We start from the raw sequence: 106,639 nt of genomic DNA, 5'->3' as shown, positions 1-106,639 counted from the left end.
AGATGCATGTCCCAAGGAAGTGGGGCTAGAGAGGACCTGCCAGAGGGTTTGGATAATAAGCTCCTAGTCTGGAGTCAATCTCTTACAGAGGAAATGATCCATGTTTTGTTTTGGTCTTGTATTTATAAATACAGAGCCAGGTTGCTTTGTCTCAATAAAGGAAACTGCTTTTATAGAGTAAGGTGTTACCACGTAGTCATGGTGTTTTCACAGGAAACCATATTTTTAGATTGCTTACATATATGGTTATCATACACTGAACAAAGGTAGTAACTGAAACGAGTGTATTTTTCTATATGGAATCATGTTCAAAGCTGGGAGAAACATGCCACATCCTAAAGATCATCTTGTAGTTTTCCATTAAGATCTGTGTGTCCTTGGGGAGTGGAAAACAGGCAGGCACAGACTACAGGGAGGCACAGGCTCACAGTTTTAAATAGAAGGGAAGGAAATATAGAGAAATTATTTTCTTAAGTCTTGATGCTTTTCTGAGTATACCGTTTTTGTTGCGTTTTGAACTCTATTGATGTTTTATGTACACAAGCACCCATGATAAAAAATGATGAAAAAACTGAAATGGAACATAAATACCAATGAACATATCAGTGGTCAAAAAAATGCCAAGTGAATAACAACCACTCTACACAAAAATTAGAAGAATTAATGCACATTTTTAAAAAAGGTAAGTATTTATGCATTTTTTGGCTGCAGTGTATTCATCTAGGGTGTTTGTTGCTGCTCACGGACTTTCTTTCTCACAGTTTTACTGTGCAGGCTTCTCACTGCAGTGGATTCTCTTGTTGCAGAGAATGGGCTCTGGAGCACTCAGGCTTCAGTAGTTGCAGCACTCAAGCTCAGTAGCTGTGGTGCGTGGGCTGACCTGCCCCCAGCATGTCGAATCTTCTCAGACCAAAGATCGAACCCATGACCCTGCGTTGGCAGGCGGATTCTCACTGGACCACCAAGGAAATCCCTAATGCACACTTTTGAATGCAGTATGTTGATAATACATGCTTAGACTAAAGGCAAATAGAATCTTATAGAGGTAGTGAATTCTAGGTCATTGGTTTGTTTTATCCAGTGGTATGACAACATTTCAAAAGTCTATGAGTTCTAGAGCTGAGCAAATTAGCATGTTGAATATAATGGGAGCCAAATTTCTCACTGACAAGAGAAGGCAGTTACAATATGGGAAAGGGGGAATGTGATAAATTTTGTGTTGTTGGACTAGAATTACAGGTATCAATACTGCTACTGCTGCTTAGTCGCTTCAGTCGTGTCTGACTCTGTGCAACCCCATAGACTGCAGCCCACCAGGCTCCCCCGTCCCTGGGATTCGCCAGGCAAGAACACTGGAGTGGGTTGCCATTTCCTTCTCCAATGCATGAAAGTGAAAAGTGAAAGTGAAGTCGCTCAGTCGTGTCCGACTCCCAGCGACCCCATGGACTGCAGCCTACCAGGCTCCTCCGTCCATGGGATTTTCCAGGCAAGAGTACTGGAGTGGGATGCCATTGCCTTCTCCGACAGGTATCAATATGAACACATAATTTTATAGTTATTTAGCTAACTGGGTATAGATATAATACATATATAGATGTGTGTACATATGTATATTTGTGTGTGCACTCATGCTGTGAGGGTCAAGAAGCAATAATACCCCAATAGCAATGTGTATACCTATGTTGGTTTCTAAATACCATTTCCACTAAAGAAACCAGAGCTGCTTGAAAAACTGGCTGATTCTAGGGGTATAGCAGAGAAAATTCAAGATAAGCCTGGACTATCATACTGTGACAAAAAGTGAAGGGGTTACCCTGGTAGCTCAGCTGGTAAAGAATCCGCCTGCAATGCAGGCGACCCTGATTCAGTTCCTGGGTCAGGAAGATCTGCTGGAGAAGGGATATGCACTCCGGTATTCTTGGGCTTCCCTGGTGGCTTAGTCAGCTACAGTCCATGGAGTCGCAAAGAGTCTGACATGACTGAGTGACTCCCTCACTCAAAACAAGTGAAAAAGTACTCAAAGAATGATGTGAACATGTCAAAAGACCCAGAAGTTAGCTTGAAGAGGCTCCAAATAGCAAAATCTAGGACAGTTGAACATAAATATTGAGTGTTTCCTATATGCTAGTTGTTTATTGTATCAATATTTAAAGTCTAGGATTATTTTGAATATGCTGACAGTTGGTTTCCTTTTAAATTTCTCTTAGCATACAAATAACTCTCCTTATATTTTATCATGCCTCTAAATCAGAAAGTATGTTCTTTGTAAACAAAATACTCTGAATATTTTAAAATATATTAGTCATATTGTCACAAAATGTATATATGTCAATATTCACAAGGTAAATTTCTGACACTTGTCATCTATGATTCAACCTAATATAAGATTTATAAAATGAAGTAAAAACAGAAGCATCCTCTTTTAACCAAAGTGGAAACATAAACAAATAAGTATCTAAAAAATGTTATAAAATTACACATTGTTTCAAATAAGGAACTATGTTCCTGGTTGTTTAATATTTAGTAATATTAGTTTATTTAAGGAATCCAAGAAAGGCTAATGGAATTTGAGTAGGAAAAAATTATGTCAGAATAAAGGAGATAGCAAGCTGAGAATATCTCTGACTTTTCCAGGTTCCAGAGCTCCTTCATGAATTTGGTGTTCTTATAGAGGTATAAATGGCTGCATCATTTATTTTAAAAATCCTAAATATCACAGAGGACCTGAGTTTCAGAAAACAGTAGAAAAAGTGCAGTAGAACAAGTTATACATTTCAGGATTCAGAACCCAAGGCAAGGAAACTATGAAACCATATGAGCAGAAAATCAAGCTGCCAAAGCAAAGCCCAATGAAGTTGAAAAATGGTGAAATACTGGGCGCTTTTTTTTCTTAACTCTCCTTCCCTGTATTTTCCAGTTTTTCTAAAGTCTAAATATAGAAGTTATGAAAAGTGTCATTATTAAGGAACTGCCAACATTCACCAAAGAATGTGCTACCAGCCCACCTACCATCATTTACCAATAGTGGTGGCAACAGGGCAGACTCAAACTTCCTCTCACCCACAGGGCATTATCTGGGGGTTAAACTGGGCTCCACCCAGAAGAGAGGCTCCCCAGCCCCTGCACTTTGCATTAGTTTGTCACCTGAGCTCCAATTATATGACGTATGCTGCAGATAAGGGAAATTTCTTCCAACTTCTGCCAATAATCTGCTTTTTATGGCCCTGAAGGAGGCCAAGGATGAGGGTCCAATGGGATACTGCTGGTGCTGCTGCTGCTAAGTCGCTTCAGTCGTGTCCTACTCTGTGCAACCCCATAGACCTACCAGGCTCCCCCGTCCCTGGGATTCTCCAGGCAAGAACACTGGAGTGGGTTGCCATTTCCTTCTCCAATGCATGAAAGTGAAAAGTGAAAGTGAAGTCGCTCAGTCGTGTCCAACTCTTCTTGACCCCATGGACTGCAGCCCACCAGGCTCCTCCATCCATGGGATTTTTCAGGCAAGAATACTGGAGTGGGGTGCCATTGCCTTCTCTGCCAATGGGATACACAGGTTCCCAAATACAGTAATAATTTGGTACCTCTTAAAAATAGTGTTCAGTTGTGTCTGACTCTTTGCAACCCTGTAGACTGTAGCCCATCAGGCTCCTCTGTCTATGGGTTTCTCCAGGCAAGAATACTGGAGTGGGTAGCCATTCCCTTTTCCAGGGGGTCTTCCTGACCCAGGGATCAAACCTGGGTCTCCCACATCACTGGCAGCTGAGCCACCAGGGAATCCCCAAAACTATTGCTACTGAAATACTTGTTTAATATTTATTCAGAAAAGGAATAGCCAAGTATTAAGACTTGGGGGAAGCTCTTCTATTGTATTCTCAGTTCTTCAGTTTGGGCAAGAGAGTTGTATACACTTACTATTCACAAAGTAAAAAGATGAAATCAGCCGGACCCAGTTTCACTAAAAAGCGGCTTAGAGACCACTGCTCAAGTGTGCCCCTGGGGGATTCAAGTACGACAAGTGATTTTAACCGCCTTCTGTTTGTAAGAAGAATTTTCGTAAATACGACTTTCTCCATATCACTATTTTCTACCGCGACGGTGCTCACTACAATGGCAGCCCCTACAGTGGCGCATGGACAGCTCCCCTGCCGGTCCACCCCTTAACCCAGCTCTGCTGGGAAGAGCAGGTGACGGTGCAGCTTCCTTGTGGTTCTCCCAGTCACCTTTGTCCCCTCAACCCTGTCCCCTTATTCTCCTTCCCTTAAAAATAACAGAATAATTTCTCAAATATGTCTACACTGAGTCCAAGGGATAGACTATCACAGCTCAGTCTTATCCCAAATTATGGGTGTCTTTTCATGAAATAGGGATCTACTGTTTGTAGTCTTAGATCTTATTAGTTTCATTTAACATCATATTCTAAGCACTTTATCTTTAAAATGTTTTTAATAGTTATGGTCAACATTTGAGGGCTTACTACACACTATTCTAGGATCTTTACATGGATTATTTCATTTATTCTCCCCCACAAATTTATTTATAAAATCTACCCTGATTTTCCCATTTTGAAAATTTCCCATTTTGCACCAGTTTATTTTTTAATGCTCCCAAATACTTATAATTTGTTTTTCCCATTTTTTCCAGTTTCTCATTGTTTTGAATTTACTTTTGATATCCCATATTTTTTCTTTTATTTTCTTCTTTTGGTATCCTGTATTTAATAAAAGTCACTTTTCCCTCTCAGTTTCTAGTTTATTATTATAAAAGGTTGTTTACATTTATCTCTAACAGGTTTTTAAAATCTCAGTGGTTTTATCTATTGTTCTTTTCTTCTACTTTTATTGAGAGATAATTGACATGCAGCACTGTATAAGTTTAAGGTGTACAGAATAATGATTTAACTCACGTGAGTCAGGAACTAATTACCACAATAAGTTTACTGATCAGATCAGATCAGATCAGTCGCTCAGTCGTGTTCGACTCTTTGTGACCCCATGAATTACAGCACGCCAGGCCTCCCTGTCCATCACCAACTCCCTGAGTTCACTCAGACTCATGTCCATCGAGTCAGTGATGCCATCCAGCCATCTCATCCTCTGTCATCCCCTTCTCCTCCTGCCCCCAATCCCAACCAGCATCTGAGTCTTTTCCAATGAGTCAACTCTTCACATGAGGTGGCCAAAGTACTGGAGTTTCAGCTTTAGCATCATTCCTTCCAAAGAAATCCCAGGGCTGATCTCCTTCAGAATGGACTGGTTGGATCTCCTTGCAGTCCAAGGGACTCTCAAGAGTCTTCTCCAACACCACAGTTCCAAAGCATCAATTCTTCGGTGCTCAGCCTTCTTCACAGTCCAACTCTCACATCCACACATGACCATACAGGAAAAACCATAGCCTTGACTAGACAGACATTTGTTGGCAAAGTAATGTCTCTGCTTTTGAATATGCTATCTAGGTTGGTCATAACTTTCCTTCCAAGGAGTAAGTGTCTTTTAATTTCATGGCTGCAGTCACCGTCTGCAGTGATTTTGGAGCCCAGAAAAATAAAATCTGACACTGTTTCCACTGTTTCCCCATCTATTTCCCATGAAGTGATGGGACCAGATGCCATGATCTTAGGTTTCTGAATGTTGAGCTTTAAGCCAACTTTTTCACTCTCCACTTTAACTTATATGCAGAGTACATCATGAGAAACGCTGGACTGGAAGTTTACTGAACATCATCTCAAAATTAAAGAAGTATAAAACCATTTTTTTCTTGCAGTGAGAAATCTGAAGATTTACTCTCTTAACAGCTTTCATATATGACATAGAGCAGTGTTACTTATATTGTATGTTACATCCCTAGTACTTATTTATCTTGCAATTGAAAGTTTGTACATTTTTACTACCTTCCTTTGATTCCCCTTCTCCCCAACTCCAGTTCAGTTCAATCGCTCCAGTCGTATCCAACTCTTTGCGACCCCATGAACTGCAGCACACCAGGCTTCCCTGTCCATCACCAACCCCCAGAGTTTACCCAAACTCACGTCCATTAAGTCAGTGAAGCCATCCGACCCTCTCATCCTCTGTCATCCCCTTCTCCTCCTGCCTTCAATCTTTCCCAGCATCCGGGTCTTTTCAGGTGAGTCAGCTCTTCGCATGAGGTGGCCAAAGTATTGGAGTTTCAACATCAGTCCTTCCAATGAACACCCAGGACTGATCTCCTTTAGGATGGACTGGTTGGATCTCCTTGCAGTCCAAGGGACTCTCAAGAGTCTTCTCCAACCCCACAGTTCAAAAGCATCAATTCTTCTGAGCTCAGCTTTCTTTATAGTCCAACTCTCACATCCATACATGACTACTGGAAAACCCATAGCTTTGATGAGACAGACGTTTGTTGACAACCACAAATCTGATCTCTTTCTATAAGTTTGTTTCTTTGTATTTGAAATATAATTGAACTACAAAACTATGTTAGCTCCTGGTACAATGCATGTGAAAGTGAAGTGAAGTCGCTCAGTCGTGTCCGGCTCTTTGTGATCCCATGGACTGTAGTCTACCAGGCTTCTCTGTCCATGGAATTTTCCAGGCAAGAGTACTCGAGTGGGTTGCCATTTCCTTCTCCAGGGGATCTTCCTGACACAGGGATCAAACCCAGGTCTCCTGCATTGCAGGCAGACGCTTTACCCTCTGAGCCACCAGGGAAGCATAATGATTCAATATTTCTATATATTTCAAAATGATCATCATGATAAGTCTAGTTGCAATTGTTACCATAGAAAGATACTGTTAATTCATAATTATTGGCTATATTCCCCACATTGTATAATTAATACCTATGACTCATTTATTTTGTAACTGAAAGTTTGTACCTCTTAATCTCCCTCACCTACTTCTTTCTTCCCTCAACCCCTCCCTTCTGGCAACCATCTGTTTAGTCCCTGTATCTATGACTATTTCTGTTTAGTTATGTTTATTCATTTGTATTTTTTTTAGATTCCACATGTAAGTGAAATCATCAGCTTTAGTATCATTCCTTCCAAAGAACACCCAGGGCTGATCTCCTTTAGAATAGACCGGTTGGATCTCCTTCCTGTTCAAGGGACTCTCAAGAGTCTTCTCCAACACCACAGTTCTAAAGCATCAATTCTTTGGCGCTCAGCTTTCTTCACAGTCCAACTCTCACATCCATAGATGACCACAGGAAAAACCATAGCCTTGACTAGATGGACCTTTGTTGGCAAAGTAATGTCTCTGCTTTTCAATATGCTATCTAGGTTGGTCATAACTTTCCTTCTAAGGAGTAAGCGTCTTTTAATTTCATGGCTGTAATCACCATCTGCAGTGATTTTGGAGCCCCAAAAAGTCTGACACTGTTTCCACTGTTTCCCCATCTATTTCCCATGAAGTGATGGGACCCGATGCCATGATCTTTGGAAGGAATGATGCTAAAGCTGAAACTCCAGTACTTTGGCCACCTCATGTGAAGAGTTGACTCATTGGAAAAGATTCGGATGCTGGGAGGGATTGGGGGCAGGAGGAAAAGGGGACGACAGAGGATGAAATGGCTGGATGGCATCACCAACTCGACTGACGTGAGTTTGAGTGAACTCCGGGAGTTGGTGATGGACAGGGAGGCCTGGCGTGCTGCCATTCATGGGGTTGCACAGAGTCGGACACGACTGAGGGACTGAACTGAACTGAACTGATACAGTTTGTATTTGTATTCCTCTTTCTGTGTCTGACTTACTTCACTTAGCATATTACCCTCTGCAGCACCAGGAAAGCCTGGCGTCTTGCAGTCCCTGAGGTCGCAAAGAGTTGGACATAACTGGGAAACTGAACAACAACATTACCCTCTAGGTCCTTCCATGCTGTTGAAAATGGCAAAATTTTACAGTAAGTCCCCTAGATATGAACGTTCAAGTTGAAAACTTTGAAAGATGTGAATGTGCATTCCATCAGGGTCAGGTGTGAGTGAAATTGCAGCTGGCGCTTTGTCTCCTGTTGCTGACGATCCTTCTGTTCTATCATCTCCCACCTTCTCTCCCTCCTCCGGTCAGCAGCACTTCTTGCCTGTTCATTCAACGCTAGCCCCTGGATGACAGCTGTTGTGCTGTACTCCTGTACTTTTCAAGGTACTGTACTGTAAGCTTAGAAATGTTTTCTATACTTTTCTCGTCTGTTTTTATGTATTATTTGTGTGAAAAGCATTATAAAGCTATTACAGTACAATACCATATAGCAGATTGTGTTAGTTGGGTATCTAGGCTACTTTGTCAGACTTAACAAATTGGATTCACTAACGTGCTCTCAGAATAGAACTAATTCATATGTAAGGGCTTGCTATATTCTTTTTTATGACTAATATTCTATTATCTTTATAACCACTTTATATCTTCTTTACCCACTCATCTATCAGTGGGCACTTAGGCGCCTTCCATATTCTGTCTATCGTAAATAATACTGCAATGAACATAAAAATGCCTATGTTTTCTAATTAGTGTTTTCATCATTTTTCACTAGTTCAAATAATGCTTCAAGGCACGTCTCTAACTTGTTATTGAGAGTTACTCCTCAATAGGTTAGATATCATAGAAAACTTCTTAGGTGGTTCCACTGGAAGAAGAGACTGAGAGTAAGTAACACCTTACACTAACTGTGCATTGGAGTTGAAAACATGCATACCTATGCCACGCCTTGCTGCAATTTTGACCTGCCTGGGGCTATATGCTGGCAGATGGATAAAGATGTGTCATTTTCTCCCAGTGATTCTGATTCTTCCCATACATCCTGTACCTACCCACCCTACTTTTATGAACCACTGTAACACTCAAAACTGAGGGAATAACGTTCGTCTTCAGTGTTGCACTCAGGCCGGATACCACAAGCCCTGTCAAGAGGAGACCTCGGTCTCTGGCCTGTTGCCTTGACCTCATGCTCTCCTGCTCTCCTCCCAGCTGCCCAGGACTTCACTGAGGGTCTCTGAGGTAAGTCTCAGCCTGTCCTGGGGTGACTAGAATGAAAACAGAAATAGCTATCCAGGAAGAGAGAAGAGAATTAAGATAGCCATAAAAAGCCTTTCTAAAGGAGCTACATATTTGTAAAGGAAAAAGGAAACTGGGGGATGACCAGGGTATATTCCTATTCCTTGCCTCCACATACTCCAGAACAGTGGTTCTCAACCTGGTTTTCTATCTCCTTTCTCCTCCATCCCCAGGAACATTTGGCAGAGTCTGGAGACATTTTTGGCTGTCACAGCTGGGAGGGACATTGTGCTACTGGCATATACCATGGAGTCCAGGGCTGCCGCTCTATATCCTACAGTGTACAAGACAGTGCCCCACAGCAAAGAGTTCTTCAAACCGCGATGTCGGTGGTGCCGAAGTTGGAGCCCTACAACCCTTTCCTCCAGCCCTCTTTTTTCTTTTGTTCCCCTGTGCAATGCTCTACTTCTCTCAGATTCAAATGGAAAGATGACCGCATCTAACCAGAATAAGCCTGGGCCTCAAGCAATTTCTCTATGTTCTCAGTCTGTAGTTGGTGACTCTTTAGCAATAAGTTTTGTTGAGTTAAGTGACTCCTTATCTCATTTATGAGATCTGGGAACCCATGGAGAGATAAGAATAGTCTAAACACCTGGGTTGGGACATGATCTGTGTTCTCCAGAGTTTGAGAATTACTGTCCTTAAATGGCCTTGGACTGTGATTGCAAAGCTTTTTTTTCTCTCAGAAACTGTCTCTCTAGTTTAACATCTTCTTAGGATATTTCTCAGTGTTGCCTTTCCTCTGGACTATGATTCAGAGTCTCCAGTAACCACTGCCCATCCCCACAATATGCCATTATGATTCATATTTCTATTGAACTTGTAAATTCAACAAAGAACTAGAACTTGTGTTAATTGTTATTTGACAAATTCATTTGATGAAAATATGTATACTTTGAAGAAAGAAGTCCTCTATGGGTTTGTTTTGCTTAAATGATTAATGTTCTGATCTGAATATGCTTTATCACTATTTATTACACAGTGTTACATTTCTTGTGAGTTGTAGGGTAAAACTAGCCCATAGAAACGACTTTAAAATTAACAGTGGAAAAAAAAAATAAAATTAACAGTGAAAAAAAGGAGCAGAGATTCTGACTTTAAAATTCTATCTTCAACACTCCTGCACTAGTTTAAATAAACCTCATCTATGCAGTGAAGAATTGGAAAGGAAAAAGAGAAGTTAACTGACGAGGAAAGCAGCTGATGTGTGTTTCCACGCAAAGACCTGGACACAGTGCTAAGTGCTTGTATCTACCATTTTTTGGAGATGATACTAAGCTTCTGTTTCATCCTAACAATCCAGTAAGGCGGGATGAGGAAACTAAGACTCAGAAACTTCAAGACAGCTCCTCAGAGACATATATCTAAGGAATGGCAGGAGCAGGTTTTAAGCCCATATCAAGGGCCTCACTTGACACTAATGGGTACTGTTATTACTAAGCACATTTTAGGAAAAAGATACCCTAGTAAGAGCTTCATATACATTATTTAGTTTTAAACCTCAGAACTATTTTTTGTGTACTTTATAGAGAGTAAACTGAGGATCCGAAGCTTACCTCACTCATCCTGGGTTCAGTTCAGTTCAGTCCAGTCGCTCAGTCATGTCCGACTCTTTGCAACCCCATGAATGGCAGCACGCCAGGCCTCCCTGTCCATCACCAACTCCCGGAGTTTACCCAAACTCATGTCCATCGAGTTGGTGATGCCGTTCAGCCATCTCATCCTCTGTCGTCCCCTTCTCCTCCTGCCCCCATCCCTCCCAGCATCAGGGTCTTTTCCAATGAGTCAACTCTTCGCATGAGGTGGCCAAAGTATTGGAGTTTCAGTTTCAGCATCAGTCCTTCCAATGAACACCCAGGACTGATCTCCTTTAGGGTGGACTGGTTGGATCTCCTTGCAGTCCAAGGGACTCTCAAGAGTCTTCTCCAACACCACAGTTCAAAAGCATCAATTCTTCGGTGCTCAGCTTTCTTCACAGTCCAACTCTCACATCCATACATGACCACAGGAAAAACCAAAGCCTTGACTAGACAGACATTTGTTGGCAAAGTAATGTCTCTGCTTTTGAATATGCTATCTAGGTTGGTCATAACTTTCCTTCCAAGGAGTAAGCATCTTTTAATTTCATGGCTGCAGTCACCATCTGCAGTGATTTTGGAGCCCTCAAAAATAAAGTCAGCTACTGTTTCCACTGTTTCCCCATCTATTTCCCATGAAGGGATGGGACCAGATGCCATGATCTTAGTTTTCTGAATGTTGAGCTTTAAGCCAACTTAACTGGTAAATAGATTGTGGATTCAAGCACATTTCATCTGCTTTAGAGAATACAGTATATTTTGTTTTGTCTCCCCAAAACATCATTTCCACCTCACCAGGTTGTGCTACAAGCATTATCTCATCAAATTCTATGACTAGCCTCCTGCCAAGAAATGGTACCTTTTTTGCAGATGGAAAAACTGAAGCTCAGATAGCACAAGTAACCTATCTAAGCCATATACATGGATTGTATTAGGTAAGAAATATCATATTAGTACTCCAACAATGATTTTCAACTTCGATCAGTGTAGGTGCCTTTTGAAGCATCAGTGCAGTTTTAAAAACAAATCATAAGCAAATTGTGTCCTATATACATATTATACGTTTCCAGGTTTAGAATGAGGTAATTTAAAAAGGCAACTACAAGATAGTATGTGAAAATTTAAAGAAATAAATTATAAAACAATATGATGGTACTCCTACCTAGGCATGTGTGGAAATTTTCTAAAAGCGCATGCAGGGAACTCTTGGTGTAGAGAAAAGGGAACCCTCTCACATTGTTGGTGGGAATGTAAACTGGTACAGTCACTATGGAGAACAGTGTGGAGATTCCTCTAAAAACTGAAACTAGAACTGTCATACAACCCAGCAATCCCACTGCTGGCATATACACAGGGGAAACCAGAATTGAAAGAGACACATGTACCCCAGTGTTCATTGCAGCACTATTTTATAGTAGCTAGGACATGGAAGCAACCTAGATGTCCATCATAAGATGAATGGATAAGGAAGTTGTGGTATATATACATGATGGAATATTACTCAGCTATAAAAAGGAATGCATTTGAGTCAGTTATTTTTTTTTCTTTTTTTTGTCCCCGCCCTCCTTGAGTCAGTTATAATGAGGTGGATGAAGCTGTAGCCTATTATAATAGACTGAAGTAAGTCAGAAAGAGAAAGACAAATACTGTATTTAACGCATATATATGAAATTTAGAAAGACAATAACGAGCATCCTACATGCAGGGCAGCAAAGGAGACAAAGATGTAAAGAATAGACTTTTGGACTCAGTGGGAGAAGGCAAGGATGGGATGATTTGAGAGAGTAGCATTGAAACATGTATATTACTATGTGTAAAATAGGTGACCAGTGCAAATTTGATCATGAAGCAAGGCACCCAAAGCCAGTGCTCTGGAACAATCCGGAGGGATAGGGTAGGGAAGGAGGTGGGAGGGGCTCAGGATGGAAAGACACATGTATACCCTTGGCTGATTCATGTTGATATATGGCAAAAACCATCACAATATTGTAAAGTATCTTCCAATTAAATAAATTCAAAAAATTTTAGCTGGGGGAAGAAAGGGATAGTTAGGGACTTTGGGAAGGTCATTACATGCTACTATATTTAAAATTGATAATTAACAATGACCTATTGTATAGCACATAGAACTCTGCTCAATGTTATGTGCCAGCTTGGACGGGAGGGGGTTTGGGGGGAGAATGGACACAAGTATACGTATGGCTGAGTCCCTTCGTTCTTCACCTGGAACTACCGCAACATTGTTAATCGGCTATACCTCTAAACAAAATGTTTAAAGTTTAAAAAAATTTAATTGGAGGATAATTGCTTTACAATGTTGTGTTAGTTTCTGCTGTACACCAACATGAATCAACTATAAGTACACACACATATATATATACACACACACACATACACACATCCCCTCCCTTTTCAGTCTCCCTTCCACCCTCCCATCCCTCTAGACCATCACAGAGCACCAAGCTGAGCTCCCTGTGTTATGCAACAGCTTCCCACTGGGTATCTATTTTACACATGGTAGTATATGTACGTCAATGCTACTTTCTCAATTCGTCCCACTCTTTCCTTCCCACACAAGAAACTCTTAATAGCAGTTAGCTCATGGGCAAAAGATTGAACAGACATCAGGCAACTTCTGCCTTTCCCTTATACCTTTCATTAAAATGACAACCCTCTCCAGTACTCTTGCATGGAAAATCCCAAGGACAGAGGAGCCTGGTAGGCTACAGTCCATGGAATTGCAAAGAGTTGGACACAACTGAGCAACTTCACTTTCTACCCTTTCTTTCAGATGAAACAATCTAAACACAACCTCAAAGAACCTCCTAGCTTGAGAACATACATTAGTTTGCATGTCATAAAAGTAATCCAAAGATTGCCAACAGTTTCATAAAGGGATCTAGACAGTGAGGTGTGATCTCTGACACACAGTTGGCAAGGTGGGTGGGTGGGGATGAGGGTGGAAAGTGGCTTTTAGAAAACCTACAGACAAGGTACATAGGCCAGAGGTGTGTCTTGGGTAGCTCTGAGTTACTGATCCTGGGAACTGATTGTCTAGATGGTCAGAGTCTGTGGGCAAAACTCAGTGATGCTGCTTCCTGGGGCTTTGAGCTGGCTTCGGGGCTAGAATACACCTTCTACCAAAGAGTGCAGTGGGTCTCAGACAGAGGCATAAAATAATTTTAAAACCTGATTACTAATTTATCATATTTTAATTCTACTAAAAGTCACATTTTAAATGTATGGGCTTTTTAGTTGTTGTTTATCCAGAGATACAAGGAACTCCTAAATTAAGGAAGTTTTGTCAAATTGAGGGTCAAGAGAACTGAGTTCTAATCCTGTCTCTACTAGTAACTAGAGCTGCAAACCTGAGCTCATCATATTCTCTGAACCTTTGTTTCCTTATTTGTAAAATACTGAAGTGGAAAAAAAAAAATACTGAAGTGGACTAAAATTTAAAATCATGAAAATTGCTAGTGTTCCCTTAGGTTTTAGTGTTGTAAGACTCTTATTGTTTACATTTTTATTATTCATTGTTCCCATGAATCTCCTTGCCTTTTTGAAAGCCTGTATTTGATATCATATGCAAGTTTAATGTATTGTATGTTTGAATACACATAGTCACTTCCATTTTTTCAAATGTTACTCAAATGCTTCCTCAATTTGGTGCTGTAGACCAGTCTGCTGTCCCTTCCTTTTCATTCAGAAGGTTCCAGTCTCTCAGCCACAGTCCCTGAGCATCAGTGGATCCTGTGAGAATCAATAAGGTAAGCTGGTGGGCTCAGCATTAGTGCTGAAAAGCATATAAAATCTCCTCTTCAAGATTCAAAGATTTTAGTCAGGCAAATAAGTTTGGCTGATTGTCAGATAAGGCATTCTAAGTGTTGCACTTAGGTACCGAGAAGGTATTTGTAGTGGCTATTTTTGCCCTGCCCACCTGTCATGCCTGGAGTCTAATTTCTAACCCCCAACACACATATTCTGTACCATCTACCTGAAAATGTGCCAAACTTGACCCTGTAACTTCACTTTCATAGAGTTAAGAATACCATTAACAGAATTAAAAGACAAAGCGCATATTGAGAGAAAATATTTGAAACACATATAATAAAGTTTATTTGCCATCATAAATATAAATGACTCTTAAAAATAACTATTTTAAAATAATAGTGCAATGGAAAATGGGCAAAGACTGTGAATATGTAACTCATAAAAAAGAAATAAGGACAAACATGCAAAAATGTACTAATAATATAAATAAAAATGTTTGCTTTTAATCTTATTATATTAGCAAAAGTAAAATTATTGATACTATTCAAAGGTGGGCATGAGGAAATGGGTACTTCTATATGACTTCATTAGAATATAAACTAGCACACGATATCTATTCAGATTTAAACATGCATTACATTTGACTTAGCAATTTCACTTCTAGGAATCTACTTTGCTGAAATATTAACAAAACTATGAATATACACATGTATAAAGATATTTTCTACAGCATTGTCCATAATAAATTAAGAAATTCCAAGTGACCTATCAACTACCAAGATAAAAACTGTTAAATAAATTATCATAATCCTTATAAGAAATTACTGTGAAGCCATTGGGAAGAATATTTTGAGAGTTTTATGTCCTGGTATAGAAGACATAGCACTAAGTAAGAAAAACTGTAATAAATGGAACTTTATTTACTATAAGTGAAAAACTAGAATTATATGTGTAGAACTATATGGTTGTAGGAGGATTTCTTACAAAGAGCTGAGAAAAGAAGAGAAGCTAAAGAAAAAGGAGAAAAGGAGAGATATACCCATCTGAATGCAGAGTTCCAAAGAATAGTAAGGAGAGATAGGAAAGCCTTCCTACGTGAACAATGCAAAGAAATAGAGGAAAACAATAGGATGGGAAAGACTAGAGATCTCTTCAAGAAAATTAGAGATACCAAGGAAACATTTCATGCAAAGATGGGCACAATAAAGGACAGAAATGGTATGGACCTAAGACAAGCAGAAGATATTAAGAAGATGTGGAAAGAATACACAGAAGAACTATACAAAAACAATTTTAATGACCAGCTAACCTTGATGGTGTGATCACTCACCTAGAGCCAGACACCTTGGAGTGTGAAGTCAAGTGGGCCTTAGGAAGCATCACTACAAACAAAGCTAGTGGAAGGTGATAGAATTCCAGCTGAGCTATTTCAAATCCTGAAAGATGATGCTGTGAAAGTGCTGCCCTCAATATGTCAGCAAATTTGGAAAACTCAGCAGTGGCCACAGGACTGGAAAAGGTCAGTTTTCATTCCAATCCCAAAGAAAGGCAATGCCAAAGAATGCTCAAACTACCATATAATTGCACTCATTCCACATGCTAGCAAAGTAATGCTCAAAATTCTAGAAGCCAGCCTTCAACAGTACGTGAACTGTGAACTTCCAGATGTTCAAGCTGGATTTAGAAAAGGCAGAGGAACCAGAAATCAAATTGCCAACATCTGTTGGATCATTGAAAAAGCAAGAGAGTTCCAGAAAAACATCTACTTCTGCTTCATTGACTATGCCAAAGCCTTTGACTGTGTGGATCACAATAAACTGTGGAAAATTCTGAAAGAGATGGGAATACCAGACCACCTGTCCTGCCTCTTGAGAAATCTGTATGCAGGTCAGGAAGCAACAGTTAGAACTGGACATGGAACAACAGACTGGTTCCAAATTGGGAAAGGAGTATGTCAAGGCTGTATATTGTCACCCTGCTTATTTAACTTATATGCAGAGTACGTCATGAGAAATGCTGGGCTGGAAGAAGCACAAGCTGGAATCAAGATTGCTGGGAGAAATATCAATAACCTAAGATATGCAGATGACAGCAAAGAGGAACTAAAGAGTCTAAAGATAAAGATGAAAGAGGAGAATGAAAACGCTGGTTTAAAACTCAACATTCAAAAACAAAGATTATGGCATCCAGTCCCATTACTTCATGGAAAATAGATGGGGAAACAATGGAAATAAGGACAGACTTTATTTTCTTGGGTTCCAAAATCTCTCCAGATGGTGACTGCAGCCATGAAATTAAAAGACACTTGCTCCCTGGAAGAAAAGCTATGACAAACCTAGACAGTGTATTAAAAAGCAGAGACATTACTTTGCTGACAAAGGTGCGTCTAGTCAAAGCCATGGTTTTTCCAGTAGTCATGTATGGATATGAGAGTTTCACCATAAAGAAGGCTGAGCACAGAAGAATTGAAATATCAAGATATTTCTCCCAGCAATCTGATCCCAGCTTGTGCTTCATCCAGCCCAGCATTTCTCATGACGTACTCTGCATATAAGTTAAATAAGCAGGGTGACAATATACAGCCTTGACATACTCCTTTCCCAATTTGGAACCAGTCTGTTGTTCCATGTCCAGTTCTAACTGTTGCTTCCTGACCTGCATACAGATTTCTCAAGAGGCAGGACAGGTGGTCTGGTATTCCCATCTCTTTCAGAATTTTCCACAGTTTATTGTGATCCACACAGTCAAAGGCTTTGGCATAGTCAATGAAGCAGAAGTAGATGTTTTTCTGGAACTTTCTTGCTTTTTCAATGATCCAACAGATGTTGGCAATTTGATCTCTGGTTCCTCTGCCTTTTCTAAATCCAGCTTGAACATCTGGAAGTTCACAGTTCACGTACTGTTGAAGGCTGGCTTCTAGAATTTTGAGCATTACTTTGCTAGCATGTGGAATGAGTGCAATTATATGGTAGTTTGAGCATTCTTTGGCATTGCCTTTCTTTGGGATTGGAATGAAAACTGACCTTTTCCAGTCCTGTGGCCACTGCTGAGTTTTCCAAATTTGCTGACATATTGAGGGCAGCACTTTCACAGCATCATCTTTCAGGATTTGAAATAGCTCAGCTGGAATTCTATCACCTTCCACTAGCTTTGTTTGTAGTGATGCTTCCTAAGGCCCACTTGACTTCACACTCCAAGGTGTCTGGCTCTAGGTGAGTGATCACACCATCAAGGTTAGCTGGTCATTAAAATTGTTTTTGTATAGTTCTTCTGTGTATTCTTTTCCACATCTTCTTAATATCTTCTGCTTGTCTTAGGTCCATACCATTTCTGTCCTTTATTGTGCCCATCTTTGCATGAAATGTTTCCTTGGTATCTCTAATTTTCTTGAAGAGATCTCTAGTCTTTCCCATCCTATTGTTTTCCTCTATTTCTTTGCATTGTTCACGTAGGAAGGCCTTCTTATCTCTCCTTGCTATTCTTTGGAACTCTGCATTCCGATGGGTGCATCTTTCCTTTTCTCTTTTGCCTTTAGCTTCTCTTCTTAGCTATTTGCAAGGCCTCCTCAGAGACCATTTTGAACATATAAAGAATACGAAATGTTCCTGTCATACTCCTTGTTATGGATTGAAATATATTCTACCAGGGCCTCAGAATATGATTTTATGTGGAAATAGTGTATTTACAGAAGCAATCAAGTTTAAAAATGCCTTCAAGTAAAAAGCTTTCTCCTGGGACGTCTCTGGTGGTCTAGGGCTCAAGACTTTGTCGCAGGTTCGATCCCTGGTGGGAGAGCTAAGATCCCACATACCTTGAGGCCAACAAAACAAAACAAAACACAGAAACAGTAGTGTAACAAACTCAGTAAAGACTTTTAAAATGGTCTACATAAAAAAAAAAAAAAAAACACCAAACTAAAAAAATCCTTCTTCTGTCTCTAGTAAAACGAGGTCATTAGAGTAAGTAGGACATTTGGACCCAGAGACAGATAAGCACAGAAGTGAGTTGATGTGAACACATGCAGGGAGCAGACTTCCATGTGAAGAAGGAGGCAGAGATTGGAGTTATGCTGTCACAAGAAAGAAATGTTTGTGGTCACTAAAAGTTAGGGGAGAGGCATGGAACAGATTCTCCTTCACAGTCCTTAAAGGAAGCCCATCCTGCTGAGGTCTTGACTTTGAACTTTTAGCTTGTAGAACTATGAGGCAATAAACTTCTGTGTTTTAAAGAAACCAGTTTGTGGTACTTTGCCACAATAGCCCTAGAAAACAAATACAATCCTCTATCAAATTTAAGCAGAAAGGGATTTAGTACCTGGAATTAGATGCTTAATATTTACTCTGTTTTTTTCTGACTGAAAAAACAGGCTCTAGGCTAGACATCTAGGAAATACTCCCAGAATCACTGGGACTCCTAGGATTACCGATATGTTTACTATATGGTAATCCACTCCAATACTATTGCCTGGAAAATCCCATGGACAGAGGAGCCAGGTAGGCTACAGTCCACGGGGTCGCAAAGAGTCGGACACGACTGAGAGACTTCACTTCACTTCACTTTTACTACAATCAGGAGCTGGCTCTCAGGATCTCTTTAACTCAGCCACTATCTGAGAATCAGGAAAACATCATCAGAACCATCAACTCCAGGACTGTATCTCATGTCCATGATCTGCACAAGTAAAATGGATGCGTTGCACACCTCCTCCATCCTCTCACAGTTTAGTTCAGAATTTAAGCCTTTGAGCCTGTTTTGGGGAACAAAAATATCTGGAGTGCTTTGTTGCAAATATATTTGGATATGAAGCTTTTAGCTTTTTCGTTTTTGAAGCAGAAGAAAAAGAGAAAAGGCCCACAAGAAAGAGGCTGAAATACATTTTGAACAAGCTATTGTTTTCCTTTTATCTTTTTGGTCACCATTTTATGGCTTATTTCTTTAACATCCTTCTTCTGTTTCCTCTTAAATATTCCTATTACCCATTTTACCCATCTTCTTTATATTCTCTGAACAAGTGCATCTATTCTAAATTTGTCCAGGTGTCTCAATCATTCTTGCCTGGAGAATTCCAGAACAGAGCAGCCTGGCAGGTTACCATCCATGGGGTCACAACGGGTCGGACACAACTGAGTGACTGACACACACACACACACAAACACACACTCCGTCATTACCACCCCAGGATATACTACCATCATCTCTGACTTGATTACCACAACACTCCCTATCAGGTTTCCTGTACTCCCTTCCCCCATCCCAATTCAGTGGGATGGAGGTGATCTTTGTAAAATTCATGACATCATGTCTGTCTTTGGTCACCCTTCTGATTTTCTTCATTACCTTCAGGAGACATCTCTCACTCCTCACTCTCATGAGTTCACCTTGGTCTGACCAGCTATTAGTCTTGCCACTCACTATTCCCTCACAGGCCTCACTGTATACTAAGCCACACTAAGCTGTTTAAACCATCCAGAATGCCTCATGTCCTTTCCTTTCTCTTCACTTTGGCACAAGTTGTTCCCTCTGTCTAGTTTGGAAGTTGTTTCCCTTCATCTTTGTCAGGTCAACTCCTATTAATCCTTTCATCTAGTGCTGACTTCCATATTAATTCTAGTTACTTGCTGATTTTCTTCCTCAGAGGAGAGAATGAGATTTGAAGAATTTTGCAGAATGTATTTTATTCACCTTTGTAGCTTTAGTTTTTAATATAGCTTTAATTTATTTATATTAATTCTCTATTTTAATTTTGGTTTGTTTGATTTGGTTTTTCCAGTGGTGTGAATAGTGGCACACATTAAAGACTGCTGTCGGGATTTTGAGGTATATCATTTTCTACCTTTGCATTAGCTTCCTAGTACTGCTAAAGCTGCTTAAAAACTTACTTTCATTTTGGTAGTAGGTCACATCTTTAGTAGTTATGTTATTATTCCTATTTCATAGATTGGGATTGGGAGTAAGGTCACATCATTCTTAAATAGAATGATTAATTCAGAACTTCTTCCCTCATGCTATAATAAGTAAAACAACAAGTTCTTCTTGACTAGCTCAAATAAAGTAAATTTAATATGGAAAACATATATTTATTCATTCATACAGACATATATCTATTTACTCATTTGGTCAAATATTCAGTAATTCAACAGGAAAGAGAATAAATAAAAGCCATCAAAAATAAACAAAAAGTCGACTAATGGATAAAACTTTATATATATTATATATAATATACTTAGAACTTTATGATACACTATGTTATTCACTAATTTTGCTGTGTCACTTATGTGACACATCCATCCCAGTTATACAGCATTTCTAGAAAATTGTTTCTTTTTAAAAAAAATATTTATTTATGTATTGGCTGCGTCAAGTCCTAGTTACGGCACGCATGCTCCGTAGTTGTGGTTCACGGGCTTAGTTGCCCTGCAGCATGTGGGATCTTCGTTCCCTGACCAGGGATCGAACCCATGTCCCCTGCACTGGAAGGTGGGTTTTTAACCAAACCCAGGGAAGTCCCAGAAAACTAGTTCTTAAAACTCAAATTGACTCATGCTGCCCAGTACTGGTTAGATGGACTGGCTGGGAATTAGAAAGGAGAGATGTTCAAAGTCTCTTCTAGACTGGGCTGGTGACAGAAGAAATCCTGGCTTTTGTCCCTTTGTTTACCACAGTGTACCAGTGAGCCCTTGGATATGCAAAGGCAGCTAACCAAGGGCTGAAAAGCTAAATTTTTCTTCACCGTAAAGTGTGGGCTTTGAGTTGGTGTAGGAAAGATGAATGGAGAAGGAAATGGCAACTCACTCCAGTATTCTTGCCTAACGAATCCTGTGGACAGAGAAGCCTGGTGGGCTGCTGTACATAGGGTCACATAGAATCAGACACGACTGAAGCGACAGCATGCATGCATGCATTGGAGAAGGAACTGGCAACACACTCCAGTATCCTTGCCTGGAGAATCTCGGACGGAGGAGCCTGGTGGGCTGCCATCTATGGGGTCACACAGAGTCAGACATGACTGAAGCGACTTAGCATCAGCAGCAGGAAAGGTGAAAGAGAGTCCTGAAAAACAGAGGAGATAGGAGGTTTGAGGAGTTTCTACGAATGCCAAACGACATTTTGGGAACCTGAAGTACAGATATAAAGAGGCTAATGAGAAATTCCCAGAGATAGGGTAGGTGTTTAAGAACAGGGATGCCAAACAAGTAACATTTGTTGTTGGCATTTTTGTGAGGTAAAATCAGCCTATTATTTCAAACAGTTAATAAAATATGCCACATGTTCTGAAGGTGGGAGGATTAAAGGAGGTGATAAGTTCCACTGGTATATGGGCGTGGAGCAAAGGGAAGAAAACAGTATAGGGTGAAGAAATAAGACTCTGCTGCTCTTAATTCTTAATTGTATTGTCACGCTGCCCTCTAATGGTCTGTCAGTACTTCACTATTTAGCAGATTCAATTGTTAGCTTCTGAGCCACCTGACTGACTACCGTCTGCAGACAATTTCCCCATTCAGTTCAGTTCAGTAGCTCAGTCCTGTCCGACTCTTTGCGACCCCATGGATATATTATAATATTACCTCATATTATATTATATTATATATTATACATGCCTGCTCTTTAAATTTTGCCATTAACAAATAAAAAAGACTATGTCCTTTGAGGTCACAAATAAAGGAAAAGCAGTTGCATAGTTGTTGCCCAGGGCACCTTGCCCCTGTGAAGCAGTTACTGGTTATGCCCATGGAGCTTCACTGTGAGCCTACCTTCTCCTTTTGTCTGTCTTTTCATCTCAGACAAAATATAGACTGCTCAGAGATAAAGAAGAGACCAAAAGCTCCATCAACAGAATTCTGAGAAACAAAGTGGGTAACATCTGACTGTTATATAATACTATCTTTGGTAGAAAATAAATACTATCTTTGGTCTGCTTCCTGTTTTTGGAATTCTCAAGTTGTTTGTCTCATTTTGACTCTGAAATAAAAAATAAAAAAAATAGAAGGAAATGTTCATAAAACTTGATGCCAAAACACCACTAATGGACCTTCAGGTCTTAGCTTAGATGAAATTTAATTCATTTGTTCAGAAGTATTTATTGAGTATCTCTCATGTGTCTTGCTGAACAAATCAAGCATATTCCCCACAGCCAATGTGTATGGGGGGCTTCCCAGGTGGTGCTAGTAGTAAGGAAGTAGTAGTAAAGCCAATGCAAGAGACATAAGAAATGTGGGTTTGATACCTGGGTCGGGAAGATACCCTGGAGGAGGGCATGGCAACCCACTACAGTGTTCTTGCTTGAAAAATCCCATGGACAGAGAAGGCTGGTGGGCTACACTCCATGGGGTCGCAGGGCTGGACACAACTGAAATGACTTAGCACATGATATTGTATGGCTGTGCGGGTGATGGTACTCAGTAAAGCTGTGCAGTGGTCCTTACTTTCAAGGGGGTGGTCCTTACTCTCAAGGAGATTGTACCTAGTAATTTCTAGGAAGTCTTGCTTGAACTTTCACTCCTATCTTGGATTAGAAAAAGGACTCCATAATAAACGCAGTCATAGCACTTCACGCATTTGTCTATTATGGTGTCATCCTCTGTTAGATTGCAAACTCAGAGGATAATGAGTTTGGGACTATCTTGTTTGTCCCTTTCCAGGGGTTAGGGATGCATCAGTGAATTAAACAGTCAAAAATCCCTGGCGTCTACAAGCTGGTAATCTAGAAGAGAGAGATAGTTAACAAGTTCAGTATGTACCATGTTACATGGAGATACACCATGGAAAAAGTCAAGTAGGGGAGGGGTCTTTTTCCTCCCCTACTTTGGCTCTTTGCTCAGATATCACCTTTTTTTATTGTGAGAGAGGAAAGCTTTGGAGGTTCACAGTAGAGGAGAGATACTGTCCATCTAAAAAAGAAAAACATTTAGGAATAAAACAGTAGGCACACTTAGCAAACAGCTAGTAAGGCAGTTATCAGCTTTCCACTTTGCCAGAAATCAGGCCACAGTGAATACATATTTATACAAAATATAGAGAATGAGGGCCCAGCCCTAGCCCTTCTCTTGAAAATCTGGCACTTTCATAGTTTTTCTGAATACATTTTAACATTCTAGAGAGCCCTCGTGTTCTAATCTGAGCTGGTTTTGCATTTTTTGTTGCAGAATAGCACCTCGCATCTTCTAGTATCAGCCTGCATACCATTTGTACTTGGCTGGGGTGTCTGAGGCTACGATTTTTAAGCCTTTCCAACCAGCTCTACTTGACAGTGTCCTTTTCAGGAAATGACGTCCTGGATAATTAACAGACTCCGCTATATTTAACACATATTCCTATCCGAAATTTTCACACTTATTTTGCCTCGCGGACAAGTATAAATGTATCTCTTCCTTCTGACTCTCTGGGCCTCGCTCCCTATTCTTTTGACAGCAGCCCAATCCCAAGCATCCTTCCCTCCGCGTTGGCGAGCCGCCTGCACGGCACAGCCTTCCGGAAGCTGTAGGCCCGGCGGTCCGCCTCGCCAGAACTACAACTCCCGGCAGCGTCTGTTTTCCAGCGCCTCCGTCTTGGCGCATGGCCCGTCGGGAGGGGGCAGGTAGCGGGCGGGGTCCAATGGGTGCCGGCTCCCGAGGAGAGGGCGGGGGAGAGGAGGAAGGAGGCTGACTCTGGGCCCCGGCCCCATTCATTGCCGCGGCCGGCACGGCTGGGGTCTTGTGTGTTACGAGTTATGGAGGCGCTAATTCCTGTTATTAACAAACTCCAGGACGTCTTCAACACGGTGGGCGCCGACATCATCCAGCTGCCTCAGATCGTGGTGGTGGGAACGCAGGTGAGAGAGGAGGGCGGCTTCCGTCCAGGCCGGAGCCTGGGGCGCAGGCCTGGATGAGGCTGCGGCAGCGCTTGCTCCCCGACCGGCCTTCGCGGCCTGTGGGAGGAGGGCGCTGCCGCGCCTGGGCGCCTGGGGCTGCGTTGCACCCGGGCTGGTAGTCCGGGGCCTGGCGGGGAGGCGAGGGGCGGAGCCGGCGCGGCGGTCCCGCGGGTCCCGGGGGCGGGGTGGGAGAGGGACGGGCGGGCGGAACTGGAGTCCGCGGGGACCGGGCGCGGCTTCGCCCGCGGGCCGCTGCTTCCAAGGGCACCTGGGGGACGCGTGGGGCACGCGGGGCCGGGTAGCCCCTTCTAGGTTGGTTTCAGGGCGGCGGGGTGTTTGTTTCCCTCCTTGCCTTGCTCAGGGGCTGCGGAATCAGTATTGGAACTTCGGTGTCGGGGCCCAGGAGGGCCCCTATTTGGGTGCACCTGAGTGTTTTCCTGCTGTGTGATTCCCGTTTCGAAAACACCGAAGCAGTTAAAAACAAAAAAAAACCCAGACCAACTTGTACTTGGAGTTTGTGGATATAAGGAAGAGATAGTCAATTTTTCTGCGTAGGCAGTGGTTTTTGACTTCCATCTAAATTGGGCATCAAGGTTCTCTGATCTTTTCATGTTGACATCTCTTGTAGATAATACATTTTTACATGTGGAAATGTTGAAGAAGTAACTTAGTATGACAGAGAAGTATACATTTCATTTTTTCGTTTTCTTGGTTGAAGAGAATCAACCACAGGCTTTTTAAAATGATGTTTTCTGTTGGAAAGGGGACGGTTTCCTCACTTTCCATCAGGTTCATCGCTGCTGCTGCTGCTGCTAAGTCGCTTCAGTCGTGTCCGACTCTATGCGACCCCATAGACGGCAGCCCACCAGGCTCCTCTGTCCATGGGATTCTCCAGGCAAGAATACTGGAGTGGGTTGCCATTTCCTTCTCCAATGCATGAAAGTGAAAAGTGAAAGTGAAGTCACTCAGTTGTGTCCGACTCTTAGCGACCCCATGGACTGCAGCCCACCAGGCTCCTCGGTCCATGGGATTCTCGAGGCAAGAGTATTGGAGTGGGGTGCCATTGCCTTCTCCGAATATAGAGTACAGGGTATAAATATTTAAAGAGGGAACTCAAAATAGAGTATTTCCAGACACTAGTAACCCTGGAAACCATAGACATCCTGTCTAGGGTGGGCGAGAGGGGCTTCTTAGAAATTATTTCAGAAACACATTTCCTTGGTTGATTATAGGATTGATATAGATCCTATACCAATATGTGCTCAATTCTGCCTTCACATATTATGGTACTTGTAACTTAATGTTTGCAATAGCTAGATACTCTGGTTCATTAATATAGTAAATTATGAGAATATTTTTTTTGAGTTTATTTTGTTTACTGCTGTGTTCCTATTCCTAGCTGCTTGGTACAGTCTCTGTGTATGTAGTAGATGCTTCAAAGATAAATACTTTGAGTTACTGGATAATATTTTTTAAACACTTGGGCTTTTATTATCAAAATCAATCGGTTTTGTAAATAAAAATAGAGGAGAAGAAATTAAATCTTCTTTGATAGTAATTTGTGTTTCCTAGCTGTAGATCAGAAACTTTGCATATACTTTTAATAGGGTCTCAATGCTTTAAAAAGCCTGAAGCAGTAAAAGAATCAGAGCTATAGGGTGTTAGCATAAATAGTTTAAAATCAAGAAAGATTTTCCTTGCATGAGATAGAATTTATTTCAGTGAGTAAATCTGTTGGCAAAATTAGGGAGGGAACAGGGTAGAAAAGTAAAGATCTCAGCATTGTGAAAGTCATTATTAACATATGTCAGCAAAAACCATCCTAATAGTGATAGTTATATGCTATATATGTGTATGCCATATTTGCATGTTAATGTTTAGGATTAATGCAGGAGTCTAAAAAAATATTCAGTTTTTAGACTTGATTTAATGGGGGTTATCTCCATTCATGCTCTTAATAACTGAAATTCAATCCTTTATTAATCAGTTATAGACGAACTACATAAGAATAGAAGCAATGTATTTTTTTCTCATATTTTCCTCAATATGTTGGAAAAAAACTTTTCTTGATTTGAATATAAGTACACCATTACTTTGTCATCTAAGCCATTTAATGACTGAAGCGACTTAGCAGTAGCAGCAGCAGCAGCATATATACAGCACCTCACATTCACATTTAATGGAGTAGTGTACAGTGAGTGAGTTACAGATGTAGTAAATGCTCTGTAGTTAGTTCGAGTGGTAAACTTCACAGTGGCAGTAATGTCTCTGTCTTACACTTTACCTACATGGCAAAGACATTACTTTGCCAACAAAGGTCCGTCTAGTCAAGGCTATGGTTTTTCCAGTGGTCATGTATGGATGTGAGAGTTGGACTACAAAGAAAGCTGAGCGCCGAAGAATTGAAGCTTTTGAACTGTGGTGTTGGAGAAGACTCTCTTTTTTTTTTTTTTTAATTTTTATTTTATTTAACTTTACAATATTGTATTGGTTTTGCCATATATCAAAATGAATCTGCCACAGGTATACGTGTGTTCCCCATCCTGAACCCTCCTCCTTCGTCCATCCCCATACCATCCCTCTGGGTCGTCCCAGTGCACCAGCCCCAAGCATCCAGTATCATGCATCGAACCTGGACTGGCGACTCGTTTCATATATGATATTATACATATTTCAATGCCATTCTCCCATGGAGAAGACTCTGGAGAGTCCCTTGGACTGCAAGGAGATCCAACCAGTCCATCCTAAAGGAGATCAGTCCTGGGTGTTCATTGGAAGGACTGATGTTGAAGCTGAAACTCTAATACTTTGGCCACCTCATGCAAAGAGCTGACTCATTGGAAAAGACCCTGATGCTGGGAGGGATTGGGGGCAGGAGGAGAAGGGGATGACAGAGGATGAGATGGTTGGATGGCATCACCGACTCAGTGGACATGAGTTTGGGTGAACTCAGGGAGTTGGTGATGGACAGGGAGGCCTGGCGTGCTGTGGTTCATGGGGTCGCAAAGAGTTGGACACGACTGAGTGACTGAACTGAACTGTAGAGATGATGGCTTCACTAAGTTTAGTAATTTGGTGCCAAATATTGATCTTAGTTTCATTCCTTCAGTGTTTAATTCCTAAAATATTGTGAGTACTCTTAAGTAAACTCATGTTTTTCCCTTTCCGTTTCTTTTTCCCTAGTTTCTCTGTGTAAACCTTAAAAGATCAGATCTCTGTGCTGATTACTTAAAAAAAATGTTTCTTAAATAATTGAGGTGAAATGTGTATAGCATAAAAATTAGCTATTTTAAAGTGTACAATTCAGTGGCATTTAGTACATTCATAATGTTGTGTAACCACCACCTCTGTCTAGGTCCAAAATATTTTCATCACCCCAAAAGAAAACTTTGTATCCATAGCAGTCATTTTGTAATTCTCTTTCCCCTGAGTCCCTGACAACCACCTTTTTTTTTTCTCCTTCTTAATAGAGTTACTTTTTCTGGAAATTTTATAGAAAGAGAATCATACAATATGTGGCCATTTAAGTTTAGCTTCTTTCACTTAGTATAACATGATACATTCACATTGTAGCATGTACCAGTGCTTCCCTTTAATTGGTGACTAATCTTGTATTGTGTGTATTTACCATATTTGTTATTATTCATCTATTGATGGATATTTGGAATGTTTCTATCTTTTGGTTGTTGTGAATGGTGCTGCTATGAATATTTGTGTACAAATATTTGAATGCCTGTTTTTAGTTCTTTTTGGTATATATCTACAAATAAAATGAGGTCGTATGGTAATTCTATATTTTAAATTTCTGAGGAGCCACCAAACTGTTTCTACACTGTGTGTGTGTGTGTGTTAGTCACTCGTTGTGTCTGACTCTTAGCCCACTAGGCTCCTCTGTCCACGGAATTCTCCAGGCAAGAATACAGCAGTGGGTTGCCATTCCCTTCTCTAGTCGATCTTCCCAATCCAGGGATTGAACTTGGGTCTCCTGCATTGCAGGAGGAGTCTTAACAATCTGAGCCACCAGGGAAGCCCCAGATTATTTATGGTAGCAAACTACCAGGGTCCCAATTTGTTTACAAACTTGTCAAAACTTGTTATTGTGTCTTTTTATTATTCTGATGAGAATGTGAAGTGGTATCTCATTGTGGTTTCAATTTGTATTTCCCTAGTGACTAATGAAATATATATCTTTTTAGGTGCTTGTTGGGATTATTTGTCTTCTTATTGTTGAGTTGCCAGAGTTCTTTATGTATTTTGGATACAAGATCATTATCAGTATGTGATTTGCACATATTTTCTCCCATTCTGAAGGTTATCTTTTTACTTTCATGATCATTCTTTTGAGGCACAAAAGTTTTCAATTTTGATAAAGTCTAACTTATCTATTTTTTCTTTTGTTGCGTGTGATTTAGTGTCATATATAACATTGCCAAGTCCAGAGTAATGAAAATTTATTATTTTATTATTATTTTGTATTTTCTTTTAAGTGTTTTATAGTTTCAGCTCTTACATTTAGGTTTTGATCCATTTTGAGTAAATTTTTGTGTTCAGTATGAAGTATGGGTTCACCACTACAGATGGTGACTGCAGCCATGAAATTAAAAGACACTTACTCCTTGGAAGGAAAGTTATGACCAACCTAGATAGCATATTCAAAAGCAGAGACATTACTTTGCCAACAAAGGTTCTTCTAGTCAAGGCTATGGTTTTTCCTGTGGTCATGTATGGATGTGAGAGTTAGACTGTGAAGAAGGCTGAGCACCGAAGAATTGATGCTTTTGAACTGTGGTGTTGGAGAAGACTCTTGAGAGTCCCTTGGACTGCAAGGAGATCTAACCAGTCCATTCTGAAGGAGATCGGCCCTGGGATTTCTTTGGAAGGAATGATGCTAAAGCTGAAACTCCAGTACTTTGGCCACCCCATGCGAAGAGTTGATTCATTGGAAAGGACCCTGATGCTGGGAGGGATTGGGAGCAGGAGGAGAAGGGGACGACAGAGGATGAGATGGCTGGATGGCATCACTGACTCGATGGACGTGAGTCTGAGTGAACTCCGGGAGTTGATGATGGACAGGGAGGCCTGGCCTGCTTCGATTCATGGGGTCGCAAAGAGTTGAACACAACTGAGCGACTGATCTGATCTGATCTGATGGGTTCACCTTCATTCCTTTCCATGTGCCTGTCCAGTTGATCCAGGGCTATTTGTTGGAGACTATCCTTTCCCACTTTAGGGCTCAGCACTATTGTTGAAAATCAATTGACTATAGATGTATAGGCTTATTTCTGGACTCTCAATTATTTTCTGTTGGTCTTTAGGTCTCCTCTTAAGTCAGTATCACACACAGTTTTGATTACTGTAACTTTGTAGTATATTTTGAAAACAAAAAGTATGAGCCTCCCAACTTTGTTCTTTTTTTTTTTTTTCCCAAGATTGTTTTGCAGTGAGGAGTCCCTTGCCATTCATTCCATAGAAGTTTTAGAACTGGTATTTCCATTTCTGCAGACAAGATTGTTTGGATTTTGATAGGGGTTGTGTTGAATCTGCATTGCTTTGGGGAGTATTGCCCTCAAAGTATTAAATTAGATCTAGAATTCTTGGTTGATGGATTTTTTTGTCTCACATCTTTAAATGTCATACTATTACCTCTGGCATCCAAGATGTCTAGTGATAAATTTATTGTATTATTAATCTTATTGAGGATCCCCTGTATTTGAGTTGATTCTCTGCTTCTCTCTTGGTGCTTTCAATATTTGTCTTTCACCAGTTTGACTATAATTTGTCCCCATGTGGATCTCTTTGTGTTTTATGGTGGAGTTTCACTGAGTTCTTTAATATGTAGATTCATGCCACATTCCCCAAGTTTTCCTGCTTTTATGAAAAAAGTAGGGATTTTTCTGAATATTACTCTTGCTTTTCAGATATCTATATTTCACTCTTACCATTTATGTTCCAGACAGCACTGGGTCTGTATTTTATAACCAGGAAAAAAACTGCTCCCTAAGGTCTTTAGCATTTTAGCAAGTTTGGATCTGGGATAATTGAAGTGGTGTAAATTTTAGATTTATATTTTGCCAGTGTGTGTGTGTGCTGTGTACTTAGTCACTCAGTTGTGTCCGACTTTTTGCGACGTCATCGACTGTAGCCCTCCAGGCTCTTCTGTCCATGGAATTCTCCAGACAAGAATACTGAAGTGGTAATCATTCCCTTCTCCAGGGGATCTTCCTGACCTAGGGATCGAACCTGGGTCTTCTGCATTGCAGGTGAATTCTTTACTGTCTGAAGTACACTGGGGAAGCCCATTTTCTCAATAGGTGGAGTGTTTGAGCTTTGTGGTAAAACCATGTTAGTTTATTTATTTAAATACTCCAAAAGTTAATATTTCTAAGGATACTCAGAAATATTTTATTTAAAATAAATGAGACAGGACTTCCCTGGTGGTTCAGTGCTTAACAATCCGCCTGCCAATCAAAGAACATTAGTTTGATCCCTGGGCTGGGAAGATTCCATATGCCTTGGGGCAGCTAAGCCCATGTGCCGCAACTGAGCCTGCAAGCTGCAACTGCTGAAGCCTGTGCCTTGGGGTCTGTGGTCTGTAACAAGAGAAGCCACTGCAATAAGAAGCCTGCACACTGCAACTGGAGAGTAGCCCCTGCTGGCTGCAACTAGAGAAAGCTTGCATGCAGCAACCAAGACCCAGTGCAGCCCAAAATAAAAAATTTGAAAAGAACTCTAAAAATAAACATGAAAAATATGAAGGAAACCTTCTGTAAAACTAAAACTACTTCAAAATAAAAAGTTAAAAACTTAGTAAATGTACATTTTTATCTGTTATATTAATATCAAAATAAACAATTGAGAGGTCTGCTTTATGCAATGAAAAGTAAAAACTTAGAAGTTAAAAACTAAATCAGCTTTGCTTAATGTGGCATGAATGAATATTTACAACAATTCTATTTTCAGTTGCATGAAAAGAATACAACTTCCTGTTCCCAGTTGATCATAGTTATCAGAAAGAGCTAAAGCTATGACAAAATGTTAAGGGTCAGTCTCAAAATATAAATCCAGGACATTATAAATCTCAATACAGTGCAGTTTGGAAGAAACTAAAAATTACACTGAGACCATATACACAAATTTTTAGCCCCTAAGTGTACAGGATATTGAGTCAGTTTGGGGACTATGAGAGATGTAAAGAGCAGAAGACACTGCAGTGCCAAGTGAGCCCTATTTTCACAGCAAGCTGGCTGTGGCTTTTGCCACTTTGAAGCTCCCGTAGCTGCTTACCTTTGTGGAGGAAAGAGGGCAGACTTGGGAGTGTTTATATCACCAGGGGGAAACAAGCCCTGATCTAACCAATTGTTGAAGAAACTGATGGCATTTAGAATACTGAGGTAAAAATTGGGAGTGCCCAGACATGTTTTGTTCTGTGTATGTGTGTTGACACATAAATTTTTAAAAATTGTGATATGATTGACATGTAAACATTATATTAATTTCAGTTGTGTAACATATGATCTGACATGTGTATACATTGGGAAACAATCACTCCAATAAGTCTAGTTAACATGTCACCACACAGTTACAATTCTTTATTATGATGAGAACTATTAAGATTTCCTATTAAGATTTTCTCCATTCCCTGGAGAAGGGAATGGCAACCCACTCCAGTATTCTTGCCTGGAGAATCCCATGGACAGAGGAGCCTGGCGAGCTACAGTCCAGGGGATTGCAAAGAGTCAACACAACTGAGCAGCTAACACTTTCTTTCACTTAGTAACCCTCACACTTTATAAATATACACTATAGTATATTATTACCTATAATCACTGTGTGGTACTTAACATCCCCGTGATTGATTTTTAACTGGAAGTTTGTACCTTTTGATCACATTTACCGATTTCACCCACCCCCCATCTCTGGCAACCACTGGTCTGTTTTCTATGACTTGTTTGTTTTTGTTTTAGATTCCACATACAAATGAGATCATGCGCTGTTTGCTTTTTCTCTGACTTATTTTACTTAGCAAAGTTCATTCATGTTGTTGCAAATAACAGGATTTCCTTCTTTTTTTTAATGGCTAAATTTCTGTGTGTGTGTGTACGTGTGTATACATACACACATTTATTTTATCTGTTCATACACTTGTGGGCATTTAGGTTATTTCCGTTTCTTGGCTATTTGAAATAATGCTGCAGGAACAGGGTGATGCCTATATCTTCTCAGTTCAGTGTTTTTGTTTCCTTTAGATAAATACCCAGAAGTAGAATTGCTGGATCATAGCTCTATTTTTAACTTCTAGAGGAATTTCCATACTGTTTTTTAAAATAGTGGCTGCACTCATTTATGGAGAAGGCAATGGCACCCCACTCCAGTACTCTTGCCTGGAAAATCCCATGGGCGGAGGAACCTGGTAGGCTGCAGTCCATGGGGTCGCTAGGAGTTGGACACGACTGAGAGACTTCAGTTTGACTTTTCACTTTCATGCATTGGAGAAGGAAAAGGCAACCCACTCCAGTATTCTTGCCTGGAGAATCCCAGGGATGGGGGAGCCTGGTGGGCTGCCATCTCTGGGGTCGCACAGAGTCGGACACGACTGAGCGACTTCACTTTGACTTTTCACTTTCATACATTGGAGAAGGAAATGGTGACACACTCCAGTGTTCTTGCCTGGAGATTTTAGGGACGGGGGAGCCTGGTGGGCTGCAGTCAATGGGGTCGCTAAGAGTCGGACACGACTGAGCGACTTCACTTTGACTTTTCACTTTCATGCATTGGAGAAGGAAACGGCAACCCACTCCAGTATTCTTGCCTGGAGAATCCCAGGGATGGGGGAGCCTGGTGGGCTGCCATCTCTGGGGTCGCACAGAGTCGGACACGACTGAGCGACTTCACTTTCACTTTTCACTTTCATGCATTGGAGAAGGAAACGGCAACCCACTCCAGTATTCTTGCCTGGAGAATCCCAGGGATGGGGGAGCCTGGTGGGCTGTCGTCTCTGGGGTCGCACAGAGTCGGACACGACTGAATCGACTTAGCAGCAGCAGCAGCCAGTGTTGCTGCCCATGAGGTCATAGAGAGTCAGACACTACTAAGCACACACAAGACACTGATTAGTGATGTTGAGCCTTTTTTCATGTCCTTATTTTCCATTTGTATGTCTTCTTTGGAAAAATGTCTACTTGGCTTCCAAGTTCATTTTTATTTATTTTTGTTCATGTCATGTGGCTTGTGGGATCTTAGTTCCCCCACGAGGAATGAGACCTGGCCCTTGGCAGTGTAAGCCTGGAGTCTTAATCATTTGACTGCCAGGGAATCCCCCAAAGTTCATTTTTAAATCAGGTTATTTGTGTGTGTGTGTGTGTGTGTGTGTGTGTGTGTGTGTGTGTTTCTTTTGTTGTTTGTTATTGAGTTGTCTGAGTTCTTTGTATATTTTTTATGTTAGCCTCTTATTGGTTAAGTGGTTTGAAAATATATTTTCCCATTCCATAGGTTCCTTTTTCACTTTATTGATGGTTTCCTTTGCAGTGCAGAAGCTTTTTAGTTTTTTTGTACTCCTCCTTGTTTATTTTTGTTTTAGTTGGCTTTGGTTTGGTGTCAAATCCAAAAAAATCATCACCCATACCAGTGTCAAGGAGCTTACAGCCTATGTGTTTTCTTCTAGGAGTTTTACATTTTCAGGGCTTATATTCAAGTCTTTAACCCATTTTTCAGCTGATTTTTGTTTGTTTGTTTAGTGTAAGATAGTAGTCCAGTTTCATGCTTTTGCATGTGGCTGTTGTGTTTCCCAACACACTTTATTGAAGAGACTATCCTTTCCTCATTATATATTCTTGTTGTCTTTGTAAATTAATTGTTCATATATGCGTAAGTTTATTTCTGAGCTCTCTGTTCCTTTTATCTGTTTTTAAAACAGTGGCTGCACCAATTTACATTCCCACCAACAGCATATGAGGGTTTCCTTTCTTCTACATCCTGCACAACATTTATTTCTTCCCTTTTTGGTAATAGCCATTCTAACAGGTATGAGGTGATATCTTTTATGGCATCATCTTATTGTGACTTGAAGGATCTCAGTTGCTCCTTAACCACGGGGATTGAACCAGGGCCATGGTGGTGAAAGCTCAGAATCCTAATCACTAGGCTGCCTGGGAACTCCCAGATTATTACAACTTTTAAACATAGTTGGAAATCAGGAAGCATGTTATGATGACTCTCCTCTAGTTTTGTTCTTGGTCACGATTGCTTTGGCTATCCTATTTATAAATTTTAGAATTATTTACTCTGTTTCTTTGAAAAATGTTATTGGAATTTTGATAGGGATTGTATTGAATTTGTAGATTACTTTGGGTAGTATGGGTATTTTAGCAATCTTGATTCTTTTAATCCATGAGCACAGAATATCTTTCTATTTGTATCTTCAATTATTTCATCAGTGTTCTATAGTTTTTAATGTACAGGTCTTTTAAATAAACTTCTTGGTTAAGTTTATTCTTAGGTATTTTATTCTTTTGAAGCAATTGTAAATGGGATTTTTTTCTTAATTTCTCTTTCTGATAGTTCATTATTATGGTATAGAAACAAAACCTATTTTGCATATTGACTTTGTATCCTACAACTTTACTGAATTCATTGATTAGTTCTAACAATTCTTTGTGGAGTCTTTAGGATTTTCTACATAAATATCATGGCAAATAGTAACAGTTTTATTTTACTTTCTGACTTAGATGCCTTTTTCTTACCTAATGGTCTGGCTGGAACTTCCAATACTTTGTCGAGTAGAAGTGTCAGGAGTAGGCACCCTTGTCTTGATTCTGATCTTAGAGGGAAAGCTTTTAGCATTTTACCATCGAGTATGTTAGTTGTGAGCTTATCATATATGGCCTTTATTAAGTTGAGGTATGCTCCCTCTTTTATTCACTTTGTTGAGTTTTTTTTTTTTTTTTTAATCATGAATGGATATTGAATTTGGTCAAATATATTGCATGTATTGAGATAGTCATCTGATTTTTATCCTTCATTTTGTTAATGCGTTGTGTGTAACAGAGCCGTCCTTGCATCCCTGGAATAAATCCCATTGATCATGGTATATGATCCTTTTAATGAATTACAGAATTCAGTTTGCTGTAATTTTGTTGAGGATTTTTGCATCTCTGATTTTGTGGGATAAAGGCCTGCAATTTTCTTCTCTTGTGGTGGTCCTGCCTTGGTTTTGGTATCAGGTAATGCTGGCCTTATAAAATGAATTTTGAATTATTCCCTCCTCTTCTTTCTTCGAAGGGTTTGGAAAATTCAGTTCAGTCGCTCAGTCGTGTCCAACAACTCTTTGTGACCCCATGAACCTCAGCACGCCAGGCCTTCCTGTCCATCACCAACTCCCGGAGTTTACCCAAACTCATGTCCATTGAGTCGGTGATGCCATCCAACCATCTCATCCTCTGTCGTCCCCTTCTCCTCCTGCCTTCAATCTTTCCCAGCATCAGGATTTTTCAAATGAGTCAGCTCTTTGCTTCAGGTGGCCAAAGTATTGGAGTTTTAGCTTCTGCATCAGTCCTTCCAGTGAACACCCAGGACTGATCTCCTTTGGGATGGGCTGGTTGGATCTCCTTGCAGTCCAAGGGACTCTCAAGAGTCTTCTCCAACACCACAGTTCAAAAGCATCAATTCTTCGGCCCTTACCTTTCTTCACAATTCAACTCTCACATCCATACATGACCACTGGAAAAACTATAGCCTTGACTAGACAGACCTTTGTTGACAAAGTAATGTCTTTGCTTTTTAATATGCTGTCTAGGTTGGTCATAACTTTCCTTCCAACAACATTCAAGAGGCTCTTTAGTTCTTCTTCACTATCTGCCATAAGGGTGGTGTCATCTGCATATCTGAGGTTATTGATATTTCTCCCAGCAATCTTGATTCCAGCTTGTGCTTCCTCTAGCCCAGTATTTCTCATGATGTACTCTGCATATAAGTTAAATAATCAGGGTGACAATATACAGCCTTGATGTACTCTGTTTCCTATTTGGAACCGGTCTGTTGTTCCATGTCCAGTTCTAACTGTTGCTTCCTGACCTGCATTCAGGTTTCTCAAGAGGCAGGTCAGGTGGTCTGGTATTCCCAGCTCTTTCAGAATTTTCCACAGTTTATTGTGATCCACACAGTCAAATATAGCTTTGGCATAGTCAATAAAGCAGAAATATATGTTTTTTTGAACTCTTTTGCTTTTTCGATGATCCAGCGGATGTTGGCAATTTGATCTCTGGTTCCTCTGCCTTTTTTAAAACCAGCTTGAACATCAGGAAGTTCACGATTCACGTATTGCTGAAGCCTGGCTTGGAGAATTTTGAGCATTTACTAGCATGTGAGATGCGTACAATTGTGCAGTAGTTTGAGCATTCTTTGGCATTGCCTTTCTTTGGGATTGGAATGAAAACTGACCTTTTCCAGTCCTGTGTCCACTGCTGAGTTTTCCCAATTTGCTGGCATATTGAGTGCAGCACTTTCACAGCATCATCTTTCAGGATTTGAAATAGCTCAACTGGAATTCCATCACCTCCACTAGCTTTGTTCGTAGTGATGCTTCCTAAGGCCCACTTGACTTCACATTCCAGGATGTCTGGCTCTAATTTGATAAGGAGGAGTGTTAATTCTTTGATTGTTTGGATTCACCGGTGAAGCTCTCAGCACCTAGACTTTTGTTGGGTGGTTTTAATTATTGATTCAGTCTCCTTACTAGTAATTGATACGTTTAGGTTTTCTTTTTCTTTATGAATCAATCTCGTTAGATTTTTGATAGGAATTTGTCTGTTTCTTCTGGAATGTTCAACTTTTTCATGTATAATTGTTTATACTAGTCTCTCATGATCTTATATCTCTGTGATATTCATTGTGACCTGTCTATCATTTCTCATTTATTTGAGTCCTCTCTCTGTTTTCCTTGGTGAGGCTAGCTAAATGTGTGTCCATTTTGTTTATCATTTTAAAGAGCTGGCTGTTAGTTTTTCTTTTCTTTTTTTTTTGTTAGTCCCTATTTCATTATCTGATTTGATCTTTGATAAATCCTTCCCTTTACTACTAACTTTGGGCTTTGTTTTTTAATAGTTCCTTGAGGTGTAAAATTAATTTTTTTATTAGAGATCCTTATTGTTTCTAAATAACAGATATTTATTGCTGTGAACTACCCTCTAAAAACTGCTTTTGCTGCATTCTAAGAGGTCTGGTATCCATATTTCTATTTTCATTTGTCTCAACATATTCTTTGATTTCTCTTGACTTTTTTCATCTGTTAGCTGTTCAGTAGTGAAGTGAAGTAAAAGTAGTTCAGTTGTGTCCAACTCTTTGCGACCTCATGGACTGTGTCCATGGAATTCTCCAGGCCAGAATATTGGAGTGGGTAGCCTTGAGGAGGAAATGTCAACCCACTCCAGTGTTCTTGCCTGGAGAATCCCAGGGATGGGGGAGCCTGGTGGGCTGCCGTCTCTGGGGTCGCATAGAGTCATAACGACTGAAGCGACTTAGCAGCAGGAGGAGCAGCAGCCTTTCCCTTCTCCAGGAATCTTCCCAACCCAGGTCTTCTGCGTTGCAGGTGAATTCTTTACCAGCTGAGCCACAAGGGAAGCCCAGTACAGTTGTTCAGTAGCATATTGTTTAATCTCCACAATTTGTGAATTTTCCAATTTTCTTCTTAAAATTGATTTCTAGTTTTATACCATGATCATTGGGAAAGACACTTTATATAATTTCAGTTTTTAAAAATTTATTTTTAAGACTTGTCCTGTGGCCTATCCTGAAGAATATTCCTTATGTGCTTGAGAAGAATGTGTATTCTGTTGTTTTCTATATGTGTATAGTCCACATGGAGAAGGCAGTGGCACCCCAACCCACTCCAGTACTCTTGCCTGGAAAATCCCACGGACGGAGGAGCCTGGTAGGCTGCAGTCGATGGGGTCTCGAAGAGTTGGACACGACTGAGCAACTTCACTTTCACTTTTCACTTTCATGCATTGGAGAAGGAAATGGCAACCCACTCCAGTGTTCTTGCCTGGAGAATCCCATGGACAGAGAAGCCTGGTGGGCTACAGTCCATGGGGTTGCAAAGAGTCGGACAGGACTTAAGTGACTACCACACAATACTGAACAGGAGTACCAGAAACTGACTCATTGGAAACAAGAACTATTCACATTAAATAAAAACCCAGTTGCAGGCTGCAGCTGCACATTTACAGCATGGTGAAGCACACTGTGACCAACCATGGAGACAGCTTCTGGCACTCACATCATAGGGGCACGTTTGCCACGTGAGAGTAAAACAAGGGTAGAAGGAGGGAATGAGAGGGGAGGAGGGAGTAAGAGGGGAGGAGAGAAGACTATAGCTCATTTCTGGTTCTGGAGCTGATTGGACAGCCAGTCCAGTCCCTCATAGACCCATCCCCACTGGAGACACAGGTGGCCTGAATGTACCAATTCCTGTGGCGCAGAGTGTGCAGACCTAGCGTGTCTGTGATCTTGGCTGCATCATGGCATTGGGAAGGTCCTATTTGTTAGCAAACATGAGCAGAACAGTGTCCCTGAGCTTGTCTTCTGCTAGCATCCTCATGAGCTCCTTGTGGACCTCATTCACATGCTCTGTGTCACTGCTGTCGACCACAAAGATGAGACGTTGTGTGATTTGGAAGTAGTGGTACCACAGAGGCCAGGTCTTGTCTTGGCCCCCCATGTCCGACGCAGTGAAGCTGATGTTCTTGTATTCCACGGTCTCCACATTGAAGCCTATTAGTGGGAATGGTGGTCACCATTTAACCCAGCTTTAGTTTGTACAGGATGGTGGTCTTTCCGGCAGCATCTAGGCCCACCATGAGAACGCACATTTCTTTTTTGCCAAAAAGGCCCTTAAATAGGTTTGCAAAGATATTCCCCGTGCTGTAGACTGGTAGGAGCAACACTGGCCAGAGAAACCCTCCTCGGTTGCAGGGCAGCTGCTGCTTGGAGGTGTTGGTTTCACTCACATGGGCTTCTCTTTGTGCTGGCTTTTCTTGTTGCTCAGCACAGGCTCTAGTGCGTGGGTGTCAGTTGGTGTGGCACACAGGCTTAGTAGTTGTGGCTCATGGGCTCAAGAGCACGGGCTGAGTAGTTGTGGTGCAGGGACTTAGCTTATGTGGGATCTTGCCAGGCCAGGGATAGAATCCATGTCCCCTGCAATGGCAGACGGATTCTAATCCACTGTGCCGCCAGGGAAGCCCCTTGTGGCATTTTTAAAAGAGCTTCCTGCAAAGATCCACCTTGTCAACTACCAGGTAAAATAAAAGAATGTATTCTAGAGGAAATAATACCTACAGGACTGGGGAAAAAAATGCCGCCAGAAAGTGTAGAGTCTGCTCTTTCAGGGCAAGATGCAGTGAACCATGGTGTATTTGTACTGGGTGTTCTGTTCCCCTGCACAGAGGTGCCTGCTATATGTGCCTGCTATACTGCCTATCACACTCTAATGAAATACTAAAATGCTTTAGTGAGGCACTTCAGTTCAGTTCAGTTCAGTCGCTCAGTCGTGTCCAACAACTCTTTGCGACCCCATGAATCGAAGTACACCAGGCCTTCCTGTCCATCACCAACTCCCGGAGTTCACTCAGACTCATGTCCATCGAGTCAGTGATGCCATCCAGCCATCTCATCCTCTGTCGTCCCCTTCTCCTCCTGCCCCCAATCCCTCCCAGCATCAGAGTCTTTTCCAATGAGTCAACTCTTCGCATCAGGTGGCCAAAGTACTGGAGTTTCAGCCTTAGCATCATTCCTTCCAAAGAAATCCCAGGGCTGATCTTCAGAATGGACTGGTTGGATCTCCTTGCAGTCCAAGGGACTCTCAAGAGTCTTCTCCAACACCACAGTTCAAAAGCATCAATTCTTCGGTGCTCAGCCTTCTTCACAGTCCAACTCTCACATCCATACATGACCACAGGAAAAACCATAGCCTTGACTAGACTAACCTTTGTTGGCAAAGTAATGTCTCTGCTTTTGAATATGCTATCTAGGTTGGTCATAACTTTCCTTCCAAGGAGTAAGCGTCTTTTAATTTCATGGCTGCAGTCACCATCTGCAGTGATTTTGGAGCCCAGAAAAATAAAGTCTGACACTGTTTCCACTGTTTCCCCATCTATTTCCCATGAAGTGATGGGACCGGATGCCATGATCTTCGTTTTCTGAATGTTGAGCTTTAAGCCAACTTTTTCACTCTCCACTTTCACTTTCATGAAGAGGCTTTTGAGTTCCTCTTCACTTTCTGCCATAAGGGTGGTGTCATCTGCATATCTGAGGTTATTGATATTTCTCCCGGCAATCTTGATTCCAGCTTGTGTTTCTTCCAGTCCAGCTTTTCTCAGGCTTCAAATAAGTACATGAAGTACAGTAAAAGTTGGTGATATTTACTCAAATGGAGATGTTTCAATATTCTCTTACATAACAAATCATGGGCCACGGACTTTAGTTTCTACCAAAATCCCCCAGTGAATCATGTGTTAAAGTCTATTTTGTCTGATATAAGTATGGCCACCCCAGCTTTCTTTGGTTTCCATTTGAATGTGAATATCTCTTTCCATCCTTTCACTTTCAGTGTGTATTATGTTACATCTGAAGTGAGTCTCTTATAGGCTGTGTATAGATGGGTCCTTTTTTTTTTTTTAATGCCTCTAGGCACTCTTTTATTTGGAGAATTTAGCCCATTTAACATTTAAAGTAACTTTTTTTTCATTGAAAGTAATTTTTGATAGATAATGTACTTGTTGACATTTTGTTAATTGTTTTCTGACTTTTATCATTCCTTTTCTTTTTTCCTTTTCTTATTCTCATCCTATGTGATTTGATGATTTTTCTATAGTGGTATGTTTAGATGCCTTTTCTTTATCTTTTACATTTCTACTATAAGTTTTTGATTTGTGGTTACCAAGAAGCTTATTTAAAACTTATTTATAAGTCTGTTTTAAATTGATAATATGGTCTATTTTAAATTGATAACATCAGTATAGTGTATTCTATTCTAAAACTCTTATATAAAGCTTTGACTCCCCTCCCTTGCTAATTATTTTTAGTTCTTTTGTCTTTTACACTAGATTTACAAGTGATTAACCTACCATCTTTACATTAGATTATTCAGAATTTTACTATATATTTATTTTTATCAGTGAAATTCATACTTTGTTTCCCTGTTACTAACTCACTCCTTTTTGTTTCAACTTGCAGGAATCCCTTTAACATTTAAGGCCAGTCTAGTGGTGATGAACTCTTTCAACTTATCCTTGTCTGGAAACTCTTACCTCTTCTTCCATGATGAAAGACAGCTTTGCTGGGTAGAGATTTCTTGGTTGGCAGTTGTTTTCTTTCAGCACTTTGAATATGTTGTGCCACTCACTCCTTTCTGACCTGCAGTGTTTCTATTCAAAAATCTACTGATTTTGTGGGAGATTTTCCTTATACATAATAAGTCATTTTGTACTGCTATTTTAAAAATTCTCTCCTTGTCTTTAACTTTTGACATTTTAATTATAAATGGTTTGGGTCTCTTTCGGTTCATCTTATACAAACTCTCTGAACTTCTTGGATCTGAATGTCTCTTATCTTCCCCAGTTTAGTTGCAGTGATTATCAGCCGTTATTTTTTCAAGTTTTTTGCCCCTTTCTCTCTTTTTCTTCTGAATCTCCTATAATGTGAATGTTGGTCCACTTAGTGTTGCCCTATAAGTCCCTTAAATTGTCTTTTTGCTGCTGATTAGAGTCAGACAGGACTGAGCAACTTCACTTTCACTTTTCACTTTCATGCACTGGAGAAGGAAATGGCAACCCACTCCAGTATTCTTGCTTGGAGAATCCCAGGGACGGCAGAGCCTGGTGGGCTGCCATCTGTGGGGTCGCACAGAGTCGGACACGACTAAAGCAACTTAGCAGCAGCAGCAGATGAGTTCCAGTGCTCTTTGTTCAAGTTTACTGATTCTTCTGCTTCATGTAGTCTGTTGTAGAACTCTGTTTGGTACTTTCTTGTATTTTCTTTCTGTTGAAAATCTCTCTTTGTTCATCTTAGCTATTTTAGCATTTTTATGACTGTTAATTTGAACTTTATCAGCTATATCACTGATCTCCATCTCAGTAAGGCTATTTTCCTGACGTTTTATCTTGTTCTTTTGTTTGGAACATACTCCTCTGTTTCTTTGTTTTCCTTGAGTCTCTGTGGTGGTTTGGGTGCATTAGAATAAACAGCAACCTCTCCAAGTCTTGAAGAGTGGCCTTGTGTAGCAGATGCATCTTATTGTTCAACCTTGCCCTAGATCTTGGTTGTCTCTCGAACCTTTGTGATTGTCCAAATAGCCTACCTTATTCTTAGTGGGTCCCATTAGTTTAGGTTGTCTAAGATCTATCAGTATCCCTAGAGGAGGTTCTTAGTATTTAGGTTCAGCCCAGTTGGAAGCTGGAGGCTCAGGGAGCAGCTTTTGAAGTACATGCAAAAATACCTTTTTCAAGGGGAAACTGGGACATGGGTATTTTTTTCTGCTCGCTCTGCACTGTAACCTGGGAGGTTAGCCACAGTGAACCTGTACAATCCCTTCAAGAACTCTTAGTTCACTCTGCCTTGTTCTCATGAATACAAGCCCTGTTTGCTTTAAAGCTAGATGTTTTGGTGGCCTGTCTTGCAGGTGCAGCTCTTAGAAGCTGGGGCTGCCAGAAGTAGGGTCCAAACCTTTTGCTCCTCACAGAGAAGCTGAATGTTGTGAGTTCCCTCACAGCTGTGGGTCACTACCCCTGGGTGAGGTTTATGGTGAGACTGTGTCTCAGCCTCTCCAGCCTGTTTCGGTGTGGGTTTTTGTCATTTGCCTGATATGTAGGAGTTGCTCATCTAATTTTTTAGTTTCTTTCAGAGGGAATTGTTCTGTCTGTGGCTGTAAATTCCGTGTGCCCATGATAGGAGGTGAGTTCAGGATCCTCCCATGTTGCTGTCTTGAATTGATATATACAACATACAGAAAGCGAAGAAGAACTAAAGAGCCTCTTGATGAAAGTGAAAGAGGAGAGTGAAAAAGTTGGGTTAAAACAAACATTCAGAAAACTAAGATCATGGCATCTGGTCCCATCACTTCATGGCAAATAAATGGGGAAATAGTGGAAACAGTGACAGACTTTATTATCTTAGGCTCCAAAATCAGTGCAGATGGTGATTGCAGCCATGAAATTAAAAGACACTCGCTCTTTGGAAGAAAAGTTATGACCAACCCAGACAGCATATTAAAAAGCAGAGACATTACTTTGCCAACAAAGGCCCGTCTAGTCAAAGCTATGGTTTTTCTAGTAGTCATGTATGGATGTGAGAGTTGGACTATAAAGAAAGCTGAGTGCTGAAGAATTGATGCTTTTGAACTGTGGTATTGGAGCAGACTCTTGAGAGTCCCTTGGACTGCAAGGAGATCCAACCAGTCCATCCTAATGGAAATCAGTCCTGAATATTCATTGGAAGGACTGATGCTGAATCTGAAAGTCCAATACTTTGGCCACCTGACATGAAGAACTGACTCTTTGGAAAAGACCTTGATGCTGGGAAAAATTGAAGGCAGGAGGAGAAGGGGACAATAGAGGATGAGATGGTTGGATGGCATCACCGACTCAATGGACATGAGTTTGAGTAAGCTCCAGGGGTTGGTGATGGACAGGGAGGCCTGGCTTGCCGCAGTCCATGGGGTTGCAAAGAGTCGGACACGACTGAGCAACTGAACTGAACTGAAAAAAAAAAAAGTTGGCAATGTTTAAAATTTGGTAGATTTGGTAGAAAAGCAGTAGCTGCAAAGGAGGAGACTAAGGTAGATAATCAGAGTAACAAAATGAGTTTGATACAGAATTTAGGAGAGACATTAAATAAGTATTTTTTGTGACATATTTAAGAAGGAATAATAAAATGGCATAGTGGGTGATGGGGAACAACAGTCACATTGATATTGTTGAGAATCTAATTTATGAAATAGAAAAATAACTTTAGAAATTCTATTAAAAGACAAATCAAAATCATATATTATGAAATTAATTAGAGAAGAGACTTGTTGGTGAGAGCTAAGAGAGCCAAAATCCTTGTCATAGTTAATTGAGAAAGAACACTTGGAACAGAGGGACAAAGAATAATCAAACAGTAAGCCAAAGTTCCCCACATCTTCATATTTCAGTTGCTGGGCACAAATATTGAAAGGGTTGACATAACCTGGGTAAATTTCTGAAATCTAAACTTTTACAAAACCCTAGAATTCTCCCAAGTGTCAAAATAGAAGAAAGGAGGAAAAAAAGATTTCCTGAAAGGGAAAGAGACTCAGATTGGCATCATACTTTCAATCTGCATCAGTAAATAATATTAGATGACATGGAGAAATCTTTAAAATTTAGAGTTCCTGGGGGAATTAATTGTGATTATAAAATTCTGTATCCATTTCTACTATAACCATTCATCAAATGTAGTGAAGCATAAATATCTGGACAATAAGAACAGAAAAAAATTTAAAAAATTCTTTTATTTCCCATCTATGATATTGTGACATAAAATTGGAATATTACTTGAATTGCTTCCAGGTATCTGTTGTAGCTTGACTAATACTTTGTACTTTCTAGCAGAGTTGGGCACTTAAGCTAGTATAGATCACTTGCACAGAAGGACATAGTGGACAACAGGACTAGTCTGTGACCTATATCCAAGCTGTGTGTGGCTGTACCAAATATCTGCTTAAGGTATGGGAGGGAGGTGGAAATGTAACTTCTTTAATTTCCTCATCAGTATAAAATCATGTGCCACATTTGAAAGATTAAAAAATTGTTTCAAAATACTGAAAACATCAAAAAGGTACAAAGAATATTAGGACACCATTGTGTCTATTTCCAGTTAAATAAATAAAATATTAACTACCCAGATGAATGTTCATTTTTCCCACAGAGACATAAACAATTTTTTGTATTCGGGGATTCTGGGAGGATGACAGCAATGGTAGAATAGTTTCTTAATCTTGTATGACTTTACCATTAAAAACAGAACATATAGGAAAACCCCAGATCCATGAACATTGATGAGAAAATTAGTTGACCTTGTTTCTCTCTACAAACCCTCACATGCTAGTGGTTTGGGAGTAGACCACTAAAAGCTCCAAGACCTGTGTATTAATTTCTACTTAAGAAGAAGAAGGAAGCCATGGAATATCAAATGAATGTGAGAATCAAAAAATAGCCAATCACTGGAAAGTCTGGAGGACCTTTTAAGAATACCAGCTGAAACTGGGAGGTGTTTTGCACACACTGACAGAACAAATTAACAGTATTAAAAATAAATAATAATTACAAAGTGAAATCAATAAAATACAGATTTGATGCAAAAAATCAATGTCATAGTCAACTGGGAAATTTGGTCAGAAAAAAGAACATAAAGGTAAAATATTAGAAAGAAATGAACAGTTTAAGTAGCTACATTAAGATTTTTAGTTGGAGTTTCAATGTCAGACTCTCAAAAATTAATAGAATGAATACACAGAGAAGTAGAAGGATATAGTAGACCTGAAAATCATGGTGAACCAATTCAACATAATAAAGATTTATACAGTTTTGTCACAACGCAAATTCCTATTCACCTTCCCATAGACTGTAAACTAGGAGACACTGAAACATATCCAGGAATGTAAAACAAGGTGCAAAAATTTTGTGGTCTAAAGGTATTGAATAGAGATAGTGAAGGACAGGGAAGCCTGGTGTGCTGCTTCCATGGGGTCACAGAGTCAGAAATGACTTAGTGACTAAACAACAAAGGTATTGAGATCATACAGAGTCTGTTCCCTTATCATTGTGGCATTATGTTAGAGATCAGTATCAAAAGATAGTTGAAAATGACACACACATTTTCAAGTGCAATGTGACATTTACCAGGAGAGATTTTTGACTTAGCCATCGAAAACCATCACATTTTAAATTGGACCCACTTTATACACTCAACATTACTGTTCTCCATCATAGGGGACCTTTCTGGACAACAGGAATGGGCCCTTAACGTTTTCTTACTTTTGATTGGATTTGGAAATGGGGAGCCTCGACAGGACTTGGGAAAAGGAGGGGACTAAAGTCTGGGTATATTCTCCCCTGACTCGACTTCCTATGTGTAGGTGTTGGCTCTCCCTGAAAATCCTCATCCTTCTCTTGGAGCTTGTGGGTGGTAGGAGCTGCTGTGTTGCTACTAGCCTGGGTTATTCCACTATCTCTTGTGATCCCCCTCATCCAAAACTTTGTAAATAGTCTGCTTGTAAATAAACTGTCCTTAAATTAATCTAACTTGAGTGGGCCATCTGTTTCCTAAAAACCCTTTCTGATACAGTAGATGAGCTTAGGGTTTTTGCCTTTGTAGAGAATAAGAAATTAGAAGATGTACTGGTTTTGATTAAGAAAAAATACAGTACAGAAAAATACTGTTACAGAAAAACATATGAATTGCCAAGTTGAAAAAATAGCAATTTTTTCAAATTTATATATTATATAAAAATGTATAATAGAGACAATGGAGATAATTTATTGTTCATTAGTATTGTGTTGGTTAAATTTCCTCAGTGAGATCATTATAGTGTGATTATATAGAAGAATGCTGTTTTCTTAGAGCTATGCCACAATATTTAGGGATGAAATGTCAAGACATATTAACTAACACAAAAGAGATAGCAAAAGAAAAAAGTATGTGCATGTGTAAGAAGAGATATAAAGCAAATATGTCAAAATGTTAATAATTGGTTAAGATATAGGGTATCTTTGTTAAGATATATGAGTATTCACTGTTAACTATTCTTCCAACTCTTGTGGCTTTGAAATTTTCAAAATAAAAAGTTAAGGGAAATTATTCAACATAACAAAAGATATATACTTATATGGGTAAAGATCTTTAATGAGAAACATAATATACCAACATTTGAACAAGCAGATCACCAAAGGAGATACACAAAAGGTCCTTAAAGAAAGTGATACTTGACTGAATAATAAATAAATGCAAATATAAATAAACTGTCAGTGTTTATCCAAAAAAAGTAGTTAAGATTCAAAAAAGTGGTAATGCCCAGTGTTGATGTGGATGTAGCAGATTGAATATGAAGCACAGCGTGGTGCCTCCTATCTTGTAGTGTGTAGTCAGTCTGGCAGTATCTGTGGAAGTATAAAATCTGTATGTTCTTTAATCACAGCAGTTTCACTTAATGAGCTAAATAAATAAGTCTAAGGAAAGAATAAGTGAGTATGGTTGTATGTACAAATCATGTTCATTGCAACATTGTAGCAAGGCCCATTTACATGTCCATCGGTTAGAGTTTGGTTTTACATGCAGAATACTATTTAACTGTTAAGCACAGAAGTTAATATATTGATATGGAATGATATCCCTGATTGTTACAAAAAAATAAAAGTGAGTTAGAGAAAAATACACATAATACTACCTCATTTAGAGTAAAATATCTCCATGTTATGGGCATAATTTATGTATACCAATATTATATGGGTTTTGAAAATACTTTATATATACACACATACACATACACACACACACACACATATATATATATATATACACACCAATATTATATGGTTGGGAGAGTATCAGAAAAGGTAGGAAAATTATGGGCAAGTGGAACTTTTATATTCTTCTTTTTTGAATTACAGATTTTATTTTGTACTAGCATTTATATTCTTTTTGTACCTTTCTATTTTAAAGAAATAAAGATCATGTAATCGAAAATACAACTAATTTTATTTCATTTTAAAAGACTTTGCAATAATTTTTAAAAATTATATAGTATAGTCTTACTGAGTTGCAAAAAAAATCTGTTAAGAAACTCATTTTGCTCTTGTGTATTCCATTTTCAGAGCAGTGGAAAGAGCTCAGTGCTAGAAAGCCTAGTGGGGAGGGACCTGCTTCCCAGAGGCACTGGTATTGTCACCCGGAGACCTCTCATTCTGCAGCTAGTCCATGTTTCACCTGAAGATAAACGAAAAACAACAGGAGAAGAAAATGGTAAATTTTAGAATTGGAATAAAAATTATTTAAAATTCCTTCATTTTTGGTCAATCTTAAAAAGATATGAGTTAATTAGACAGAAATTAGTGGCTATAGCGAAGTCAGAAGTCCTGTAAAGAAAGTGATATATGTCTTTTCTCATGTAAAAAGGGAGTAATTTTCTTCTTTGTTTTTGAGGACTATGAGTCAACTTTTTTGAAAGAATCTCTTTGGTAATGTAGTTCAGTAAACCTGTTAACACTATTTAGTGGAGGATCTAGTGAGATACTTAGTAAACAGAATCAATTATTTTGAAAAGTTTTTGTATCTTTTGGAATGTTTTAAACTTTTTTCCTAGTGTTTAAAGCAATGTTTTTTTCACTTTGTTTCAGAATTTAAATATTTTAGATTCTAGTTTATTTTAGATTATTTAAGTTTATTTTAGTTTATTTAAGATTTTATTTAAATAAAATGATTCAGCTTTTCAGCATAACAGTGCTATCTCACCTTCACTTTTCTGTCTCGCCATGTGCCTGTGAATTTTGAATCTTTGGCCCTTCGATCCAAGATAAATATTATTTGTAGAAATAATTTTTTGAAAAAAAAATTATTATTATTTTTGCCACACTGCACAGCATGTGCAATCTTATTTAGTTCCCTGACTAGGGATCCAACCTGTGTCCCCTACAGTGGAAGCATGGAGTCTTTTTAACCACTGGACTGCCAAGAAAGTTCCTAATTATTATTATTATTTTTACTATGCTTATTTTGCTAAGACTTACATATAGCACGTATTACTTTGGTTCTTTAGATTCCTCCCTCACCCAAATAGTAAATGTGGAGTATCAGGATTAGAAGACATGCATCATCCTTTCTTCTTTGGTTACACTGAAAATATTTTAAGAAATGCTCTCTTTATCAACATATTTGAGTTTGTTTATTAAATATGTACCCTATTATATACTGTACATTTATATTAGTGAAGTTTGGAATGTTTGATGAGAGTAATATATTTGATCTTCAGTGTTTGGCTCAGACTCTGTCTTATTTGTGCATTAGTTGTGTCATGTCCAACTCTTTGTGACCCCATGGACTGTAGCCCACCAGGCTCCTCTGTCTGTGGAATTCTCCAGGCAAGAATACTGAAGTGGGTTGCCATTCCCTTCTCCAGGGAATCTTCCCAACCCAGGGGTTGAACCCTTATCTCTCATATTGTGGGCAGCTTCTTTTACTGTCTGAGCCATCAGGGAAGCCATCTGTCTTACTGAGAAAAGCCTGTAGAATGTTCTAGTTATCAAATAACATTTGCAGCAGAGTAACACGATTGTTTCTCATTCTGCCAGAGATCTGTTTTAAATGCAGTTTCATTGCTGCTGCTGCTGCCGCTAAGTTGGTTCAGTTGTGTCCGACTCTGTGCGACCCCATAGATGGCAGCCCACCAGGCTCCTCTGTCCCTGGAGTTTTCCAGGCAAGAATACTGGAGTGGGTTGCTATTTCCTTCTCCAATGCATGAAAGTGAAAAGTGAAAATGAAGTTGCTCAGTGGTGTCCGACTCTTTGCGACCCCATGGACTGTACCCTACCAGGCCCCTCCGTCCATGGGATTTTCCAGGCAAGAGTACTGGACTGGGTTGCCATGTCCTTCTCCAGCAGTTTCATTAGTTTGATGCAGTGAAGTTACTTTAATTTCTGCATCTGATCGTTTCCTTCACTTTCTGGGTGGTGATAGCTTGATTTTTATTTTAAAGGGATTTTAAAAAAGACATGTCATGAGCATCTACAAGGACTATAGAAAGTTAATCACTAAAGCAGATTAATGAAGTTGTAGATGTTACAAGTAATATTTTTGGATAGGATGTCAGAGGATATGTAAAAGTCATTTGATTATATTAGCTAGCTTCTTGATGTTATTTATCATTTTGCATTTCTGTAATATTTCTTTATTATTGAAATTCTGAATCTTGAATTTAATCATTTTGGGCTAATTTGTGGTCCAATTTCAAATGTATAGAATAATTATTCAAAAATTTCAATCTTGTTAATATCATCAAATTTACCAAATACCTTAAACTAAAACTTCAAGAAACTGTATGATGATGTCTGTTTCTTTCAACTCTTAATTTTCTTCAGTCACCTTGGAGAGGCCAGATGATATCTTTTCTCTCAGAGTACGTGGGCAGTATTTCTAGAAAGGGTGTACATTTCACAACTGTAGAGGTGTCGGTTCTTGTTATCTGTCTGTATTGTTCACTTTGTTTTGTTGACGTCTCTTATTGGTGGTGGTGGGTCAGTAAATCTGCATGTCTTTACCTATATATATATATATTTTCCCCCTCAAGCTTAATGCTTATTTTTTATATTAAAAAACATAATACTTAAAATGACAACTTAGCCACTCAGAACACAAAATAGATTCTGTAAATTTTGAGTACTAAATATCATGTATCTTGTTAATAGGATAGTTCTTTAACTTATCATTAAAGCCTGTTTATCCTCAGGATAAACAATTCTACCTTAACACAAATCACTCTATTCTAGAGGAAATTAGAAACAATGAAGCAAGAGATAGCCAGAAAAGTATGAACTTTTGCCAGTTGGCAGCCTGGCAACCATAGAGGAGAAAGGGGAGGAAAACAGGAGAATTTCAAAAAAGAAAAAATTAGTCTCTAACCATTTCGTATAGGGATTTGTAGTCTATACATAAATGGCTTTATTATGTAACGAAGACCAAAGTTACCATTGATAGGTAAGTTTAAGAGCAGTGGATTCTAACATAACATGGATAGGTCCATCAAAACTGGCTAAACTCTTATAAAATATTTACATATTTACCATGTATAATTTAATTATCAGGAAAATTTATTTAACATGAGCTCATTCTGCCAACTACATAATATAATTTAGGTGTCAGTATATAGATTTATAGTATTTCTCATCTTGCTCCCCACTTCTGCCAATGTAAAAGAATTTTCTGATAAAATCTTATTAAAAACAAAAACTGTTTTCAAGTGGTTTAATTTGAACTTCATGAATACCTTTCATATATGTCCTCAGATCTCCTTTTAGACTAAATCCAAAGGTGGCATGCTGACTGAATACCAAAACTATTGTTAAATTTATTATATATTTCAAAAAAAATAAACCCCTATTAAATTCAGTCTTAGCAATTAGGGTAAAAACTTTCAAGGTTTTATTACTTTCAAGATGTATTTGATATATTTTGTAGTTTTTTTTTTATTAGGTAATTTATCTTTTCCTGTAGTTATCAGATAGCAAATTTCTGAATAGTAAATTAGTTTCAATCCACTTATATTAGAATTAGAAACCAGAGGTGATAAAATTAATGTAGTGGAAAATAAAAATAAATTATGACACTCAATATACTTCATTTATGCCATTTAAAATATATACATCCCTCTAATTATAACTAATTGCAATGGAAAATTTACAGTTGTAAATTTGGAATAACTGAATGCATTTGGAATGTGCATTTGAAATGTGTTCAGGTTCTTGCACATTTGATTTTTTAGAAAGGTTTGAAATATTAGGGATAAGCACTAAACTTCTCACTCTGTGCTATTTCTCTTTGACTACAGACCCTGCTACATGGAAAAACTCAAGACACCTTTCTAAAGGTTTCCTTTATCCATTTGTTTTTGGCCCTTCTTTTCCTATTATGCCTGCATGTGTGCTTTTGTACTCGTACAGGCTGTGTGCATTTTTTTCCTTCCATTTTTATTTGCTTATCCACATTGACTGATTGCAGGTGTTAGTGGTTCTTGTTACTTTTTGGCATTGCATCACAATGCAGGCTTTTTTTGGTGAATGTAATTTATTTTATTTTTATTTTAAAAAACATGCTTGTGAAGCCAGACCTCTTCTATATGATAATGTAAATTAAAAAAAAAAACCCTTTGGTATATAGTACTTGCCTCTGAGTTCTGTTCACTTAGATTATTCCAATCCTCCAATGAGACTTCTTGGAAGAAGGTACTAAGCTTCAAGTAGGTGAGCATTTTATGTGCAAAAAGGATCCAGTTTTGTTACCGTTATCCACCAAAGAAACTGCTCCACCTTTTCCTCTGTATTATTTGAATATCTTACAGTCATTTTTATTTTGATAACAGGTGGCTGATATGTGTTAATCATTAAGACATTTAAAACTGTGAATTTGACAAAAGCAGAATAGCTATGCTTGGAGAAGGCGAAGTTAATTTTTCTACATTCTAGCTTGTCTGGAAAAATTAGAGCAAAACTTGCTTTCCACGTCTTAGGCCACTCAAAATAGTACCTAAAATGAATAATTTTTTCCTTTTTTCAGCAAGTGCAAGAGGAACAGACCTATTATTGGAAACCACTGGCGAGTAGCAATTCCATACAGTATACATGCCAGGTTCCCCCAGCCTCCCACCCCTTGCCATTTCACTTCTTTCCTACCTTCAATTCCAAGGCAAAACATAATCTTGTTCCTAGAGGAAAAAATCACCTTGAAAATGCATACAGAATACCTTCATGCTACTGAGAGCACTTTAAAGTAACAGCAAATTGTGACTTTATGGGTTGCCAACAGTAAACTGAATTAAAATGAAAAATGAGAAAACAGAACAAAAAGTTAGCTATTTTGTTGACATATTGCAAATTTTTACCTTGAGTTATGTGTGTAAGTCTACAATATATGCTTTTTGCATTATTATTCAGTATGATTCATAAGTGTTCTTTTAGCCACTAGCTTGAGTATTTTCATCAGATAAAATTGCTTTTATATGTAAGATATTTAAAAATAAAGTATACAGTATATGTATGGCTGAGTCCCTTTTCTCTTTACCTGAAAACATCACAACATTGTTAACCGGCTGTACTCTAATACAAAATAAAAAGTTCAAAAGAAAAAACGACAAGTCCCAGATTGGATGAAAATGAATAATTAAATATAATCTAATACTTAATTGGCCATTGCTCTAAATTATACTAAATACAGAACCAGGGACTATTGAACTACATATGAAGGATTCTTGGAAGGAACAATTTTAACTAAACACATGGTGGATTAGAAGGAGTTATTCACTTTATATAATTGTAGTGAGTCATTTAATATATAGTTAAGGTCTTTTTAAAATACCCATTATATCTACTTGCTCAAATACAAAGTTTTAGATACCAAAAAAAAAAATACATATTTTATTATAATATGAGGAGAGGTGAACAGTTTTATTAGTTAAAATCTAGATTTCAAATATAAGTTAGCTTATAGTTAGTGGCAAAGTAGGAACAAATAATATTGTACTGTCTTTTTGAATTCCTAATTTCCATAGTTTTCAATAAGTGAAGTTTCTCTTTTTCCAGGGGTTGAAGCAGAAGAATGGGGTAAATTTCTTCACACCAAAAATAAGGTAATCATACAAAAATATGTTGAAGAAGTAACATGTTGAAAACTTTTTTTTTTTGGTACAGGTAACTGATAATTTAGTTTTCTTATGATTGGCAATGTAGCACTGTTATCTTGAAGCAGTTGTTCTTATAAAATAAAACTTATCTTAGTAACATTTCTAACCATAGTAGTTTATTTAGAAAACATTTTAAATTGAGCCTTATTCTCTCTAATTTGGAGACTCTTAACTGTTGTAGGCTCAAGCAGCTTTGAAAACTCATATAAACTGACTCTCTGGCTCAGAATGATGTTTGTGTATATTAGAATTTGTTTATTAATTCTCTGAAGCAGATCCATAGACATCTGTGAAATTTATCAAAGCCCTCTTAGGAACTTTTTAAATCTTATTTTGAATACTTTTTTTTGTTTCAATAATTTTTAGCTTTACACAGATTTTGATGAAATTCGACAAGAAATTGAAAATGAAACAGAAAGGATTTCAGGAAATAATAAGGTAGGCATCTTTTTAGAGCTGAAAAGTATAACCGTCAGTAAATTTATCATTAAGAGTATTCTGGTCTTTTAAACTAATGGAGTATTTTCTCAAATATATAAAAACTTCATATAAAACCACTTTTGTTTCTTAGAGCTTTCATATACAAACAGGTATTTCATTTAGATGTTTATTCTTGATCTTGTATATATCACTTTATTATATAGCTTTTCTATTTAATACTTCTTACAGTGTTATTTTTTTCCAGTGAATTGATTGTACTGTAACTCAAGAAGCAATATATAACTTACAAGATACATTTATTTTGAAGAGCTCTTTTTCTTACCTGAGTAAATTGAGATTTACTTATGAAAGCAAAGAGAGGCAAAGCAAGGTGGTTTTTTTCTTTTTTCAGTGAAAATGAAAAGTAATGTTAACAACTGAATTGTTTTCTAAGATTCTGAGAATTTAAATTAGAGGTCTCAGATACCATTATATGGTAAAGGAGGCATATTTAAAGGAGGTACTGTCACCGCCTTCTTTAAATGCTACTGTTTTCTGTGTCTTCTTTCTTTATTCTTACTACCTTTCTGTTCCCTTCCCTTTGTGTTGTTACCTCCATTCTTGAATGGATACATTTAATTGCATAACTGGGCCTTAGCTGAGTACTAATATTTAAAAAAATATATTTATTGAATCCTTTTATCTGCTGGGTACTGTGTTGGAAAGGTTTTCCTGACCCAAAGGCATTTTTGGAGCCATGTTAATTTCTTTATGCCTATTCAAAATATTTGTCTCTGTTAGAGTGATTGACTAAGATTTATTATTGAACTCTGGGTAGGTCACCTTTTAGTTACTGCTGCCCTATTTCCCTGATTGGGATTACTTGTTACTTATGTCTCACTCTGAATTCAAGAACCTCATAAATTTGGAAGTGATACATTGTTCTTTTGTTCAGCACTGAGTCTATTAAACATATTTAAGAAATGTTATCTGCTGAGAATCAGGAGAAAAGAATGTGAAATAACAGGTAATAAATTGTGTATATTAATAGTATAAGGTTGGATAGGATTATAACCTATGGCAGGCTGCCTTATTTTCTGTATGTTTCATTAGGTTTTGATTATTGAAATGTTTTAGAGATTATGGGTTAACATTTAAAAGCATCTAATGTATAATACTTGAAATGAGGTTTTACTTTAGCATTTTTATTTCATTGACATTTTAATGTGATTTTAATATAATATTTTAAAATTTATTTTTAGGGAGTAAGCCCTGAACCAATTCATCTTAAGATTTTTTCACCCAATGTTGTCAATCTGACACTTGTGGATTTGCCAGGAATGACCAAGGTAAAACTAGTTGTTACTCATTGTGGATGTGGTCATGTTTGTTTTTACTTGAACAAACAACATAGTTTTTCCTTAACCTCATATGGAATGATCAGCCTTTTTTTTTTTTTAATTATCTTGATCTTTTAGCAACATTTGACATAGTAGAGCCCTACTTTCTCCTTGAAACACTTTTCTTTACTCAGCTTCCAGGACACCACACTCTAGAGGATTATTTCTGATCTTACCAGCCACTCCTTCTCAGTCTCTTTTGCTGATTACTTATCTTCTCAATGTCTAAACAGTGAGTATCCCATAGCTCAATTTTTGGACCTCTTGTCAAGGGGGTACACTTAACCTCTTGATTTCATCCAGTCTTATGACTTATAAATATGAGTATCTGTATGCTGACAACATTCAGATATTTCCAGACTTATATATTCATCTTGTATGTCGACTTGACATATACACGTCCAACTTAAACCATGATGTGTCTAATACCAAATGCCTGATGTGTCCCTCAACCTGACTTGGTCTTTCTATAGTCTCCCCATCTCAATAAATGGCAACTCTGTTGTACCAGTTGCTTAGCCAAAAAGTTTGTAGTCATCTTTGACATTTCTTATCCTACACCCTACTTTCCATTCAGTTCAGTTCAGTCGCTCAGTCGTGTCCGACTCTTTGCGACCCCATGAATCACAGCACACCAGGCCTCCCTGTCCATCACCAGCTCCCGGAGTTCACCCAGACTCATGTCCTTCGAGTCAGTGATGCCATCCAGCCATCTCATCCTCTTTCTTCCCCTTCTCCTCTTGCCCCCAATCCCTCCCAGCATCAGAGTCTTTTCCAATGAATCAACTCTTCTCATGAGGTGGCCAAAGTACTGGAGTTTCAGCTTTAGCATCATTCCTTCCAAAGAAATCCCAGGGCTGATCTCCTTCAGAATGGACTGGTTGGATCTCCTTGCAATCCAAGGGACTCTGAAGAGTCTTCTCCAACACCACAGTTCAAAAGCATCAATTCTTCGGTGCTCAGCTTTCTTCACAGTCCAACTCTCACATCCATACATGACCACCGGAAAAACCATAGCATTGACTAGATGGACCTTTGTTGGCAAAGTAATGTCTCTGCTTTTCAATATGCTATCTAGGTTGGTCATAACTTTCCTTCCAAGGAGTAAGCGTCTTTTAATTTCATGGCTGCAATTACCATCTGCAGTGATTTTGGAGCCACCAAAAATAAAATCTGACACTGTTTCCAGTGTTTCCCCATTTACTTCCCATGAAATGGTGGGACCGGATGCCAGGATCTTCGTTTTCTGAATGTTGAGCTTTAAGCCAACTTTTTCACTGTCCTGTTTCACTTTCATCAAGAGGCTTTTTAGTTCCTCTTCACTTTTTGCCATAAGGGTGGTGTCATCCGCACATCTGAGGTTCTTGATATTTCTCCCGGCAATCTTGATTCCAGCTCTTGCTTCTTCTAGCCCAGCGTTTCTCATGATGTACTCAGCATATAAGTTAAATAAGCAGGGTGACAATATACATCCTTGACGTACTCCTTTTCCTATTTGGAACCAGTCTGTTGTTCCATGTCCAGTTCTAACTATTGCTTCCTGACCTGCATATAGGTTTCTCAAGAGGCAGGTCAGGTGGTGTGATATTCCCATCTATTGAAGAATTTTCCACAGTTTATTGTGATCCACACAGTCAAAGGCTTTGGCATAGTCAATACCTGTTAGCACATCCTGTTAGCTTTTCTTAACTTAAAATATGGGCATACATTGTGAAATTTCAAATATGGTTCCAGACCATCCCAGTAAGTGAATATTGCAGTGAAGTTAAGTATCACAGTAAAAGAAATATACAAATTTTTTTGTTTAGTGCATATAAAAGTTATGTTTATACTATACAATTAACCCTTGAACTAGGGTTTGAACTACATGGGTCTACTTATATGTGATATGTGGATTTTTTTTTAATAAATATATTGGAAAATTTTTTGAAGATTTGTAACAATTTGAAAAAACTTGCAGATACTTGCATAGCCTAGAACAACTGAAAAAGATTAAAAAAAATTAATAAACAAATCTAGTGTAAAAAGTTAAAATTTATCAAAATCTACACACACAGACTGTACATTGTACTTTAAGTAGAAAGAAATGTAAACAAATGTGAAGATGCAGCATTTAATCATAACTGCATAAGATTGGCTGTAGTACATACTGTACTAATGTAATAATTTCACAGCCGCCTTCTATTCCTGTTGCACTGAGCTCAAGTGTTGTTGAGTCTCCCAAAATGTTGTGTGACACAAATCATTTCTGAGTAGTTCATCGCTCCAGTAAATTGCATATCACAGTAAAATGTGATCTCTTGAGGTTCTTGCATGTTTTTTATCATGTTTAGTGTAATACTGTAAAATGCTCGCCTAGAGCCAGATATCCTGGAGTCCGAAGTCAAGTGGGCCTTAGGAGGAAGAAGCATCACTGAGAACAAAGCTACTGGAGGTGATGGAATTCCAGTTGAGCTATTTGAAATCCTAAAAGATGATGCTGTGATGCTGTGATATTGCGCTGCACTCAATATGCCAGTGAATTTGGAAAACTCAGCAGTGGCCACAGGACTGGAAAAAGTCAGTTTCCATTCCAATCCCAAAGAAAGGCAATGTCAAAGAAAGCTCAAACTACCACACAATTGTAGTCATCTCACATGCTAGTAAAGTAATGCTCAAAATTCTCCAAGCTAGGCTTCAACAACACGTAAACCATGAACTTCCAGACGTTCAAGCTGGTTTTAGAAAAGGCAGAGGAACCAGAGACCAAATTGCCAACATCCATTGGATAACAGAAAAAAGCAAGAGTTACAAAAAAACATCTGCTTTATTGACTATGCCAAAGCCTTTGACTGTGTGGATCACAATAAACTGTGGAAAATTCTGAAAGAGATGGGAATACCAGACCACCTGACCTGCCTCCTGAGACATTTGTGTGCAGGTCAAGAAGCAACAGTGAGAACCAGACATGGAACAATGGATTGGTTCAAAATCGGGAAAGGAGGATGTCAAGGCTGTATACAGTCACCCTGCTTATTTAACTCATATGCAGAGTACATTATGTGAAATGCTGGGCTGGATGAAGCACAAGCTGGGATAAAGATTGCCGGGAGAAATACCGATAACCTCAGATATGCAGATGACACCACCCTTATGGTAGAAAGTGAAGAGAAACTGAAGAGTCTCTTGATGAAAGTGAGAAGGGAGTGAAAACACTGGCTTAAAACTCAACATTCAAAAAACTAAGATCGTGGCTTCCAGTCCCATCACTTCATGGCAGATAGATGAGGAAACAATGGAAACAGTGACAGACTTTATTTTCTTGGGCTCCAGAATCACTGCAGATAGTGACTGCAGCCATGAAATTAAAAAATGCTTGTTCCTTGGAAGAAAAATCTATGACCAACCTAGACAGCATATAAAAAGCAGAGACATTACTGTGCCGACAAAGGTCCGTTTAGTCAAAGCTATGATTTTTCCAGTAGTCATGTATGGATGTGAGAGTTGGATTATAAAGAAAGCTGAGCACCGAAGAATTGATTCTTTTGAACTGTGGTGTTGTAGAGGACTCTTGAGAGTCCCTTGGACTGCCAGGGGATCAAATCAGTCAATCCTAAAGGAAATCAGTCCTGAATATTCATTTAAAGTACTGATGCTGAAGCTGAAACTCTAATACTTTGGCCACCTGATGCAAAGAACTGACTCCTTGGAAAAGACCCTGATGCTGGAAAGATTGAAGGCAGGAGGAGAAGGGAACAACAGAGGGTATGATCATTGGATACTATCACTGACTCGAAGGACGTAAGTTTGAGCAAGCTCTGGGAGTTGGTAATGGACAGGGAAGCCTGGGGTGCTGCAGTCCATGGGGTCACAAGTCGGACGTCACTGAGTAACTGAACTGAACTGAATTGGGGTTCTTGCATTTTTTCATTGTGTTTAGTGTAATACTGTAAACCCTGAATAACACCATGAGACCCATATGAAGTGCCACTAGTGATGTTGGAAGTGCTTCCAACAAGCAGAGAGAAGTCATGACATTACAGGAAGTTAAAATGCTTAATCTACTCTGTAGATTGAGGCCTGCAGCTGTGGTTGCCCACCATTTCAAGATGAATGAATCCAGCTTAAGAAGCATTCTGAAAAAGGAAATTCATGAAGGCAATGCTGCAGCTATGCCAGGAAGCATGAAAACCTTGCACTTTATGTTAAATGCCTTTTTATTGAAATTTCAGCTTTTATCTGAGTATAGGATTTCTATAGGAAAGGCATATCTGTAGACTAACATGATTTGAGAAAAAACATATTCAGTATATGACAACTTAAAGCAACAGGAAGGTGAATGATCTAAAGCTGGATTATATATTGCCAGCAAAGGATATGCTCAACATCACTCATTATCAGAGAAATGCAAATCAAAACCACTATGAGGTACTATTTCACACCAGTCAGAATGGCTGCCATCCAAAAGTCTACAAGCAATAAATGCTGGAGAGGGTGTGGAGGAAAGGGAACCCTCTTACACTGTTGGTGGGAATGTAAACTAGTACAGCCACTATGGAGAACAGTGTGGAGATTCCTTAAAAAACTGGAAATAGAACTGCCTTATGATCCAGCAATCCCACTGCTGGGCATACACACTGAGGAAACCAGAAGGGAAGGAGACACGTGTACCCCAATGTTCATCGCAGCACTGTTTATAATAGCCAGGACATGGAAGCAACCTAGATGTCCATTAGCAGATGAATGGATAAGAAAGCTGTGGTACATATACACAATGGAGTATTACTCAGCCATTAAAAAGAATACATTTGAATCAGTTCTAATGAGGTGGATGAAACTGGAGCCTATTATACAGAGTGAAGTAAGCCAGAAGGAAAAACACCAATACAGTATACTAATGCATAGATATGGAATTTAGAAAGGTGGTAACAATAACCCTGTGTACGAGACAGCAAAAGAGACAGTGATGTATAGAACAGTCTTATGGACTCTGTGGGAGAGGGAGAGGGTGGGAAGATTTGAGAGAATGGCATTGAAACATGTAAAATATCATGTATGAAACGAGATGCCAGTCCAGGTTCAATGCATGATACTGGATGCTTGGGGCTAGTGCACTGGGACGACCCAGAGGGATGGTATGGGGAGGGAGGAGGGAGGAGGGTTCAGGATGGGGAACACATGTATACCTGTGGTGGATTCATTTTGATATTTGGCAAAACTAATACAATTATGTAAAGTTTAAAAATTAAATAAAATTTAAAAAAAAGAAAGTTTTGCTTTAAAAAAGTCAAGTTAATAGGAGGCAGCAGATGAGGTCTCAGATGCTATTAAGAAAATCATTAAGGAGAAAGGATATCTGCCTGAATAGGTTTTTAATGTTAATGCAGATGAAAGTGCCCTATTCTGGAAAAAAATGCCACAAAGGACATTTATTAGTAAGGAAGAGAAGCGAACACCAGAATTCAAGGAAGGAAGGGATAGGCCAGCTCTACTATTCTGTGCAAATGCAGGGGGTTTATGATTGGGACTGCCCTTATCTATAAAGCTGCTAACCCTCGATCCTTGAAGGCAAAAGATTAAACACCAGCTGCCAGTCTTTTGGTTGCTCAACAAGAAGGCCTGGACACAGATAACCCTTTTTCTGGATTGGTTCCATCAGTGCTTTGTCCCTGAAGGCAGGAGGTATCTTTCTAGTAATGGACTGACTTAAAGTTCTTTTGGTATTAGACAGTGCTCCAGGGCACAGGTGTTGAAGTGGTCTACTTGCCCCCAAACACAGTGTCCCTTATTCACCCTCTAAATCAGGGGTCATATGGACCTTTAAGGCTCATTACATACGGAACTGTATAGAAAGGATTGTCATTCCTGTGGAAGAGAACCCTGATAGAACATCATGAAAGTCTGGAAAGGATTACACTATTGAAGATGTTATTGAAAAAGCCATGAAAGCCATGAAGCCTGAAATAATAAATTCCTGCTGGAGAAAACTGTGTCCAGATGCTATGTATGACTTCAGGATTTACAACAGAACCAATCAAGGAAATCATAAAAGCAACTGTGGAGATGACCAAAAAAGAAACAGTGGGTTAGATGGGTGAAGGCTTTCAAGATATGGATCTCATAGAAATCCAAGAGCTAAAGCAGACACTATGTGAGAGGAATTAACAGAGGGCGACTTGATGGAGATGAGTGCTTCTGAAACAGTGCCAGATGAGGGGGGTGCATGTGTGGTCAGTCACTTCAGTCGTGTCCAACTCTTTGTGATCTTATAGACTGTAGCCTACCAGGCTCCTTTGTCCATAGGATACTTCAGGCAAGGATACTGGAGTGGGTTTCCATTCCCTCCTCCAGTGCATCTTCCTGACTGAGGGATCGAACCAGCGTCTCCTGCATTGCAAGCAGATTCTTTAATGCTAAGCCACCTGAGAAGCCCAGATGATGGGAAAGAAGATTTAAAAAACTGTACCAGAAAACATAACATTAGGCACTTTGTGAGAAAAGTTACAGTTATTCAAGACTACTTTTGATTTGGTTGAAGAAGGAATGGAACCATACAGAAACATTTTTGGAGTGAAAAAAAAGTATCAGACAGAAATTATGATGTATTTCCATCAAGTTACACTGATTGTGCCTACCTCGCCTGCCTCCCCTTTGGCCTCCTCCACTTCTGCCTCTGCTACTCCTGAGACAGCAAGACCAGCTCCTCCTCTTCTTTTATCTACTTGATGTGAAGACGAGGGTGATCCACTTCCACTTAACAAATAGCAAATAATCATGAGTTCTGTTGTATGTGTCTTCTTGTGAAATGTAGTAACTATATGGGAAGAACTGTGTTTTTATGTCATCTGTGTCATCATTGCCTAAGTACTCATGTAGAACATTATGTACAAGACTTGTATTGAAGTGAATAGCGTATCCTTACATAGGCATGTGCTTAGTCGCTCATTTGCATCTGACTCTTTGCAACCCCATGGACTGTAGCCCGCGAGGCTCCTCTCTCCATGGGGATTCTCCAGGCAAGAATGCTAAAGTGGGTTGCCATGCCCTTCACCAGGTGTCCGAACCCAGGGATCAAACCAGGTCTCCTGCATTGCAGGTGGATTCTTTACTGTCTGAACCACCAGGAAAGCCCTACATAGGCATAATGGAGTGATATTTTAATATAAAATAATGTGTTAGGCGTTTTTTTTTTTTTTTTTACTATTTTGTAACTTTGCTTTCAAAGAATTATATTACTGTACAGTATGCCTTCACTTACAATTGGAGAAACTGCATATCAGCCTATCATCACAGGTAATTGGTTTCTGTGTGGTATTATGAATATGACTTCAACATTGGAATCTATAAACATTTTATAATGATTCATTCTTTGCTGCATATTCTAGGCTACTGTGAAGCAATCATTTCAATTATACTAGGCTATCATAAAGCAATCTTATTGCTACTTCATTATCAATGCATGAATTGTTATATCTTTAAATAAATATGAATTTCTCTTTCACATTATCTTTTCATTTTTTGTATTTAGTGTCAGTAATGTATAACAACTAACAGTGTTTTGTATCATAAGACAGTATTGATGTAGGTACTCATAGATGAGATATCTTGTAAACAGATGACATAAACTTAAGCATTGACAGAGTACATACTGTAAATGTATTTTCCTTACAATTTTCTTACCATTTTCTTTATTGTAAGAATACAGTATATAATACATATAAAATATATATATATTGCCTATGTTGGTATAAGGCTTCTAGTCAACAAGAAGATATTTGTAGTTAAGTTTTTGGGGAGTCAGAAGCAGATTTTCAAGTATGTGAAGGGGTCAGTGCTCCTTAACCCTGTGTTATTCAAGGATCAACTGTAGTCTGTTAGGTGTGTAACAGCATTATGTCTAATAAAGCAATGTACATACCTTAGTTAAAAAAATACTTTATTTCTAAAAAAAATGCTAACCATCTGAACCTTCAGTGAGTTGGATGTCATCTTTCTGATGGTGGAGGGTTTGAAATATTTCAAGAACTACTAAAATGTGATACAGAGGCACAGAGTGAGCAAATGCTATTGGAAAAATTGGCTCCAATAGACTTTCTCGTTGACACAAACTTCAACATGTAAAAAATGAAAAATCTGAAAAATTAAATAAAACAAAGTGTGCCTGTATATCTGGAACTCTGTCATGTCTTACAAATTTATAGCTACCATCCTGAGCTAGCCACTGTCATCTCAGCTGGATTACCACCATAGTCTCCTAAAACATCTTCCTCATAATTTATTAACTAAGCAGCCAGAGTGATACTGTTAAAGTGAAAATAAGACTGTGTCATTCTTTGGCTCAGAATCTTTCTAGAGGCTTCCCATTTCACTCAGAGTAAAAGCTTATGTTCTTAAAGAGATCTAAAGTATCTCCTTGACCTCTCTCTTATTACTCTTCTAATTCCTTTTGCTCCAGTCAGTCTTCTGCCATTGTGTTCAAGTGCTCATCCCCCAGATAGCTGCCTGTACCTCTCCCTTATCTCTTTCAGTTTGCAGTCATTCTCTTAAATGTCATTGCCTTGGTGAGGTCTCCCTGATTACTCAATTTAAAAGCATAATCCAATTTAAAATAATAGTTTAAAGTATAAGCTTTAACCTAAGTATTCCTTAGCCTCTTGTTCTTTATTTTTTCCATAGTCTTACCACCACCTAGATACTATGTATATAAGTGTTTATTACCTCTTTGGTATCACTAAAACTCAGTGAAGGCAGGAAATTTGGTCTTTGTCTTATTCACTACTGTGATATAATCTGATATATGGAATAGTACCTGAAATATAGTAGGTTGTCAATAAATATTTGCTAATTGAGTGAATGAATGAATTTGTCTCTAGACAGTTAACACTGACCAATCCTTAACATGGCAGATATTTAATATTTGCAGGAGTTACATTTTTGAGACTTATACATATTACCAAATTCGTATGTACATTGAAGTATATAAATTCATTTTAATTATCTGTAAATGGAGTAACACCTATATTCTGTGCATTAAATGGGGGAAAAAAGCTGAGTTGATTTTTATTACCTGTTCCTTGATCATCTGTGTTTTGTTCAGGTGCCTGTAGGTGATCAACCTAAAGATATTGAGCTTCAAATCAGAGAGCTCATCCTTCGGTTCATCAGTAATCCAAATTCCATTATCCTCGCTGTCACTGCTGCTAATACAGATATGGCAACATCAGAGGCACTTAAAATTTCAAGAGAGGTAGATCCAGATGGTAAGGATGGATATTAATTTTTAATGAGGTGTTTGGTTAACAGAGGTGAATCTGCCCTCAAGAGAGGAGTTTATAATTTTTAAAAGGAGTATCTCTAGCTAATAATGCTTTTCTATTTTACTTACAGTATCAAATAGAAATTTTGATGGAAATGGATAAATTGCTATACAGGCTAGGCAAAAATAGCTAATAAAAATTATATGTGAAAAAGTTTTAAAATTAAACATGATTAAAATTAGTTTAGAAAAGTATTTGTAAGCAAAGGTTAGAAAAACATTACCAAAATGATGGCAGAGGTAACGTTAGGTGGGATTATAGAGTAGGATTTTCCTTTATTAATACTTAAAAGCTTAATTTAATGGGTCATTTCTTTTCATTTTTGCATTTACCAGGTCGCAGAACCCTAGCTGTAATCACTAAACTTGATCTCATGGATGCAGGTACTGATGCCATGGATGTATTGATGGGAAGGGTTATACCGGTCAAACTGGGAATAATTGGAGTAGTTAACAGGTGAGCAATCAAGATCACAGCGTTCTCATTTCAAAGCAAACCTAAAGTTTTTGACTGAGTCTGAAATGTGATACTATCCCTATATTTTCCCATTTTACTATAATCTTGGTATTGTTAAAGAATTCATTGCTCTAAAGGAAGAAAAGAGATTCACTAAAACCCCCTGTAGATAGTTTTAAACAGAAAATGTTTATGAAGTAAGCAGTGCCACAAAATGGAAAAAATTTAATGGCTAGGCTTAAAAAAAAAAAATCCCTATTATGTTATGTATGATGAGCGCACTGTATTAGAAAAAAGTATTATTTAGTTTACATCCAGTCAAGAAAGAGTTTTTTAAGGTGGTAGTATTTTAATAGATCGATGTAACCCCTAGCATTAATGATTCTATGCAATTGCCGGGATGTGACTTGGGAGACATTTTATTAAAGGTATCCTAATAATACCAAAAGGTAGCTGAAATTAAAAATTATGGACAGGAAACTGATTACTATTGAGTGTCAACTTATGTTTTAGACACTCTACTGTGAGAAATTTGCAAATAGTATCTCTTTGAACCTTCCCAACCTACCTGAGAGCTATTATATTAGTCTGTTTTACAGTCAGGAAACTTACTAAGTGATACATTTACCAAAGTCACATGGCTGGTGAAAGCAGAGCCAGATTCAAATGAAGATCTTAGTCCAAAACCTTTATAAAATAGGAAGCACTGAAACTGTCATGAGGTCAAGGTTCTACTCCCAGTTCATCCACAAACTAGGTGTAATGTGGGTTTAAATGATTCCTAACATCTTTGGTCTCAAACCTTTTAAAATGAAAATGTTACTAATTGATGTCTTTATACTTGTCTGCTTCTAATCACACGTCTTTCTCCCTCACCCCTACTGTTTTTGTTTTTTTTTTTTAATTCCCATTATCTCTTTTCAAGGCAAGCAAGTGTTATAAAAGTGTTGTATTTGTAGATGGCTGCTCTCCAATTTAGTTTCTTATCCATGGATAAAATACACAGTTGATTAAGACACATGTATTTTTACCTGTTACTTAAGAGTACTGCTTTTGACTGTGGTTAATGGTAATAATGTGGCCTATGTTATTCAAACATTGCTTACTTAAAAGTCACACAGTTTGAATCTTGGCTGAATTACTTAATATGTGACCTTGGGTAAATTAATCTCTCTGGGCCTTCCTTACTTTGTTATAAAATGAGACAATACCTATTGCATGGAATTGTTTGGAGAATTAAATAAAACAGATCACGTCAAGCATTATAGACAGTTCCTGGTGCCATCATCATCAATTTTAGGCTATCATTGTCATCCTCCTCACCACCCGAACTACTTCAGTCCAGTTCAGTTGCTCAGTTGTGTCCGACTCTGCGACCCCATAGACTACAGCACGCCAGGCTTTCCTGTCCATCACCAACTCCCAGAGTTCACCCAAACTCATGTCCATTGAGTCAGTGATGCCATCCAACCATCTCATCCTCTGTCATCCCCTTCTCTTCCTGCCTTCAATCTTTTCCAACATCAGGGTCTTTTCAAATGAATCAGCTCTTCGCATGAGGTGGCCAAAGTATTGGAGTTGCAGCTTCTGCATCAGTCCTTCCAATGAACTCAGGACTGATCTCCTTTAGATGGACTGGTTGGATCTCCTTGCAGTCCAAGGGGCTCTCAAGAGTCTTCTCCAACACCACGGTTGAAAAGCATCAATTCTTCGGTGCTGAGCTTTCTTTATAGTCCAACACTCATATCCATACATGACTACTGGAAAAACCATAGCCTTGACTAGACGGACCTTTGTTGGCAAAGTAATGTCTTTGCTTTTTAATATGCTGTCCAGGCTGGTCATAACTTTCTTCCTTAGGAGTAAGTGTCTTTTAATGTCATGTCTGCAGTCACCATCTGCAGTGATTTTGGAGCTCAAAAAAACAAAGTCAGACACTGTTTCTACTGTTTCCCCATCTATTTGCCATGAAGTGATGGGACTGGATGCCATGATCTTAGTTTTCTGAATGTTGAGCTTTAAGCCAACTTTTTTACTCTCCTCTTTTACTTTCATTAAGAGGCTCTTTAATTCTTCACTTTCTGCCATAGGAGTGGTGTCATCTGCATATCTGAGGTTATTGATATTTCTTCTGGCAATCTTGATTCCAGCTTGTGCTTCATCCAGCACGTTTCTCATGATGTACTCTGCATATAAGTTAAATAATCAGGGTGACAATATACAGCCTTGACATACTCCTTTTCCTATCTGGAGCCAGTTTGTTGTTCCACGTCCAGTTCTGACAGTTGCTTCCTGACCTGCATATAGATTTCTCAAGAGGTCAGGTGGTCTGATATTCCCATCTGTTTAAGAATTTTCCACAGTTTGTGGTGATCCACACAGTCAAAGGCTTTGGAATAGTCAGTAAAGCAGAAACATGTTCTTCTGGAACTTTTTGCTTTTTTCCATGATCCAGCAGGTGTTGCCAAAGTACTTAATACCACAGTTTACTTTAGTTGAAACAGTTTTGTTATTTTTCAACCTTAGGAGTCAGCTAGATATTAACAATAAGAAGAGTGTAACTGATTCAATCCGCGATGAATATGCTTTCCTTCAAAAGAAATACCCATCTCTGGCTAATAGAAACGGAACAAAGTATCTTGCCCGGACTTTAAACAGGTAACATTTTTTTACCTTTTGGAAAATGAGATGTTTTTGGTTTGCCAGTAGGTATCTGAGACCTTTGATGATCAGTTCCTTACATTTTTATAATGTGCTTGTCTATAAAATTTCACTTTTTGTTTCTTGTACAGTAGGTTCTTATAATGTATTTATTTTTATTGAGGTGTGTTCAGGTATGTCTGACTCATTGCAGCCCCATGGACTGTAGCCTGCCTGGCTCCTCTGTCCAGGAATTTTCCCAGCAGGAATATTGGAGGGGGTTGCCATTCCTTACTCCATGTGTTCTTCCCAACCCAGGGATCAAACTTCCATCTCTTGCGTTGGCAGGTGGTTTCTTTACCACTAGTGTGCCACCTGGGAAACCCTTTTATTGAGGTAGTCAGGATTAAATCATCATGTATTCTAGGAATGTGCAAGTGATTTTTAAAATACATTAATCATGAAATTATTTACAGTCATTGTACTTAATGATAGAAATAGATGGCAGTTGACTTCAGTTCCATTTCAGGAACTGAATTAAAATTTATAATTTTCACATAATCATGTCCTAATTAGGATGTCTTCTAGTCCTGTTCATAAAAAGGATGTAAGCTGTATACCTTGAATTCTTAATACCCACTGATGGTATTAGATCATTCAAGGGATTAGAAGAGCTTTCTAGATGATTTATAAACAACTTAAGTGAAAGCTATTTCCTTCTATTGTTGTCATTCAGTTGCTAAATCGTGTCTGTGTCTTTGCTTATTCCCTAAATAAATTAAAGGTGGATGGACATGGATCTTAACAAGATTGATTTTCACTGTGCTGGGTACCTATTGTAAAAGATAAGTCAGAAACCAAAATAATGTAGGTATAATTAGATTGTGTAGCTTACTTTCTTTAAGGTAATTGTAGTAATAGAGAAAATTTTTTTTTAATTTATATTTCTCTATCAGTTGTTACCATTTATTGGATTGAAGGTAAATTTAAAAGGTATTTTAACAAGACAGTTTCCTTCATGTCATTTTTTTTTTCAGACTAAATATTTATGTCTAGTCTAAAATTGCATTATTTCCTGCCAAGACAACTTGTTTGACAGGGTTCCCCATTATTTGCATTTTTAAAATTTGAGCTGCTTGGATCTTCAAAATACACAATTTTACTTTAAAATTCTTCCTTTCTAACCTTTGTTAGGTTACTGATGCATCACATCAGAGATTGCTTACCAGAGTTGAAAACGAGAATAAATGTTCTAGCTGCTCAATATCAGTCTCTTCTAAATAGCTATGGTGAACCTGTGGATGATAAAAGTGCTACTTTACTCCAGCTTATTACCAAATTTGCCACAGAATATTGTAATACTATTGAAGGAACTGCAAAATATATTGAAACGTCAGAGCTGTAAGTAAGAAATTTCTCTATGGATTTGGCTACCTGGATTGCTAGGTTAGATAAAGAAGAAAGATACAGATCTTTTGTTACAGTGACTTTGAGATTATCTGATTATGATTTATTATCTGTAAAACAGGAATATCATTTTGTAGAAATTATGAACGATATCTGATAGGTATGTAAAATGCTTTATAAAATATGTAAAAATATGTAAAACATGGTAAAGTTTCAGGTTTTTTTTAAAAAACAAGACTTTAATTGATAAGTATAACATTTTCTAATTTAAAAAAGTTTGTTTCTTTAATATGGACAACAACATTGTTCATGAAAAAATAAAAAAATGCAGATAAGTAAAAAGTGTAAAGTGTAAGGATAAATTCCTTTAAATTCCATCATCCAGAAATAATCCCTGTTACTTTGGCATTAATCTAGACATTTTTCTATGTATTTATAAAACATAAATGCCTATAATACACATCTTTAAAAATCAGATGCTACAGAATCATTTCTTTAAATCAACTTGTCACAAACAACTAGTAGAAATTGCATATTTGTATTTTCAACCTTAAGATTTACATAGTAGTTTACTTTTTAGACTTGTTCAATGAGTCCCCTACTCTTGATAGTTTGCTTTCAGTTATACACAAATATATACAATGTTGTGATGGACTATCTTTGGAGCATGTATCCAAGTAAATTCTTAGGGTAAATTTCTAGAAGTAGAATTACTAGATCAAAAGATATATCACATCCTCAAAGTCTTTTATCATTGCTGTATTAGTAGTGCATGCTAAGTTGCTTCAGTCGTGTCTTGCTCTTTGCGACTCTGGACTGTAGTCCACCAGGCTCCTCTGTCCAGGGGATTTTCCAGGCAACAATACTGGAGTGGGTTGCCATGCCTACCTCCAGGAGATCATCCTGACCCAGGGATCAAACCTAGATCTCTAACGTCCTCCAACATGTTAGGAGGTCTCTAACATCCTCCTGCATTGGCAGGCAGGTTCTTTACTACTAGTGCCACCTGGGATATTAGTAGTAGATTGTATTGTTTTACTAGTAGCAATATATAAGAATATATTTCTCTGAACTCTCACCTTTAAAAAGCCTTTTAATTTTGAAAAATAACTAGATTTCTAGCAAGTTACAGATTAATGTACAGAGAGGTCCCATTCACCCTTCACCCCACCTCCCCCAGCACTGACATCCTGCATATCTGTAGTACAATAACAAAGCAAGAAAATGGACATTGGTACAATCCACAAAGTTTATTCAGATTTCACCAATTACACTTCATGTGTGTGTGTGGGTGTACAGTTCTGTGTACTTTATGTGACCCTGGTAGCCTTCTGTGTGAGTTAACTCCATAGAATATTTATATCTTTGTAATTATCTAATCAAGCCTCATTAGAACATTGAAGAGAGACCATTTATATCTCTTTCAAGGACTGGAGAGCTCCATAGTTAAGAATGCATTTGGGTTGGGCTGTGAATAGAATATGGGGAAGGCTGTAAGCAGTAAGTAGAAGGGTATTTTAGGCTTTGGAATAGCAAAGAATAGTTCAGGGGGAATTTGGAGAATGGCAGGTACAGTGATGGGATGTAACAGGAAGTAAGGGAGGAAAGATGTCTAATAAGAACAAGACTGTGGAAAGTGTAATATGTCAGAATTTGAAGAGCTTCCTACTATAAAAAAATGAAAACATTTTTGGTCACAGGAGTTCCCCACTTTAGAAGGGTAATTCTGGTCATTATGGAAACTATTTGGAGAAGGTAAAGGTTGGAGGCAGAGCGACTAGTTACTGGTAATTTTAACTATTTTAAAGTATAATACATACTATTAAGTATATTCACAATATTGTACAACCATCAAATAGTATCTATTTCCAAGATTTTTCATCATCCCAAATAGAAACTCTGTATCAAATAAACAGTGATACCTGTCTTCCTCTCTTCTCCTAGCCCATGGTAACCTCTGACTTACTTTCTGCCTATGTGAATTTCCCTATTCTAGTTATTTCATATAAGGAGACTCATACAATATTTGTCCTTTTCTGTCTGGGTTATTTCACTTAGTATAATGTTAGGCTGGTACCTTCTGCCTAGGCTACTGTAAGAAAGTAGTGAATAGTGATGGAAAATAGAGAAGAACAAATGATGTGGGGGGATATATCATATTTGTAAAGTTTCAACTGGACTTGAATGAAAAAAATAAAAGATAATACCAGGATTTCTAGTCATTAAGACAGGAAACACAAGGTATCCAGTATGTAGGCCTAGAGATTTAATTTGTTTAAAGCAGGGATAAGCCCATTGGCTAAGAAACATTTTTACGTTTTTTAAATGGTTGAAAAAAAATTCAAAGAATTTTTTATGTAGTGTATATGTAAAGTTCAAATTTTAGTGTGTGTAAGTTTACAGGAACATAGCTATGCTTATTTGTTTACATACAGTCTGTGGTTGCTTTTGTGCTCAGTGGCAGAATTGGTGAATTGTGACAAAGGCCTGAAAAGTCTAAAAGTATTTAACTGGCCTTTCATAGAAAAAGTTTGCTGATCTCTACTCTAGATTGTGAATAAATAGAAATTAGTTAGTTCAGTCGCTCAGTTGTGTCTGACTCCTTGAGACCCCATGAACCGCAGCATTCCAAGCCTCCCTGTCCATCACCAGCTCCCGGAGTTCACCCAAACCCATGTCCATTGTGTTGGTGATGCCATCTAACCATCTCATCCTCTGTCGTCCCCTTCTCCTCCTGCCCTCAATCTTTCCCAGCATCAGCGTCTTTTCAAATGAGTCAGCTCTTTGCATCAGGTGGCCAAAGTATTGGAGTTTCAGCTTCAGCATCAGTTCTTCCAGTGAACACCCCGGACTAATCTCCTTTAGATGGACTGGTTGGATCTCCTTGCAGTCCAAGGGACTCTCAAGAGTCTTCTGCAACACCACAGTTCAAAAGCATCAATTCTGCGCTCAGCTTTCCTTATAGTCCAACTCTCACATCCATACATGACCACTGGAAAATATCCTTAAGGAGCGTGTGGTCTAGTTGAAAACTAGAGCAGAGAAAAATGTTTAGTTGTTCTTAGTTAACTGATGTTTTCTGACAGTACAGTTTACTCTGTGTGTGCACGCGTGCATGCATATATGAATGCCTTTTGTGAAATGACTCCCCATTAAAAAGATTAGAGTAATTGGTTCATAATACAGTTGAGAATACATGGAAATGGTCTAAAGGTAGTTGTCTGTCATCTTAATGCTTACAGAAAGACTTCTAGTTTGTAGTGTCTTTCCTTTTAGTAATACTAGAAATCATATATTTCATTGACTTTCAGATGTGGTGGTGCTCGAATATGTTATATTTTCCATGAGACTTTTGGGCGAACCTTAGAATCTGTTGACCCTCTTGGTGGCCTTAACACTATTGACATTTTGACTGCCATTAGAAATGCAACTGTGAGTATGGTTAACTTTTAGAATGTTTTGAAATGAGGTTAAAGATTATTTTTTAATCCATATATATTTTTTAATGAATGGTACAGTTTGTTATTTTGCTCTTATTCTTGAAATTAGGAAGTACTTTTCATGAAAAAATACCAAAAAATGTGATTTATTTTAACCTTAGGGAAGAACCAAAATTATATGTAGCTATAAGAGCTCAAAATCTTATGTTTTTAGGGTCCTCGTCCTGCTTTGTTTGTGCCTGAAGTTTCATTTGAGTTATTGGTCAAACGGCAGATCAAACGTCTGGAAGAGCCCAGCCTCCGTTGTGTGGAACTGGTTCATGAAGAAATGCAAAGGATCATTCAACACTGTAGCAATTACAGTACACAGGTACTGAGAAATGTAACAGGTTTCTATTAGGTAGTAAAAGACATGAGCTGATGATTTCAAGGGGCAGGAGGAAATACAGAAGATGGGCTTAAAGTTAAAATTTTAGTTCCTTATCTAAAAGTGATATTTGAAATAGTATAGTTAAATATAGCTTCCAAATCTGGTTTAGTATTTCAGTGATTAGTTTTCCTTCAAACCAAACAGACTGTTTCTTACTTCCATCATTTATAGGAGTTGTTGCGGTTCCCTAAACTTCATGATGCCATAGTTGAAGTAGTGACTTGTCTTCTTCGTAAACGGTTGCCTGTTACAAATGAAATGGTGAGCTGTTACTTCATAAATCATTGTAGTCACTGTTAATAAAATCATTTTGTATACTTCATGAATTTAGGCATAGTTTCCCAGTGTATCAAAAAGAAAAATGAATTTCAGTCTTATTTCGAAGGAAACTTCAGTAGTTCTGGTATAAAAAGCATTTTTCCTCATATTTTAGTCATTGTTAGCCTGCAGCCACATTTTCCTAAAAATAGCCAGCAGAAGTTTATTGTTGAAGATTGTATTCAGGTTAGCTTTATTACATATAAGGACTTCCCAGGTAGTGCAGTGGTAAAGAATATGCCTGCCAATGCAGATAGACCCAAGAGACACAGGTTTGATCCCAGGTTGGGAAGATCCCCTGAAGTAAGAATGGCAACCCACTCCAATATTCTTGCCTGGAAATCCTATGGACAGAGAAGCCTGGCAGGCTACAGTCCATGGGGCTGCGATGAGTCAGACATGACTGGGTACAGCTCAATAAAAATAAATACATTATAAGAACCTACTGTACAAGAAACAAAAAGTGAAATTTTATAGACAAGCACATTATAAAAATGTAAGGACTAAAAATGTAATCAAAAGTCTCAGATACCTATTGGCAAACCAAAAACATCTAATTTTCCAAAAGGTAAAAAATGTTACCTGTTTAAAGTCTGGACAAGATATTTTGTTCCATTTCTATTAGCCAGAGAGGGGTACTTCTTTTGAAGGAAAGCATATTCATCATTGAATGAATCAGATACATTCTTCTTGTTGTTAATATCTAGCTGGCTCCTAAGGTTGGAAAAATTAACAAAACTGTTTCAACTAAAGTAAACTGTGGTACTAAGTACTTTGGATGGTGAGAAGGATGACAGTGATAGCCTAAAATTGATGATGATGGCATCAGGAACTGTCTATAATGCTTGACGTGATCTGTTTTATTTAATTCTCAAAACAATTCCATGCAATAGGTATTATCTCATTTTATAACAAAGTAAGGCCCAGGGAGATTAATTTACCCAAGGTCACATATTAAGTAATTCAGCCAAGAGTCAAACTGTGTGACTTTTAAGTAAGCAATGTTTGAATAATGTAGGCCACATTATTACCATTAACCACAGTCAAAAGCAGTACTCTTAAGTAACAGGTAAAAATACATGTGTCTTAATCAACTGTGTATTTTATCCATGGACAAGAAACTAAATTGCAGAGTAGCCATCCACAAATACAACACTTTTATAACACTTGCTTGCCTTGAAAAGAGATAATGGGAATTAAAAAAAAAAAAAGCAGAGTACGGGTGAGGGAGAAAGACGTGTGATTAGAAGCAGACAAGTATAAAGACAACAATTAGTAACATTTTCATTTTAAACGGTTTGAGACCAAAGATGTTAGGAATCATTTAAACCCACATTACATCTAGTTTGTGGATGAACTAGGAGTAGAACCTTGACCTCATGACAGTTTCAGTGCTTCCTATTTTATAAAGGTTTTGGACTAAGATCTTCATTGGAATCTGGCTCTACTTTCACCAGCCATGTGACTTTGGTAAATGTATCACTTAGTAAGTTTCCTGATTGTAAAACAGACTAATATAATAGGTATGTTGGGAAGGTTCAAAGAGATACCATTTGCAAATTTCTCACAGTAGAGTGTCCAAAACATAAGTAGACAGTCAATAGTAATTAGTTTCCTGTCCATAATTTTTAATTTCAGCTACCTTTAGGTATTATTAGGATACCTTTAATAAAATGTCTCCCAAGTCACATCCTGGCAATTACGTAGAATCACTAATGTTAGGGGTTACATCGATCTATTAAAATACTACCACCTTAAAAAACTCTTTCTTGACTGGATGTAAACTAAATAATACTTTTTTCTAATACAGTGCACTCATCATATGTAACATAATAGACAAGGATTTTTTTTAAGCCTAGCCATTAAATTTTTTCCATTTTGTAGCTCGACTTACTTCACATACACAGAGTTGGATACGACTGAGCACAAATACATATAGCAGCACTGATCTAATGGCAAGTTGGTTTTAATCTTCAGCCTGGTAAACTGAGCCTTTATATAGCAAGTTATTTTTTAACTTTGATGTATGTCAGGATAATTTGGCTGTTTGTACAGCTTGCTTGTTTGATGACCTAATGTCAGAATATCATGGCTGCTGTCCTTAAAAATAAAATCCTGAAATTGGCATAAATATGAGATAAGCATTTGAAATTGTCCCTATTGCCTCTAATTGTTGACTGTTTCTTTTTTTCCTTTCTGGTCTCTAAAAGTGCTTTTGGGTCCTTGGCTCAGGGTGGTGAGCCCCAGTGGACATTTACTTGCATTTACTTTACAAGTACAAAACCGTCCTTGGAGTATAGGATGTAAGAGCTGCTGCTTCGCTGTTTCCCTGGCAAGCATAAGCACGAATTGAGATGAGTGAGAACATGATTAGCCTGATCTTGGACTCTACCCACTGATACCAGAGTCATCAGAAATTCATTGAAATAAATCATTTTCACTGGTTTTGATCTTTTAGTGCTGTTCTGATACCTGAGATTTGTTAGGACAGTGAAATGAAGGACTTAGTTTAATCTGTCTATAATGCTAGAGTATAATTAATTCCAACTTTCCTTTTTGATTATTGTCCCAATTAGGGTTTTGAACTACATATATTTAAACTAGGTGCTTCATAATTAAGGCTAATCAATTAGGTTAGCTCAGGCCTTTAAATGTATCCTTTACCCAAGTAAAGTTAACATCTTTACCTTATATCTGAATCTGTAATGTTTTATTATTGAACCTGAACTTTTGACATGGAATAGTGGGTGATCTAAGGTTTGTATATAGGAAAGTTGTTTGGAAGTTAGATACGCATTTACTAGATAACTTTTTCCCCCCTAACAGTATACTTCTATCTGCTTCAATGTCAGAAATGCAGTCTTAGATGCTGAAATGTAAATAATTTAAAAGAGAGAGCAAATTATTATTTGGTATAAGATTTATCAGTTGGAGTATAATTATCAAATATTTATTTAGGCATGTTTCCTGTATGGTCTTTCAGAATTTATCTGTTAAATAAGTTTATATGTTTCCTAAATTAAATTAGGTTGGCATAATATTGTATATAGCCTAATTTTATTTTTTTCTAGGTCCATAATTTAGTGGCAATTGAATTGGCTTATATCAACACAAAACATCCAGACTTTGCTGATGCTTGTGGGTTAATGAACAACAATATAGAGGTAAATACAATTTGAATTTGTGTTTTTTAAGAGAGAAAATCTGTTTTAGATCAATTATATCAAATTTACTGAGCAAGGAATAAGTATAAGACATTTATGTACCTTATTATTGTCACATTCCAAGAATTATGCTGAGGGCATTACATTGTTTTCTTAAATTTAATCCTCAACACCACCTGGAGGCATTGTTCTTGTTTTCTGCTTATGAAACTGTAACTCAGAGAGGATCTGGGGCTCATTGATCTAGTATTTGTATTTGAAGGACTGCCTGGTTCCATTTCAGTTAACTGTTGTTGCAGTTTATTAGACTGAAGTATGTAAAACAGTGGTTGTTTAAAGTTGTTTTTACTTGATTCTGAAAGCTTTGAAGGAAACAATCCAAGAATTACCTAAATTATAGTGTATTTAGAAAAACAGTACTGTTTCACCACTACTGTGGTTGCTGCATTTCATGGATCCTTTCTTTTTTCCATTTGAGGTTAATGTTGTAGGTTGCATAAGAACTCAGAAGGAGCCAAGGCTGATGGATAGAATGATTTATCTGGATGCATTTTGTTCTCTGCCATTTTTATACAAAACAGTAAAATTTTCTGCTGTTTAATAGTCCAGGAAGACCTGTCTCTCTTCTGTAGCAAATTTTCTCTTATGCACATGGGTGGAGAGAAAATCGTAAACATGGAATTTGGGAACTGCAAGGGACCTTTTAGTTAAAAAGATGAAGAACCCAAGACCCACAGCTGATAACAGCTATTACTTTACTGCTTATTTTGCTGGACACTGTTAGAGGGGAAAAGCACCTTCTCTTTAACAGGTACAGGGAACTGTTTTTTAGCTGCATAGTTGAGGTAACTCCTATTGTCAGAAAAAATTCCAGAAAATTGCTGTGGCCCAGCTTCAATCTCTGATTGAAGAACTAAGGTCTTGCAAGGTGGGTAGCATGGCCAGAAAAAATTCCAAAACACGTATAAGTAAGGCACTTTAAAACACTTAAGAAAGTGGATTATAAAACAGTTATCATGTTAAAAATTGGCATGTAGACACTCTAAGATAGGAGTTAGTTCTTGTAACACAGAAACCTTCAAGGAAAATTTGTGCCTGAAACAGTTTTTCTAATACTGACAAGGTCATTTATGATATGATTTCAGATCAGTATTTTTCTTACAAGTGAATGTCTCTGATTTTAATGACTATGCGTCAGAGAACAAACACATAGATACTCTCATTTAATCTTTAGAGCACCCTTATAAAGGTGATGTTAATAGACTAGGAAACCGGGGCTGAGAGTTAGTAACTTGTTAACAAAGCAAGTAAGCCAGCTCTCCGGGGCCAGCTAAGGTCATAACTGGTTGGTAATGGTTGGTAATAGACTAGCTTGAAAATTTCTGGTCTCTTGATTCCTCTGCCTTTTGCTTTGTGTCCTTCTTCAAAATGTACATTTAAATGCTAATTTGTAATTCTGAAAATTGTTACTAAAATCCATATATTTTTATCATTTGCTGTATTTTTATTTTTTCCTTTTTTGTTTTTAAATTTTATTTTATTTTTAAACTTTACAACATTGTATTGGTTTTGCCAAATATCGAAATGAATCCGCCACAGGTATACATGCGTTCCCCATCCTGAACCCTCCTCCCTCCTCCCTCCCCATACCATCCCTCTGGGTCGTCCCAGTGCACCAGCCCCAAGCATCCAGTATCGTGCATCGACCCTGGACTGGCGACTCGTTTCATATATGATATTATACATGTTTCAATGCCATTCTCCCAAATCTTCCCACCCTCTCCCTCTCCCACAGAGTCCATAAGACTGTTCTATACATCAGTGTCTCTTTTGCTGTCTCGTATACAGGGTTATTGTTACCATCTTTCTAAATTCCATATATATGCGTTAGTATACTGTATTGGTGTTTTTCTTTCTGGCTTACTTCACTCTGTATAATAGGCTCCAGTTTCATCCACCTCATTAGAACTGATTCAAATGCATTTTTTTTAATGGCTGAGTAATACTCCATTGTGTATATGTAGCATAGCTTTCTTATCCATTCATCTGTTGATGGACATCTAGGTTGCTTCCATGTCCTGGCTATTATAAACAGTTCTTTTTTTATAGTGAAAAAGTTAGTATAATTTGTTACAAAATTTTCTTACCCAAAAACATCATTGTGAAGCTTTGTTAACGTACACCTTTTTTGCAAGTCTGAGTTCATGAAATGCTTTCTGCTCAAGAGCATTTTGACTGCATTTAACTTAAATGCTTTTCTGCTGTATTTGATGCTGCTTATGAGCCAGTATTAACACCTCTGTCCTATATTTTCATAGTCTTGCACCTATTATGGTGCTTGACATACAGTAGGTACTATTGGTTTGAATTTACAGTTTCTTTAGTTTGGTACCAGAATTACATTGATGATATCAACAAATTAGAAGAGTGGCAGGTGATCAGTCTGTTAAACTACCCAGGTTGTAGAACAGACTGTCAGTTTCTAACACTAAGAAAGCAGAACATTCTTATAGATATTTCTTATTGTTTTGTGAGAATTGTGTGAAAGTAATAGAAATGGCAGCAGGTTAGAGTGATTTTTAAAGGCTTTGCTTAAGTTTTCTGTGATCTGTGTACTTCAGATTCTATATGGTATGTTGAAGGCTTATGTACTTTTATGTGGGAAGAGTTTAAATCAGTGATTCTTAACTGAGTGGGAAAGGCAGAGATGATGCTGGTCCACTGCCCCTCCCTTGAGAGTTCTGGTACAGGAAGCCACTATTACTGATGTTGTATTTATCCTTCCGGTATGTTGGGGCAGAAAAAAAGACTGAGAAGCATTGGGTTAAATGATTTCTTGTTTGTTTTAAAATATAATTATGGCATGAGTCTCAACAGTGGGAGGATACACTGTTAGTTATTCCATACTTTTCAGTTAAGCTGCACATTTTTTTTAGTAGCTTACATCTCTTATGTTCTGATAATCATGAATCTTTTGCTTGCTTGTGTTTCATAGGAACAAAGGAGAAACAGGCTAGCAAGAGAATTGCCTTCAGCTGTATCACGAGACAAGGTAAAAAATGTTTTTAAAGCATATTCCCAACAAATATGCAGAGATGGACTGGTGAGCCTCAGAATATTACTGAGTTCTGGGAGTAATTTTTTCTTCTCACTTTAATACTCCATTGGCATATTTGAGTAAAGGTATGCAAGTTTCAGAACAGGCTTTGAGTAATTTAAAGATAAAATATTTTTAATACATTGGAATAAATGCTTAAAGGTGGATTTTAAGTATCAAGGCTTTTTGAAGAATTCAGTGACTGTGAACTTTGTAAAATTAGTTGAAATGACTAATGACTTTATTATAACAAGGGGTTTTTTTGGAGAGGGAAGATGGCAATATGTGCGTACCAGGTTTTAGCTTCCTGTAATAGTTGCATGTATTAGTTTTTGTGTAAAAATCTGTTACCTTGAATTCTTTACCAGAAAAGGTCTTATCATCTTGTAAAAATCAAAATGAAGCTTTTGGATTTGAACTTTTCTTAGGAATTCATCTGAACAGCCTTAAACAAAGGTGACAACAGTGACGGTAGTACAGGAAAGAAGGCAAAATAAACAATACGTCCCATTTTTGTTTTTCACGGGGAAAATTCGTATTTATAGAATGTTTCTGAATGCATTTTTGGCATCCTTGATTTCTTTTTCCCTGAATTTTTTGCCTTTAGTCTTCTAAAGTTCCAAGTGCTTTGGCACCTGCCTCCCAGGAGCCCTCCCCTGCTGCTTCTGCTGAGGCTGATGGCAAGGTCTGTTCTGATTCTTAATCTAAGCCTGCATGCCTAATTTGGTGCAACATAATCATCTGGAAACAATACACTGAATAGCAGAATATTAATATGGGATATTGTGCTAAGACCAAATTTTAGTCTAATAGAAATTTTAAATCTTTTAACAGTGTATACTTCATAACATAAATTTGTTAACATGCTTTTGCTTGCAATATGAAGATGCAGACAGAAAAAGAATTTAAAGAGGAAATTATCCTGCACTTTTTGAATTTCAAGCCATTGGTATTTAAATTTTGGTTGTTAAACTGCATGTTTTAACATATCTTTTAACAGTTAATTCAGGAGAGCAGAAGAGAAACTAAAAATGTGAGTCTTGCTTTTCAGAAACACTTGTCTTCAAAACCATTGAAGAACTTGTTTGTAACAGTGGCATCTATCATTGTCTTTATGTTTATTGTTTCTCTTATTCAACTAACTTCTAAGATGGTATTAATTCTAATTTTAACATTGTTTTAAATAATAACAGCTTTTCCTACTGTTTTCTATTACCTTCAAGAATAGTGTTGAATTTAATATTTTGGTAGGAAATTAAAATTCTGGAGATGAAAATTGTACTTTTGGACTTTTCCTCTTTAAAGGTTCTGAGATCTGTCCAGTGCTAATAGATAGTCCTCTTAGGCTTCTTTCTTATGCTTTCTTATGCACTTGTCACTTCTTTCTTATGCACTTGTCACCCTAAATATGTAGCTTAACATGTGCCTCAACAGCTTAAGCAAATTCAGAGCATATAGGGGGACTGAGAGTTTGAGACTGTTGCCAGTTCTTGATAAAATAATCTGTAAGTTATTCAGACCCATTCTTATTTTTATTTTTGCCATTCAGCTCTTTTCCTTATTTATTGTCCAGGTTTAAGATTGAGCCTCAGATAAAACCTTATAATTAAATGTTTTATCTTCTCTCAGCCCACTGTACTAAGATCTTAAGAGAACCATTTAAATCACTGCTTTTTATTTTACTCATGGCTTCACCTTGAATTTGCTCACTCTCCTTAAGACTTCATATGTAGGTCTATCACTCATGTATAGTTAACAGGCATTTAGAAATACAGTTACTCATTTAAAAAGTAGTATATAAATATTCCACCTATATATTGATAAACATCATCTTTAATACATATTTTAGAGACAAAGTTTGGGCAGTGTTTTGAATCAGAATGATACAAAAAACATTTAACAATTGCTATAACACTGTTAAACTTTAATATAAAGTCATTTTTATTTCTATAATTCTGAATGCCATTTTATCTTCATTTTAGATTGTAAAATCTTAAAGAATATCTAAAAACATGTCTTAAATATTGATAAATTAGTGTTCCCTGTTACCTTAAACAGTCATTTTTCTTTTATAAATCAAGACTAACAGATATCCTAAAAAAGAAGGTGCAAAAGCACTTGTGATTAATGACAACACTAGATTTCTTTTAGCAGATCCTTTCTCATGGGTATAAACATTGAGGGAACTGATGATGTGTTTGTCATATTCAACATTTTAGGCAGCTTAATGTCATTATTGGGCCTGCAGGTGGCTCAGTGATAATCCACCTGCCAATGCAGGAGACGTGGATTTGATCCCTGGGTCGGGAAGATCCCCTGGAGAAGGAAATGGCAACCCACTCCAGTATTCTTGCCTAGAGAATCCCACAGACAGAGGAGCCTGGTGGGCAACGGTCCATGGGGTCACAAAGAGTTGGACATGACTTAACACACACACAAAAGCATGCATGCAAACTCATAGAATCATGAGTGTGTTCTTTTTTCTGTTAATTAAAGGATTCCTACTTTTATCCTGTGACTATAAGGAACATAAACTGACTTGAGAAATATATAAAGTCTTAACTTTTGGAGACATGTTGAACTTTCAGAGAGATCACAGTTCAACAGTGTTTAAAGTTACTTTGAAGAAATAATGTGAATAGCAGTTTTGGCTTTCCTTGTGCTTTTAATGGTGAGTCTTGTTTTAAAGGCTAGCTCATATTTTCTCCACAATCTCTAGTGTTAGAGGTTGGAGAGGAGGAAAAACTTTGAAAAGTTAGCAAGTAATAAAAGAGGAATTTAAGATATCCTGGCCAAGGCCTTGCCAGCAATTTAGAACAGAACCTCTTACTTAGACAGCTCAGGGTTCCAGTTGCACATGCCAGTCACCATCTCTTTCTGACCCTGCTATCTCTAAATAGATTAACCTCCAGATGGGTACTAGATGGGTATTCTCCTTGACGCCTAACAAAAAAAATTAACTTTGTTTAGATAATGCCAGTTTGATATGGTTGGTACAGGTTTGGAACATGTTTATTTCAGGCTGCATCTGGAGGTGGTGGGGTTGGAGATGCTGTTCAAGAACCAACAACAGGCAACTGGAGAGGAATGCTGAAAACTTCAAAAGCTGAGGAGTTACTAGCTGAGGAAAAATCAAAACCAATTCCAATTATGCCAGCCAGTCCACAAAAAGGCCATGCTGTGAATTTGCTGGATGTGGTAAGCTGTAGAATTTGGTAAGCTGTAGAATGATTGAGGACAAAGAACCAAGTTACCAAGAATGCATTTTAAAAGACAGAAGGAACTGGTATCTCAAAAACGTACTGTTACGTGTTGTCATTTCAAAATGGCACAACGGTAAATTTGTTCTCCCCTCACCCAATTTAGCCAGTTCCTGTTGCACGAAAACTATCTGCCCGTGAACAGCGAGACTGTGAAGTTATTGAACGACTCATCAAATCATATTTTCTTATTGTCAGAAAGAATATTCAAGACAGGTTAGTATTATGTATATAAATCAGACTAGAATACTGCTGGATAATTTCTTAATCGTTTTGAAAATATATGTATTTTTTAAAATTTAGGTTTTTATTCTCAAATAAATGGATTATTTGATTGCTTTGCAGTGTGCCAAAGGCAGTAATGCATTTTTTGGTTAATCATGTGAAAGATACTCTTCAGAGTGAGTTAGTAGGACAGCTATATAAATCATCCTTACTGGATGATCTTCTGACTGAATCCGAGGACATGGCACAGCGTAGGAAAGAAGCAGCTGATATGCTAAAGGTAAACTGGGAATTTTTAAAAAATGTTCTTATTTGGGTTGTAGGTATAAACATTTATTATTTAAAATGCTTGGAGATATATATACATATATAGTCTTTGTATGATGGCTAAATATTACTCTGTTGGCACTTGATTCGATTCAAATTTCAGAGAAGATATGAATCAACCACATATAAAGTGGAGAGATTATCCCATATTAATTCAGATTCTTTGGTATTATAATTTAAACATTTATAATTTTTATCATCTTCTTTAATGCAGGCATTACAAGGAGCCAGTCAAATTATTGCTGAAATCCGAGAGACTCATCTTTGGTGAAGAGAACTATGTAATCCTGAGATTTTGTTGACTTGTTAGTCCTGCCTACTTGAGTAGAATTTTATTTATGAACTCCTGTGTCTTGCAGTGATATGAATCTGCTCATGTGAAGACTGGCTATAAAATGAAAATTGTACTCTGTATTCCAGAACAAATCACACATTTAATCCAAATAATAAATGGCTATTTCTAAAATTTCCTAGTATATATAAAATACATCAAGTCTGTCTTGTGACAGTTTCATTTGAACTTAAAAGGAACCATTAATAGTTCTAGTTGTACAAGCAGTTTGTCTGTGAATAAGATGACCTGTGTGATCTGCTAGTAGTCTTAAAGCTGCTGCCACAGCCCTTCAAGAAGAATGCACCAAGACACCATTTCATAATGACTATGATGCATGCACTATATAAACCGACCTGGCTTTGAAAGAGATGGGTTGACAAGTTACTCACGTAGTCACTGTTCTAATTATCTTTTGATTTAGTTTTGAGCTTCTCTGCAACCTTTGATGTGTCTGTAAGAAAGCTGAACACATGAGAGGATCTGTAACACTGACAGTGATGTGATGTGCATAATATGTAGCTACCGCCTTTCCACTTCTGGGTCCACTTTCCCCTGGTGCATTAAAAATTAAAATACCTTTGATCTTACTTAAACTTGGAAGCATGAATTATGTTTTACTGCATTAAGAACAACCATCTAGCCTTGATTATCTAGCAAGACTTGGTCATGACCATTTCCTTTAGTTTTTAGAAGAACTAGTAAATTCTCCTTGGCTTTCAAATATAATAGTAGTAATCCAGTAATCCATCTGTAAATTGGAGCCCACAGACCACACTTCAAGATTCACCTGGAGGAGGGTCTTAGAACCAAATACTGTACTGATTTTAAGTGTATCTTCTTTCTCTACGTTTCTCTAAGGGTTAGTTGGTAATAGTTATTACTTTTGCTTCACACAAACAAAGTAGATTAGAATAAAGGTACGAAAATAATGATGGGGCTTTATTATTCACAGAAAAACATGCTGACAGACACATACTCCTAAACACTCTCAGAGGGTTGGGAGTGAGGTTTAGAACATGAACACATTTTACCAAAATTCCCCAGATTATTCTTGATGTGAATTACATAATAAATTTTAAGATGAATTATATATTGCAGATATTAAATTTATTTTTATGTTATGGCATTTATGAAGAAATACTGGCAGGAACATATGAATGTGTGTTACCTTTAGCTAATGATACTGTACTGAGAAACAACAGGATCAGCAACTGGTCTCAAACGTAACAGATTCAGTCTGGTGATACAGGACTATGAATCTGTTTGCAGTACCATCTTATAGAATACATGCTTCCAAAATGTTTATTAGCATACTTTAAAATCACTCTGCCATTATTAAACATCAGTTTTGAAATTATAGCCATCCATGATTCATGTATTTGAGATAGATCAGATGATTACCATTCTAGTCTAACTTTGTTAATTTGTAAAGGGGACAGAACCTTACAATGCACCTTTTTCCAGCAAACTTGAAATTGAAAACATTACCTGCTATGGTAATGCACTTGTTAGTACTACACACCATGTACAAAGAAAAACAGGCAAGATAGGTACAGAAAGAGGAAACCTCCTTTTGTTGGCCCTTAAACCGAGTGAAGTTCTGAAATGTAGAGATGATCTCTGACTTACAATGGATACCTGTATGTTCTTACTTTGTAAATAAAGTTGCTAGTATGAAGTGACATTAAAAAGCTTGTCAATAAGTGAATTCTTCCTAACTGTACTCCCAGAAGAGTACATGCAAATCTACTTTGGAACATAGCAATATAGCTTATACTATATAAAAGTTTAATGACTTTTTTCTATTTAGATTTTTATAATTGACTGAGGTTTTATTATAATACATCTCCAGTTTTTTGCATATGAAGATGACTTGCTCCAAACAGTCCAGGTAGTAAATAGCTAGAATTTGAACTCTAAAGCCATGCTTTGCTGCCTGTAAGATTTTCTAGAACAAATCTGATTGTTAACCATTTTGTGTGTATGTGTGTGTTTTACTTGATCTTCAAGTGATCAAATGAAATTAAGGAAATCAAGAAAAATCAATGATCTGATTTTTTAGATGTTGCAAACAGTTCTGGAGAATCAACTTGCCTAAAGAATGTAGAGCTTAATTTGACTAAATCTTGATTCCAGATCCTTTAAGTTTGACCTGAAAACTTCCCTTCCTGGAATATCTTTTGATATTCTCATATGTTTGGATATTTTAGTGTATCCACTATTTTATCTTGTTGCCTCTATTTTATCTTGTTGGTTACTTAACTTTTTGGTTCATCTCAAGCTGTAATCTGCTTGGGGACAGAAGTTGAAACTTAAAGACTAATTTAAAAGTTGATAAATTTATAAGACATTGCTACCTTTTTTACTGAGTTAAAACAAGGCTAATGAGTAAATTTAATTCCATGGAAACACAGGTGACTGGAACACTGAATTATAAACTTTCTGAAAAGTCATGTACTGATTTTTCTTCAAAAAGAAATGATTTGTACTGTAATTCTAATGCTGTCTATGGCTTCCTCTAACTTTTCTCCTTTTTTATAGAATTTGCTTCCTGAACAACAACAAAAAAAATCCAATGATATATTTACCTGATACAAGAGCAAGGACAGGATAGGCAACTTAGCATTTAGTTTTTCATGAAGCATAATTATTAAAAGAGATTAAACCTAGAAATCATGCTTTTCTGTGTTAGTCTTTAAGGATTAGGAAATAAAATATTCCACAAACTTAACCAACCTGTATGAACAATGTATGAACCTGTATGAACAATGAAATTACTCACACTGAGGCCTAGAATATACTCCAGTCTTTGAGTTGCATAAGTGAAGATATAAGTTTGTATATCTTGATAATGAATGATGGATGTTTCAACACCAGAAGGGTTTTTCATCATAGCCGAAGCCATTTTATAATGTAGAAGTTCCTTTTTCCTATTTTAAGTAATGAAAGTCCATTCTTAAGAATATGTTGTCCAACAACTAAAACACTCTCAGGATTTGTTACTTGTCTGTGATTTATACTGACTCCACCTTCTGTAATCATCCGATACCTAAAAATAGAAATGTTTAGTAACTAGATAAATCTAATCATTGTTGACCACTCCCAACAATACACATATATCATTATTTCATTTAAATTTCAAAGGCTAATTGAAACCATTTAGCACTGAATTGTTACCTTCGTATTTGCTAGATTGTGCCTCCCCTTTAGTTCTTCTAAAGGAACAGATGGAATAAATTCAACTAAAATTTTAAAACAGGCTGAGCAACCCCCCTATGCCCCTCAAATAAGATGATACAGACTGAGTATGAGAGAGGCTGTGTGAATCTGTATACTTAGGGCCTCTGATCTTGTGATCTTCTCAAACTGACTATCCCTGAGCCAACTGATCCCAGCGTATTTATACAATTGTGGTCCCTTAAACCAATTCTCTGATGCTGGAGAAAAAACTTACCAGGTTGGACTTCATAAGAGAGTACAGTAATACTGTACAGAAAATTTAAGTTATTTTCAGCAATAAGTACTCTCAGTTTTCACTTTATTCTCAGACTAACCTAACATCTATAAGGAATGAGATGCCATTATCAGGAAAACACCATCTCTGGAAACATGCTGTGAAATATAACTTTGAACCTAAAAGTTAAATAACCTTACCCTCGGGGACCATCTGGAATGGCATTTGCTTTGCGGCACGTATCTAGGACGCTTGTTCCAGGGTCAAGAACTAATTCAGAAAATGAAGCTTCTTTAAACAATTCTTTTAACTCTTGATCAGACATGACTTCCAGCGCATCTATACTGCTGTGATAAAGGGCTTGTGTACACCTGGAAAACATGTTTTGAGAACCACATCACGTTGACAGCTTATACAGACACGTGTTCTACTACCCAATAACCAATTATGAAGTACCCATTATATTCCAGATGGGAAGTTTTTCAAACAGCAACATTCATCTTGTATAATTTATAAGCTTAATTCAGGACAATCTTTTTTCCTAGTAAATGAAGGCTAGTATTTTAAACTATTCATTAACACTGACAGTCCTTGTTAGTGGTAAAAGGTAACTCTAAAACAGTGGCTCCAAATGTTCTGCAGTCTCTTAACTAATTAATCAAGTGATCTTTATTCTACAAGGTCACCTTTTAGCAGAGGCCAGCCCTTCTTGTCCATGAACAAGCTTTGTTACTTCCGCAGCAAGTCGCTTCTGAGGACCCCGCTTTTCGGGCTCTTTGACATGCAGCTGCATGATGTGGTCAATCTCTGGAAGAGGCAGAAAAGTGAAGAGCTTCAGGTATCTTTGGGGTGAAAAAAACAAAAAAAGCCTGTTAGAGTTATATAACATACCTAGTTTTTGTCTCCCCCCTCTATTTTAGATTATGGAATAAACATGCAGAAATGTACCAAAAATATGACAATAATACAACATCACCCCGATTGAAGATTCAATTTTGCCATCTTTGTTTCAGATACTTCCTTTTTAAAAGCAATAGTCTAGATATAGTTGACCCCATCCCCATCATATATATTCTTCTTGCTCCAGAGACATCATCAAAAATGCTCAGCTGGATGACTCACAAGCTGGAATCAAGATTGCTGGGAGAAATAACAACCTCAGCTATGCAGATGATACCACCCTAATGGCAGAAAGTGAAGAGGAACTAAAGAGCTTGATGAGGGTGAAAAAGGAGAGTAAAGAAGCTGGCTTAAAACTCAGCTTTCAAAAAATGAAGATCATGGCACCTGGTCCCATCAGATAGATGTGGAAACAATGGAAACAGTGATAAACTATTTTCTTGGGCTCCAGAATCACTGCAGATGGTGACTGCAGCCATGAAGTTTAAAAGACACTTGCTCCTTGGAAGAAAAGCTACGATAGTGTATTAAACCTAGATAGCGTATTAAAAAGCAAAGACGTCACTTGCCCACAAAAATCGGTATAGTCAAAGCTGTGGTTTTTCTAGTAGTCATGTATGGCTGTTGAGAGTTGGACCATAAAGAAGGCTAAGCACAGAAGAATTGATACTTTGAAACTGTGGTGCTGGAGAAGACTCTTGAGAGTCCCCTGGACAGAAAGGAGATCAAACCAGTCAATCCTAAAGGAAAACACTGAATATTCATTGGAAGGACTGATGCTGAGGCTCCAATACCTGATGCAAAGAGCAAACTCATTGGAAAAGACCCTGATGTTGGGAAACATTGAGGGCAGGAGGAGAAGGAGGCAACAGAGGATGAGATGGTAGGATGGCATCACTGACTCAATGGACCTAAGTCTGAGCAAACTCCAGGAGATAGTGAAGGGCAGGAAAGCCTGGCGTGCTACATTCAGAGGGCTGCAGAGTCAGACACGACTTTGCAACTGAACAATAACAGATACACAACAGTGCTCCTAGCCAAGGAAGCACAATTGTATCATGTCCCCTCACCCTTCAAGGCAACCACTCTCCCAACTTTGATGGTAGTCACTACCTTGTTTATATTTTTACCATCTCAGTATGCCTCCCTAAACAGCGTCACTTAGTTTTGCCTCTTTTTAGACTTTATATAAACAGAATCACTACTCTGGCACATCAGATTTCCTTGGTGGCTCAGATGGTAAAGTGTTTGCCTACAATGCGGGAGACCTGGGTTTGATCCTTGGGTCAGGAAGATCCTCTGGAGAAAGAAATGGCAACCCACTCCAGTACTCTTGCCTGGAAAATCCCATGGACAGAAGAGCCTGGTAGGCTACAGTCCACGGGGTCGCAAAGAGTTGGACACGACTGAGTGACTTCACTCACTGGCTTGTCATGATGTTGGCAATGCACCCATGTTGCTGTGTGTGCAGCTGCTGAATACAGCATTCCACATTAAAGATAGTTCACAATGTATTTATTTTGGTGTGGATATTTTGTGTTGTTCCTACTCCTGGACAGTAGTTAATGGTGCTGCTATGACTATTCCCATGTATTTCTCTTGGTGCACTAATCTGTCAGGGATGTGCCCAGGGGAGGGACTGCTGGTATTAACACAAGTCATAAATGTATTCTACTGAGTAGGTACAGCCACATATTTTTCCAAGTGGTTCTATATGTATAATGTAAGTGCTTGACGTTAAGCTTCTCACTGCTTAATGCCAAAGTATCCATTTTAAAGACACTGATCTCAAATAAACAACTGCCAATTGTATGTCATCAGTTCAGTTCAGTCGCTCAGTCGTGTCTGACTTTGCAACCCCATGAACCACAGCACGCCAGGCCTCCCTGTCCATCACCAACTCCCAGAGTTCACCCACCAACTAGGTAAGGAACTGGGCTACCCCTACTGATGAAAATCCCCTTTAGAAAACCCTGGGTAACTGAGATAACTGACTGCCTGAATGACCCCTCTCCAGCCTTCCCACTCCCTGTTTTCCCTGTTTTAAATTAGCCAGTGAAGAGTGAACCTGCGGAATCCAAGTCACCCCAATAAAGGCAGAGCCCTGGGTGGGTCCTCCCTCCCTTTCTATCCTTGACTCACTGTGTGCCTGTGCCCTTTGGAAACTAAGTAATACATTTTATTTTTTAAGGTTCCCTGATGATTGTTGCTGAGGCGTGTCTTATAGTCATAAGGACCACAAGTCTAGTCACAAGTTTGACTCTGGCCAAGGAGAAGGCAGTGGCACCCCACTCCAGTACTCTTGCCTGGAAAATCCCATGGGTGGAGGAGCCTGGTAGGGTACAGTCCATGGGGTCGCTAGGAGTTGGACACGACTGAGCAACTTCACCTTCACTTTTCACTTTCACGCATTGGAGAAGGAAATGGCAACCCACTCCAGTGTTCTTGCCTGGAGAATCCCAGGGATGGCGGAGCCTGGTGGGCTGCCGTCTATGGGGTCGCACGGAGGCAGACACGACTGAAGTGACTTAGCAGTAGCAGCAAGGAAATGTCTGTGGGGGCTCCAACAAGTAGTATGGGCCCAGGTGAGGGCCACCCCCTACCCACTACCAGGCATTTCTAGCTGACGGTAACACTACCGACAGGTTGAGGCCCACATAACTGGCAAAGGCATAGTTGGCAGGACTGCATGACTGCCGTTTAGCTTTGACTAGTTTACTAGCTGGCTAACCCAGATGGATAACATGTTTGCAAGGGTAGCAATGTATGCTGGAGGTCCATAATGCTATTATGTCTTTTGCATATTGCCTCATGTTACCTCAGTATTCATCCCAAAATGTCACTGCTGCCACAATTCAACAATATCTGCAGTATTGTGATCAACAATCAAAGTCATATCCTCTAATGAGATGATCAGACCACCAATTATAAAAGCCTTGATTGACTAATGTACATGAAGGTCCTTCACATCTCAGGGTAAGGAGAGCTAAAGAGGGTGGAATGGATCCCAAGGCTATTATCACTGCCCAACCTGAGGCTCTGAGTGCAAGGCAAAGAACAGGATACTCACATATATAAGGAGGAAAGAGACCTGCCCTGTGAGTGAGTCATACTGGGACTACACTTCCTAACTTGGATGAATGGAACAACCCTACAACAGAAAAATAGCAGAGCAAAGAAAGGGAAATACAGCTGAGGCATGCTGTTCCTCTGTCCCCCAAACCCGATGGGATACCATGGGTTCAGTATCTGGTGTGATGTTGAACAATGGATAAATATAAATGCTCAGAACATCTTGTGCCAATGGCTTGTAAGACCCCTGAGGAGGTACAGCAGCTCCTTGATAGATCAGAACCCCTATGGAGGTTTCCTGGGTGTTGCTTATTGCTGCTGTGTACCTATATGCCAAGGCTCTAGTGTTACGCTCCAGAGGCTGAGGGCTTTCCCAAAGAGCCTGTGGTAACCTGCCATTGGAGGGAGAGCCCAGTCCTGGGGAGGATGACTGCGACACCCTGAAAAGGGAGGCAGGCACCTATGAAGAAGGCTCATGAGGATGTCTTCCACAAACTTTCTGGTGACGACATGTAAGATTATGAGAATCAGGAAGTAAAAACAGATCAGACATTACACCTTAACTGAAATTCTGTGCATAAGGAAGAAAAGGAAGGAGTTGATTGGCAATTTCAGGTTTTTAGAACCTAAATTGTTACTCATGGCTGCTGAAATGCATCAGCTGGCTGGTATCTAAAGATCCTAAAATCTACAACCTTCTCAGAGATCTATCTGTCTAGGATATATGTTTCCTTCCTCTAAGAAACCAAAGATCTTGAGTCCCCTCAGATTTCCCCTGAATGGGACAGAATAAAGCAACATGCCTCATAAGATACCCCTGCCACCACTGGAAAGGCTGACAGGGTTATAGGCTTCCAGTGAGGATGAAGAGGGAGAAGAAAGGAAGGCAGATGATCCTAGACCCACCAGTATTTGTACCAGGGCCCTCCCTTGCCTCATCTGGACATTTACTGCCTGACTGGGCCCATCCTTCCACCACGGTGATTACTGCTAAAGGCCTATCTCCTGCTGTGCAAAACTGGCATGGTCCAATTGGTTTATCATTTCTATGACCAGAGTGACTTAAATGACCCCCTCCTCATTCTAACCTTGAGTCTCTTTGACCCTAAGTCCAGAGAATTCTTTTTACAAGGTGCTCTGTCTAATCATGGCGTAATGCTTGTGCATTTTACTGGGTCTGTCAAAACCATTCAAAGGGCACTGGAAAGCACTGACAGGGTTCCTAGACATGGAGGAAATCACTCATCATTAAACCGCCAGTACACTCAGGTACGTGTACTAGGCCTTTTCATGTTCTGGAGGCAACACATCCCTCACCTCTTACCAATTCTTTGCCATAGTCACATGCAAGGCGCCACCTTTCACTGGGGCGAGCCCAACAATACATTTGGGAAGCTGCCCAGCAGGCAGGCCAATGAGCCTTACCTTTAGTCCCATCTGGCTCCACATTCCAAGTCAGTACTTGACCATATCTGATTATGTCTCCTTGGAGTCTGGACCAAATATAAGTCTACTTGATTTCCTATGGATTTTGGATTAAGTGGCTAACCCCAAAGGATTCTACCAGGATCTTTTAGAAACTGAGGCCCTAAACAGCCCCCAACCAATACAACCACCTAATGCCCTGGGTTAGAGATGCCTCCTTGGTAAAATTAAAATGGTACCTTCAGGAGAGGGCTAACCTGGATATCAAAGCCTTTAAAAATTACAGGAGAATGGAGCTTCCCTCATGATCAGCTTCTTGCCTAACAGTCTTTTGGAGTTGGTAGTGGTGCTCCTGCTGCTTGGAGAGTCCCTTGGGACCAACTGTCTGAGATGGACAGGGAGTCCATATTCTTAACCAATGACAGCACCACCACTGTATGTATGCACTGCAGCTAGCTGGAGGACTGCAGCATTCCCCCTGGTCTCAGGGGCCTCTCTAGCTGAAGAAGGCAGTCCTGACTCAGCCCAGCTGGCAGAACTTGTAGCTGTTCACTTAGCCCTTGAAAGTGTAAGTCGCTCAGTCATGTTCAGCTCTTTGCAACCCCATGGACTATGCAGTCCATGGAATTCTCCAAGCCTGAAGACTGGAGCTGTTCCCTTCTCCAGGGGATCTTCCCAACACAGGGATCGAACCCAGGTCTCCTAAATTGCAGGTGTTCTTTACCAGCTGAGCCGCCAGGGAAGCCCTTAGTAAGCCAAAAAAAGAGAATGTTGGCAGATCTACATTTTCATAGACTCCTGGGCTACTGCTAATGACCTTGTGGTTTGGTCTGGCCAATGGCTAAGGGACAATTTTCTCATATAAGACAAGCCCATTTGGCCCAAACCTGGAAGGAGTCCCTAGTTCCTATCATTGCTACTCAGGTTTCTGTTCAGACTACCTGCTCTGTGTGTGAGTGCTAAGTCATTTCAGTCGTGTCTGACTCTTTGCAACCCTATGGACTGTAGCCCACCACTTTCCTCTGTCTAAGGGATTCTCCTGGCAAGAATACTAGCACCACCTGCTCTATGCTGGAAGCCATTTCAACAGTACTGCAGACTGTTGCAGTACTAAGCCCACCACACTCTACCCAGCACACACTACCAGCTCAAAAAAATGGGCTCTCAATTCCTTGGGTCACTAAGGAATTCAGGCCTTAACAGCTTGGGCTCTACTGAGCAGACTCACCATCATCTTCTTAGCAACAGCCAAAGTTGTAACAGATGATTGTAGTCTCTGTTCCCAAACCAATGGAGGATATTCAGATGGGGACATATTCCCTGGGGAGACCAACCATTTTCCCATTGGCAGTTAATTTCACTGACCACTTCCCTTTTCTCCTGGGGCCTCCAGATACGCCTTTACAGTCATGGGACTTCTCTGGATGATGCAAATCTCTTGCCTCAGTAAATTTATTTTTGTTCCCTTTGGATTGCCAGGCATTACTGACTCTGACCCACTTTACCTCTCCAGAGACTAAACAATGGGCTTTCCAACATAATATTTTTTGGAATTTCCATCTAGGTTATAGCCCCAGGCATCTGGCCTCACTGAGCACCATCCACCTCCTTAAAGGGATACTCCTGAAATTACTCTCAAGCAATTGGTCCCCAAAATGGACCAAACTCTTGCTCCAGACCCTCATCTTGCTTAATTCTCACCTCTTGGGCCTTCACATCCTATATACCAACTATTATACACTCACCCAAATCTCACTGTTGGTCCCCTCTGGCAATCCTTAAGATACGCTCTGAGAGAACTTTGTTTTCCTACTCAATAGTGGTTTTTCATGTTCTGTAGTAAAGTCTTAGATATTTAAAAAATTAAAGAATTATTCCTAAATTATTTTTGGTGATCATTATGTCAGATGGCATTTTTTGGGAAAAATTCATTTTCTTTGTTGCAGGTGTATTTCTCATTACTTTATATTCTTCCAAGAGTTTGACATATTATGAAACAATGAGAAAAATCACTTAAAAAAAGGATCTTCTTTTATGTTAAAAAAAGGAGCTTTAGAGACAATGGTAAAATAAAAGTCACGTTTATGATGAAAGGAGTAAAAAACTAGAATATGAACGCAATAACCCTGCTAGATATAGATCACAAACTTGGCTCTAACCTTTTTAGCACCCACAGTAGTTTTCTGCTTTAACCAACAGTGTTTAACTACAGTGTTACAGTGATGTACTGCCTTAAATAGAATCTATGTTAAAATAAACAAAAAACCCAAAAAACTATGAAGGGATGAAGGGTGCAGAGAGAGTCAATGACTAAAATTGTATCATGAGGTTAATGAACTTAATTTTTCTCAGCACACAATTATTAAGAACTCACCTTTCTACCAAATCATCTTGTTGCCTGAGAAAAAACTGATACAATTCAAATGGAGATGTCTTATCTCTGTTTAGCCAAACAGCATTGCCAGCAGACTTGCCCAGTTTCGCTCCAGTTGTACTTGTAATTAGAGGAACAGAGATTCCAAACACATCTTCTCCAGTCAACCTATGCATAAAGAATAACTTTATTATGTGCTTCAAGCTCAAGTGGTGGCAGGTTCTCCTAATTATTCTGATTTCAGTGTGGTTTTTTGTTCTAAGAAACCTTCCTTAACCTTCTAAACCAGGATTCTTGTCCATCTTTCTGCTTTCACAGCACCCTATTTTGACATTTGTCATTCTGAACTGCAACTGAACCAGTGACTCTGGGCAAGCCAAGGGGAAATGCCACATAATTGGGGCCTAGAAATTTTTAAAGGTTGGGTGGGAAGAGAAGAGAAAAAACTAGGTAAAGGTGTGGTCAGGTAGAGACACTAAAAGAGGTATTTTAAAGGATTTTTAAAATGAGTAGCATATGAGCTGGCCCTGTATTTCATCTCCCTCTAGAAAATGCCATTAAAGATATATTATTCACAAATATTTGGTGTTGAAAAAAATTTTTTCTCGATGCCAACCAGTGACTAACACTTAGCTTCAAGGAAGGTGCAGAGCAAAAGCAGAAACTATTCAAGGTGGTCCAGTCACGGTCAGGTTACAAACAGTCTTTCAAATTAGAAACACAGAAAAGCTTCTTAGAAGCAGCAAACAGATACAATCTGAATCCTGGCTGCTGCTGCTGCTAAGTCGCTTCAGTCGTGTCCGACTCTGTGTGACCCCATAGACGGCAGCCCACCAGGCTCCCCCGTCCCTGGGATTCTCCAGGCAAGAACACTGGAGTGGGTTGCCATTTCCTTCTCCAATGCATGAAAGTGAAAAGTGAAAGGGAAGTTGTTCAGTAGTGTCTGACTAGTGGGCTCTATTTCCTTCAGAGCTCTAGAATATATCCCATACCTAATATCATTAATTCAGCACTTTAGTTCTCATTAGCCAGTGACATAAAATTAACCCCATTAGACTCTTAGGGGAAATAAAAGGGCTGAAACAAAGGGCGTCGCTCCACAATACTGACAGTGCACTACAGGCTATTTGTGTGTAACTTATTTGACCTGAGATTTCTCCCGGCCTACAGGCGCTTACTTGTGGATGAACTCGTATCCAGACATGATATTGCCCAGCTGATCTGATCCACCCAGCTGGACACGGCATCCATAATGCTGGAACAGGTAGTAGAAATCATAGGCCTGGAGCACCTGGTATAAAAACTCGGCCAAACTCATGCCTTCGGAGCTCTTGAGCCGAGTCTGCACACTCAGCCTGCTTAGCAGCGTTCCCATGCGGAAGTGGCCACCCACTGCCGCTAGGAAGTTCACCAGGTCCTGCTTCTGGTACCACGCCGAATTGTCCAGCACGGTGAAGCTGCCCCAGGTCCGCCCATTTGCAAAGAGCTGCTGGTGATTAGCAGCCAGGGCCTTTAGCCCTTGACTCAGGGCACGGGCGTTGCTTTGCACGCGCTCCGCATCCAGCGCCTCGCGCTCCTTGGTACGACCGCTTGGGTCTCCCAGGCGCGCCGTGGCACCTCCCACCAGCGCGATCACGTTGTGGCCCGCTCGCTGGAAATGAAAAAGGCCCAAAAGCGCCAGCAGATGCCCGACATGAAGCGAGTCGGCCGTGGGGTCGAAGCCGCAGTAGATGGTCTGGGGAAATTTCCCTCCCGTGCCGCGGTCGAAGAGCTCTGGGAGCTCTGTCTTTGTACCCTTCTCGGGGAAGAATTCCTTGAACAGACCCCGAGCCTTCTGCACCGCCAGCAACCCCTGAGCGGCCGAGTGGGCCTCACGCAGCCCCAAGGGCAAGACTCCTGACAGGCCCTGGGTACCAAGCCACTGGCTCCGAGAAATGCACCGCAACATGGGCGCCGCCATCTTGGCGGCGGCACGAAAGGAATGCTGGGATCTTAGAGGCCCACCTCACCCCTCAGTTGCCGCCTCTTGAAATTCCTCCAGAATTTGTCGGTGTGTTTCTGCGCATGCCCAGCTGAGGCAGTTCTGACTTCCTGGGTGGGGTTTCGGCCAAAAGTCGGGTAACCGTAAGTTCCGTAGAACTTATTTTCCTCCTTGGTAACGTGGAGGTGTTTATAATAGTTCCTACTTCAGAGAGCTGATGAGTATTAAGAATTAAGACTTGAGAGTTCTAAAATATTATTTTTTGTTTAAACTTAAATTACCGTTTTCTTGTCACCTAAGAAAAGTCGTGATGCTTTGAAATCTTGGTCCTATGCAAAAATTTTTTCACAGAGGTTGTGAGAGATTAGGAATCGGTTTAACCTCATGAAGAAATACTGAGGTGGCTTGGAGATGCAATCAGTTTCCTAATGCTGATTCCCAAAAGGATGGGAACACTTCAGTCACCACTATTTATTAGCTTCTCCAGGAGGTGGCAGTCTCGTCTAAGCTATCAGTTCAGTTCAGTCGCTCAGTCGTGTCCGACTCTTGCGACCCCATTGAATTAAATGCAAAAGGCCCTGTTTAATTCATTTACTTCAATTACAGGTAACCAAGTGGGGCACAGACTTTATTTTTCTGGGCTCCAAAATCACTACAGATGGTGACTGCAGCCATGAAATTAAAAGACGCTTACTCCTTGGAAGGAAAGTTATGAGCAACCTAGATAGCATATTCAAAAGCAGAGACATTACTTTGCCAACAAAGGTTCGTCTAGTCAAGGCTATGGTTTTTCCTGTGGTCATGTATGGATGTGAAAGCTGGACTGTGAAGAAGGCTGAGCGCCGAAGAAGTGATGCTTTTGAACTGTGGTGTTGGAGAAGACTCTTGAGAGTCCCTTGGACTGCAAGGAGATCCAACCAGTCCATTCTGAAGACCAGCCCTGGGATTTCTTTGGAAGGAATGATGCTAAAGCTGAAACTCCAGTACTTTGGCCATCTCATTCGAAGAGTTGACTCATTGGAAAAGACTCAGATGCTGGGAGGGATTGGGGGCAGAAGGAGAAGGGGACGACAGAGGATGAGATGGCTGGATGGCATCACTGATTCGATGGCCGTGAGTCTGAGTGAACTCCGGGAGTTGGTGATGGACAGGGAGGCCTGGCGTGCTGCGATTCATGGGGTCGCAAAGAGTCGGACAGGATTGAGCGACTGATCTGATCTGAAGTGGGGCACAGCTTTGGCATCTGAGTGCTCAGTCGTGTCAGACTCGTTACAACCCCCATGAACTGTAGCTCGCCAATCTCCTCTGTCCGTGGAATTGGAATGGGTTGCCATTTTCTCCTCCAGGGGATCCTCCAGACCCAGGGATGGAACCCGCTTTTGCTGCATTGCAGGCAGATTATTTACCACTGAGCCATATGAAATTCAAACTAGTAATCACATTGCCACAGTAATAACCAGGTGCTATCAGTCCTCTCTGGGCTAGGAATGGGCCTCTCACTGGCAGCTGGCTGGCAGGGATCCAAGTCCAAAACTGCCGCTTATTTTTTAAAGTTTTTATTTATTTATTATTTTTGGCTGCATTGAGTCTTTGTTGCTGTGTATGGTGTTTCTCTGGGGATTCCCAGGTGGCTTAGTGGTAGAGTCTGCCTGCTGATGCAGGAAATGCTAGTTTGACTCCTGAGTCAGGAAGATTCCCTGGAAGAAGAAATGGCATCCCACTCCAGCTTTCTTGCCTGGAAAATCCCACGGACAGAGGAGCCTGATGGGCTGAAGTCCACGGGGTTGTAGAGTGGGACATGACTAAGCAACTGAACACAGAGCACAGGGGCTTTCTCTAGTTGCTGCAAGTAGGCGCTACACTTCGTTATGGCACGAGGGTTTCTCACTGCGATGGCTTCTCTTGTTGCAGAGCTCTAGAGCTGCCAGGCTTCATTAGTTGCAGGAGCGGGACACAGTAGTTGCAGTACTTGGTCTCTACAGTATCTGTGGCGTGTGGCCTTAGCTGCTTTGTGGCATGTGGTTCTGAACCTGTGTCCCCTGCTCTGTCAGGTGGACTCTTAAACACTGCCAACAGGGAATTCCCAAACTCCATTTTAGCGTCTTATTTCTGGGACCACTTTCAATGTTAACTCTTAAATCGAGTTACCTGGGAAAGAGACTCCAATGGGAGATTTATGTGCATAATTACTGGGAACAACATCTGTACTGGAAAGATGGAAGCAGAGGGAGAAGCTGATTTGTGAACACATTGCCGTGGAGGCCACAGGCAATCCCCATAGGGGCTCTGGATCTGGGGTTTCCTTTCAGTGTCAACCTGAATATAGGCAAGGGGGCGTGTTTTTGTACCCTGTTTTTGACCATTCCTTAAAGGTGGGATGCCCCTGGGCAAACCTTTGGCAGAGAGTGAGATGCAGAAGAGGACTCAGATATGAGCCATCAGCAACCAATACTCTCAGCAGCTGGGAGATGAAGTGCCTTGCTCCTGATACAGGCATGTGGCCATGCTCCAAACCGTTCTTAGAGGACCTTTTGCAGTTCTTAATGTTATAAAGTCATTTAACAAAATGATATCTTATTTTAAAAAATTTGTTTATGTATGTATGTAATTATCAGTGAAGTGAGTTTCATGAGAAATTTCAAATTTCATGAGAAATTTTAAAGAGTAATTTTGATAGGGTTTCATCAGGCTATGTAACATAACCCCAAATCCCATAATTTTCTTCCCCAAAGCACATAAACTGAATGTTTCTATTTAATATTAGCAAGGGCCAAATTGAATCTTGATAATGAAAATGAAGACACAGCAATATTTTCCTCAAGAAAATGAACATTTGAAGAGAAAAACATTTCTTTAAAAAAAGTTTATTTGGAAAAGCCAGTCTAGGTTTTGTATCTATACATTCATTCTGTCAATTACAGTGATATTTTAAAGTGCATTGAATCATTGAATGTCTATCATTATCTTTCTGCCTCAGTTTAAAAGATACCAGGTTCAAAAAATACTTGCAGTTCCATCTGGTGCTGAAGAAAACAAGCAGAGTGTGTTCTAGCTTTCATGTTGTTATTCAACATATCTTAATATTTGCCATCATAACCAATTTTGCTACATTCCTATTTCATACCACTTTGATCAGGGATATATATTTCAGTATGTGTAGCAGGACATTTTCCTGAGCACATGTCATAGTATATTTTTAGAATTTTTAGTACCTAACACACAGGAAGATTTGAACATTTTCAAAGGAGTGTCTTTCATTCTTGAGGTTTCTGGTTAATATGAAAGATTTGAACATTTTCAAAGGAGTGTCTTTCATTCTTGAGGTTTCTGGTTAATATGACTTTTACAGGTATGTTAGTCATTTTATATGAGGAAGTATGACTTCATGTTATGGTTAAATTAGTCACTTCAAGAAATCATACTTCTTACAGAACTGTGTTCCTATTTCACCTTACTTGATGACATGCTTAAAGGAGAACTTTTGTAGATGGTGAGAAACAGAAAAATCTTATTGGAGGTTAGAATTTATTATCTAATTTATTATTGGGCCTTTATAGATTTGAGTTTTGTATTTTTAAATTTAGTTGTGTTTTATGAACATGTAGTGAAATCTGGTACAGAAGGTAGTATCAGAACAAGTCCATTGAGACTTGACAGTGGCTCAATGACAGCAAGTTATTTCCTTTTATAATTTGTCTTCGTGTAATAGGAAAAGTGAAACTTTGTCCAAAGATGGAAGCAATTGAGGAAGGTGGGACTTTTTAGTCTTTGGAATTATATATATGACTAAAGTTTTATGAAACTGGAACTTGAGCTTGGGATAAGTAAAGGTGCACAAGTTATTTCTTGCTGTTTTTATTAGTTTTGAAAGTGAACGAACAGTGTTAAAAAAATATTTTAGAAAATATGGTTTATCTCAACTGTGGTAACTTTAGGTTAGCTGACTTTGGATTAGTGGGACATCTATTTCACAATTACTCTTTCCTGAAACAAAATGCCATATAAATATTCATTTTGAAAGAATCTTTGTTTTATATGGTTTGATTTTAAAAATGTAAACAATTATAAATATAAGAGCATTTAAAAAACACAGAAATAATACAGATTAATCATGTTTAACTAGTCTCTCACAAGTTATGCCCACAGTTTAAAGTTAGGCATGCATGCATGCTAAGTCACTTCAGTTGTGTTTGACTCTTTGCTACCCTGTGGACTATAGCCCACCAGGCACCTCTGTCCAGGGGATTCTCCAGGCAAGAATACTGGAATGGGTTGAGATCCCTCCTCCTGAGGATCTTTCTGACTTAGGGATTGAACCCATGTCTCTTAGGTCTCCTGCATTGGCAGGTGCATTACCACTAGTGCCACTAACTGTAAGGGGAAGCCCTTAAAGTTAGGCAGTCCTACACAATTCTGAAGTGTATGTCTGGAGCATGGTGCAAATTACAGCAGAGACCTGCTTGGGGCTGAAATATGAACTAATCCAGAGGTTACAGGAAAATGATGGCAGAAAGGAGTCTGAGAGTTCTGGTCATTAAAATCACTATAAAATGTTGTTCTTATTTGTGTTTCCATTTTTCTCCTGGAGACTAGAAGTATAGGTTTGTTCTGGAACATACATGGTAACACAGGATGCAAAGCAGTGATTAGGAATAAGAAATAGAAATTGTAAAGTATTTGGTGATGGTCTTCCTTCCAAATAAATTATTTCCATGGTATTTCTAATTAATGAATCAATCTGCCTCATAATTTCATCCTTTCTCATGGCTTCACTGTTGCTAATCTTGAAACACCATAAATCCTAAAGAACCGTCCTGCTCTTACCTACACGCCAATCCTTCCCCTTTCATTCCAAACGAATTCCTTCCACAAAGTTTCTTTGCATTAGTGGGATAAGAGAGAGATGTTTTTACTATCCAAGTTTCCATGTCTCTTAAAATATATTAAAATGTGAAATTAATAATGCTCATTGTCCTCACAAAAAGGCCATTAAACTTAATTAAAAGTACAAATTTATGTAGGTCAAGTGCCTTGAAAGCTAGTCTATATCCTTTTATTGAAGTAGCTCTGATGCTTTTTGAGTTGGTGGTTGTCTTAACATCCATACATTTTCCAGAAGAGATTAGTTTCTTTACGCTGTTCATTGAAGAAGGATATTAGACCAAAAAACAAAACCGAAGAACCTGTTACTGAATGTGAAGTTTCTTTCTGTACTTGAGTTTAAAGAAGGACACAAACAACTGTTCATTCTTTGTTTTATGCTACTTTTGTAGTCAGTGGATTAACCTGTAGGACTTACAGTTGCTCTAAGTATATGCACCTGGTCCCATACCAATGTGGCTGGATAGTATTTTGAGATATTTATGTTGGTTTTTTTTTAATCCTTCATTTTCCACTTTCCATTTTATCCATTTAACCTGATAGAAGTTTGTGTGTGTTAGTACCTGGGGAAGTCAGGGAGGAATGCAAAATAAATCTGGAATTTTTGTGGCTTTTATTTCCAAAAGTCAGAAACCTAGAGATAGGCTATTGTTTAAGGAAATAAACTTAGAGAAACAGATAGGAATCTTCATATTAAGGAGGGCCTCCATCCTGGGTGGGAGAGCCCAGCTGGTTGGCCCTGTTTGCAAGAGGAACTGTGCATTTCTTCTTGACCTCAAAGAGATGGTCTTGATGTACCTTCAGGCCTGAGGTTCCTGGCAGGGTAGTGCCTTAGCACTGACTGGACGCCTCAGAGAGCCACTGTGGGCTTGGCCAACAAGGTTGGCTAGCGTGATCAGAATAGTAATAAATTATCATCTCCTGGGAATCATTAAGGATGATCAAATTTTGACAAAAACCTGGAAGGAGGAAGAAGGGAGCCCAGTGATGATGGAAAAGCAACTTCCCACTATTTTAATGGGTTAAGGACTAAGAAGTTAGTTCATTCACTTAATACATTTTTATTAAAAGTACTCACTGTTCTAATGGCTTAGACACATTTGTGAACCAAAGGAGGTTCCCTGCTCTAATGGAGATAAAATTGCTTATGGAGTTACATTTCTCTGAGCAGTGCTTTTCTTCAGCAACACCCTTTGTCTGACCCAGAATCCTTTTCCAGCTATGAATCTTGGAGCACAGAGGGATAGAGAATGTTGTCGTTGTTGTTCGTTGTGTCCAACTCTTTGCGACCCCCATGGACGATAGCATGCCAGGCTCCTTTGTCCTCCACTAAGGAGAGGGACTGACTGCCAGGTTGTTTCAGGAGCATTTGGGTTACGATGGGGCTGCGAGAGAGAAGCATTATGGATAATATGACAGGAGAAGGACATCCCCGGTGGAAGATTGGTGATAAAAGGCATAGAGTTAAAGGGACTTGCGGCTGACGAATTCAAACTTTTCTTCCCCTTTTGATCTGCAATGATGTCTTCCTTCACAATTGCTGCACTAAATTTTTTTCCCCCAGGAAACTCTTTCCCCACCACCCTTCTTTTCTGCTGTGAGTTTGGTGGTAGCTGGTGCTATCACCAAATGTTCACATCAATATTTTGCTTCTTCAGGCTTGATTAGCAAGCCATCAGTTCAGTTCAATTCAGTTCAGTTGCTCAGTTGTGTCCGACTCTTTGTGACCCCATGAATTGCAGCATGCCAGGCCTCCCTGTCCATCACCAACTTCCAGAGTTCACTCAAACTCACGTCCATCGAGTCGGTGATGCCCTCCAGCCATCGCATCCTTTGTCGTCCCCTTTTCCTCCTGCCCCCAATCTCTCCCAGCATCAGAGTCTTTTCCAATGAGTCAACTCTTCGCATGAGGTGGCCATAGGAGGTGCTTATTTGTTTGACAATGTGGTGAGCAAAATGAGTTTGGCTCCTAGAAACGGAATCTTGGAGATACCAGTTATGATTGTATTTTGATGACCTTATGCAAAAAAGAAAGTCTTCAGGCAAGATAATTTTAGAATTTTCCTGTTTCTCAGTTTACCTTAGTAATTTTCTGATCTCTCCTACATAGTGTACAAATGAGTAAAATCAACTCATCATTGTCTTTCCATCATGATCAACTGAATTTTTTTCTCCATTGGAGAAGAAGTAAAACAATAAGCAATCAGTCTACATTTTGTAGAGCATTTGCAATTTGATTCAATCTATTGTTTGTTTGTTTGTTTTCTTTTCAGAGTCTTCAGTATGGTATAGGCTTTATTGCTTCTATTGTAAGCATTATGGTCAATTACCTAATGAGAAGCAAGACTGGAAACATTTTCTAACTATTCTATAATGAGGGCAAATATTTTACATTTACTTGCCTCAAACAGAAAAGTTAAACATCACTTCCTTCATGCTCACAACTACAACAAAATGTGGTTCTAATTTGTAATACAGGGACTAGGAGTCATAGACTTGGGTAGTAGTCTCACTACCCAATCTCCACTAGTTGTATTCCTTAGGTAAACCACTTAGCACTATGTGCCATAGTGTCATCATTTTACAGATAAAGGGACTGGATTAGGTTATCACTAAAATTCCATTCATCTCTAAAATTCTGAGAGACCTTTTTAGATTAGATTAGTTAAAGTTCTCATTTACTATTTCTAAATTTTATTTTCATTATTTAAGCTGCTTCGCTAAAGAGGAGATTCATCTGTCTTCTTTCTTACTGGTTTACTTCAGTGATAGAAGCCAGTTTAAGTCAATGTGAGTGCATTCATGCTTAGTCGCTAAATCATGTCTGATTCTTTATGATGGCATGGACTATAGCCCACCAGTCTCCTCTGTCCATGGGATTTCCCAGGTAAGAATACTGGAGTGCGTTGCCATTTCTTTCTCTAGGGGATCTTCTGACCTAGAGGATCAAATTCATATCTCCTGCATTGCAGGTGGATTCTTTAGCACTGAGCCACCTGGGAAACCCCCTACATAGCTGTAATTAGAGTCTAACTGTTTTATAATAACATTTGAAAAAATGAAGATTTATGAAGGGACAGTTAACCAATGAAACATGAATCACATTTGCAAAAATGTTTAGTTTTAGTATCCAGTGATCTCATTCAGAGCTGTCCATGACTGACAGACCAAACTGGAAGGGTCTTACTAACAGACAATGAGCAAATGAGAATGACTCCTCTATATGGTCAGAGCTGTTTTCCCTGAAAACAGAGGAAATGTTAGGTACCCAGGCCTCTCTTCCCATTATGCATTTTATGAAACTTTACTCCAAGCATGGAGTTTAAGGAAGATTTAAGGTAGTGGGAATCAGGGACACTTTGGTATCAGACTGTGACCAAATACATATACATTGAGACACCTACCCTATGCACTTGAGAATGCACCCTGTAAGTAGGTGACCGTAAGCCTCAGTTTAGAGACCTCTTGTCTCAGCTTAATTCTGTCTCTCTTTCCTTCCAACATTTTTTTTTTTTGACATACAATTGAGGAGGTATTACATATAGCTGTGAAAGAAGAGAAGTGAAAAACAAAAGAGAAAATGAAAGATATACCCATTTGAATGCAGAGTTCCAAAGAATAGCAAGGTGAGATAAGAAAGCCTTCCTTAGCAATCAATGCAAAGAAATAAAGGAAAACAACAGAATGGAAAAGAACAGAGATCTCTTCAAGAAAATTAGAGATACCAAGGGAACATTTCATGCAAAGATGGGCTCAATAAAGGACAGAAATGGTATGGACCTAACAGAAGCAGAAGATATTAAGAAGAGGTGGCAAGTATATATAGAAGAACTGTACAGAACGATCTTCACAACCCATATGATCACGATGGTGTGATCACTCACCTAGAGCCAGACATCCTGGAATATGGAGTCAAGTGGGCCTTGGGAAGCATCACTACAAACAAAGCTAGTGGAGGTGATGGAATTCCAGCCGAGCTATTTCAAATCCTAAAAGATGATGCGGTGAAAGTGCTGCACTCAATATGTCAGCAAATTTGGAAAACTCAGCAGTGGCCACAGAACTGGAAAAGGTCAATTTTCATTCCAACCCCAAAGAAAGTCAAACTGTGCAGTAGTTTGAACATAATGCCAAAGAATGTTCAAACTACTGCACAATTGCACTCATCTCACATGCTAGTAAAGTGATGCTCAAAATTCTCCAAGCCAGGTTTCAGCAATATGTGAACCATGAGCTTCCAGATGTTCAAGCTGGTTTTAGAAAAGGCAGAGGAACCAGAGATCAAATTGCCAACATCCTCTGGATCATTGAAAAAGCAAGAGAGTTCCAGAAAAACATCTGTTTCTGCTTTATTGACTATGCCAAAGCCTTTGACTGTGTGGATCACAATAAACTGTGGAAAATTCTTCAAGAGATGGGAATACCAGACCAACTGACCTGCCTCTTGAGAAACCTGTATGCAAGTCAGGAAGCAACAGTTAGAACTGGACATGAAACAACAGACTGGTTCCAAATAGGAAAAGGAGTATGTCAAGGCTGTATATTGTCCCCCTGCTTATTTGACTTATTATTATTATTTTTTTAATTTTATTTTATTTTTAAACTTTATTGTATTAGTTTTGCCAAATATCGAAATGAATCCGCCACAGGTATACCTGTGTTCCCC

At 38.8% G+C, this 106,639-nt stretch overlaps 2 protein-coding genes, 3 long non-coding RNA genes and 1 pseudogene across 17 annotated transcripts; 3 read left to right on the top strand and 3 right to left on the bottom strand.

Annotated features, from left to right (window-relative positions):
- Positions 1 to 8,807: 8,807 nt before the first annotated feature.
- On the top strand, positions 8,808 to 9,866 carry LOC147372489 (uncharacterized). The gene is made up of 2 exons (XR_015164105.1): positions 8,808 to 8,965; positions 9,196 to 9,866. It is a non-coding gene; the product is annotated as an uncharacterized LOC147372489 (long non-coding RNA).
- A 14,124-nt stretch (positions 9,867 to 23,990) lies between these two features.
- On the top strand, positions 23,991 to 84,018 carry DNM1L (dynamin 1L). Of its 12 annotated transcripts, XM_086401358.1 has the most exons (21): positions 23,991 to 24,178; positions 48,100 to 48,247; positions 51,825 to 51,863; positions 53,572 to 53,618; positions 54,039 to 54,110; positions 55,355 to 55,441; positions 64,569 to 64,731; positions 65,124 to 65,244; positions 67,771 to 67,902; positions 69,079 to 69,285; positions 72,603 to 72,723; positions 72,946 to 73,101; positions 73,333 to 73,422; positions 76,551 to 76,643; positions 79,639 to 79,695; positions 80,348 to 80,425; positions 80,741 to 80,773; positions 82,762 to 82,938; positions 83,107 to 83,216; positions 83,346 to 83,505; positions 83,767 to 84,018. In XM_086401358.1, the coding sequence occupies exons 1-21, from the start codon at positions 24,077 to 24,079 to the stop codon at positions 83,821 to 83,823; spliced, it is 2,250 nt and encodes a 749-aa protein (XP_086257484.1). In that variant the 5' UTR covers positions 23,991 to 24,076; the 3' UTR covers positions 83,824 to 84,018. The 12 variants fall into 12 exon arrangements, with proteins under 12 accessions (XP_086257484.1, XP_086257487.1, XP_086257489.1 ...); XM_086401361.1 differs by lacking the exon at positions 51,825 to 51,863; XM_086401363.1 differs by lacking the exon at positions 80,348 to 80,425.
- On the bottom strand, positions 38,588 to 43,151 carry LOC147372488 (ADP-ribosylation factor 1 pseudogene; annotated as a pseudogene).
- LOC147372487 (uncharacterized) lies at positions 70,519 to 73,455 on the bottom strand. The gene is made up of 2 exons (XR_015164103.1): positions 73,318 to 73,455; positions 70,519 to 72,323 (listed from the first exon to the last, which is right to left on the bottom strand). It is a non-coding gene; the product is annotated as an uncharacterized LOC147372487 (long non-coding RNA).
- Positions 73,943 to 97,085, bottom strand: YARS2 (tyrosyl-tRNA synthetase 2). 2 transcript variants are annotated; one of them, XM_086401373.1, is made up of 5 exons: positions 96,290 to 97,085; positions 95,112 to 95,279; positions 88,027 to 88,182; positions 87,541 to 87,711; positions 73,943 to 74,193 (listed from the first exon to the last, which is right to left on the bottom strand). In XM_086401373.1, exons 1-5 carry the CDS (start codon positions 97,069 to 97,071, stop codon positions 74,058 to 74,060), a joined length of 1,413 nt encoding a protein of 470 aa, XP_086257499.1. In that variant the 5' UTR covers positions 97,072 to 97,085; the 3' UTR covers positions 73,943 to 74,057. The 2 variants fall into 2 exon arrangements, with proteins under 2 accessions (XP_086257499.1, XP_086257498.1); XM_086401372.1 differs by lacking the exon at positions 73,943 to 74,193 and adding an exon at positions 84,799 to 86,935.
- A 19-nt stretch (positions 97,086 to 97,104) lies between these two features.
- Positions 97,105 to 100,030, top strand: LOC147372484 (uncharacterized). Its single transcript, XR_015164104.1, has 2 exons — positions 97,105 to 97,235; positions 97,699 to 100,030. It is a non-coding gene; the product is annotated as an uncharacterized LOC147372484 (long non-coding RNA).
- The last annotated feature ends 6,609 nt before the right edge of the window (positions 100,031 to 106,639 follow it).

This window comes from Bos grunniens, chromosome 5, assembly GCF_055505025.1.
Source record: "Bos grunniens cultivar Pamir isolate PY7600 chromosome 5, Bosgru_T2T1.0, whole genome shotgun sequence".
In the NCBI taxonomy this organism is placed as follows: domain Eukaryota; kingdom Metazoa; phylum Chordata; class Mammalia; order Artiodactyla; family Bovidae; genus Bos; species Bos grunniens.
This window is presented reverse-complemented; position numbering and strand designations above follow the sequence as displayed.

Coding starts and splice junctions, on each gene's coding strand:
- DNM1L (XM_086401358.1), top strand. CDS start 24,077: ATGGAGGCGCTAATTCCTGTTATTAACAAACTCCAGGACGTCTTCAAC. Junction 51,864..53,571: donor CTCAAGACACCTTTCTAAAG/GTTTCCTTTATC, acceptor CTCTTTTTCCAG/GGGTTGAAGCAGAAGAATGG. Junction 65,245..67,770: donor ATAATTGGAGTAGTTAACAG/GTGAGCAATCAA, acceptor TTTCAACCTTAG/GAGTCAGCTAGATATTAACA.
- YARS2 (XM_086401372.1), bottom strand. CDS start 97,071: ATGGCGGCGCCCATGTTGCGGTGCATTTCTCGGAGCCAGTGGCTTGGT. Junction 88,183..95,111: donor CAAGATGATTTGGTAGAAAG/GTGAGTTCTTAA, acceptor TTCACCCCAAAG/ATACCTGAAGCTCTTCACTT. Junction 87,712..88,026: donor GGGCTGGCCTCTGCTAAAAG/GTGACCTTGTAG, acceptor CATGTTTTCCAG/GTGTACACAAGCCCTTTATC.